At 36.5% G+C, this 139,733-nt stretch overlaps 17 protein-coding genes across 32 annotated transcripts in view; 6 read left to right on the top strand and 11 right to left on the bottom strand.

The window, feature by feature from the left end:
• Window positions 1–31,263: 31,263 nt before the first annotated feature.
• LOC140889048 (sulfoquinovosyl transferase SQD2-like) lies at window positions 31,264–35,669 on the top strand. The gene is made up of 11 exons (XM_073296749.1): window positions 31,264–31,990; window positions 32,779–32,845; window positions 33,182–33,252; window positions 33,379–33,496; window positions 33,591–33,664; window positions 33,832–33,887; window positions 33,976–34,059; window positions 34,171–34,258; window positions 34,332–34,409; window positions 34,499–34,555; window positions 34,859–35,669. The coding sequence occupies exons 1-11, from the start codon at window positions 31,614–31,616 to the stop codon at window positions 35,349–35,351; spliced, it is 1,563 nt and encodes a 520-aa protein (XP_073152850.1). The 5' UTR covers window positions 31,264–31,613; the 3' UTR covers window positions 35,352–35,669.
• Window positions 35,670–37,004: 1,335 nt separating this feature from the next.
• On the bottom strand, window positions 37,005–38,536 carry LOC140887778 (transcription factor DIVARICATA-like). The gene is made up of 2 exons (XM_073295249.1): window positions 37,791–38,536; window positions 37,005–37,682 (listed from the first exon to the last, which is right to left on the bottom strand). Exons 1-2 carry the CDS (start codon window positions 38,189–38,191, stop codon window positions 37,244–37,246), a joined length of 840 nt encoding a protein of 279 aa, XP_073151350.1. The 5' UTR covers window positions 38,192–38,536; the 3' UTR covers window positions 37,005–37,243.
• A 3,700-nt stretch (window positions 38,537–42,236) lies between these two features.
• Window positions 42,237–45,884, bottom strand: LOC140887138 (laccase-4). The gene is made up of 5 exons (XM_073294198.1): window positions 45,718–45,884; window positions 44,759–44,910; window positions 43,943–44,316; window positions 42,937–43,866; window positions 42,237–42,773 (listed from the first exon to the last, which is right to left on the bottom strand). The coding sequence occupies exons 1-5, from the start codon at window positions 45,802–45,804 to the stop codon at window positions 42,643–42,645; spliced, it is 1,674 nt and encodes a 557-aa protein (XP_073150299.1). The 5' UTR covers window positions 45,805–45,884; the 3' UTR covers window positions 42,237–42,642.
• Window positions 45,885–49,041: 3,157 nt separating this feature from the next.
• LOC140891453 (uncharacterized) lies at window positions 49,042–50,395 on the top strand. Its single transcript, XM_073299946.1, has 2 exons — window positions 49,042–49,742; window positions 49,831–50,395. The coding sequence occupies exons 1-2, from the start codon at window positions 49,404–49,406 to the stop codon at window positions 50,257–50,259; spliced, it is 768 nt and encodes a 255-aa protein (XP_073156047.1). The 5' UTR covers window positions 49,042–49,403; the 3' UTR covers window positions 50,260–50,395.
• On the bottom strand, window positions 49,634–54,149 carry LOC140886937 (uncharacterized). 7 transcript variants are annotated; one of them, XM_073293874.1, is made up of 5 exons: window positions 51,886–54,149; window positions 51,732–51,822; window positions 50,901–50,999; window positions 50,086–50,199; window positions 49,634–49,766 (listed from the first exon to the last, which is right to left on the bottom strand). In XM_073293874.1, the coding sequence occupies exon 1, from the start codon at window positions 54,016–54,018 to the stop codon at window positions 51,934–51,936; it is 2,085 nt and encodes a 694-aa protein (XP_073149975.1). In that variant the 5' UTR covers window positions 54,019–54,149; the 3' UTR covers window positions 49,634–49,766; window positions 50,086–50,199; window positions 50,901–50,999; window positions 51,732–51,822; window positions 51,886–51,933. The 7 variants fall into 7 exon arrangements, with proteins under 7 accessions (XP_073149975.1, XP_073149977.1, XP_073149974.1 ...); XM_073293876.1 differs by having other exon boundaries at window positions 51,732–51,807; XM_073293873.1 differs by having other exon boundaries at window positions 51,908–54,149.
• Window positions 54,150–55,866: 1,717 nt separating this feature from the next.
• Window positions 55,867–60,038, top strand: LOC140891630 (probable anion transporter 3, chloroplastic). The gene is made up of 8 exons (XM_073300219.1): window positions 55,867–56,461; window positions 57,798–58,024; window positions 58,269–58,620; window positions 58,698–58,742; window positions 58,981–59,127; window positions 59,217–59,354; window positions 59,475–59,508; window positions 59,612–60,038. The coding sequence occupies exons 1-8, from the start codon at window positions 56,012–56,014 to the stop codon at window positions 59,779–59,781; spliced, it is 1,563 nt and encodes a 520-aa protein (XP_073156320.1). The 5' UTR covers window positions 55,867–56,011; the 3' UTR covers window positions 59,782–60,038.
• Window positions 60,039–60,520: 482 nt separating this feature from the next.
• LOC140892120 (uncharacterized) lies at window positions 60,521–61,927 on the top strand. The gene is made up of 2 exons (XM_073300872.1): window positions 60,521–60,725; window positions 60,882–61,927. The coding sequence occupies exon 2, from the start codon at window positions 61,163–61,165 to the stop codon at window positions 61,499–61,501; it is 339 nt and encodes a 112-aa protein (XP_073156973.1). The 5' UTR covers window positions 60,521–60,725; window positions 60,882–61,162; the 3' UTR covers window positions 61,502–61,927.
• Window positions 61,928–62,307: 380 nt separating this feature from the next.
• LOC140886565 (protein DEFECTIVE IN EXINE FORMATION 1) lies at window positions 62,308–69,123 on the bottom strand. The gene is made up of 13 exons (XM_073293205.1): window positions 68,772–69,123; window positions 68,416–68,526; window positions 67,994–68,076; window positions 67,703–67,820; window positions 67,466–67,623; window positions 66,070–66,647; window positions 65,901–65,971; window positions 64,678–64,934; window positions 63,802–63,983; window positions 63,433–63,716; window positions 63,229–63,344; window positions 62,962–63,146; window positions 62,308–62,854 (listed from the first exon to the last, which is right to left on the bottom strand). Exons 1-13 carry the CDS (start codon window positions 68,921–68,923, stop codon window positions 62,537–62,539), a joined length of 2,613 nt encoding a protein of 870 aa, XP_073149306.1. The 5' UTR covers window positions 68,924–69,123; the 3' UTR covers window positions 62,308–62,536.
• A 2,503-nt stretch (window positions 69,124–71,626) lies between these two features.
• On the bottom strand, window positions 71,627–82,343 carry LOC140886913 (uncharacterized). 5 transcript variants are annotated; one of them, XM_073293829.1, is made up of 18 exons: window positions 81,890–82,343; window positions 80,648–80,792; window positions 79,828–79,960; window positions 79,033–79,184; window positions 77,539–77,622; window positions 77,379–77,441; window positions 75,914–76,045; window positions 75,620–75,829; window positions 75,381–75,491; window positions 75,117–75,166; window positions 74,563–74,725; window positions 74,315–74,455; window positions 74,017–74,151; window positions 73,804–73,902; window positions 73,393–73,482; window positions 73,159–73,240; window positions 72,166–72,296; window positions 71,628–72,085 (listed from the first exon to the last, which is right to left on the bottom strand). In XM_073293829.1, the coding sequence occupies exons 2-18, from the start codon at window positions 80,789–80,791 to the stop codon at window positions 71,924–71,926; spliced, it is 2,082 nt and encodes a 693-aa protein (XP_073149930.1). In that variant the 5' UTR covers window position 80,792; window positions 81,890–82,343; the 3' UTR covers window positions 71,628–71,923. The 5 variants fall into 5 exon arrangements, with proteins under 5 accessions (XP_073149927.1, XP_073149930.1, XP_073149929.1 ...); XM_073293828.1 differs by having other exon boundaries at window positions 74,315–74,458; window positions 81,890–82,342; XM_073293827.1 differs by having other exon boundaries at window positions 74,315–74,458; window positions 75,381–75,500; window positions 81,890–82,341.
• Window positions 82,344–83,754: 1,411 nt separating this feature from the next.
• On the bottom strand, window positions 83,755–89,954 carry LOC140886612 (acetyl-coenzyme A carboxylase carboxyl transferase subunit alpha, chloroplastic). Of its 2 annotated transcripts, XM_073293283.1 has the most exons (12): window positions 89,665–89,954; window positions 88,477–88,859; window positions 88,306–88,380; window positions 88,001–88,108; window positions 87,676–87,836; window positions 87,314–87,428; window positions 87,050–87,204; window positions 86,250–86,301; window positions 86,104–86,172; window positions 85,463–85,540; window positions 84,239–85,376; window positions 83,755–84,147 (listed from the first exon to the last, which is right to left on the bottom strand). In XM_073293283.1, exons 2-11 carry the CDS (start codon window positions 88,816–88,818, stop codon window positions 84,240–84,242), a joined length of 2,292 nt encoding a protein of 763 aa, XP_073149384.1. In that variant the 5' UTR covers window positions 88,819–88,859; window positions 89,665–89,954; the 3' UTR covers window positions 83,755–84,147; window position 84,239. The 2 variants fall into 2 exon arrangements, with proteins under 2 accessions (XP_073149384.1, XP_073149383.1); XM_073293282.1 differs by having other exon boundaries at window positions 83,755–85,376.
• A 1,242-nt stretch (window positions 89,955–91,196) lies between these two features.
• LOC140892286 (OVARIAN TUMOR DOMAIN-containing deubiquitinating enzyme 3) lies at window positions 91,197–93,629 on the top strand. The gene is made up of 8 exons (XM_073301129.1): window positions 91,197–91,318; window positions 91,400–91,556; window positions 91,666–91,753; window positions 92,046–92,109; window positions 92,467–92,572; window positions 92,692–92,746; window positions 92,907–92,960; window positions 93,339–93,629. Exons 1-8 carry the CDS (start codon window positions 91,297–91,299, stop codon window positions 93,465–93,467), a joined length of 675 nt encoding a protein of 224 aa, XP_073157230.1. The 5' UTR covers window positions 91,197–91,296; the 3' UTR covers window positions 93,468–93,629.
• Window positions 93,630–105,651: 12,022 nt separating this feature from the next.
• Window positions 105,652–108,556, top strand: LOC140892149 (reticulon-like protein B12). 2 transcript variants are annotated; one of them, XM_073300914.1, is made up of 5 exons: window positions 105,652–105,773; window positions 106,209–106,262; window positions 106,549–106,729; window positions 107,902–108,113; window positions 108,194–108,556. In XM_073300914.1, the coding sequence occupies exons 1-5, from the start codon at window positions 105,671–105,673 to the stop codon at window positions 108,361–108,363; spliced, it is 720 nt and encodes a 239-aa protein (XP_073157015.1). In that variant the 5' UTR covers window positions 105,652–105,670; the 3' UTR covers window positions 108,364–108,556. The 2 variants fall into 2 exon arrangements, with proteins under 2 accessions (XP_073157015.1, XP_073157016.1); XM_073300915.1 differs by lacking the exon at window positions 105,652–105,773 and having other exon boundaries at window positions 105,923–106,262.
• A 569-nt stretch (window positions 108,557–109,125) lies between these two features.
• LOC140890804 (E3 ubiquitin-protein ligase HAKAI homolog) lies at window positions 109,126–112,098 on the bottom strand. Of its 2 annotated transcripts, none has more exons than XM_073298864.1 (4): window positions 111,847–112,098; window positions 110,577–110,635; window positions 109,841–110,328; window positions 109,126–109,759 (listed from the first exon to the last, which is right to left on the bottom strand). In XM_073298864.1, exons 1-4 carry the CDS (start codon window positions 112,096–112,098, stop codon window positions 109,224–109,226), a joined length of 1,335 nt encoding a protein of 444 aa, XP_073154965.1. In that variant the 3' UTR covers window positions 109,126–109,223. The 2 variants fall into 2 exon arrangements, with proteins under 2 accessions (XP_073154965.1, XP_073154966.1); XM_073298865.1 differs by having other exon boundaries at window positions 109,126–109,756.
• Window positions 112,099–121,849: 9,751 nt separating this feature from the next.
• LOC140887737 (uncharacterized) lies at window positions 121,850–124,056 on the bottom strand. 2 transcript variants are annotated; one of them, XM_073295178.1, is made up of 2 exons: window positions 123,680–124,056; window positions 121,850–123,599 (listed from the first exon to the last, which is right to left on the bottom strand). In XM_073295178.1, the coding sequence occupies exon 2, from the start codon at window positions 123,569–123,571 to the stop codon at window positions 122,027–122,029; it is 1,545 nt and encodes a 514-aa protein (XP_073151279.1). In that variant the 5' UTR covers window positions 123,572–123,599; window positions 123,680–124,056; the 3' UTR covers window positions 121,850–122,026. The 2 variants fall into 2 exon arrangements, with proteins under 2 accessions (XP_073151279.1, XP_073151280.1); XM_073295179.1 differs by having other exon boundaries at window positions 123,723–124,056.
• Window positions 124,057–128,817: 4,761 nt separating this feature from the next.
• On the bottom strand, window positions 128,818–132,397 carry LOC140886690 (solute carrier family 40 member 1-like). 2 transcript variants are annotated; one of them, XM_073293409.1, is made up of 8 exons: window positions 132,094–132,397; window positions 131,179–131,329; window positions 130,755–130,951; window positions 130,231–130,665; window positions 129,975–130,146; window positions 129,748–129,885; window positions 129,159–129,269; window positions 128,818–129,077 (listed from the first exon to the last, which is right to left on the bottom strand). In XM_073293409.1, the coding sequence occupies exons 1-8, from the start codon at window positions 132,204–132,206 to the stop codon at window positions 128,934–128,936; spliced, it is 1,461 nt and encodes a 486-aa protein (XP_073149510.1). In that variant the 5' UTR covers window positions 132,207–132,397; the 3' UTR covers window positions 128,818–128,933. The 2 variants fall into 2 exon arrangements, with proteins under 2 accessions (XP_073149510.1, XP_073149509.1); XM_073293408.1 differs by having other exon boundaries at window positions 129,975–130,665.
• A 601-nt stretch (window positions 132,398–132,998) lies between these two features.
• LOC140886691 (protein HEAT STRESS TOLERANT DWD 1) lies at window positions 132,999–136,971 on the bottom strand. Its single transcript, XM_073293410.1, has 12 exons — window positions 136,814–136,971; window positions 136,524–136,687; window positions 136,290–136,368; window positions 135,749–135,919; window positions 135,552–135,650; window positions 134,941–135,109; window positions 134,717–134,823; window positions 134,502–134,641; window positions 134,354–134,426; window positions 133,616–133,731; window positions 133,394–133,511; window positions 132,999–133,298 (listed from the first exon to the last, which is right to left on the bottom strand). The coding sequence occupies exons 1-12, from the start codon at window positions 136,859–136,861 to the stop codon at window positions 133,167–133,169; spliced, it is 1,416 nt and encodes a 471-aa protein (XP_073149511.1). The 5' UTR covers window positions 136,862–136,971; the 3' UTR covers window positions 132,999–133,166.
• An 814-nt stretch (window positions 136,972–137,785) lies between these two features.
• The window catches only part of LOC140890762 (F-box/LRR-repeat protein 3), a 4,092-nt gene continuing 2,144 nt past the window's right edge, over window positions 137,786–139,733 (bottom strand). The window contains exons 4-8 of the mRNA XM_073298792.1: window positions 139,555–139,733; window positions 139,340–139,469; window positions 138,706–139,000; window positions 138,361–138,612; window positions 137,786–138,276 (exon numbers count right to left, since the gene is read on the bottom strand). The exon at window positions 139,555–139,733 is cut by the window's right edge and continues 215 nt beyond it. Of these exons, the coding sequence (XP_073154893.1) occupies window positions 138,226–138,276; window positions 138,361–138,612; window positions 138,706–139,000; window positions 139,340–139,469; window positions 139,555–139,733 (907 nt within the window). The 3' untranslated portion in view covers window positions 137,786–138,225. The remainder of the gene's footprint in view (window positions 138,277–138,360; window positions 138,613–138,705; window positions 139,001–139,339; window positions 139,470–139,554) is intronic.

The following is a 139,733-nucleotide window of genomic DNA, read 5'->3' as shown; positions in this document are numbered from 1 at the left end:
TTACAGATTTTATTTGTTTGACATGGATTATACGTGAATGGATGCAATAATTTGATGATACACTGTGCATACCCCTCGTTTCTCTCCAAAATTTGATGCATATCCACGGTTTTGCCTCCATGGGATGGTCAAGTACTGTGGCTGATGGTCAGGGGGTGTGTCAGGGTCATGAGGGTCGAGCCATGGCCAGGGTTAAGGCTGGATAGGGCTAGGCCATGATTTTGGGCATGAGGTTGACAGCAGGTGCGCAGGTTAGGGTTCATGGGAAGGGCTCGGTTTGGTTAGGGGCTGGGCTGCATGGCTTGGGTTCAGGGGCTAGGTTAGTACCGCCCAGACGTGGGCTACGTCTGGGCGGCGGCGCTCCGGCCAGAGGTGGCCGGAGCGAGCCGGCAGCAGGCCAAGAAGGCCTGCTGCTCACGGCCGAGCCGAGGGGAAGAAAGGGGCTACGGGTTGGGCTATGGGTTTGGTATGGGTCGGGTCCTGGGTGGTCCGGGTCGGGTTTAGGTCATAGTGGGTCGGGTCAGTAGAGTCCGGGTCCGGGTTAGGTGGGCCGGGCTCGGGTATTTTAATTTTTAAGAATTTAATAGTTTAAGTGTGTTTTGGGCTTTAGAAAAAAAATAAATTAGTTAGAAAATTATTTGGGCCTCTAAATAATTTTATTTGGGCCTTAAATAATTTATTTAAGTTAGCCCAATAATTTTTACGAGCTTAGGAGCCCATAAGAATTTTTAGGCCAGTCAGTGATTTTATTGGGCCAGTCCAGGAATTTTTATGAATTAATTAGTTATTGGGCCCAAATATTTTTATTTAAGCCCAATAACATTTAAGTACTTTATTTTAGTGAAAATTATAATTTTTAAAATTATTTATTTTAATTATGGGCTTTAAGTCAGTTAAGGGGTTTAGTAGAGAGACCAGCAGTCTGGACCAACCCATGAAAAATAAATGAGTCCGAATATATATTTAATTATTTTATGCATAAAGTTTATATTTTAAGTATAAGTATATTTATTATGAAAATAAATTAAATATATATTACGGACACATTTTCAGTGCATGCATTCATGAAATTTCTTATGTATATAATTATGTAAATGATGAGCAATAAAATATTTTGGTGGAAATTGAAGTATGTGTGACATAGGGGTGGTTTCCACCATATGATTCGGTATTTTACTACCATAGGAGGTGATTTATCACCGCCATCGTACGTTAGTTTATGAGACTGATCAGTCGACACATGAGCGTCACACTTATGGATAGGACCATCTTCAAGTTTCAAAAGCATTGCTCAATTATGTTATATATGATAAAGAAATAATATGTTTATGATTATGGTTATGATTCAGTTTATGATTCAGCAGTTTTATTATGCGATGAAAATATTTCCATGCATGCTCATGTACATGTATATGTAGTAGTAATTATGTAATGCATTATTTTTAACCTTGTTACAAAGGATTAGACATGTTGAGCCCCTCGGCTCACTACGCTTATATGGTGCAGGTGAGACAGATGACTTTTATGTAGCTCCTACCGATGGTGAGGACGTATGAGCTCACAGAGCAGTGGACCCCGTGACCGTCGCAGATTCTAGTTGATGTTTAAGAAACATTTATTTTATTATGCTGAGTTTTTAAACAAGTTCTTCTTTTTATTATTTTAATTATGGGAATGTTGAATTATCAAACTTAGTATTTTTATTTCTTGCATAAGGATATTTTCAGCAATTAATTAAGTTATTTTTATGTAGTAAAATTATTTTTTTTATGTTTATACAAATATGTATGGGCGTATATGTATAGTATTATTTATAGATTATTTAAAAAAAAATTCCGCATTTATTAGTAGTAGGTGTTTCAGAATCGATTCGAGGATCGAAGACGGTATAGTATTGGACTTATTGTATGGCTTGTTTTGATTCGATTTGATTTTGATTGAGTTCGTTGTTATTTTCAGATTTGAATCCCCTACGAACTTGAAAAAGTAAGAAGACGACAATTGAATGATTTGGACGATTAACTCGAATTTGATTTAATTCGAGTGCCCAAAAGAAATCACATACTTGTATGCTATTTGAATTATTTGATTTTTTTACTTGGATGAGTTTATTTTCACTTGTATACATCTTGAGCCGAAGATTCGATTCGTTTTGAACTTAGACGATTTAGGGAGCTATATTGAAGTGGCTTTGGATTTCGAGATTTTTCAATTACTAGAATACTTCTTTTAGTTGCTCTGAAATCTATGGGTTTGAGTTGAGCGACATCCACCCCGAATGGGTTGTGTTGGTGAGTTGTTCGTGAAAACTTGACCCTGGGATCCCAACTGTATACCTATTGATATTCGATTATCCGATTAGATAATCCCGAGTTTTAAAGTCATGCATTGCATTTTAATGCATTTCGAGTTGAGTGCTAATATGCCTTTTTGAATTGATTGACTCGTGGTTTTATATAGCATGATTTGTTATATTATTTGAAATTGCTTTATTTGTCTCTTTTACTGGCTGTCGTTTTGTTTGTATGTGTAGTTGACGGCAGGTGGGGCAGGATCGAGTTAGAAGCTGCATGATTAGGTCGAGTTGGAAGTGATAGAAGTGAGACACCATGAGTCGTAGGGTTGTGCCTTTGGACTTATATTGTTTTGTTTATTCGATCGAATTATGTTCTCGAACTTGTATTATTAATTGTTTTAATGGTATTTCGAATCCCTTATTTCATGTATGAGCTATGGATTGAACCTTGGTGGCTTGGATTGTTGATTTTGAGATTGTAAAGATTGCTCTTGCCCTGGTTTTTCTGCAGCTCCAATGAACGGCGCGGGCGCGCCGTGGTTCCGCGAGGCGCGAGCGCGGGTATAGTGACCCTTACCCGGATCACCTACTAAACAGAACTTAGGCATGCAATTAACTTAATTAAACAGATATCAGAATAAAACTGCGGAAACCATAAACATTATACAATCTCAAGTAAAGGAATCTGTAATTTATCCAAATAATATGCAACCAAATCGAATAGCTGTATCAACCTCAAAACAACAGGAATAAAACCTAGACGAAGCTCCAGCTGGTCAACCACTGACTAGCCCCTCCTGGATCCACCCTCCTCGTCCAATCGCAAACCTGCCCCATGGAATAGGGTGTCCAGAAACACAGAGTACGAGACGTGAGCATAAAACGCTCAGTACAAGAGTATGAGTATACATGCATGCAAAGTGAACTCCCTATAAACTCGAGGTCAAGGATCAGATAACAGAGACAGACCGGGCCCTGGTATGTAGCACGTTGTGCCGTCGCTTCAGGAGGTGGCTCCCATACCATAATACCAGTGGATATGCCGGACCCAAATCGATGGAAGTCCAACCACTAACAGGATAGGGAAAAACCCTACTAACAGACATCTCGAAGGAGATAGCTCAGTATGAAAATGAATGCAGCATAAATCAATGACATATAAACGATGCAGTCACATAATACATGCATACTCAGTCAGGATATCTTGAACAGTACTTCCGTACCTCAAATCAGTGCAAGCTTTACCAACTCTAGGTTCACGCCTATAGTCTGCTCTACACTGTCAAATGATACTACTATCATTAAAGCGCTCTAAAAGCCTTAACTAAGCTATTGCATACTCCTAAATATTTATAGGAAGCAAAAGCTATACCTTCGTCCGTCGTTAGCCCTTTGATGTCGATGCCTCCAGAACTTGGGCACAACTCCGCTACGACTACCGAACGCCTCGCCGACCACCGGGTCAAGCCTTGGAAGGCTAGAACAACTTGAATAGACTAGAAAGGAGAGGGAAATACTCGGAATTGGCAATTGGAAATGAAGCCTCGGCCCTCTATTTATAGACAACGATCGGAACTTCCGATCCTTGATCGGAACGTCCGAACCTCGATCGGAACGTCCGATCCTGCCATCGGAGCTTCCGAAGATCCTGATCTGCCACGTGTCAAAGTATCACTTGTTGACTCCGGATAGGGGTGATCGGAGCTTCTGATCCTGATCGGAGCTTCCGATCCAACCACATGTCATGCCTGACGTAATATTATCGGTGCCTCCGATCGCTCATCGGAGCTTCCGATCCTGTTCGGAGCTTCCGATCGTGCCTTCGGAGCTTCCGATCCGTCCGATACCCAATTTATTTAATTAGCATTAATCCTTTAATTACTCAATTAGGGTACGGGCTACTACATTCTCCCCCACTTAAGATATTTTGTCCTCGAAATCAGATCTTAAGTACCGAATGCAATACAGAAATCAGAAACATTCTTTATTCAAATCAAACGTTTACAGAGTTTGCAACTGAATACAACTTAAAGAATGAAATCAAAACAACTCAAGATGGTCTTCACGCATCCTGTCCTCAAGCTCCCAAGTAGCTTCCTCAGTGCCTCGGCGCTGCCACTGAACTAAAACCAAAGGAATGACTTTGTTCCGTAAAACCTTATCCTTATAATCCAGGATACGAATAGGTTTCTCAACATAGGTCAAATCCTTGTTCACCTGAACCTCAGAACGCTGCAGAATATGATATTCATCCGCCACATACCGTCGCAACAGAGATAAGTGGAACACGTCATGAATACTGGATAGATGCGGTGGTAAAGCTAGTCGATAAGCCAAATCGCCAATGCTCTCCAAGATCTCAAACGGACCGATAAACCTGGGAGACAACTTGCCCTTAAGGCCAAATCTAAGAATCTTGCGGAAAGGTGACACTCTCAGATAGGGGTGATCGGAGCTTCCGATCCTGATCGGAGCTTCCGATCCAACCACATGTCATGCCTGACGTAATATTATCGGTGCCTCCTATCTTTCATCGGAGCTTCCGATCCTGTTCGGAGCTTCCGATCGTGCCTTCGGAGCTTCCGATCCGTCCGATACCCAATTTATTTAATTAGCATTAATCCTTTAATTACTCAATTAGGATACGGGTTACTACATTCTCCCCCACTTAAGATATTTCGTTCTCGAAATCAGATCTTAAGTACCGAATGCAATACAGAAATCAGAAACATTATTTATTCAAATCAAACGTTTACAGAGTTTGCAACTGAATACAACTTAAAGAATGAAATCAAAACAACTCAGGATGGTCTTCACGCATCCTGTCCTCAAGCTCCCAAGTAGCTTCCTCAGTGCCTCGGCGCTGCCACTGAACTAAAACCAAAGGAATGACTTTGTTCCATAAAACTTTATCCTTATAATCCAGGATACGAATAGGTTTCTCAACATAGGTCAAATCCTTGTTCACCTGAACCTCAGAACGCTGCAGAATATGATATTCATCCGCCACATACCGTCGCAACAGAGATACGTGGAACACATCATGAATACTGGATAGATGCGGTGGTAAAGCTAGTCGATAAGCCAAATCTCCAATGCTCTCCAAGATCTCAAACGGACCGATAAACCTGGGAGACAACTTGCCCTTAAGGCCAAATCTAAGAATCTTGCGGAAAGGTGACACTCTCAGAAACACTTTCTCCCCGACATCGAACTGCAAAGGCCTACGCTTGATATTAGCATAACTGGCCTGACGATCCTGTGCAGTCTTAATCCGTTTCTTGATCTGATCAACAATGTCTATCGCCTGCTGGATAAACTCCGGTCCCTCAACGTGTCTCTCCCCCACTTCTTCCCAGAAGAGTGGAGTACGACAACGTCGCCCGTACAACGCCTCAAAAGGTGCCATCCCAATACTAGTATGATAGCTGTTGTTGTACGCGAACTCGATCAACGGCAAATGATCCTGCCAGGCTGAACCAAAATCCGTGACGCACGCTCTAAGCATATCCTCCAAAGTATGGATAGTGCGCTCTGACTGACCATCAGTCTCCGGATGATAGGCAGTACTCAAACTGAGAGTAGTACCCATCGCACGCTGAACACTCCCCCAGAATCTAGAAGTGAACCTGGGGTCCCGATCGCTGACAATGCTCACCGGCACTCCATGAAGTCGAACGATCTCCTGAATGTACATCTGTGCCATGCGATCCACAGAGTACTTTCGGCTATAGGCAATGAAATGCGCTGACTTGGTGAGTCGGTCCACTACAACCCAAATAGCATCACAGTTCCTCGGGGATACCGGCAAATGGGTCACAAAGTCCATTGTGATAAACTCCCATTTCCATTCAGGAATAGGCAGACTGTGAAGCAATCCTCCAGGTCGTCGGTGCTCTGCTTTGACCTGTTGACATACCAAACATCTCGAAACAAACTGATAAACACTGTGTTTCATTCCCTTCCACCAAAAACGAGTACGTAGATCCTTGTACATCTTGTTGCTCCCAGGATGAATACTCAACTTAGTGCGATATGCCTGAGACAAAATCTCCTCTCGCAACTCTTCATCCTGCGGAATCACAAGCCTACCAGACAAACACAGAAAGCCATTTGACTGATAATGAAATCCAGACGAGCTACCCTCGTTAGCTAGACGAGCTAAACGTTGGGTCTTCGAATCAGACATCTGAGCATCTCGGATTCGCGAATACAAGGCTGGCTCAGATAATATCGCAAACATCTGGATACTCTGCATACCTTTCTTATGCTTGAACGTATAACCTGAAGTACAACAGTCACTGATCGCACTAGACATCGAACAAGTCTGAAGTGCGGATAGTCGCACCTTGCGACTCAAAGCATCAGCGGAGAGATTAGCAGCTCCCGGATGGTACTTTATTTCGCAATCATAGTCCTTAAGCAAGTCCATCCAACGTCTCTGCCTCATGTTCAACTCCGTCTGAGTGAACAAATACTTGAGACTCTTATGGTCGGTGAAGATCTCAAATTTCTCGCCATACAGATAATGACGCCAGATCTTCAAAGCGAACACAATGGCTTCCAATTCCAAATCATTAACTGGATAGTTGTCCTCGTGAAGCTTCAGCTGTCTAGAAGCGTATGCGATCACATGCCCATTCTGAGTCAGGACACAACCTAACCCCTGAAAAGAAGCATCCGTGTAAACCACATACCCTCCAGATCCTGACGGTAATGCCAACACCGGCGCAGAAGTCAACCGCCGTCGAAGCTCACAGAAATTCTCCTCACATTCGGAGGACCACTCGAAATCCACACCCTTGCGGGTAAGCTGCGTCAAAGGTCGAGCTAGTTGAGAGAAGTTCAGAATGAAGCGACGATAATACCCTGCTAGACCCAGAAAACTACGGATCTCAGCAACTGTCGTCGGACGTGACCAATTAAGTACCGCTTCAATCTTGCTTGGATCAACAAAAATCCCCTCCCTGGATATGATATGGCCAAGAAAGACCACTCTATCCATTCAGAACTCACACTTGCTCACCTTGGCGTACAACTGCTTATCTCGAAGAGTCTGTAGTACCAATCGCAAGTGAGAAACATGCTCTTCCGTATTACGCGAATACACCAAGATGTCGTCAATGAAGACCACGACAAACTTGTCCAAATACTCCCTGAAGACACGGTTCATCAGATCCATGAATATAGCCGGCGCATTAGTCAAACCAAATGGCATTACTAGAAACTCGTAATGCCCATAGCGAGTACGGAATGCAGTTTTGGCTACGTCCTGATCACGGACTCTCAACTGATGATACCCAGATCTCAAGTCAATCTTGGAGTAAACTGACGTGCCCTGCAGCTGATCAAACAAGTCATCAATACGAGGCAACGGATACTTGTTCTTCACAGTGACTCGATTCAGCTGCCGATAGTCAATGCACAGCCGCATCGACCCATCCTTCTTCTTTACAAAAAGAACAGGAGCTACCCAAGGAGATACACTAGGACGAATGTACCCCTTGTCCAAAAGATCTTGTAGCTGATTCTTCAACTCATGCATCTCTGATGGAGCCAGACGATACGGTGCTCTAGAAATAGGCGAAGTACCCGGCATCAACTCTATGCCAAACTCGACTTCCCTAGCAGGAGGAAAACCTGGAATCTCATCAGGAAATACATCTGGAAATTCATCCACAACAGGAATGCTCTCTATCCCAATGCTCTCAGTGGACAAATAAACTGCATAGATAAGGTAGCCTTCCCCGCCAGACTCTAGAGCTCGACAGGCTCTCAAAGCTGATACCAAAGGCATCGGAGGTCACGCTCCCTCACCATAGAAAAACCAGCTCTCACTCCCCTCCGGATGAAAGCGTACTAATCTATGATAGCAGTCCACTGAAGCTCGATAGGTAGTCAACATATCTATTCCCAAAATGCAATCAAAGTCGTCCATCGCCAGGACCATGAGATTCGCTAACAGAATGTTCCCTTCGAACTCTAAAGGGCAACCCATCACTAGACGCTTAGCCAAAGCAGATTGGCCCGTCGGAGTAGAAACAGACATCACTACGTCTAGTGCAATGCATGGTAACTTATGTCTCTTAACAAAACTTGCAGAAATGAAGGAATGAGATGCACCAGTGTCAATAAGTACAAGAGCAGGTATACCATAAAGCAGAAATGTACCTGCGATGACTTTCTCATTTTCCTCCACTGCCTGATCATGCCTCAAGGCAAACACCTGGCCAGAAGCTCGTGGCCTCAAATGAGAACTCCCAGCAGGCTGTCCCTGCGACCTCTGCTGAACGGTGGCCTGAGAACCCGATCCTGAACCAGAACCAGAACCGCCTCCCCCAGACAGTGGACAATCCCTCCGGATATGACCAGTCTCTCCACAACGGAAACAAGCTCCAGAAGCTCTACGGTACTTGTCGGATGGATGGTTCTTCCAACAGTGATCACACTTGTCCTTCTTACCGTAACGGACAATACTAGCAGAGCCAGAGGAAGAAGAAGTAGATCCAGACTTCTTGAAAGTTTGGGCACGGGGACCCAAAGAACTAGCAGGCCTCGACTGAGGGAAAGACCTGTTCCGCCGAATGCTATCCTCCGCTTGGTGACAACGGCTCACCAAATCCTCGTAGGACATGTCGTCGCCAACCGCCACACGGTCATGGATCTCAGGGTTAAGGCCCTGAAGGAACAGATTATACTTCATCTCTGAGCTATCAGCAATCTCGGGGCAATAGGATAGCAGATCAAAGAACCTCTGCTGATACTCATCAATAGACATGGCTCCCTGTCGCAGACTCAGTAGCTCGCCTGCCTTCGACTGACGGAGTGCAGGAGGAAAATACCGCTTTTGGAAAGCTGTGCGGAACTCGGCCCAGGTGGCCACTCCTCTCGCCGCAACAAAAGGCGCAGAAGTAAACCTCCACCACCTGCGCGCACGTCCATCCAGAAGATAGCCAAGGGTCTCCATCTTCTGCTCCTCGGTGCAGTGGAAAGTCTGAAAAGTCATCTCCATGCGGTCTAACCAATTTTCCGCATCCTCCGGAGACTCACCTCCAACTAAGGGCTTAGGACCCATAGCTAAGAATTGACGCACAGTGAAACGCTCTTCGTCATGATGACGATGACGTCGTTCTCGACGAGGCTCCCGGTCGGCATCACCCCAACGCCCACCAATACTGCCATGAGAACTCCGGTCGTCACGATTTGCCATCTCAAAAATACCTCACGGTTACCTTATGCAGAGTCTAAATCCCAAGAATACTATGCATGATCTGATACCATAAATGTAGTGACTCTTACCCGGATCACCTACTAAACAGAACTTAGGCATGCAATTAACTTAATTAAACAGATATCAGAATAAAACTGCGGAAACCATAAACATTATACAATCCCAAGTAAAGGAATCTGTAATTTATCCAAATAATATACAACTAAATCGAATAGTTGTACCAACCTCAAAACAACAGGAATAAAACCTAGACGAAGCTCCAGCTGGTCAACCACTGACTAGCCCCTCCTGGATCCAGCCTCCTCGTCCAATCGCAAACCTGCCCCATGGAATAGGGTGTCCAGAAACACAGAGTACGAGACGTGAGCATAAAACGCTCAGTATGAGAGTATGAGTATACATGCATGCAAAGTGAACTCCCTATAAACTCGAGGTCAAGGATCAGATAACAGAGACAGACCGGGCCCTGGTATGTAGCACGCTGTGCCGTCGCTTCAGGAGGTGGCTCCCATACCATAATACCAGTGGATATGCCAAACCCAAATCGATGGAAGTCCAAACACTAACAGGATAGGGAAAAACCCTACTAACAGACATCTCGAAGGAGATAGCTCAGTATGCAAATTAATGCAGCATAAATCAATGACATATAAACCATGCAGTCACATAATACATGCATACTCAGTCAGGATATCTCGAACAGTACTTTCGTACCTCAAATCAGTGCAAGCTCTACCAACTCTAGGTCCACTACTATAGTCTGCTCTATACTGCCAAATGATACTACTATCATTAAAGCGCTCTAAAAGCCTTAACTAAGCTATTGCATACTCCTAAATATTTATAGGAAGCAAAAGCTATACCTTTGTCCGTCGTTAGCCCTTTGATGTCGATGCCTCCAGAACTTGGGCACAACTCCGCTACGACCACCGAACGCCTCGCCGACCGTCGGGTCAAGCCTAGGAAGGCTAGAACAACTCGAATAGACTAGAAAGGAGAAGGAAATACTCGGAATTGGCAATTGGAAATGAAGCCTCGGCCCTCTATTTATAGACAATGATCGGAATTTTCGATCCTTGATCGGAACGTCCGAACCTCAATCGGAATGTCCGATCCTGCCATCGGAGCTTCCGAAGATCCTGATCTGCCACGTGTCAAAATATCACTTGTTGACTCCAGATAGGGGTGATCGGAGCTTCCGATCCTGATCGGAGCTTCCGATCAAACCACACGTCAGGCCTGACGTAATATTATCGGTGCCTCCGATCGCTCATCGGAGCTTCCGATCCTGTTCGGAGCTTCCGATCGTGCCTTCGGAGCTTCCGATCCGTCCTATACCCAATTTATTTAATTAGCATTAATTCTTTAATTATTCAATTAGGGTACGGGCTACTACAGCGGGCGCGCTGTTCCTGGCGCGGGCGTGCTAGCTTTTGCGAAGCTTGGGCACGGGCGCGCAACTTCCTCGCGCAGGCGCGCTGGTTTTGCGAGGTCTCGGCGCGGGCGCGCGACCCTTTTAAAAAAAAATTTTGATTAGTTTTTCCGCGGATCTTTGTGATTGATTTTGTTTGTTTATTCGAGATTAGACTATTGGAAACGGGATCTCACATTAAGTGGTATCAAAGCGATAAGATTCTTGGAATTGAACTAGAGTGAGCGGGGTAGATCGAGTCCGCATGAATTGAATTCTCGCATGTAATTGATTTATTTAAATGATTATTTAAATACGTGCGAGCATGATTTATTGATTCTTGAATTAATTGAATTACATGAGTTGTGATTTAATTTTCAAATCACGATTACTTGATTTGATTGAGGGCATGCTTTACTATTTATGAGTTACTTGGAATTACATGATTATGTGATTTAAATTTTAAAGCATGAATTACTTGAAATATAAACTGTATTTTTTTAAATTTCGGATCCGAGTTCCACCATCTACTTGAGCTAGCAGATCAAAGATTGTTGCGATGAGAATTAGAATCCGATTGAGATCCAAAAATTTAGTGATTTGTAGTAGAACGAACTTTTAGGAAAGAGATGTGGAACACCGAATTTTGAGATGGAGATTTGGTATCCTTTCATACTGAATATCAGAATTTTCTCCTGAAGAATTTTAGCAGACGACAACCAGTAGTAACTCCTTTGACTGATTTAGATCGTACCACTAATGCCCTGGTAGATGTCACTCTGACATCGATAGGAGTTCTACCGAGGAATTTTTAGTCGTTTAGGTTACTGAATTTGAAGAGTACCGAGAATGCTGTTGGATGCGGGAGTTGAATAGAAGGGATCGATCAGTTGGGTGATTCTCCGAACTACACAGACGACCGGAGAATTCGGTTAGTGTTGTACCAACTTAGAGGATCGATAAAAGTTGGTAGAAATTGGAGAGGAGAGCATTAGGGAATCAAGGTTCGATCACTTTTTGGAATCCACTTTCATCCGAATTTCTTCGACAGATTCCTTTTCTCCGTGTGATTAGAGTTAGAGGGACTTAGAGATCATCTTTTATCGAAGGGAAAGCAGTTTATGAGATCAGTAAGCAGTGCCTGGAGATCAGAAGACGCTGTTAGGTCTGTCATCAGCCCGGACACCATGCCAGAGTTCGTCATCATGATATTATCGAAGGATCTCCGAAGAGAATTTCCTTGTGTCTCTAACTCCGACAAAGATACTAGCCGTTTCATTGCTCTTTTTGGCCACAATAACAGAATTTATGAGAACTTAATCACATGACGAATCAATCTTTGAGGCAACAGATTCTAGTTGTACTCTTTTCGAGGATCAGATTTAGATTTCACCGATGACGACTGCAGGAAACAGTAGAGTATGGTTTCTATTCTTATTCTGATATGATCGGTTACACACCTTATCTTTCTTCTTATTGATATTTATTGATGCATCCCAGTTTGTTGAAATTTGATTATCAGTATTCGCAATTCTTTGAATTGATGGGATGAGTTAGAACCGAACAGTATTGTATTTCAGATTCTGATTTGATTGTAACTGAGCAGTATCATACTTCAGTTATCAGATTGTGATTTGACTGTCTGTTAGTTGCTTTATTCAGTACAGGACTACTGTGGATTGTTTCAAGAAGTTGACAGATTCATATCCGAGTCAATAGACGAACGGAAATCCTCCGCTGATGTCCTAGAATCTATCCTGAATTGGTTGATAAACCAGTGGTTAGAGAGTTGTTGTTATCATCCAGATAAGATTTCTGGATTACCTCTGAGTAATGAGGTTAGATTCAGCAATGACTTGAGATCAGAAACCATCAGCTGAGAGTTGGATAGAAAGAAGTATTGAAGACTGAACTTGGATCGAGGTATGACTGCTTTGGAATTTGGTCGTACCGTTTGTAGTGAAACTCGTCTACAGTATTGTAGATCTTTTGAATTGAATCTATCAGAGGTATTTAGATGGAATTAAAAATTCTTATCGATCTTTTCGTTTTTGTTCGAAGAATAGTACTGATCATACAGAGTATTGGAGGATGGTCTTACAGAATTGCGTGCCGAGACGTTGCATGCTGCGCTATTGAAGTCTGAATTTTGATTGTATCGAGATGTCCTTTCCTCGATCATATTAATTTTAGATCTAGAATTTCTGTGATCATTCCCAGACGGAAGCTGTTTTGATTGAAGCCAAACCAACATCTATACTTGAGAATTGAATATTTTGAGTTCTATAGCAGATTTTTGAGAGATTCTTATCGTCGTGGAGCCAATTTCTCATCTAACTCCAGAGAATGCACTTGTACCTGAACCGAATCTTATGAGATCATTTTGTTTGGCATGAAGAAAAGATCGACCCGAGCTTCAGTATTTTTCTTATTTTCCTCTGTACTGATAATCTTCAGTGCATTGCATCGTCTTATCCAGATTCGGGAGGTATTCTTATTCAGAGGAAGTCTGTGATAGCTCAGTCATAGTAACAGCTGAAGCAGTATGAGACTCAACATCCGATTCATGATATTGAATTGGCATTAATCTTATTGTTTGTTAGATCAGACATCTCTATCTCCAGTGAAATTTTTGAAGTCTTTTCTGAATTGAGAAGTCAGAGTATGAGTGTGACGCCCGGGGCTGAAGAGGCGGGGAGTGATCGCCGGTGCCAAGAGGTTGCACGGACAATGAGCGGCTCCTGAAAGGCTTCTAGGCGGAGGGAGACATGAATGAACCGATTCTGCCGGAATGAGAGGGATTCTGAGACTGTGTAGGTATGGGACTGCATAGTTGAGGAGAGCTTAAAAGATTTCATATGTGCTACTCATATCAAGAAGGTGCATCTTCTTTTCGGGAGCTCATCACATAAAGAACTCCAAATTTAAGCGTGCTTGACTTGGGGAAATTATAGGATGGGTGATCCCCTGGGAAGTTTCTCAGGGTGCGTGTGAGTGAGGACATAAGCACGCTGAAAAGACTAGTCTTGATACAGTGGGGCGTTACAAATGGTATCAAAGCCGACCTCTCTTAGTACGGTATGGTTCGGGGACGAACCAAGCGGAAGCTGGTGGGCATGTGACGCCCGGGGCTGAAGAGGCGGGGAGTGATCGCCGGTGCCAAGACGTTGCACGGACAATGAGCGGCTCCTGAAAGGCTTCTAGGCGGAGGGAGACATGAATGAACCGATTCTGCCGGAATGAGAGGGATTCTGAGACTGTGTAGGTATGGGACTGCATAGTTGAGGAGAGTTTAAAAGATTTCATATGTGCTACTCATATCAAGAAGGTGTATCTTCTTTTCGGGAGCTCATCACATAAAGAACTCCAAAGTTAAGCGTGCTTGACTTGGGGAAATTATAGGATGGGTGACCCCCTGGGAAGTTTCTCAGGGTGCGTGTGAGTGGGGACATAAGCACGCTGAAAAGACTAGTCTTGATACAGTGGGGCGTTACAATGAGTTTCGCAACCGAACTGATTTTGAGATTGAGCAGAAGATTGGATATGATGAAGAATCTGATGGTGAATTCCAGTATGATCCGAAGTAGAACAGTGCAGCAACTGAAGTTGAACAGAATGATCTATTATTATTTTATCTACTACCGTTATTCTCTTGAGCCGGTGAATCTGTTCTTATTTTATCTACTATCCTTGACTTCGCCGACCGATGCATGTTGAATTTCTGATTTAGAGTCTGGAACAGATAGGAAGTATATCAGAATTCTCTTATCCGAACTGAGCCAGAATTTAATTAGAAGATGGAGATAGCGCAGAAACAGATCGAATTGGAGAATTTAATGAAGAAGAGTCAGAACTGGGCACAGTCTGAGTTTCGGGACAGTGACGATACCTCAAGTTTTGAGTAATTGCTTTGTCGTGCCAGAGATTTTGATTGAGACAGAGTACCTTGAGATTGACACTTCGCACTTATTCATTATTCTTTCAGACGACCAAAAGATATTCAGAGGATTGAGGAATCGACCTTTATAGTAACAGATGAAGAACGAGGTTCGAAGTATGATTTCGCAATTGCTAGTCTGTCCAATTTTGATAGCTGATAGAGAGAAGGAACCGAATATCTGTGGTACAGTTAATTGTCAGATTGAAAAAAATATTACTTTTTCGACGAATACCTTTCTGAAGCTATCGACCAGTCTGGAAATTTGAATCTATCTGAGTTTTATTAGACCGATTGCAGAATCTGCTACTATTTTTCCGGACAAAATGAATTCCAGACTCGACTCGATGTTGAGAAGTTGGTCAGAAAGAATATCAGATTGTCTTGCTCTGTCGCAATTTACCCGTGCAGAATAGAATTGGGAGTGTTCGGCATGTGGTCGAAGGTATATAACTGTCTAATTTGGAGATGCTATCTGATTGTAATCGAGATATAGCTGTAATCTGCTTCCATTTTCGTATAGAATGGGTTCCAAACACGACGATATGATTGGGATTGTTGTCAGGAGAATTTTCAGATAGTTGACTGGTCAAAGTCTATCCTTTCAGAATGAGATTTTGAGTTAACTCTCACCTTGAACTCAGCCTTTAAGAAACTTTTATTATTGGATTATAATTGAGTTTAGTTATTATTCTCAGAACGACAGACAGCCAAGAATAAGCGATATAGACCTTAAGAGGATATGTTGAGCTGTAGTGATTGATTTTGGCACTAGCTGGATGGTTTTCTCATCTTTTGCGAAGTTTCTGTACAACATTTATCAGACGAATATCTTGATATCAATTTTTCCAATCAATTGTACGAGAAGGAATGAGAATCCCAGTTGAATTGGGATGATTTTCTAAGTTCTCTGACTTGGGATCGGATTTGATTCGAGTTTCGATAGACGGATGAAGATTTTCTGTCTAAGATGAAGACGATTTGAGAAGAAGGATGAACGAAGTATTTCGAATTTGTCGCAGATCTCTGTACTTATTTTCAAGGAGTTCGAGTAATTCAGAAGATTCCTCCGTTTAGAGGCTGTGGCAATTATGTTAAGAGAGAGAACTGTCTCGATGAACTCTCGAGCTCCTTTGAGATTCTAAAGGATATAGGCGATCTCGCCTACCGACTTTTACTCTTTCAGTTCTCCTTGCCTTCCACTACTTTGATTCTCCATATTCTTCGGGTATTCTCGACGTACTTCACATCTTCTGTTACCGAATTTGCATATTTTCTTTGATCTTGAGACGAAAATTGATGAGTCTCCAGTTTTGTTTGAAACGATCGACTTCAGAGTTGTTTTGAGAGAAGAATTGTTATAGCAGTCTTCGAACTTTATCTTGTTTTTATGAGATTGAACTGCTTTGATTTCGAGGACGAAATCGATTCTTAGAGGGAGAGAATTGTAAAGCCCTGAAATTAATTATTTTGGGATTAGTGGAATTTGTTGGGTTATTAGAATTGAATTGATGAGATTTAATTGAGCCGAGATTGAATTGAATTAAATTGGGAGTTTCAGGGACCGAAATGCAAAGTTGGATTTTATATATATTATCTCATACAACTTGGTTGACCAAGTCTTCCATTACTCCCTCAATCTCTTCCCTTCCATCTCCATTTGTACGTTCTGAACCGAAAGCCATGGAAGGCGATTTCTCAAGCTTTTTCATCCGTTTGATTCGCACAATCGGACCGTCAGATTTTGATTCCGAGTTGAGTTTCACGATCACCGCATCGAGGGCTTCTTTCTGACGTAAGTTTTGCTACGATCCACGAACTTTGAATTTTTTTGGTTTGTTAGAATTTGATAATTTTTGAGTATAACGTTCTTGAGCTAGCATAGATCGTGTATTCGAATTCGGTTCGGAAAAAGATCGAAGTTTGGATTTTATATGAATTTTAAGGCTTAAATTCGAAAATGGGTCTTTGGATTTTGTTGGATTTTGGTTTTTTTTGATGGATTGGAAGATGATATGAGATAGTTTGAGTTTTTTGATGATGTTGTTGATTTTTGGATTGACCGTTTATAGCCGTTATGCCGTCGAAATCGAGTTTTGGATTATCGGTTGTTTATTCGGTTTGATTTCCGGGTTTTGTTTGAGTTAGAAGATTTATACCGAATCCATATTTCACATTTCAGATTTGAGTTGAAAGATTCGGGTTTGGATCGAACTTGGAAGTTGAATCGATTCGAGGATCGAAGACGGTATAGTATTGAACTTCTTGTATGGCTTGTTTTGATTCGATTTGATTTTGATTGAGTTCGTTGTTATTTTCAGATTTGAATCCCCGACGACTTGAAAAAGTAAGAAGACGACAATTGAATGATTGGGACGATTAACTCGAATTTTGATTTAATTCGAGTGCCCAAAAGAATCACATACTTGTATGCTATTTGAATTATTTGATTTTTTTACTTGGATGAGTTTATTTTCACTTGCATACATCTTGAGCCGAAGATTCGATTCGTTTTGAACTTAGACGATTTAGGGAGCTATATTGAAGTGGCTTTGGATTTTGAGATTTTCCAATTGCTAGAATACTTCTTATAGTTGCTCTGAAGTCTAGGGGTTTGAGTTGAGCGACATCCACCCCGAATGGGTTGTGTCGGTGAGTTGTTCGTGAAAACTTGACTCTGGGATCCCAACTGTATACCTATTGATATTCGATTATCCGATTAGATAATCCCGAGTTTTGAAGTTATGCATTGCATTTTAATGCATTTCGAGTTGAGTGCTGATATGTCTTTTTGAATTGATTGACTCGTGGTTTTATACAGCATGATTTGTTATATTATTTGGAATTGCTTTATTTGTCTCTTTTACTGGGAATTATATTCTCACCGAATTATCCGGCTGTCGTTTTGTTTGTATGTGTACTTGACGGCAGGTGGGGCAGGATCGAGTCAGAAGCTGCATGATTAGGTCGAGTTGGAAGTGATAGAAGTGAGACACCATGAGTCGTAGGGTTGTGCCTTTGGACTTGTATTGTTTTGTTTAGTCGATCGAATTATGTTGTCGAACTTGTATTATTAATTGTTTTGATGGTATTTCGAATCCCTTATTTCATGTATGAGCTATGGATTGAACCTTGGTGGCTTGGATTGTTGATTTTGAGTTTGTAAAGATTGCTCTTGCCCTGGTTTTTCTGCAGCTCGAATGGACGGCGCGCGCGTTGTTTTTGGCGCGGGCGCGCCGTGGTTCCGCGAGGCGTGAGCGCGGGTGCGCTAGCTTTTGCGAAGCTTGGGCGCGGGCGCGCAACTTCCTGGCGCAGGCGCGCTGGTTTTGCAAGGTCTCGGTGCGGGCGCGCCTGATTTAGGCTCGGGCGCTCGAGCCTTTTAAAAAAAAAAATTTGATTAGTTTTTTCGCGGATCTTTGTGATTGATTTTGTTTGTTTATTCGAGATTAGACGATTGGAAACGAGGTCTCACATTTTTTGTGGATATTAATATTTCTATTGGGTTATCGCGTATAAATATAGTTTATGTATAAATTTTAGGGATAATACATTAAATCATCCCTATTGTTTCAACTTGTTCCCTTTTTCATCCCTCCAATTTGAGATGGGTCAATTTAGTCCCTCATGTTTTTTAATTTGGCCCAATTAAGTATCAACATTAACCCACCCTTCCAATTTAATGGAAAACATCACAAAATAATTGTTTATTCTTCCCAGATTTTCCCAAAAAAATAAACCTAAAGCCCTAAATCTCATCGTCAAAATTAAAAAGGCTCTCATCATGAAGAAAATTCCTCCCCAAATTGAAACAAGGCAGAAAAAACCTAATTCTAGCTCAGTGGCCGCCATTGAAGTAACATTCTCGATGCATTGTAGGTTCGTCGACGACGCAGCAACAAGTGTAATCGGCCATCTTATTTTCTTTTCTTGCTACCCTCGTTTTTCCTTTCCTAACTCCCGCAATGTTCTTTTTTTTTTTTTGTAAGATGTAGTCTCGTTGCCTAATTTCCGCAATATTTTTGTTTTTCCAGTTGGTAGTTCAATCTTCGAATTTAAGAACCATCATTTCAATTATTTACAAAAACCATGCCTATACCTAGCCAATTACCATGATCCTCTGCCTAGTAATGAAATAAAGCTGGTAAACACCAACAGATTGATTTAAACATAATTAATTATTTTGATTTTTTTGAATATCGAGGCTTGATTGTTTTTTTTCCCGTAGTGTTCTTATTATTATTCTTTGTCATTTTTTGTAGTTTACTCTTTGAATTTAAGAACCATCATTCCCATTAATTATTATAATCCCTTATTCACCGAACCAATCACCATAATTATTTAATTGTTTTGATTTTTTTTTGAATATCGATGCTTGTTTGTGTGGTGAAACACTTATAATTATAGTTGTAAGTTAACACTTTAATGAGTTACTCATTAGTCAAGAATTTCAGAAAATGGCTTGAACCTGTAAATTTATTTCTTTTTGTAATTTCTTGAAGTTATTCAGATTTGACATGAGTCGGTTTGATTCAACTTATTCAAGTGCACCAAACTTTGAAGACATTGGTTTTAGGCCAAGACCTATGTTTTGTACTTGTGGTGTTGAACTCCCTCTAAAGACATCATGGACGCTGAATAACCCAGGGAGGAGGTTTCGTTCGTGTCCTAATTATGGTGTAAGAGTCCATTTTTTGTTTGTAAAATAATTAGAATGTTAGGGATATGCAATATCAAGTTAAAGATTTTAATTTTTTATTTGCAGACACCTGCATATTGTGGTGCATTTCAGTGGTGGGATCCAGAGATGTGCAGTAGATCGAAGCAAATAATACCTGGACTAAAGAAAGAAATCATTGACTTGAAGGACGATAACGTTACAATAATGAAAGGTTTGAGAAATCTGGAAGACGAAGTTCGCAAAAAAGATGAGATAATCAAAAGCTTAACAACTAAGAACGAATCTGCGAAGAAGTTAAAGAAAAGATTGCTTTTGATTATCGTTGGACTTGTTTTGGTGCTACTTTGCAAAAAATAATTTCAAAGACGTTGGCGAAGTTTTATTGTTTATGTTTCAATGAAGTACAGTTGTTGGTTTTGATTCAATGTAGAACTTCAAACTTATTTCCTTATATCCATCTTGTCTTATTGAATGTTCTATTAAATATCATTTTCTATCTATCCTTGTTGTTTATTAGATATAAATTTGGTTGAAAAAGAGCAACCAGTTACATCATCTCAAATTTTTGATCCAGAAAGTTATCTAACAAACAAACAAGTTGAGGAAGTTTAACTCCTAAATGTTGAACCATTCTGAAATCATTCACTGCAGATATCAAAGATAAGCAACCAACAATCACCAACTATTTTCACTCCTAAATTTGGAATCCATTTTGGAAAATCACTTTTAAATATAAATTGAAAATGATCAATTGTGGTTTAAAGAAAAAAAAAAAGTCAGTCATCGATATGGAACTTGATGATAAGACAACTTCAAAAGAGCTCATAGATCTAACATCTACTCATCAACAGTTTAAAGTTACATCAAATATTGAGACAGATGCTGACCAAGAGGAACAAGATAACTACAAAAAGCACCTGAGCCTGAAAAATAAGTGAAGAACAAAATAAACGATAGTGCAATCAATTAAAATTCGAAACTCAACAAGCTGAACTAGACACAACCCCTGATCATGAACAACCTCTTGAGTTTCAAGAGACCATTTAGCCAGAAACTACAACTGAATCAGAAACATTCAAACATTATCTGAAGCTACCAAAATTAAAACTTCAAACTTCGAATATTCCATAAATCTGAGTCGTTGACACCGAGAAATATCTCAAAATCATCAATTCAATTCAGTTACAAAAAAAAGCTACTTTTAGCAAAGATACATCTGGAAAACATCTTTGTTCCATCTCCAAAACATAACGTGAAAACATGAATGTTCCAATCTATGCCACACTTTCAAATCCTACTGGTTGAGGCTTGTGAAGTTGAGGTTCCATATTTATTTGATGAAGTCATTGGTGGTGTGTTGGTTTTTGAAACAGTAGGTGCATCTTTGTGAGTAGTTGTGGTAGAATCTGAACGACCATTGCTTCTCCAATCACCTAAAGAAGCTTTAAGATTGGAAACTGTGACGAAGTTCACTCCTCCTTTCACAAACGTAGGTTTAATGAAATTTGTTGATTGATGAACCTGTTAAACAGAGCTTTAATATACATTCAACACTGACATTATAAGATACACTTATATAAAAATTAATAGTATTTTACTAACATTTATCCTTGAATTTCTTATTGAACCTCCTTCAATATGCACACCAACCTTTGATGTTGGTTTTCTAACCTGCATTAAACAAATGTAATATACGAACATAAGAAAATAAAAATAAAAATTAAGTGAAATAATCAATGAATATGAATTTTTTTTAAAAGAACATGTCTACCGGTAATTTTTTTTCTCTTGTTTGTTTGTTGAGATTGGACAGACGTAGTCCTACTTTGTTGAGTTGTTTGCTCGTGCCGATCCTCTTTATCCACGGTGTTGCATGTCCTCTTATTATGGCCATATTCCCCACAATTTTTGCATTTGTTGTTTCTTCTAGCACCTCTCAACTTTGTCTGCGAAGAAGCAGGTGGTTCATCTCTTTCTCTCCTCCTCAATTTTGCAGGCCTACCCACTTTTCCAAGATACACAGGTGGTAATGGAGGTGACAATTCACATTCTAGCCATAGTTCTGGACCATTAATGGGAAAAATCGATTTTTCATAGCATCTCTTGTATGTCTCGGTCCAATAATACCGATGAACATAATCCTCTGGATCCCCGTTATTACACCAAATGGCGCACACTGCATGTTGGCAAGGGATTCCAGTTAAATCCCATTTTCTGAAGCTGCAGGATCTACTGCCTAGGTCCACAGTGTGTTGTTCATCTTGTCCCATGATCTGGAAATGTGTGTTATCAGCTTGCATTGGAAAATTCCTTGTTGCATCCATGTAAATCTTTGCCAACACTTTTTTAATCTTGGGACATAACTTTTCATCCCACTTCTCAGCCATTTCTCTATTCACTTGGAATCGAACCATGAGCAAATTTCGTATAGATTCAAACATTGGAATTATGGCCTTCTCCCTTGCATCTAAAATGTAGCTATTGAAGCATTCACACATGTTATTTAAAAGAATATCACACTTTGGAAATGTGGTGAAATGAGACCTAGACCAATGTTGCACTGGTTTTTTCGCCAACCACTCATATGCCTTCTCGTCTATCTCCTTCAGCTCCTCCATTTTTCGACGAAAATCAGCAACTGTCGTTGCTTTGGCAGCTGCCCAAAGGGCATTTTTCACAGCAAGGCCTCTGAAACCATCAGTTTTCATATTGCTATGTAAATGTCTTACACAGAAACGATTCTCTGCATCAGGAAACAAACTCTTAAATGCTGGAATTAGACCCTTTTGTTTATCTGACATGAAAGTCCATGCATATTGATCTTCAAAACCTATATCAGATTCCAATAATCGTAAAAACCACATCCAACTATCTTTGGTCTCTCTCTCATCCAAGGCATATGCAATAGGAAAAATATTGTTATTAGGGTCCAATCCAACTGCTGCCAACAATTGGCCTCCATACTTACCTTTCAGAAAGCATCCATCCACTCCAATGAGGGGTCTACATGTTTTCTTAAACCCATCTCTACATGCAGAGAAACAGACATACATACACTGGAACCTCAGACCATCAGAATCCTCACTCAATTTTAGAATCACCGTTGCAGCTTCATCAACCTTTTTCAATTCAGCACAATAGTTTCTTATCTTTCTAAATTGCTCTTTAATATTGCCTTCCACGATGTCAATTCTCTTTGCCATGTATGCTTGTTTCCTTGAAATAAGTACTTTTAAGGTCGAGTTAACCTCTTTTCTGAATTCACTTGTCCCTAGCTTTTGATTCGATTTGAATTTTTTTGCAAAGGTCTTCGCCAACCAACCTGATTTGACATTTTTATTTTTTAGGTTCCAGTAAAAATTTTTGTGCTCAGGTTGAAAAGTTTTGATCTGCCAACAACTATCCTTGCTCATGGTTGACACATGAATCAACCACCCACACCCTTTGTTTTTGCATATACCTCTAAGCCGCAACTTATCATTTTTCATAAAACTAACTGTCATTCCGTTTCTAATGCAGTGACTTTCAATGGCAAATTTTGCCTCTTCTCTAGAGCTAAAGATCATTCCAAGCTTCAACTCAGGATTTTTTCCATCCTTAACGGGATCAAACATGACATATTTATTGAATTCTTCATCATCTGAACCCACTTGACTATTCAGTTCGTCACTATCAACACAATCTTCTTCACCCTCTTCATTTTGTATCTTAGACAATACGATACTACGAATTTCATCAACCTCACTTTGACCCTTTGAAGATTCAATGCCAATTATCATATCTTCTTCAAAATTATAATCACTATCATAAAATTCATCTTCATCTCCACATTTCTCAGCATCACCCTCACCACTAACATTTAGATATAAATTTTCATCATCGGCCTCAACAGTAACATTTATTAAATTTTCATCATTTTCTATAAATATTTCCACTTCATTGTCATTTGAGATGTGATCTTTAATGCACAAAAGATCCATATCAGATGCCAAATATCTTCCCCTGGTTAAATCAGCCCCAAATTTGTGCCAAAACCTAATATTATCTTTCTCTTGAAAACCAAGTTCCATGGCAAAACCCCTCAACCGAACCATACTTAATTCAGTGAAATCAACATAGTCAAAATATTCACTACCTCCACCGATATATTCTTTACACTTGCGTGTAGTTTTCATTGCTCTACCATAATACATCTTAAGGGTAATACAATCTGGTTCTCCAATAAAGCCTACAAATACAAAATTGAAAATGTAAGGCCATGAAAACGAAAAACAAAAAAAATAAATAAAGCCTCATAGACGATTGATTATGAACAATACCATAGAAAGGGGTGGACGTCGAGAAGGATTTATTTCGTTTAGCCATCGACACTAACTGCAATGAAAATAATATGTTGTAATTTACCATAGAAACAGGATGATTGAACTACCAATTGGGAAAAAAATACATTGCGGGAATTAGGAAACGAGACTACTTCTTTCAAAAAAAAAACATTGCGGGAGTTAGGCAACGAGACAACGAGGTTAGAAAGAAAAGAAGAAGATAGCCGATTATACATGTTGTTGCGTCGTCGACGAACCAATGATGCGTCGAATATGTTACTGCGTCATCGACGAACCAAAGAAAAAGGCAGCCACTGAGCTCGAATTAGGTTCTGCGTAGTTTCAATTTGGGGAGGAATTTTTTTCACTGATTGTGCTTTTTAATTTGACGTGGAGATTAGGGGTTTAGATTTATTTTTTTGGGAAAAGTTGGGAAGAATAAACAATTATTTTTTGATGTTTTCCGTTAAATTGAAAAGGTGGGTTAATGGTGATACTTAATTGGGCCAAATTAAAAAACATGAGGGACTAAATTAGCCCATCTCAAATTGGAGGGATGAAAAAGGGAACAAGTTGAAACAATAGGGATGATTTAATGTATTATCCGTAAATTTTATTTTGTTTTTTGTGTTTTTGTAGAGAAAGTTTAGATGGCTGCTAAGCAATCAGTCTCACATTTTTTGTGGATATTAATATTTCTATTGGGTTATCGTGTATGAATATAGTTTATGTATAAATTTTATTTTGTTTTTTGTGTTTTTGTAGAGAAAGTTTAGATGGCTGCTGAGCAATCACGTGATTCTAGAATCATGATCGTTGCCTCAGGTGGCAAATTAGTCATATTCTTTTATTTATATTACCTTATGGGTTGTTTGATTTGTTGTTTGATTATTATATTTTGTATTCAATGTAGGTTTCTACTAGAGATTCATTCAATCTCGGCCTACATAACCAAGACGTTTGTTGAGAAACAGTGCATGCTAGGTGTTACATGGAGGTATGTGCTGAGACTAGAGCGTACTACTGGGAAGAGTTTGTGGTAAGAGTAACTATGCTTTTATTAAAATTAATAATGTTACATTTTATACTATATTAAATACTTTATACAATGCAGAAAAAGTATCGTTGGCATGTTGATCATGATGATCATGTGGGAGAAACTTGGAAAACACACACAACTGATCTATATAAGAAAACGATTTGCAACTGGTGTGCAAAGCCACAAACCCCACTTGGGGTTATTCCTCAGATATGAAACAAATAAAAGGATATCTAGAGCACCTATAAATGGTAAGAGAATTCTGATAAAGCAAAAAAAAATAAAATAGTAATACCGATCCAAAGGGGCCAAGGACAGGGGTGGTCAAACATTTTGGGGGTTCTCGCTGATTTGTAGAGCATTTTATTAAAATGCTAAGTTTATATTTATTTATTATATATCAAATATCAAAGAAAACATTACATAAATTTCTAACCATCATTATTTTTTAAGCGTGAGGAGTTAAACCGTGATATAACACCTTATGAGCTATTCAAGAAACTACATCAGAAAAGGATGACACATGGGTTGATGCTAAGTCTAAGGCTGTTGATGTGAGGTTTAAAATGCTATAAAAATGAATTCCATATTTTATATAATGCTGTTAAAATGAGCTAAATCAATTAATATGTTATTTTAAGATGAGATGAATGTGAGATTAATTGAGTTCTCACAATCTGATGTCGATGGTAGTTCGCCACAAATCAATACTCGATCTAGATTCCATAATAAAAAGTAGATAAATTCCGCCACCACAGAGCACCAAGACGGTTTCTATTCCGCCACCACAGGACCACCAGGACGATGGTAGCGAGAATAAACTTTTCATCCCACCACTAGTAAAAATAGAATCAACAAGACCAGTCCAATGGATACAAAGACCATAACCAGATCCCAATTTTTGGTAGGGGAGTCGTCGGTACTAGAGAGCCAGTCGGAAGGAAGCTCGCACTCCCCGAAGCTGGGGTCGGTGGTGGTGATAAAATCTGCACCTTTAAAGGTGTAGGCTTCAACCGCCGAACCACTGTCACGAACGAGGCTAGAGAGTACAAATGTTGCATGACTGTGGTAAGTGTCGGGGATAAAGCATTTACCACCGGGGCGAATGGAGAAGCAGTCAACAGTAGTGCCGCATGCCTCTTCCAACAGAATCTGCAAGGTAGAATTTGGCAGACCCCACTGGGCTACGAACCAAGCCTTCAAGTGGTTGGAAGAAAATGTAGGTTGGAAAAACAAAAAATGAGCACCAAATAAATTTGAACGGAAGACATGATTTAAACAAAGAGTTTCCAAGATATATGGAAATCCAATTGCCATTTGGAGGTAAGACTATGGTTTTTGGTGGAGATTTCCGACAAGATTTACCGGTTGTCAAATGAGGATAAAAAACAGAACAAATATTGTGAGCATTTTGAGATCAACATTTTGACATTGCGTAAAGATACCACATTGAGGGCATTTCATTAAAGTCTAAAATATTTGACCTTTCCCACTGCATTTTAACAAAATAAGGAGGGTCAAATGATTTTTAAAAAAATTGATTACTCTCATATACTAATTTTTCCATATTGGGTGCATATCATTAAATGGGCAAGAGACCCTAAACCCTAAAAATTTGACCCTCCCAAAATTTTTTCAATACACTTGGGAGGGTCAAACTCTATTCCTAATTATTCCACATTGGAGGCATTTCATTTAATTGACTTGAGTTAATATTTTTTTTAAAATAATTTGACCCTCGATGCATTTCAATACACTCGCAAGGGTCAACCGATTCCCTATCCTTAATTCTTCCACGTTGGGGGATTTCATTTAATGATCTAAAAATTTTGATATTCTCTTATGCATTTCAATACATTGGGGAGGGTCAAATTATTTAAAAAAAAACAATTTGACCGCTGCCCTATCCTTAATCTTTCACATTGGGGATATTTCAAGATCAACATGTTGACATTGCGTAAAGATATTACACCTTTAACAAAGGTACTACACCCTTATTTGTTGGTGATTCTTGATAATTCTTAACTTGAAATACACAAAATATTTTTATATTATGGATGAAACGACCCTAACTCGAAGGAATTTTTTTTTAAATATTACATATATGCCCATACATATATGCATCTATACTTAAAATAGATTTTCATAAAATTTAATACATAATAAAAAGCGATTTCATGTCAAAACTTAAATACTTGAACACATTATAAATCCATGCGTAAATACTCAATAACATAAGATGCGGAAAATAGTTTGATTACAATCTCATAATCATTGAAACATAAAAGCGCGAAGGTCACGGGTGTGCTAGCTTGCCACGGATGCACAGAGGTCTTCACCACCAGTCGGGACCACAACCTCTTAAATAACATAAAACTCACCTGCACACCATTTAGATCTAGTGAGCCTAAAGGCCCAGCATGCTCTACCTTTAATAACGAGTACTACTAAATAAAACCACATGCAATCACATAATGTATATAAAAATAACCTGAGGATTCTAATGCATGCATGATTGTAAAATCGTATGCATAAATTGCGTCGTAATCTAAATCATAACATAATACGTAACATAAGCATTGGCATGTCATAAACATAAAAATAATTTTCTGTAGGTCATATCAGTGAAGTGTAACCTAATTCGATTTATCAATCTAAATTCATCGTACGTGGTGGCGGCCTGTGGGGTGTACCCCTAACGCCCTATGCCACTTCACCCAACCTTTGGGAATCCATAGACTCATAATAGTAATTGGAAAGATCATCGGGCCCGGTATCCCGACCTCCAGTCCCGTGTTTGTCACAAATCACTTCAACTTCCCAAAAATATTTTTTTTACATGCCCGTTATCTCATCATAAAATACATGCATGAATCATGAACTTAGAAATATCATTTTCTTAAAATGTTGCCCGTAAATATATATTTAATTTATTTTTCATAATAAAAATCATATTTATATCAAAATATGCATATACATCTATTAAATATATATTTACGGACTATTTTGTTTGCCACTGGCTAGTTCGAGTTGTTGGCCCTTAACTAAAACTCATAAACTTAGACTGGCTCGTTAACATTTATACTGGCCCAAAAATACTTAGACTAGCTCCATCATACTTAAAATGACCCATATAAAACTTAGGTTGGCACAATAGTACTTAGTCCAACTTAGAACTTAGCCCAACCAAATAATTAAGCAACTTAGGCTCATTAAAAAATTTAGCTCCATTATTAAATTAAACCTCCAATAAATATCTTAAGCCCAATAAGCTTGGCTCTATAACTAAATCAATTCATTCAAGCCCAAATAACACTTTATCCCAAATAAACAACCAAGCCCAATAAATAAATTAAATCCAATAAACATTTTAGACCCAATAACTAAATTAAGCCCGATGAACATCTTTGGCCCAATAACGAAATTGACCCAATGAATAAACTAAACATTTAGACTCTTAAGTAAATTACCCGGCCCAAAATAAAATAATCCGGAACCAAACCATAACATATAACCCTAATACACTTTACCCGACCCGGACAACCCACTCGCTTGAGCTCTGCCTGAGCTGCCCGCTAGATAGACCACCCTTACAATTATTCAACTGTTCACCTAGCTGACACTAGTTCAAGACATCTTAAACCAACATCCAAACGGACCTAATCCAATCATCAACTATTGAACAACAACTAAGACCTAGCCATGGCAGAAAAATCATCCACAATACATAAAAACGTGAATAATGCATGAGTTAAAATTTGAGCTATCATATCCACATACAAATGCAACAACATAATTTAATAACCAAAATAATGAATATACTGATCTAAACGATGTGAGAAATGAAGGGTATAACATGCCTTTGCGTTTAAAACGCGTAGCCCTGTCAAACAAGATGAAGAAACTTTGCGAGAACACTTGGTTCGACATGATGCGAAACGCCGAGCTTTTGCCACATTTTCTCTGATGTACCTTAAGAACCTGAACAGTGAAAATCTTGAGACTTTTGGGAGTCTAAATGCCCATGTTTAGAGGATCAATCTCTTCTTGTTTCCACCAACTTTTTTAGCACATTGTTTGGTGTAAAGGGTTGCAAATTCAGGACTCAAGTTCACTCTTTTACTCATTTTTCCCTACTAATATCTTATCAAATTGTGTTTCTGTTTTCGCGTGGAATAAAGAGGAGATGTATGAAAATAAGAAGCATAAGGTGATATTGCATGTGTAGGGTATTTATAGATGTTAGTGTGGCTGTGTGGGGAAAAAATTAAAGAGAAAACATTTATATAATGACTTATATCTTCGATATATAGAATAAGCTATACTGTAGAAAATTTATAGTCACCATGCTCTATATTGCATGACAGAATGAACAGTTAAATAGAAAATATATAGTCGTGAAAATACAACAAATTTTTATAGCAGCAAAAGCTTCAAATATTATATTTTCAATAGAATTAGTTTCCCTCGAATGAAATTTTGTACTAGTAATGCACATAATTTGGCCATCATTTCTGCTGCTGCTTATGCTTCTGTTGATCTTTGTATTTTGAATCTTTGACTGGGACGTCTGCTGAGCTATTTAATTACTCTTTTACCTTTAAAACAAAAGAAAGTAGTGCATTTAAGATTGATGTTTGTTGTCAAATGGAAAATTTATTTACTCACACACAGAAGTTGGACCATGTCTGCTGAGCTAGCTAGTCTGAATTTTCATTAACCGGCCGTCAATCTCAGAGTGCATTCAATTGAACAAAACGAGCCATTCTTGGAACAAAGTGTTCCAAATAAATCGACTGTTCCATTTACTCGAGTTCACTACCGATGATCAGTAGAATTGGATCAAGCCATAGTTTTTATACAAGCACATGAAACCCGAATGGTGTGTGGCGGCGCGCGCGTGCCGTGTAAGCTACTGATCTTACACGGATGACGTGCTATTGAGTTGGCACGGGCTAGACATGGATTTGTGGTCAAATAATCGGATAATAAAACTTTTGTAACACTGCCCACGACCGTCCTTAGTCATGTGAAAACCTACAAAACACGGAATAATAAATAGAGTGACACTCCATTCAATCTCAAGCTTGATCAATTACTTCAATTCATCCGGCCACAAACTAGTTGTAGGACAGCTTGTGCTCTTTGTGTTGAGAGCTCCTTTGTTTTTTTGAATATTAGTAAGATAACATAGCTTTTAACAAGGTAGACTACACGATTTTTATGCAAAATTACACCGTAACACCTTGTTGTGATTTGTGGGTTGGTTTTGATAGCGTAACACAGACACCAAGTACTAGTGGAATCCTCTAAATCAAATTAGGCTCTAGAGGTCTCGGGTGGGGAGGGGGAGGTTGGCAAACATTGCGGTTCGAGCCTCCTTCGCACCAATGGCGGAGCCAGAACAAAAAAAATCTATCCGGGTTATAAAAAAAATATTCGAAAAAAATTCATCAAAAAAAAACACACACACAGTAAGTACATCACTCTTAAAAAAATCTTGGAACACCATACATCATAAATTTATTTGGGGTTCATATGATTAATTTATGGGTGTATATTTGTGGGCTAATATTTTTTTTCATTTGTGTATTACTTTTGGACCACCTGGACTAATCCCAAAGTGCCCCAAAAATATAAATAAAAAATGGCCAAAAAAATATAAATCATTTTTAAAAAAAAAAAAAAAATTGGTTCTAGCCCACATGGCCCAAAGTATGGCTCGCCCCTTGCTTCGCACGTGGGAAGTGGGAAGTATCAAACTATCAATTGAGTAAATTTTCGATTTAATACAGTGCATATCACGCTAACAAAGTAAATCGTATTTGACAAATTCTATGCGATAAAATCATTTGAAAAGATATTGGTAGAGTCGTAGAGAGAATCAAACTCCACTAACGCATGCATCCCTTGAAACATGTCTCACTAATTGGGATCTTAAGGTGGTTAGTGACTTGTATTAATTTTTTTAGATTTCTCCTTGAACTTTAGCTTAAGTTTTGTTGTCTCTTGTTCAACTCTCAAGTACTCATCTATGAGCTTGATGAACTTTATTGTCGCGTTCAACTTACTTGTGATATGGTCCATTTTGATGTATGATTTCTAGTAACTTGTTTTAAAGCGGTCAGATTTATGAACAAAAATGGACAATAATACTAATGACTCAGGCGGCTGCGATGTTTATTTCTTTCTAATTTTCAAACTATTAGTTCAATAACATATTTAAAAAACAATTCATGAATCATATATTTTTACCTATAACTTTTGAAAAAAGATTAAAAATCTTTTATAAACTTGTATTTACTTGAGCACATTTTTTTAATGCAATCGAGCTTAGATAGTGCCTGGCTGTTCCCCTTGTCCGAGGCACCACAAGAAACCCTATATCCATGAAATTGACCCCACCAGAAAAAAAATCATCTTCCTCCCTGATTGGATACAAAGCATATGCTTTATCATTTCCGATTATTCCCCAATCGTTCGATTCTGGAATATAGAATATCCATTGGAGGAATACCCCTCAATGGCTACTCTGATCTTACTTTTCATATCTCCCTTGTGATTAAGGGGAAAAACGAAAGAGAAATCATGTAATGAATCAAGAATAGAACGCAAGCCCACTAAAAGAAAATTCTTTTCCCATCGTGCGAGAATATTTTTTACACAGTATTAATTGTAGGATTTAACGCCGTCACAGATATGGCCACCTGTTCTGTTTCTACAAACCCGGCTCTTTCCCCTCCTTCGTTCCCTGCCTCAACTTCCTCTTCTGGCAGTTACAGTTCTCAGATTTCCTGCTGTTGTAAATCAAGAATCATAAAACCCATTTGCCTGGTTTGCGTGAGGAATCAATCTTTAAACTGTAGGAGGTTAAAATGGAGTAAAGAGTTTCAAATCGTGAAAGTTAAAACCTGTAGGGAGAGGCTCTTTCTTGCAGCGAGCAGTTGCGGCAGTATGGATAATGCTGAGTACGTTGAAGGCGACGATGAAAAGGAGAATCCTCCTCTCTCCGTCGAGTCTGAGATGTATTCTAAGCCTAGGCGTATTGCTCTTTTTGTTGAGCCATCTCCCTTTTCGTGAGTTTTTAATTTCGACCTTGCATTGAATTTTATTCATAGCGTTACTTGTTTGGAGCAATGTTATATTGTTCTTGAGGGGAATTTATCAAATATCTCTTTTAAGTTCACTTATTAAGGAGAATAATCCGAATTCAAAGACTTATAGTTGAGTATACCATTATTTGACTTGTTAATATTGTTAAAGATGGATGCGATCATTTAAGTATCTGTTTAACAATTGCAAGATTGCACAAATTTTTATTATTTCGCTAAATTTCAGACTTACCTCTGACTGGTGGGAAAAAATTAAGTGGGATGTTTGAATTTTTGTGATGCTGAAGGAAATGTAATGCCATGATTATGGGTAACATTACTCGATCTTAGTAATTTTTAGTTTCTTTTGATCATTCTGTTTGATGGTATGAATTTGTCGGTTTGAGGTGTTTAACTGTGTATATACTAAATATTGATGGACTTTGATTATTGTGCTTTGGTGACTAAGAATTTCTTGCTCCCCATTTGATGCTTTTTTGTAAAATCGGTATTCAGATAATTCATTCTGTGGTTTGTAATAGAGGAGAATTATGCCTGGCTATTCTGAATTTGTCTTGCCATTATAGTCTTTGTAGCTGTAATCTGTCCTTTAATAGTTTGTTTTGCTTTTCTGGTACAATGTTAGCTTTATCTCTACTTAAAATTCCAAATTTCGGATCATAATATGTTTTTATTTTTGTTATCATACTGTGCTTTCTGTTAGTCTAGTTTTGAGTTTTTCTTGACGGTCCATTCTTTTGTACCATCTACAGCTATATCTCTGGATATAAAAACAGATTCCAGAATTTCATTAAATATCTACGAGAGATGGGGGATGAGGTATGTCCTTATTGTTTGCAATCCTTTCTGTTCATGCTGCTGGAAGGTTTGAAATGTTTTTGTAACGAAGGAGAAGGTTGAAAATAATATAAAAATAAATGCAGAAACCTGATTTTCAACAAACTGAAAAGAGAAAAACATCTGCATAGAGGAATCCATTTTATTCTTTTGAAAAATCTGATACAATTATACAATAGGCAATGAAGAATGTGAACTGAAACAAATTCAACTCTGCAGGATGATGACTAGAATCGATTACAATGGCTTAAGTTTGTGTAGTTTCTCTAGATGATTCAATTGATTGATTTGTATTGGTATTTCGGGTCTTTGGTGCAGGTCATGGTTGTGACCACACATGAAGGAGTGCCACAGGAATTTTATGGAGCTAAATTGATTGGCTCACGTAGGTTGTTGCCAACTTCTTGCCTGATAAATGCTGGCTTAAGTTCATTCATGCATTCTCTATTATGTTGAAATATTTGGTTACTCAATTTTTATTTGGGTGCAATAATAATTTTAAACTCTCGTTGCAGCTTCCCTTGTCCCTGGTATCAAAAGGTACCACTTTCACTTGCACTCAGCCCAAGAATAATTTCAGCAGTTGCTAAATTCAAGCCTGATATTATTCACGCGTCATCTCCGGGGATTATGGTATGTGTTGGCCACATGCTTCTACTTCTGCTTAGTATACCACATTTTAGGGATCATAGATACTTATTCGCTGGTTGTTTTGACATGCATTCAGGTGTTCGGTGCTCTTATCATCGCTAAATTACTATCAGTACCTATAGTAATGTCGTATCACACTCATGTTCCTGTGTATGTTCCTATCTCTTCCCATTTTGTTGAGAAAACAGTTAATAAAACTGAAATTTATCCCTCTATCAATTGATTGTCCTAGTGAGCTTCGAGCGGTTATTGATCCAATCCATTTTCCCGTTACTTTACCAAATTGAGAGTGCTGATTATACACTGTTATTTTGCAGATATATTCCAAGATATACCTTCAGTTGGCTAGTCAAACCAATGTGGTTAATATTGAGTATGTGAGATACATTTTTAATTATAATTAGGACTTTAGTTTCCATGTTGTGGACTGGAATGTATGATATTTACACATCTTTCGCCAGAATTTCTGCATAGAGCTGCAGATCTTACCCTGGTGCCTTCTGTTGCCATTGCAAAGGATCTAGAAGCAGCTAGGGTGACAGCAGGTGAAATTTATCATTTCAGCTAGTCCATTTTTCTTGAAACTTCGTGTCTGTCTTTTATGTTCATGGAACAATGTTAATGATGATTTTGTCAAATTTTTTCCAAATCTTCAGCCAACAAGATACGCCTCTGGAATAAGGGTGTCGATTCTGAAAGCTTCCATCCCCAGTTTCGCTCCCATGCAATGAGAGTGCGCTTAAGGTAGGTAACTCCAAATTCCACTGTGTTTTGTGTTACCTTGACATAATTTTAACTAAAGTTTTTCCTGATTCAGCAACGGAGAGCCGGATAAACCGCTAATAGTTCATGTGGGACGGATTGGAGTTGAAAAGAGTTTGGATTTCATCAAAAAGTATTTTCCTTGTTGATCTGCTATCTTGTATTCAGCTTTTGGAAATTGGAAGCATTAACACTTGATGACTGATGTCATATTTCAAACAGGGTGATAGACAGGCTTCCAGAAGCTCGAATAGCTTTCATTGGGGACGGACCATATAGGTGAGAAGGAATGAAATTTACGTGCACAATTTTTAAATAATTGCGTTGGATTCAGCAGTTGTCCTTGTATTAAGTTCTATAGCTGATAGCACGGGTGCAATTCAAATAGTTTAAACCATTTGCATTTCAAGTACCACGTTCGGATCATTATGTCACATAATAGTCACACAGGACGGTGGTGTCAATTATTGTCACCCAACAAATCAGTTGCACATAATATCCTCTGAGAATAGTGTTGTCAATTATTGTGTCCAACACATTCATTTTGAAGCTTATTTCGTCAGTGTGGTTTCCTTCTGTCAGGGAGGAGCTGGAGCAGATATTCTCAGGCTTGCCTGCGGTATTTACTGGTATGTTACAAGGTGAGGAGCTGTCGCAAGCATATGCCAGTGGAGATGTTTTCATCATGCCCTCAGAATCTGAGACGTTAGGACTCGTCGTTCTGGAGGCTATGTCATCTGGACTTCCTGTAATCGCAGCTCGTGCCGGAGGAATCCCAGATATTATTCCTCAAGAACAGGAAGGTAAAACCGGTTATCTATTCAATCCTGGAGATCTTGAGGACTGCTTGAGCAAGTTAAAGCCTCTTCTTGATGATCAAGAGCTAAGGGAAACCGTGGGTAAAGCAGCACGTGCGGAAATGGAGAAGTATGATTGGAGGGCAGCCACTCGTAAGATACGAAATGAACAGTATAACGCTGCCATTTGGTTCTGGAGGAGGAAGAGAACACAGTTCTCAAGACGGTTCGAATGGTTGTTTGGATGCTGGTTTAAGACCCCTGCCATTGGAATGTAGAGCCCGCTGCCTGTTGGCCCCGTTCAGCTGTGTCGATACTCATAATTTTTAGGGAGTCTTGGGATCGTGGTAGCTATTATGTGGTTTCAATGGGGAGAAAATACCTGTTTTTGCGTAAAATAATTGCACTCCACACGCATGTGAGATTTTAATTGGTATTAGTCATTTGACTCATTTCAAATTTAAATGCTTTAAATCTTGTATATTCTTTTGTAATTTGAATAGGTCAATAGGATACCCTTATTGCCTATGTTCTCTTGTTCACATAAGTAATAGTGTAATTAAACCATCTTATAATTGTAATATTTTTTTACTTCATCGAATTTAGTTTTAGTTAAAATATTAATAGTTACAATAATTTGTATCAAAAAATAAAAATATTTCAAAATCCAAGATATCAGATGACGTTGATTAAAGATATGCATAGATAAATGATGAGATTAAAAAATAATAAAAATAAAAAATCTTGAGTGGTGTTTAAAACAAAATGGGGATAGTAATTCACCAAAATTGATTGCAATTTTGTTAGTAAAGGATACTCAATTTTTATTTTTTTTTGTGAGGTAAAAGGATACTCAATTTTAATGAAATAGAATAGAATAGGATCCTTCAAAAAAAAAAAAAAAGGAATAGAATAGGATAGATAGATTTCAATAAATTAAAAACTATAAGATCTCATTATATTATGCAAAAACAAAAACAAGTTAATATAGTTTTTGTTTAAAAAATTATATTTAAAATATTTGGCTGCATCAAAACGTTTCATTTAGAAATAAAAATGTTTCTTGACTTTCTTTCTTTTTAAAAAAAAATCTGTTTCTTGACTTTCTTAATATGTTATGTGGTAATTTAGATTAGTTACTATAGGAGCCTCAATTTTAGTTAAATACTAGCGACATGCGTGTGCTTAGAATATTTTATTTTTTAAAATTAGTTTTTTAATAAAGTTTTTTTATGCACTTTTATATAAAAAAGAAAATATGAATCTAATAAAATTTTGATATTTACATTATTAAGATAATATACTAACATGATTGGATGATTTTTTTTTTCTCAATCTTGATGTGAATAGTGAGAAGTTAAAAAGATATTATTGGAATGTGAAAAAATTTCACCAAACGACGGTTTCTCTTATGTCATTTTCCTTTATATATAGTAATAATAGATATAGTAAGATGATAAATATAAAATAAAGTTGTAATTTAAATAAAGACAATATACATAAAATAGTTATAAAATTAAGTTGTAGTTTAAAATAGGGTCTTGTAGTTTAAAATTAAGCATATTTATTTTAGCTTTTAGTTTTAAGTTATATGTTAGAATTAAGTTTTGTATTTGGTGCAGAAATTGTATTAATTTAAATTAGTTATACTCTAAACTGAAGAATGAAGTAATGAGTGGAAGATATCCGAACAAATAAAAAGTACAAAATGAATGCGGGGAAATAATAAGAGTCAAGTAGGAAACATTCTTTTAGTGGCGCAACTTGCAAAAAAAAGTTAAATCTTTTGGGTAAATAATGAGGCAGAGTGGGGATTCTTTGTTGTTTACTACAAGGAGCCTGTACTAAAATGGTGTTGCTGATCTTTTAGCCTTTATATTATGTGGATAGTGGCAGTTTTATATTTTATTAAAAAAAATTAATTTCAATCTATTTTTTTTTTCCATACCATGGGAATGTACAAGCAATTTGGCTCGTTGGATTACAAAATGTTTGCTGACAAATGGGAGTACAATTATTTCAAATTTATGATGACAAATAGAATCTACAAGCCTTGGCCTGAATCTTCCTGAGTCAAAACAATTTCAATGGATTTAAAAGTAAATTTTTCCCGAAGAACCTTCTTCCCAATCAAGATCACCCATTAACACCACCTCCACATATATCCCATTTAGCAATTCCTGGTGGGTTGCATCAGATGTCCGAACCCGAATCCGAACCCGAGTGGATTAATGCTGTGCAGATAATATTGCTGCAGGTTTAGAGCAAGATTTGGTGTGCTAAATCCAATTATTTCCCCTGGATATGTCAGGCCAGAATCACATATTCCTCGGAAAACACTTTTCACATCTGAATTCTGCTGCGAAGGCTTGATCAAGATGGATTCATCTGGCGAGACAGAGCTGTTCTTGGGCTTAGTTCCTGTGACATTTGCAGTAGTAATATCATGTATGCTTGATCTTCTCTTGTCTTTCCCACCGGAAAGCTGCCTGATAAAATACTTCTGCGCGTGACTCGCCACCTGAGTTGGAGTTCTTGAAGTCACGAAATTTCGAGAAATACTTCTCCAATCTCCTTTGCCATATTTCTTGAGTCCCAAAAGAAACAGCCTGGAATTTCAGAATCGATGCAAATTTAGTAAAAATCCAAACTTATAACTCCTTCCGGAAAACACACAAACAAATGGTGTGCGGGACAAGATTTATTTATTTATTTACCTGTGTTCTTCTTCGGTCCAAGGCACCCCTTTCTTCCTTTCTTGCTCAGAGGTCCGAATCGAAGAGCTCCGCTTACCAATCGAACCATATTTACTATCCCAATCCGACGTGAATGAATCGTTTCTGTACCCGGGAACCGGTACCAGCCCTGCTTCTATATCGGAAACATCTTCAACCAAGTCCCTGTACTGTTTCATCACATCTTCAACTGTTTTCCCCGGAATCATGGCCGCAACATTGCGCCACCGATCTGGGGTATCCGTATCGAACAATGCGAGCGCATTTTCGAACATTTTGTTCTCCTCTAGAGTCCAATTAGCCCCCTTGCTCTCCTCCAACAACCAATTCGAGTTCCATAAATACGATGCTGCAGAATTCAGAGGTCCCATCACTCCATCCATGTGCTTCAATCCGAACACCTTTTTGACAAGAGATCAGGAATCTTTCCAGGAGAGGCTCCCCCAACTTCACTAACCAAAAGGGATTCTTCAGTTCCAAAGAAACCGACGTAAATTTCCCGGGAAACGAAAGATGTCCAGAATTTATAGCAGAATACTGCGAAAACGATGAAGCTGGGATATGCGGGGACTGAATCAAAAGCAAGGAAGATGAAGAAAGAGAGACGAGCAGGGGGGTGAAAACAGAGAGAAGATTAGAGGTGTATGTAATGTAATGTAGATGATTGGGTGGGGATGAATACGATGGAGAAAAGAGAGGATGGCGATCAACTGGAGAAGAAGACAAAATATGTGATTGATGTGGTTTGCCTATGTGTTCTTTGTTTCGTGAAAATTAATGGCTTCTACTTTCAATTATTGTGTGTGATATGTTTTTTTTAATTATTAGTATATCTTTACTAGCATACTAATTAATGTGGTCCGTCAATCTCATATATATCATCGTCAAATTAAAATTTACATATATAATTTATCAAAATGTTAATTCATTTATATTATTGAAGGGCATATAATTCGAAATCAAAATTACTCTATTTATGTACCTCATAATACTTGTAAGCTTCTTTCTACTTTATATATTTATTTATTTTTATGCTCTTTGTATTTTTATTTATTTTATTATGTTATACATTTATTGTGTGTGTCTCGATCATTAGTTATTATAACAACGGTGTTGACTCCAACTCGGGTATCTTTTTATAGGTTTGAAAAAAAAGGAATTTAATTTTATGAAAAGAGGTGCGGAATCCATGAATATTTAAACGTGTAGTCGTAAACTATTGTTCTTCAATAATGTTATATTTTCTAATTTCAATGGAATTTGTTGATCTAAACAATTGATGGTGTGCATATGGAACTATTTTCGTCCCCTTTTTAAGTGCTCTGGATTATGTATTGGCTTCCAAGTGTTCTTGTTGTTCCATAGTGTCTAAAATTCAAGAATATAGCTACTGGTGAGAGGGTATTGGGAATTTTTCCATCAAGATCTTTCCAAGAAAAAGATATCGAAAATAATTGAAGGATATTTTCCCCTCGAATATCACCAAAAAAAATTTAAAAAGAAGAAGAAAAGCAGCTAGCTAGATTATGACATGTTTTAGTTCAACATTTAAGGACATGCTTATGTCTAAGCCCTACATTGCAAGTAATTGTCTTTATGGGATTATATAATTAGTCATTCAGGAAAATTTAAGACATAATTGGTATGTAGGAATGGGTTGAAAATAGGATGTACTTCTCAAACTTATTCCAAATATAGTATTGGTATAACTTAGAATAATAATGCTTATTTTTATGGGAATGTTTCTTTGTTTTGACAAAAGTATTCTTATAATATTAACAATTTTCTACTATTTCTTTTGAATATATCTTTTGTGAAATAGTCTCACGAATTTATATATATAAGATAAATCGATTAAATTTATATATAAAATAAAAAATAATATTTTTGACAAAAAATTAATTCGTTTATATTAGTTGGGTGAATTCGGAAATCTTTATCATATAATTGATATATGAGACTATTTCATATGAATTTTTATTTTTTAGTATATAGTCGCTAGAGAGATGAAAATGCATAATCCGATCTTAATTATTTGATGATGAGTAAGTACGTACTTTATTTATTGTCACCTTTTGTAGTAATTGATTGATCTTATCTATTGCAAGGATAGAGAATGTTATAAGCCGATTAGATATTTTTTTCTATGTATTTCACTTTCAAATCTTCTTCGAGCATGGGTACATAACACAAGTTGCATTAAAATCAGCGTGGCATTAAACTATTGATCGTGATTCCATGCATGATTATGAGATTTTTTAAAATACACGTACGTCTTACATAAAATATAAAGATAAATCTCTCGCCAAAGAGATTGAGTTGTTTGACTAATTTAATTTAAACAGTGTGGTTGAATATTAAATATTTTGTTTTTTAAAAAATATCGTATCCAAATTTTTCTCGAATAGATAATAAATTCATTATGGTAGGACTCGATATGTACTTTTGTACGTTAAAATAAATTTAATTTTCAATCAGCTTCTGTTCTTTTTATTACGTGAAGTTTATATAAAAATACATTTTTCAGCCTAGAGAAGGATTCGATTCAATTATTGGTTGTTTACATTTTTAAAAATAAATAATATATTTTTTTAAAAAAAAATTGGGCCTGTTACGTTTAGGGACAGTTGTCTGGTCCTTCACTAGTATTGATATTTTTAATATTAATGAATAAATTGAATTTCACGGATCCCAATAGACGATGCTGATGGGCAAGAAAACAATAGCAATTCGTCACGTCAATTTTCTTTATTTTAGATATTTATACAAAAATTATATTTTTTCCTAAAAATATCTTGTGCTAGATATTCTGTGGTCTTCAACAAAATGGAATTCAAATTAACACGTGATATTCATTCATCTAGACTATTCGATTTTTTAAGTCAATTAACTTGGTCAATTCAATTTACTCCAGATTTATCCTTGATATAACATGGGCCTTCATTCATAAATACTACCTCTTGGTACGTTGTAACTTGTTAGCTTATATTATTAATTTTTGTATAATTTTTTTCAATTTTACATTTTTTATCATATTATTTATCAATTTATTAATTATTCATTTTATATCAATCAAATCATTAATTATTTATCTTACATCAATCAAATTATTGAATTTAAATTACTGTATTATATTTTATAAATAATATTATTCATATTTTATTTATTATTAAAAAAATAAAATAAAAATTTATCATTTTTATATAAAATTTAAACAATCAAATCAAATAAACTATAATCATCAATCAAATCAAATACTATATTCATTATTATTTTTTATTTATTTTTTATTACATTATATTATTACCTATGTATTATTTATCTCATCATATCTACCAAACGGTATCATATTAAATATTTAAACTTATTATTATTTCAACTTAGATTAGATTGGAAGAAATCTTTTGATTATTGATATAATTAATGTATGTCAGAAAATTTACTGATTATTGTTTTTGTAAATTTTACACATTATAGGAGCGATACTGTGTCGCTAAATAGCCTACATTTTAAATTCTAGAGCTATCATTAATAAATAATAGTCGAGCCTCTTATAGAGATCAGGACACAAATTTTTTTTTTTTTCAAAATTGTCCTTATATTAAATAAATATGTAAATTTGATTATATTTGTATATATTTTTCATATTTTCCCAAATCACAATTATATATAAGATAACTATCTTTTAAATTTATTTATACGTGACTTTTGAAATAAAAAAAATCATAATTAAACTATTTAATAAAAATAAAAATATATTATTTATATATAACATAAAATGATAAATATGTTATATTATTTTATACACACATCACATAATATACGTGATTATGTTAGTTCGATGCGTGAAGATATTCTATCTAAACTAGGATTTCAACCGAAGAGTTTACGATCTTAGTTTTTACCATCATCACTAAAAATTTTAGATAATGTTTGAGATTAATTTTCAGAAGCGCTTTTAAACTAAACTTCACTATATTGATATCACTCGACGAAAGGATAGTTCGCGGTGGACGATCGTTACATATATAAATTTAAAACTAGTAGGTTAAATAAATTATAAGTGGTGGACAGTCAATCTGATAAAAATATAATACATGAAAATGAAATGATTGGATGATGAATCAGCATCAAGCAACCAATCAATGTCATCACATGGTTGAGAAGTTATATAAATTTCTATTCAAAAATAATAATTTTACTTCAATTTTGAAAAAAAAATTGACAAATTATACTAAATATTCAATTTTTAAAACACTTGCAGATTATTATTGCATAATATTCCTTTTTCTTTTTATTTTTTTCCTTTTTTTTTTTTTAAAACAGCTAGCATATTCTAATATGATGACATGATATTTACGATATCAAAGCCCAATCCAAAAAATTGAGCACACGTCACTTTCCGTCGTAATCAATTTTTGGTGGGAGAAGTAATTTTAAAAGAAAATACAAAAAATAGGCCAAGACAAGAATTTAACACTCAAAAAACCCCCTCATTATCAAATCTTCAAGAATTAATAACAAAAAAAAAACAAAAACAAAATCCACACATAAAATGTATAATTATTGTCTCCTACTTTAGCAAAATTTTATTCACTCAAGGAACAACCAAAGGCTGCATATTTTCCCTTTTCTTCTCCTCCTTTTTTTAAACACAAACAAATATAGCTTGGCTCCAATGCTTGCACAAACTTCAATTTCTTGCTATCACCATTCTGCATTTTATTTAATTTTCTTCTTGGATTCTCCTTAATTTTCTTTGCCTGAAAATAAGTCTAAATTATATAATTAAAACAAAGGATTTTATTTCCTTTTTCTGGGCACTGATCTTCATTCAACATTTTGGAAGATCGTTTGGTGGTGGCAGCACTGATTCATTAGGCCCCTTTCCATTGTCCACCAAGAATGCCATTTTCAGTCCCCATGTTGTGTGTACTTCCAAATGACAATGCATAAACCAAACTCCTGCACATTCACATCACATCACAACAAATCCAAAAATATTTGAAATAAATTTTAGAAAAAAACAAAACAATAGTAGAATTTTATTAGCATCAGTGATGTTTGGATGATTTACTAAATACTTATTTATTAAAAAAAGAAAAAAAGTGTAAAAATAAGATTTTACCTGGATTATCTGCTCTGAATCTAATGGCAACCCATCCACCAGAAGGCACTCCAATGGTGTTCCTCTCCACAGGATCAACAAGATTAAAATTCTTAACATCAGTTTTTGGATTAAAATTTCCTAATCCCCTGCCTAGTGCAAAGAAATTGAATCCATGAAGATGAAGAGGGTGATTCTCAGGGGCTATAATCCCAGTATCTTGTAGAACCAGTTGAACTGTGGCATTATAAGGCAATCTATACACCTTTGTCCCATTATTGGTCATTATATTCGCCGGCCCGCTCCCGGAATAATTGAACGAAAACGGCGGGTTCCCCGGGAAATCGGTGGTGAACACTCCCTTGATCTTGAAAACATGGGCCTGTAAAAGAGCAATGCTCGGCATCACGAAGGTGACGTTGTTTATATCGGCCACGACACGTATGCCTTTTCCGGGTATGCAAGTCGGGCATGGGTTGACCCCGAGTCCGACCGTGAAGAGGAGGGAGCGGTCGACTTTAGCCGGCACGTTCGCCGGGTACTTGTTCGAGTTCAAACTGCGTAAAGAGTCGGTGAAATTGTTGGCCACTTGGGTGGCGTTACGGGGTGGTGGGGTGGTGAGAGTCGTGGGAGAGTTGTCGAGCGTGCCGGAATAGTGCAAGGTGGCGGTGGCGGTCGAGTTGTCCACAGCCACCACGAGGGTGTCCAGGAAGGTGGAGGCCGCCATCATGTACTTTCCGACACCCTTGTCGGCCGACACGATCACGTTGGTTGTCTGCCCTGGGGCTATCAAGACCGTCTCTGTTTTGAAGGGCTTCACGTATGTTGCATCGACTTCGACTACTGTCAGCTTGTGGCCTGCAATCTTGAAGAATAGTTCTTCATTGAGTGCGGCATTTATCAGGCGCAACATGTAGCTTTTCCCGGGCTCTACTGGCAATGTGAAGCCACCTGATGAAAAAAATTGCAAGAAAATCAAATTCAAGTTTCAAATTGGGACACCACCTAATTTGGGTACGAATTTTACCCTTGGAAGGACAATTCGGGACGGGTCCGGGGTGGCCGTTGATCGTGTGAGCGTCGGAAACATTTGGAGCCAAACCGGAGCTGAGAGCCTCGTTGATTACGGCCTCGGTGTCGGATTTCCACCATTCGGCTAAGATGACGGTGGCTTCATGGTCGGGTTTAGGGAAAGGATATGGGATGCCGCGCTTAGGCAAGATGACCAGGGCGCCATGGAGAGTGGCCCTCAGCCATAGGATGTGTGCGTGCCATAGAAGTGTGCCTCTTTGGCCTGTGATGGTGTAATTGTACACATAGCTTTGGCCTGGCTGGATGGGGCATTGCGTGATGTATGCCGGCCCATCCGCCCACCCTGTTCGGAGTTGCCTCACTCCATGCCTGAAAATCAGACAACGGCCGATAATAAGTAGTTCTAGTGGTAATATAATGCTGACAGTCGGATATTGTTGTTGGCATATGTGTTCGATTAAAATTGGAGAGCCGAGACTAAATTTGGAAAGTATTTATTAACCAAAACCAAATTTGAACCAATTTGCTTATTCAAGAGCCTATTGTACCAAATTACAAGACCAACTTTTTTGTTTGTTTGAATCTAACTGCCAAATTAATCAACCAGAGACAAGAAAAGGGTGGTACGTGGAAAATAATATAATGTGGTGGACAATACAAGGAAAAATTATGAATTTTAAGTTGTTTGACGTGTGACATGGAATCGACCATATTAAATAAGTGTTTAATAAGAAGCAAGGCTCAGGAAAAAAATTATACGATGATTTAAATCCATCCAAATTTGAAAAATAATTAAGATATTCTTGATTACCAATGAATGGAGACATTGTATTTGACATGGTTGACGACCTTGATGAGCAACGTATCGTCTTCCCTAGCATAAATAGTCGGACCTGGAAATTTTCCGTTCACGGTAACGATCGGTTTCGTCGAACACAGACGAGTATAGTTCTTCATCGCCACCTGCGCGAACATGACCAATATATCACATTGCCAATAATGTATGAAATATTGTCTTGCTGATATTAAATTATTACAAGTTATAAGGGAATTAGTCATATCTTGAAAATAATTAATTGTCGTTGAAATATATTGCTACACCTTCCGTGTCTTCATTATTTTTGACTTGGTAATTTGCTTCATGTTTTTTAGGCCAGCAAACTCACCAAATTGGTTTATTTATACAACACTGCGCGCATTTTAGTTTTGAAATCACCATCCGAATTAGAATTTGCCAACCAATCCACAGGATATCATATTGTATATTGGAGTAGATTTATATTAAATAAAATTAATGGTGGAAAAAATATAATTATAAAATGATTGGTAATTAATATATAATTATATATGTTAAATGAATTATGATCATATTGAATTGATATTTTTTTCTAATTGCTCAAATTAATCGGTCCCAAGAGATTCTTTATTGTAATTTTTTTAAAAAATAAAATATTTTTCTTAATAGTATGATTTTATTTACATTATATACATGTATAAAACAAATTTTATTCATATATTTCATTATGTTCAACTAATAATTGAGATAAGCTAGCTAGGCATAGATTGCTATGAACTTAAAAATAGTAAATTTCAATAATGCAATATACTTCATTAATGCCATTCCGCTAACTTAACAACCGAAATTAAAACTTAAAATGCTCAAACAAAATGCAGAACCAAGCAAAAACTATATATGTGCATGCAAATACAACAATAAAACGACTTAAATTAATTCAAAACTTATAACACAGAAGAAAAATGTACACTTACATTGAATTTGTAATGACGAACCCTACATTCGACGAAAAAACAACACGATACGAGGATCAACGCTCGAATCCAAGAATATTCCATCATTCACAGCCACAGATTTTAGTTTTTTTTTCCTTTCAAAGAAAAGAAAGGAAAAACTTATAAGATTTTGTTTAATATTTCTGTTAATATGTCTTTCAAGCTTATGACTTAATTCTCAACTCAATGAACAATATATATATATATATATAGAAGACGATGATATATAATTGCATGAGCAGTGTATCTGTCATGACGTCGTTTTTCTTATGTTAGGTGAAGCCATGGATGCTTCAGACATAAGACTCCTTTGGCAAAAACTAGGTTTCTTGTCTCTTTTTCTTACCTGTTACATAAAGCATTATTTTCTGCTTTTGCATGAATTTTAGTAGATTCGGATTAAAATATGTACTCTGAATTTGTGTATGATTCATGTACGTACGTAGTTGCGATCTACGAGCCGTCAAAGATACATTAATGACTTGAATTGGATCATTAGTTTATTCAGTTGGCTCCACTCTGATATTATATTTGGGAAGCTAAGGAGTTTCTGTAGCCTTATACGCACATGATACAGCCGACCAATTAGAGTTAATGTGATCACAATTTTAATTAAAAATTAATTAATTGTTCGAGAGCTTTATATTATTGTTTATAACTTTTTTAAGGTTATATTGTTTATAATTAAACACCATATAATATAGTATGTCTTTAGACGTTTTCATGAATCTATATATATATTTGAGATACATCGATTCGATCTATATCTGTATATGCAGTCAAAAGTAATATTTTAACATAAAAAATAATATTTTTTCAGAAATCGAGTCAGGTTGAATATTCGTCTCACAAAGTAAACCGTGAGACCATCTCATACTCATTTATGTATGTGTTTACTTATATGTGCGTGTTTGTGTGTATATATATATATCAATATATATCCATGTAGAGATTACATTTTTGGTATTTTCACTTGCCTATTTTTCCCTTTTTTTTCTTGGTCCATATATTATCGGTCAATTCATGATCTTAGCCACACATTTGTACATTTTCAATTTTAGTCATTTTTTATCGGAGTGCTGATGTGACATCGGACATCGGACATATCAGCAATGTCCAATGCCATGAAAAAAATTAATTTCAGTGCGATACATTATCATTTTCCGATGACATGACAATACGCCCACGAAAAATTATTAATGTAATGTTTGAGATTGCTTCTAAAAAGTACTTTGAGCTTTCTCAAATACTACCCAAGACTAGAAAAAGAAATCGCAAATTATTTGACTAAGACCGTAAATTGTCAACACAACCATAAATAGAAAACGTCCAAGTTACTAGACAAAAATAATTTAATTTTCCAGTATCTCTTGATGCAGTAGTAGCTAGTATGTATGGTAAAATTTGTTGTATTAATTAAATAATTTACGTGAAAAAAATATAGAGATTATTTTAATTCTGAAAATGTATAGATTATTTTTGTTAGGTCTTATTTATGATTATTTAAATTTGGATAAATTAAACTAGATAGTTTTGTGTACCTAGTGAATTCAAGACGTCTTCTAGATAAATTCGAATTCATAGGATATAAGAACATAACAAGGAGCGATGGTTACAAAGTATTTAGGATGGTTGCAAGAGCCCTTTCAGACAAACATACATCAGTAACAACTACAAGACAACACAAAAATTGTTTAAAAGCTAAGATATTATCTACTATTTAGACAAACTTTGGTTATTAACTAACTTCTCAATCTCGTACGAAGTTAGCAAATGGGGAACGAGTCTTTATCATCATCATGAGATCGAAACTTTGTACTTTATAATATTCTTAAATTCTTTTTTTTTTTTTAACAAAAAAAGTTTTACCATTAAGTTTTGACCAAGTGATTTAAAGTAATGTTATTATTATATTGATTTGTTGGGAACTTGCGGTTGGTGGACATGTGTTGGTTGGTTTTTCTCAATGGTTGCAACAAATTATAATATTTTTTCTTGAAATTAAGTTCCTACTTTTAAAATTAAATAAAAAATAAAAAGAAGAAGGGAAATTTACCTAAATATGCTAGGGGACTTCAAGATTTTGAAAAATATGTGTTTTTAAAGAAGGTTTGCAAATTGATCAAGCGTCTATTAACAATTCAATCCGTATTCAATTAATGGTTTGAGGGTCATATTTTGTGCCTTTTATTATTTTGTTGTTGCCGAGTGTACATAAAAAGAGCTCGGCTTTTCATCTCTTAATTTTTTTTAATGTTACCTAATTATTTTAACTCTTTTTTTTTTTTACCTCTTTCGCACGAAATTACACAAAGTTACATTCAATTTTCATGTCGGCATATCCTTTTTTTTAAAAAAAAACAACATATCAGCCAATTGTTTTATAACAAACACGCACGAACGCACGCGCATACAATATGTCACACAAAATATGGTGTAACATCACATGCATTTGTACATTTCACTGTACAAGGGCATGCCGAGTCGGTCTTAAATCTTGATTCAACCTGCGCTCAACAATATAATTAATATCTTCGGGAAAAATATATTTTTGATCTTGCAACTTGTGCATTTTTCATCTTTAATTATATTCTCAGGCAATTCACGGTTGTAGTCTCACTAATTTATGATTTTTTGAATTTAAGTTATGTTTCCCAAAGTGTTGCTAATGTCATCACCACGTTAAAAATTTCCGATGATCCGTCGTCGTTCTCCAATATCACGTCAGGACTTAGTTGAAAAAGAATTCAAACCAAAAAACATTAAAAAAAATGAAAAATAGAAGTCTAAGACGTAATAACATAATAAAAATGAAAAACATGCCAGATAAAAAATTGTAATTTTCTCTATGTTCAGATATTAGTTTGATTCCGAACAGCGCAATCACTTAATTTGGTTAAGTTTCGCGGATGGTTACTTTCAAACTAACAGCTACAGAATTTTGCCAACATTTTTGGGCGTATTCTATGAATCTGAACCCAACAGACGGATGCATCTATTGACACAATATGTTGTCCTGTTTAAAAGAAATAGGTTTACAGATTAAAAAAGACAAAAATTAGTAAACTAATACTAAATTTGATGATATAAATAACCAAAGTTTTAAAACCGAATCAGCAATTATTTCTTTTATCATATTTTTGAAATTGCATAGTTCAAGAACACTTGGCGTAGATCTCAAAATAAAGTTGTTCGTCCTAGAAAATAAAAAAAGAAAAGTAAAACAAAACAAAAATATTTAAACATCAAATTCCAACAACTCAAATTATTCCATCAAAATTACTATTAGAAAATGGAGTTATACATCTGAAAAAAACAAAAACAAAACAAAAACTGAACGTAAATCTTGTTTTCATATGATCCGAAGCCCGAAACCGAAATCGAATAACTTGGAAATGCTATAAGCAATCAAACTGAGTTCAAGAGCTGGATTAGAGTTCTCCCGGTGAAAATTGCTTAGGATAAGATCGAAGTAAAGGCTCAGTGGGTCCAAAAGAATGGATAATATCTGGGCAAAAAAAATTGAGCATGGATATACAATATTGGAACCAGATAATGAGAAAATATAACGAGAGGCCCAAAACAGTCGCGTTGTGCATATTTTCCAGTCAGAGTTTCATCCACTTCCCTCTCACAAAGTTCCCAAAAAAATAAAAAAAGGAAATATGATTTCTCTTAAAGCAATTCAAACCTCCTTCACTCCCAGCCATGGCCATTTTCATGACACAGAGCTTTTCAAGAAAAGGAAGCTTATGCTCTCCTTCTGTAAGTCTAATAACAGTTCAGATAATAATACAGAACAAGATTCTACACCACCTGAAGGGGATAAAAGCAAGCAGGAACTACTAGCCAGAATTGCCATGCTACAAACTCAAAAAGTTCGTCTCACCGATTACTTGGACGAAAGATCTGCATACCTAACGCAGTTTGCTGAGGAAGCCAATGCTGAAATTGACCAAATTGGAGAGAATGCCCTCAAGGAATTGGATGAAGCCGGTGCACGGGTGGGTTTTTATTTTTATCTTCTTCTGTCAAACAAAGACGAAAAGTGGTTAGTTAAGTAACCGGGTTTTTGTTCATTTTATTGAACAGATTATGGGGAATATTGAGAGCAGGATGCAAGCCTTTGAGGAATCTATGGAGTTGAACAAGATAGAGATTGAAGAGAGTGAGAAAAAGGTCACGGATTTTGAAGGGAAAATCGAGGAAGACAGGAATGAAGGGATGTTCTTTAAAAGCTTTAGGGGGAATACACAGGTTGACAAAGCAAAAGCAAAGGAAGAGGCAGAGAAAATCAGGGAGCTGACTAAGAAAGATGCTGGGTTAGTAATCAGGAGAAATATTTACCTTGCACTCATTGCTTTGGTAGTCATTGGAATTGCCGAGGCCTCGATTTCTTCAACGTCTGACTGGAGGAAAGTGGCTGTTCTGGCGGCGATTCTGGTTGGTTTGCTGTCGCAACTTGTATATGAACAGAGTGTTTTATCAGAACAAGAAAAAACGAAAGAAGAGAAGAAATGAAGTGGGCATTTCCATTCTCTAATTTAACCATGGAGTACATAAATATAGCATGAGTTATAACCCCATGAATGATATCACACCCGGGTTTTAAGTTCAGAGTGAAGTACATGCTTTGTGGCGATATTCCATAGGTGTATATTAACTCGTCAAATGTGCGACATTTTTGTTCTTGGTGATGAAAACAATTTTAAAAAAAAAAACAGGGGAAAGGGGCAAAACATCAAAAACTGAGACTTAAGAGGAAGATCTCAGAACATGAACTTCTTATCTCACTTACATATAGCATGAGTTATAACCCCAAATAAAATACTAATATGAGAGGCTAATACATCAGGCTACCCTTGTTTTTGCATCATTCTTGTCTTTAGTGATACAACTTTAATCACTAAAGCCTTGTAGTATCTGATGCTGTTCAATTAACTTACACTTTTAAACTTCAATCTGGAAAATAAGGTGGAGCAAAGAGATAAAAATTTAGTATACTTCAGTTAATCAAGTGCAGCTCCGGTTTTGTCAGCGCAAGGAACAGGGTAAACAAGGCTAAGTGAAGTACAAGTTCCAAACATATTTGAACAAGATCCTGGAAGCATAACAGATATATGACAGTTACAGTTAAACAAGCCCTCAGGCCCAAGGAGTACCTGAAATAAACTCAAGAATCTTATCAGGATTTTGGGCATTCAATTCTGCACATTCTATTCGCTTTGAACCAAATGGAACACTGACAGGTACTCACCATCCTGAAAAACGAGGTTATCGTCAATTACGCATCATAATGAAACACGGTTCACTGGAGTCTGGAGGGAGTCATTCTATTTCTATATTTTATTGTCATATCATCTAGTACAGTCATTTAACTGAAGCATTTAAATGGTTTTTTTTTTTTTTGGACAAACTACAAAAGCTCCTAGTTTACAATTTTGCAGTTCCCCAAGCCCGACACATTTCTATAGCTCATGACCATTTCACCAATCAGTCAGTAAGTTGATGAAATGAATTCAACCAGCCTCCATGAAAACACAGCAATTTTCGGGTAAATCCAGTCAAACTGCAAATATATTTGTCTACATATTTCATTAAGAGTTAAAACAGTTTACAATTTTGCAGTTCCCCAAGCCTAACACATTTCTATAGCTCATGACCATTTCACCAAGCAGTCAGTAAGTTGATGAAATGAATTCAACCAGCCTCCAAGAAAACACAGCAATTTTCGGGTAAATCCAGTCAAACTGCAAATATATTCGTCTACATATTTCATAAAGAGTTAAAAAACACAAAATCAACTGCATTGATAAGAAAACAAAATAATTAGATCCAACAAAAGTCAATAGGCTACCTCTTAAAAAAATAATAATAATAAATTCAATAGGCTACCTCTTAAAAAAATAATAATAATAAATTCAATAGGCTACATTTTCTACAATTAGTTTTTACATCTTCAAAAACTAAAATTGACAGGACAGTGAACTTACAATCACAGGTACAGTTCGATTTAAGTTTGAGCGAGAACGAACCGCCAAGATCAGCTAAGAAAAGATTTCACAAAACCTGCAATGAGAATAACTGAAAGTATCTAATTACACAACAGTTTTATCGATAGAAAAGTCTAGGTTTAGTTTAGAATACCATTAAGATCAGAGGAACGTACTTCCCGTGCAGTATGGAGCCACAGGATCAGGTTGGATATTTACTGAGAATCACAGCTCTGACAAGTATGTTCCATGTAATTATGTTTGGAACAACTCTTTTTGTCAAAGCATCTTGTAAGAACAAAATGGCATCTGATATTCTACCGCAAGAACAAAGACCTTTGAAAACAATGTTGTAGGAAACAACATCCGGCTGCAGCCCACCTCTTAAAATTCGAGCCCAGATTGCTGAAGCAGTTCTTAGGTCGCCAACTTTATAATATCCTTCCATAAGGGTATTGTTGGTCACTATATTAGGTGCACAGTTCCAATGACTCATGTCCAAATACAGCGACAAAGCAAGTTGAGTTTTGGCGACAGAGCAGAGCCCGTGGATCAAAATATTATGCATTCGTACATCTGGCTTGAATCCTTTGCCGACAACTTGGTTCCATAAATTGAAAGCCATTTCTACTTTCTGGTCCAAACAGAGACCTTTTATCAACAAGCTATAAGTGATAACATCTGGCTTCCACCCTTTCCCCAGCATTTCCTTCACAAGATCATAGGCTTCACCAAATCTTCTAGCCTTGCAAAATCCATCAATAAGCGTGTTGTATGTAACAATTGTCGGTGGGCAATTACTGCTTCCCATTTCACTAAATATCCTCATTGCATCATCAATTTTAGAAGCAGCCATAAAGCCATTGATCAAAGCATTATAAACATGAGCATTTGGCTTGTTGCCACCAGTGGTTATACAATTTAGCAACGAAACTGCTTCATCCAACTTTCCCTCTCTGCACATCCCACTGATCATCGCAGAGTATGCAAATGAATCTAGAACACCGCCTTTCCCTTCAGCCTCCTCCAAAAAATGTAAAGCCTTATTATTGTACCCATTCTCACATAATCCATGGACTAGTATTCCATAAGTTGTGGAATCTGCGCCACAGCTACTCTCTTTTAAAAGCTCCCAGATAGAAATAGCTTCCTTCACAGAACCAATGTTGAACAATCCTCTCATCATTATATTAAAACTAGCAACATTTCGATTACCATCCCGTGCCATCAACTCCCACAACTTAAAACAATCCTCAAATCGATCAACCTTTTGATAACCATTAAGCAATGCATTATATACAACAGAATCAGGAGTTACCTTGCTCTCAACCATCTCCATATAAACTCTCTCAGCCCCATCCATATTCCCCAACTCACATAACCCATGAATCAACGAACTATAAGTAAAAAGATCCATTTTTCTCTCATTATTTCTCATCCTATCACACAATTCCAGAGCCTCAACAAACCTCGCACAGTTACACAACCCACTGATCATGACATTGTATGTAACGACATTGGGATAAGCATTTGAGTCCTTATTTAACTTGTTCCAAATCCCATTGGCCACCTTTAAATCTCCCTTCTTGAAAAACCCATCAATCAAAATGTTGTAGCATATAACATCAGGCGTCACGCCTCTGTAAGACATTTCCTCAAACACCTTAACAGCCTCGTTCAAGTCCCCAGCTTTCACCAACCCATTGATCAAAGTGCCATAACTATGACGATCAGGACTCAGATTCGTATCCCACATACAATCTGTCAACTCTCTCGCCTTATCAAACTCCCCCTTTTGACACGCAATTTTGATTAAAATATTGAAAGATTCTAAATTGGGCGACACCCCCATAGTCCGAAAATTCCTAAAGAAAACCTCCGCCTTACTCAACTGATTCGAAACCACGAACGCATTCAGCAGAGAGTTGTAGGACCTCACTCCGGGTTCACAACCAAAGACCTCCCGCATTTTCTGGAAAGTTTCCATAGCTTTCTCAGCCATTAAATTCTTCGAATAAAACTTCAAAACAGCCAACGCCGCGTCCTCGGAGCACTGGCATTGCTGGATACGAATGAGATCAACTATGCGGGTGACATTTGGAAGGAAATTAAGGTCCGGGGAGATGGAGAGGCGGTGGAGAATGTGGTGAAAGGCAGAGGCAGAATGGGCATAACTGGGGTGACCACTGGCTGATTCGAACAAGGTGAGCGCGGACTTGAGATTCTTCTCTGCTTTGAGCAGCAGAAGTAAGCGTTTGCTGGTCAGGTTTTTGGGCACCAGCGCCATGGGACAAGGGAGCCAAGCCTCATTTCAGTGCCGCCTCATCTGAAGATTCATCGTGTTCCATTTTAATGTTACAATGTAAGTATAAATAAAAATCAAATTAAAAGTTAGTGTTTGTATTTTTTAATTAAAAAAAATCTTATCAGACTGAGCGTAAATTTTGTAAATCAGATTTTTTATTTCAACATTTGAATATCCATAATAAAGTTTTGTTTTTAATAAAAAATGTTATTTTTTTAATGATCTACGGCCTCATTTAGCTTTGTAAGACCGTTTCAAAAGATCTATTCTTTTGTTTATTTATTTTTACCCAATTTGTTGATATTTGAATAAGAGTATATTTATGTGATAATGTTGGTGAGATGATATGATTGCGAAATGAGACTATGATTTTGAAAAATTAATTTTTATGTGGAAATATTAATTTTTATTTCATGAAATAAATAGATATTTAAAAACAAAATAACATATAGATAATTGAAAAATATTAAAATTACATGTAATTTAAAATTTAAAAGTTTACTCATATATTAAAAAACATTGATTAAAAGTTTGTGATTGTTCACGGCTACTAATTTTTATTATATTTACTATATTATAATGCATAAAAGACATTAAAAAAACTGAATTTGGCTAAAAAGAGGGGCGGATCTACATAAGGACCCAGGGGGCCAAAATTTTAAAAATCATTAGTATTATATATCAATTTTTATTAAATATGTATATATATTTTAATTAAGTAACTATCAAACATTATGATTACTAAATGGCATGGACCTTTTTCCAAAGCATGGAGAGCAAGGTTCGAACTTCGAATCTCCTTTGTGTACAAGAGTAACACTTTTATGAGATGGTTTCACAAATAAAACGGGTCAATCCTACTCATATTTACAATAATAAGTAATATTTTTGACATAAAATATAATACTTTTTAATTGATAACTCATATAAAAGATCCGTCTCAAGAAAATGACCTTTGAGACCGTCTCATATGAGTTTTTGCCTGTGTACAAACTTCAAATTTTGTATATTATTTTTTTATTTGTTTGGACTCATGAATTAATTTACACATTTTTAATTTTTTTTAAATGGATCAGTTTTAATGATTGAACAATAATGTCTATTATTAAGTCTTTATTAAATTGAATTATTTTTTATTTTTTTCATATATTGACGTTAACTATGGGTATTTCCTATAAAATTAAAATTTTCCTTTTAATTAAATTTTTTATTTTAACTCATTTTTTAGTACTGAAAAAGGTCTAAAAATTAGTTTAAAATATACTTCTGAACTTTAAATTACATTTTAAAAATAAAATATAAATGACACAAAAAAATAGGATTTTATTAAGTAAAAGGTTGATTTCGTTAATAATGACAGATCTTGTGGTCCTCGAACAAACATTTTCTCAAAATATATATATATATATATCTCACAATTAAACAAAAAAAATTAGAAAATAACGCATAGACCACAAGTCAAATGTCCTGCTAAAATATTGTTGGGTATGCTCTGAAGGTTGGTCATGTTGCTCTTTCATTCAAATTCCTGCCGCTCGTGCACATCCCTCGATTTAACCTCCGCATCAGTCAATGGACATTTAACTCATATGAAAAATGAATCCTCTTCGAAATCAACCATTTGAAAAAAAAACAGCGGGTTGAGTCGTGCAACCACGGGTTGGGGCTAATTCTGACGTGGACTTCTAGCATGAACAAGGTTGGCAAGTCGAAGCCGTGAAACATGACCAAAAATGGGAAACTACGAAACCACCCTCGAGGACTCCAGCATTACTTCCAAGCTCCACCAACTCCAACAACATTAGCGTAAGAAGAGAAGGGAGTCGTCTCGTTTCTTGCCTCATTTTTCGTAATTATATATAAGATTTCCCACATATCCTCCACCAGCATTTAGCCATCAAAATAATACGTCCATAGTTGATTAGAATAAATATTTCTTCACTTCACAAAACAAAGCTCCTCTCTTTCTCCGATCATGGCTTGCCTGAACCGCGTCAAACTACCACACTCTGCATGCAATCACGTTTCCAGTCTGGGTCCGATCGATAAAAAGATATTTTTTTCGTCTTTCAAGAAGGGATGTCTTTCAACCAAAAAAAATTGGAGCTTGAGTTTGAATACATTAATGGCGACTGGAGAAAGATTGGGGAGTCGTCTGTATGAAGGGGAGAGGGATCGGTTTGAGAAGGGTATGAGGAGGATTAGGGGTGGTTGTGTGGTGAAGTGCGCGGCGGAGGGGATAGAGAGGGGGCTGTTTGTTGGGCGGAGGGAGGGCGGATTCCTGGCGGAGGAGAGGTTCAAAGTGGCGGCGATGGTGGCGGCCGTGATGTGTCTGTGTAATGCAGATAGAGTTGTGATGTCTGTTGCCATTGTTCCTCTTGCTGCTAAACATGGATGGAGCAATTCTTTCTTGGGCATTGTCCAGGTACACTCGCAAGCTTGTAGATTTCTTACCTTTTTGTGGGATTGTTTCTTTTTCTTGAAAATTATTTGCAAAAAAAAGTTGGTTGTTTATTACTCTTTACTTCTTCTTTTTCCTTTTGTTTTGGTGATGTTGGATTTGTGTGTTCCTTTCGATGATTATGATGGTTGTTGGTGGTAGTTGGTTGTATTGTGTTCTGGTGAAAGTGTGTTTTAGGCATTTTGTGGTTGTTGAGAAGTAGCCGCCACCTGTTAATAGCAGTAAAAATATGGAATTTCCACGCTAAACCTACACCTCGTATGGCAGGCGCCCTTGAATTCTCTGGCCCAAATAAATTATTGTGGGGCCCAAATTATTTTGGGATTTAAGGTTTTACAAAGTTAGTTGCACTTGTGCCAAAATAGCCTGAGGATACTACCCTTCTGGTAGTATTTAACTAGTACGGTTTATGCTCTAACAAGGGGAAGTTCTATGCTACCCCAAGGGCAGTGCCCTTGGGATGGCGTGACAGAATATGATTGGTTAAAATCAGTGGCCCCATCACGGGTTGCCACGCCACCCCAAGGGCAGTGCCCTTGGTGTAGCATAGAACTCACCCTCTAACAAGTATGAAGTATGCTACACCTTTGAGGTAGCGGTAGCGGTAGCGGTAGCATCGAACTGGTCGGGTTTATGCTCTACCAAGGGTGCTGGGTGTAGCGGGCTTGCTAGAGCATAGTCACAGATGCAGAAATACATTGTAACAAACTTGGTGTAGGCCCCTCGCAAGTTTTGATAATGACCACCTCACATGTTTGTCTACCGTGTAGTGAATTAAACTTTTCATGATTCTGCTATTTGTTTTTCAAGACGTACTTCTAATTGTTTGTCCTGTCGAGTATATGGCTGTGAAATTTGGACAAAACATTGGATCAAATCAGTTTTCTATAGTTTTTCCCAGCAGTCAAACGGTGTCATATAAATGTCCGTTGGGACCTTTGTTTTAAAGTTGGCCTTAACACTCACCCAACGTAATGTAGATACCGGGAATACGATGATTCTCAGGTAGTATACAGCTTTTGCTAATGTGAATAAGGATTTGTGTAAACGGATTTCTTTCTTTGAATTTAATTTCCCTTCCTAACATGAGGATGTCTATGCGTAAATTTGGCTTGACACTGGAAATGATGTTTTTGTGATTCATTTGCTCTCTTAATTAGGCTATCTTGATGCATGTTGAAGCCAAAATAAAAATCATTCTCACATCTTATCAGTCAGATTGTTTACCAAATAAGAGTTAATGCATTCAAAGTTTATCGAGCATTTTGCTGATCATATGATGTTGTTGCTTCACGCATAGTCATCCTTTTTATGGGGGTATATGTGTTCCTCGGTAATTGGAGGAGCCTTGGTTGACAAATACGGTGGAAAACGAGTTATGGCGTGGGGTGCGGCTTTGTGGTCATTAGCTACTCTTCTCACTCCATGGGCAGCAAATCATTCCACCGCCAGCCTCTTGGCTGTGCGTGCTTTCTTTGGGCTAGCCGAAGGGGTTGCTCTACCTTCAATGAACAATCTTTTGGCAAGGTAACACATAAATATCTGTTTAGGTGCAACATTTTTTCCTGATGGTCTTTTGCAGCATTACGATTGCAATATGGTGTTTGACTACCATATGATTTAATAGTTTTCAGATGCACTATTTCTGTAGCTAGAAAATATCTTTTGAAACAATCACACTTATATCTGTCAATTTAATTATGCCTTTTTAATAATATTGCGTCGTCATTCTTGACTTTTTGCTTCCTGGATGTTCAAATGCTATAATTAGATGGTTCCCTACACACGAAAGAGCTACTGCTGTTGGTATGTCGATGGGAGGATTTCAGTTCGGAAATGTTGTGGGATTGGTATTGGCCCCCCTTGCAATGTCGCTAATTGGCGGCATTTCAGGCCCTTTCATCCTCTTTTCTTTTCTTGGATTCCTTTGGGTTACAATGTGGGGAAATAAGGTTGCCAGTACTCCTCAAGAATCCAGTTCTATCAGTAAATCCGAGTTGCGGTTGATCCAAGCTGGGAAATCTGATTCTTATGCTAAAAAAGACAAGCTTCCGCCACTAAGCCTCCTATTATCAAAATTGCCCACTTGGGCCATCATCTTTGCTAATATCACTAATAATTGGGTAAAATTTTCTGGATCTTTTGCATTCATTTTCTAAATATTTCGAAATAAAGAATCTGATTAAGCTCTTGAATGCAGGGGTACTTTGTGCTTCTATCATGGATGCCTGTCTATTTTAGAACTGTGAGTACCATTTTCTCTTCAAGATTCCTGGCTCATTTGTTTCGAATACAATTGTGAGGGACAGGCTCGTTGAAAATATACCTACCAAAAAACTACCAGAAAAGAAAATGGACACACCAAAATTTCAACTTCATGCATCTCATTATATGTTTTTAAAAAAAAAACAAAGAAAAAGAGAGAAGCTAACAAAAAGCTATTAATGCGTGTTGGCTTATTTTGGTTTTACTGTTTATGTTAGGTGTTTGAGGTGAACTTGAAGCAAGCAGCATGGTTTAGTGCTGTTCCATGGGGAACAATGGCGATCTCAGGCTATGTTGCTGGGATGGCATCAGACTACTTGATCAAATCTGGCTACTCCACAACGACTACGAGGAAAATCATGCAGGTAAAAATTCTTTTAAAATTTAATTTCCAATCCACTATAATCTACATTAGAGAATAACCTCAGGATTTACAATTCTTTGTTCCTGGCAGTCCATTGGCTTTATCGGTCCTGGGATTGCTTTGTTGTGCTTGAACTTCGCCAAAACGCCATCAGTCGCTGCTGTATTTCTAACAGTAGCTCTAAGTTTCAGTTCCTTCAGCCAAGCTGGCTTTTTACTGAATATGGAAGTAAGTTTTTTCACATCGGATAACCAAAAGTTATCAAGATATCAAAAGGGTTATTTTGCTTTGATTAAATTTGCGGATACATCAGTAACAAACTGCTGTAAATGTTATTTCTTTGAACAGGATATTGCACCACAGTGTTCAGGATTTCTTCACGGTATAAAATCCTCGGATCCCTCTCCGATCATTATACCTTCTTGTTACATGTTTTAGTCAAAATCCGTTGAACTTATTGTGCTATTAACAAAATTTCGAAACAGGGATTTCAAATTCAGCTGGAACACTTGCGGCAATCATCAGTACAGTCGGAACAGGATTCTTTGTACAATGGCTAGGATCCTTCCAAGCATTCTTAACTCTCACGGCGTGTCTCTATTTTATTACAGCCATCTTTTGGAATCTCTACGCTACCGGAGAACGAGTTTTTTAGACACGAGGTTTAGAAAATAACACCACACATATATAGATATGTATATTCTCTTGTTTTTCTTTTCACGTTAATGGTTCTAGAACGAGGATTTGTGTAGGATACACTGTTAGCATCAGAGGTAGATTCTTCTCTGTTTATTTACCTAATATTTTCAACTTTCAAGATTGTAGTTGTCTGCCACATGTTCCCCAATTCCCAAATGAACTCAAGAGCACAAAGCTTTGTGCTATTACACTATAATAACCCAAATTTCATCACATTTTGGTCTTGTATGTTGACTTATTTTGGATTTAGTCATGTAATTTATCTAAATTTGTTTTTTAATCTAGTAAGTCGGATTTCTCTTGGGTTTTGATCTTTTTTTCGTGTAAACTCACATGAGCCACATGTAAGAGCATCGATGTCAAATAACAATATTAGTTGAATTTCTTAATTTTGTGGTTAAAAAGGACCAAAACTCAAAATAAATTAAATTACCGGATCAAAACTTAATTTTAACGAATTACATGATTAAAATCAACAAGAAGACAGTGGCAAGTATATGAGGAGTAATGGCGGTACTAAAGATACAAATTGCGGGATTTTACGGTGGTTCAGATTTTTTCTAAAAAATTTATGAGATAACTTCAGAATCGGATCTTGATAAAATAGCAGATTACGTACGAATGATAAGAAAATCAATTCTTTTTTCCAAAATTTTATATACGACAACAACAATAGGTGTTGCTGATAATCGTTGACCATATAAGCCAAGAAAATGGGATAAAATTTTGAGCAGCGAAATTCATAAGAAATGGACAAAATAATACAGCAATGATTGATTTTCCGATAAGCTCTTCCCATCACAAATACCAAAAATGTTCATTCAAAAGTAAAGTAGTTATCAGTCTGTAAACAATCTTATTATGCTCATCAACACAGCTTGAAGTTTCAGATGGCAACAAGTAGCTTTCATCACTGAAGTTTTTCGTTTATTTTCCTTCATTAATTAATTGTCTATTTGCTGCTTCTTTTTTCTTTTTTTAATTTTTCTTGCGCGTTGTTTTCATTAATTGAAAGATCCCTTGGATCCTCCTCTTTCCTGAGACTTGATTTTGCAGAATTTTCAGCTTCGATGATTCGCGTTGCTTTGCGAGATTCATTTCAGGCTTTCGTTTAAACATAATTCTTGGTTCTGCTCGAAACACCCGGAAAAGTTTGTCGCCAACTGTTTGTTCAAGAAATTTGATCTAATATCGCTACAGTATAAGGTCTTTCCAAGATCAGACTTGACAGGATTCAAAAATCAAGATTTCGTGGATCGGGGTTTTTCTTGAATCCTTCATTTTCCGAATCAAGATCCAATTTTTATCGAAATTCTGATCTGGGATTTCTCAAAGAAATGAATTTCAGGAGCATGGAAGAGTTTTGGCCGTTTTACATGAGCCAGCACTCGAAGCCAGCAACAAGGCGTTGGCATTTTGCTGGTACACTCTGCAGTATTTTGTGCTTGGTATATTCGGTGCTGTTCAATTGGTGGCTTGTAGTATTTGTACCTGTGCTTGGGTATGGAATGGCTTGGTATAGTCATTTTTTTGTTGAGGGAAATGTTCCTGCAACTTTTGGGCATCCATTTTGGTCTCTGCTTTGTGATTATAAGATGTTTGGATTGATGCTAATGGGTAAAATGGACAGAGAAATCAAGAGACTGGGAAAGAGGCCTGTACTTCAAGCTTACTGATCCTCTGTGGTTGTTTACATGTTTTTAATTTTACATCGTCGCGCGCGGATCACACGATACAGCGAAAACGAACAGGCTCAAAGCATTATTTGATTTGCCATTGATCTTCTTTTTGGGGAAGACAGTTGAATACTTCCATGTTACAACGTAGTTGGATCTTGAACCTTTGCATTGCAGTGAAATGTTTCGTTTAATTTGCATTCTGCTAGATAATTACACAAGGATTCGAATGTAGTGATGCTTTCTTGTTAAATTTATCTTTATGCTAGAAAACATCTGTTCGTCGGCGATTTTCACTTCTTAAGAATCGATTATATGTATCAACCTCCACATGTTTTCGTTGTGCTTGAACTTCGTTGTTTCTTTAATTCTCTGTACTTATCCAAAAACTATATTTAAATATAGGAAAAATTGTTTTTTCGCTCACGTATGTTTGTCATTTTACGATTTCGATTATTTGTATTTTCAGATTTTAGCAATAGTCTACTATCTTTTTTTTTTGGCAATTTTAGTCCTTTGTTCGATGCGGCACTGATGTGGCAGCATTGCAGTGCTGATGTGGAGTATATAGTGTCATGTAATCATTTTCGAAATAAAATGATTAAAATTGTCAAAAATCGGAACATGCATGACTAAAACTGAAATATTTTACATAGAGGCCGAAATCGCAAAGTAACAAACATCCAGAATTGAAATAGCAGTTTTCTCTTAAATATGTGACCTCAAATTAATTCTACATACATATGTCAAGCTTGATAAAGGATTTAAAAAAAAAAAAGTTGAATAGCAGGCAATGGGCAAACAAAGTTACAACAGTCATTGACTGTCTTCTATATTGAAATTATAGTTGTCAAAAGAAATTGGGTTTGCTACAAAAATGAGATAATTTAAGCTCTATTTTGAACTCGACGACAATTGACAAGTTTCAGAAGTGAATTCACCTGGAGAAAGTGGTCTCTGCAAAGCATGACTGGAGTTCGTCTTAAACTGTAGCCAAATTTATGTGTAGGATGTACAAGTCAACTCAGACACCAATCACAATTCAGTGTTACGGGAAAATGATGGCAGTGGCATGCCTTCTTGGGGACGCAAGATGACGAGGATCCCGAACATCCCCAGCATAGGAAGAACAAGAAGCCATTTCAAGAGTTTGTAATAGTACATATGGAAGGTGAGGGAGAACTCATCCGAAAAGTAGAGTCCATTTTTGTCGATCATCTCAACCAATACTGTCCCAGTAGTTCTTACACTTACAGTTGGAAGTTTAATTCGCTGTTTTCCGGCCTGATTGAAGATTTGGCTTTGCTTAATTGTTCTTTCTCCTTGGTAATTACCAGGAACCAGTAAACTTACCTGTGGTTACAGACGAGAAAAGCTCAAGCAAGGGCAGCGAGCATGAGACTATTATTAATTAGATGTGAATAAATGAATAGCAAAAAGCCAAAAACAACAATCCATACCGTAACATTATAAGGTGCTTGACTGCCAGATGGGAACCTGTGTTTGTCAACAATCTCCAATTCAACCCAAAAATTCTTGCCTTCTTCATCTCGGAAAGCTCGTGATGATGGAGTGACATGGATGCCCTCACGGTTATAGCGGTACGCGGCATTATTTCTTCCTTGATTAGGTGATCTCCAAGCCTGGTGATATAAAATTTGTAAGACAGAAAAGCGATATCAACCAACTAGACAAAAAAGGTAATAGTTTTTAATCGCATCCTTCCTTGAGGGGATGATAAGGAGAAGGTGTTGAAAAACAGAAGACATTGCCATTCATCGTGGTCACAATCAGATCAAGATCGTCTCCACCATCTACATTGTCAGCCAAAACCATACTGTATCTGTAATTAAACAAGACATACTCATGGGTGAAGTGAGGCAGCAGCTCAAAGAAAAGTCGACTACCACAAAGAATACAAGTTATCTTACGATGTTTCTCCAATATCCACAACATCAGCACAAGAAGTGGGCCCATCAATGAGGTATAAATACCCATCAAAAGATGTGCTGACAATCGTTAGTCCCTTCTTCTTCTCCCCGCGTTTCCTCAAGTCAACCAGAAGAATTTGATTCATTACCCTACCATGTGTTCGATACGGATAGGGTCGTACAAATGATCCATCTATGCCGCTGAGAACATATATATTTCCAGATAATGTTGGAACGACAATGTCAGTGTGACCATCCCCATCCACATCTCCAATGCTAGGACCCTGTGCGAAACAAGATATTTATTATGCAGTATAAACATGTAGCTTGGCTTAAACCAAATTTGGAAGTCAAGAAATTGCAAGTTACCTGTGGAACAAGGCTCTTTACATGTGTTTCCCAGATTTCTTTTCCTTGTAATGTCCAAGCTGCAACATTTCCATGGGAATCAGCAGTCACTAACTCAATCTTTCCATCATCATTGATGTCAGCTGCAACCACTGCTCCTTGAATTTCAGCCATTTCAAGAGGAAACTTCTCCCTATATTTGCCTAAACCAGTGAATTAAAGCAATAAGCAAAACTTCAACGAACATAAGAGGAAACCCCAGCCAGGAATACAAGAAATAAAGATTACTGGACAACTTATAACAGCCTGAACCTACAGTTGTACACGAACAATAAGTTTCGTCTGTGATGTTGTTTTAGTTCAACAAAAAGTTAGATCAGCATTTCCTAAAAAAAAAAAGTCTTAGATCAGCATTTCCAAGATGGAAGCCTCGAAGCAGATCCATGTGGTGGTTTCTACATTATCATTTAGTCAATTCAGCAAACCCCGGAAATGAGTCTTTCTGCATTCTTCACTTCACAAAATTTCTTGACTAATCCACGAGAGGAGTATCTCTACAGAGCCACCGAACTGACAAGAAATTTATGTCATCTATCCCACTCCCTCTTCTCAGCGATTTCCAAAAGATCAATCAAGCACCAATACCAAACCCAGCCCATCGCATACTCACTGAAATTTCCGTCTGAAAATTCGTCAATAAATAATGACCTAACCCGTTATTTAGATCAGGGCTCTAAAAACTGAAAACAAAAGAACTAACTTTGGAATACAATAAATTGGAGATCATGCGAACCTATAAAAAAAAAGCATGTGGTTCCAACTTGTATGTGATGTTCAAAAGAATTAAATAAGCGATGCACAACAAACTTATAAAGTGGAAGAGTAGAAATAACACACCCTTGTGGTCCAAGACATAAAACAAGCCAAAGGAAGTCCCAACCAGAATGTCCAAGTTCCCATCACCATCCAAATCAACAACAGTAGGAGAAGAATATATGTAGGCACGGAAATTTCCAGTATCCGTACTCAAATCAAGTTGAGCACTCCACTTAACTTGCTTTGTGTCGAGATTGAAAACTACAATACCACCAGCAACATATTTCCCAATCTCAATACCACCAAGTTCCTTCAAATGCTCTGGATTATCATAATACCTGCCAAATGACATATTGATTATCTGAAGCATATTTCAATACTTATGCTGCCCCAAGTTCACTGAAAAGACGAAAACATGACATAAGCAGACAGAATGTTTTCTCGTGAATTCTTCAATACCAGTATGAAGCCCTAGCATACTGCAGTCTATTTCAGCAAAGATTATAGTCACCACCTAGTACATGGCAGGAGATTTCGAAATTAAATGCTTATAGAGCCAATTTCTCAGGAAAACTAGATTATAAGAATCTGTAGAATTGCTACATAGGGAACTTTTATCTTTCTGTACAAATGGCATCTCATGATTTAAAGTCACGTTCGTCCCATGAATTAATATGGCAGAAGTCAGTGGATGGAAACATACCATATATAACCCAATTTTCAATTTCAATTCCAGTCACATAGATAAGAGCATTAGAGCAAAAATCCAAGCAACGTGCCTAAATATAGAACTAAAATATCCGAGCATCAATGCGTACATTAGAAGTAATGCATACAAAAGAGATGACTGGCACAAAGTTAATAAGAGAAGCAGCCTAGAATTTCTTCTGATGCTGTAGAGTTGGTGATGCCAGATTGTCGTATAATGCAAGTTGCAAGTGGTTTGGGAACTTTGTAAGATTTTTCAATCTTATGTTGCAGTGTACTGAGTTAAAATGATTGTGATGGTGTCTCTGGAGGAATATGATATGGAGATGTTAAAATTGCTGGGAATGCAGTGGCTGTTGTATGCTAGAAAGGTGGAAAAGGTTAAAAACAGTATTTTAAATGAAATTCAGGATCAAGCATCTAATAGTGTAGCACATCACGAACAAAAGTTGTAAGCCTATATTCAGCTGAAATCAAGCTAAAGTTGCCAGTGTAATTGATATTTCTGCTGCTTAGAATACTACTATCAGAATTGGCCACAAAGAGACCCGAGGATAAATGCATTCTAAAGCTAAGCAATGTAAGAAGAAACTTACTCATGGTCAAAGAAGTAAGAAACAGCAACAATCATCTCAGACACCCCATCATTATCGATATCTGCAATTACCTGAAAAGAATGATAAGAACCGTGTTAATTAGTAATACCTGATAAAATTATGTGAATATAAAAGCTTTGTTTCGACTTTCGAACACCACAATACTTACCGGAGTGCATAAGACATGTGCATCTATGTGAACAAAATCTTCCAGTTTTTCATGCTGAGTTTCAGTCCATTCCTCATCTCCCCACATGGCCTCATCTACATAATCATCATAATCATAGTTATACTCATCAGCCAGCTCATCATTCTCCCTTAACAACTCAAATGATGCATCAGCATCTGCTTCAAGGCCCCCATTATTTTCCACCGTTGCAGCATGAATGCCTTCATTGCCTGTTGAATCTTTCTCTTCAAGAAGCCTTCTTGCAGTGTTTTTTCCAATTTCTTCATCATTAACTTTATCTGCTCCAGAATTAGAAAGTGTATTATTTGGTTCTTGTGGCATCTTTCTGTCTGCTTCAGGTTGACTATCTTTGCTCTTCACTAGATTCTCAACATGAGATGCATTCAGGTCATGGCGCTGAATATCTGTCGTAGAAACATTGCTCTGCAAGGTTTCATGATGAGCTTCTTCTGGTACAGAATTTGATGCCTTAGATAAGTCATGAGAACCTTCTTCAAAAGAATGATTGATGTTTTTCGCAATTGTACCTCCACTGTGCATGGTGCTTCCATTGTGCTCTAAAAAATATTTCAATTGTAAGAAAACCTTTTTAAGGACTAAATTATAATCTAACCAAGTAAATAGTACTCCAAAATTGACCTAGCAGAATGAATGAAACCATTAAGCAGAATCGCAAAGGTACAACAGTCCAACCAATGTAAACCACGGGTTCAAGAGAATTTCCAGTCAACCATCTGACCATCATTTTGAGTTGAAGATCAGAATAATTGGGCCAATGCTACAGGTCAGCAGATTTCATACAGTGATTTTAACATCTGCAGTGGAGCTATTGCTATTATTATTAAATTGACCAATCAAGCCAGAGCTTTCCCAATATTTCCATGATGTATACAATATATCCACCTAATGCACTCTATTTCAACATGAGGATTGATGAGAGTAAGGACAGTGTCCAGATAGCTATAAATGTGAACTTAATCAGGGAATTTCTCATGTGTAACTCACAACAAGAGCATGGCCTGTGGGCGGCAGTAGCAGATTTCTGATTGGACAGAGGGAGACTGGTTACAGCAATTACATGGTAAAGGCAAAAGATAAATATCTATTCGGTGAAGAAGAAGGTTCAACCCATTGCACATGAAAGCTGGTTCAAAAATTTTAAGAGAAAGCAGATTAGGATAATCAGACATCTTGTGGTATGTCAATGTTCACCGTGTTGAATACAAGAAATTATCATTCAGCCGCACTGAAGAAATTATGAAAATGCCATTAAGGCTTAGGAGAACATCGGGCAAGCCGAGGTGCAGGAGATAAATTTTAAGCGCCACAATTTCAGAATCATTAATGCTCAGCAGGTAAAATGAAGGCAACTTACTATATATCGAATCGGTGAGAGAATCCTCAACCAGTTTCTCATCATGAACATCCGGGTGAGACCGGTCAACTGGATCTGGATGCAAACCAACATACCAATCCTTTTTAACTTTCAACCTCGGAATCTCCAATTTATCTGACATCATGTAGCCTGATACCCTAATTTTCAATAAACAGAACACAACAAATCAACTAACTGTTATTCAACTTGCATTTTGGAGGAACAGCACGATGTTACCTGAAAAATAGCACTTCACCATTGTAAGTGGCTAAAACTACTTCTCGGACACCATCTTTGTCAATGTCAAACAAAAGAGGACTAGAATGAACGGTTGACTGATGAAAAGCTGGCCAACCTGATGTATATAATACAATTCATATTTTAGGTTCATTGTGCCTGGATGATAGAGATTAACATAAGTCATGAAGTTTAGCCCTTCTAGTTCCTTGTATAATCATTCTTTCATATACAATAGGTAGCTGCAGGTCCCTTATCTACAAACTACAAATAGCAACCTTCTAGCAATACCTGGCAACTTATCTCCGTCAGAACCTTCTAGGACTTCCAAGTAATGAACAAAGGAGGGAACTACTACTTCAAGCTTTCCATCACTGAGGATACGAGAATTATAATCAAGATTCCAAAAGACATGACAGATTGACAATAACAAGCAAAGACTTTGAATTTTGAATCTATATCTTTTCAACAGATTCTGGGCATCAACTAACTTGGGAAAGTAAATCTTCCGGGAACTTGACAGCTTAAAATTAAATCAACCAACATATAGTCTACTTTTAATCCATTCATAATCTCCAATGCTTTTGAGTTCAGAAAATAAACCCACGCAGTTCAGCAAAACAAAAAAAGAAAAGAACAGAGAAAAATTAAATGCAATAAATATCGCAATTCTCGATACAGAAAACCCAAATTAGACAGTTGCGTTCAATTACCTGTTAATATCCGCAATCAAAGGGGAAGAATATATGCTAGAACTCACTTCAGTCTGCCATCTCAGTTCCAAATGCTGAGGACATTGTGTATTCAGCAGCTCATCCTCGTCACTATTCACGAAGAATATCATACAATTCATCATTTTGACAGTTTAAAAAGTTCATTACATAAAAATCAGAATTCTTGCAAATGCAAAAGCCTCATTCCGTGATTCCATTCACAAAACTGATTAAAACTGCTCTTCGTTAAACTCTGGTATTACCAATTAAACCAATTTAACAAAAACTCAATTTCGTTAATGCGAGTAACGTCATAACTCAGGAAAGAATTTACAAGAACCCAGACAAACACTTACAGATTGGGGTAACCGAGGGCATCATCAGTAGCCTCACGCTCCCGAAATTTGTTCTTGTTCGCTTCCTCCGATTGCGCAACGGCATAATCGAAACATAAACAAGATAACCAGAAAACAAGCAAACCAAGAAATAGAACACCCCCAGATTTCATGAATTTTAGGTAATCGTTTCCTCACTCGTCCCAAGAACTCAAATATAAGGAGAAATTCGAAGGAGTTCCACTTAGTCAAAGCCCAGTAAATGGGTTTTGGGATCTAAGCAAAAAGATATCAGTTTGCAGCGAAGTTGAAGTTGCAGAGGAGGTCTCACGTTTATTTTCTTTTTTATTTTATTTTATTTTTTTCCAGTTTCCTCTTCTTCTTTCTTTTTTTTTTTTTCCCATTCTTTTAATAAAATAAAATAAAATAAAATAGTCATATCGAGGGCGTGTTTGGTAATATTTTTTTGAGTAAAAAAGGAAGTGCTCAATTTATGGCAAATAATAATAAATAAATATGGATGTAATATGTTGTGCGCTATATAATTGTTTTTGAATCGGTTATGCGCTAGTATATAATTTGGGTTTGAACAATGCTATATGTATAACCAAATTTGTATAATAATTTTTACACTATAAAAAATTTAATACAAAATTTTAATTTATCAAATCTCACGATACATTAAATACAAAATATCACGATATCATATCAAAATCTCACGAGATAATAACAAAATATCACGACATAATTGTTGTAAATATCGTTGTACGATATTTTGGTTGTACCTCTAGCATTATTCTTTGGGTTTATGAAACACACAAAAGTGATTTTTTAAGTTAAAATCTAACAATCATTTTTTTAGTGATTGCAAACACTCTCTTCTATTGATTGAAAGGCAAAAACTCCTATGAGACGGTCTCAAGGGTCATTTTTATGAGACGGATCTCTTGTATGGGTTATCCATTAAAAAGTATTATAATTTATGCCAAAAGTATTACTTATTATTATAAATATGGGTAGGGTTAACCCGTCTCACGGATAAGACCGTCTCACAAAAGTGTTACACTTATTGAAATATTTAGATTTGAACCTTAGTCCTTAACCATTATCCAAGTGTGTCCACTATGTATATGCTCGTATATATTGTCGTTAATATTTGAGCAAATTTACTTTAAATCCTTAAATTTAAACTTAAATTTGTTTTCAGTTCTCGTCAGAAAAAATATGAGTTTAAACTCTCTGATCTAAACAAAAATGTTTCTGCATTCTCTAGGCCCACATATCTTTTCACGGGTGAAATTCGTTACAAAACATCGAAAATATGGTACTAATATATTATATTCGAGTACTCTGTGGTATAGATCTGGTACAAAAGAAAAGATTTTGAATATAAAATCTTAACATTTTTATTAATATCAACACTTGCAACATATGTTTAAGTATTCGAAAATCATATATTTGTACCACATCTAACACATTCGATACTCAAATATTATATATTAATATCATATTTTCAATGTTTTATACCTACTTTCATCCAAAAAAGACAAATATGTCATTAATATCAATACTTACTTACGTGTTTGAGTATTCAAAAAGCATACATTAATACCATATTTGAACAGTTGATACTCAAATATCATGTATTTGTATCATACTTTCAATGTTTTGTACCGACTTTCATCCGAGAAAAAACAAGAGGGCCCAGGGAATGCAAAAAATATTTTTGGTGGATCAGGGAGTGTAAACACTTTTTTTTTTTTTTCTAACAGGGACCACAAATTTAAATTTGGTATAGAGATTTAAAGTACATTTACCCATATTTTATAAGTCAGATTTGTTTGGCTCAATTTACAAGTTTTACAACATTATATAAAGTGTACCAGAATTTATATGACTGATAAAAAAATGTATTGTTTGTCAACAAGCTATTAAGCTGAGATTTTGAGGAAAAAGGAATTCATTACTGAAATCGTTTTTGGTTCACGTGTTTCTTTTCCGTAGGCCACCGACTGTCTCTGATTTATATCTATAAGATTGATAGATTTGGAAAGGATAAGTATAAATTTTTAGCAAAAAAAAAAAATACTTCATCCGTTTGACACTATCACTGACGGTCTCAGTAATTTATATCTATAAGATTGGTAGAGTTAAAAAGGAAAAGTATAAACTTCTGGCCAAAAAAAATACTTCCTTATAGATCGGATCAAATATAAAATCCATTTTAAATTGTCATCTGAGACGTGTCAGATTGTGTGTTCTTTGCTCAATATATTTGTTTCTCTTTTCTCTCAATTCTTTTCAAGCTATAATTTACCTCATTCAATCGAATGATACCCATATTTAATTTAAAAACTAAAATAAAAGAGATCTAAAAAATAAAAATCCATAAATTTTGCAGTAACTGAACAATCGTAAAACATCCAAGACAAATGTAGCCAATTAAGCTCTTGATCAAACCAAACTTATGAATGAAATTTTACATCACAAAGAACTTCGAAAGCACCGCACATTACCCTTTTTAGTTCCCGGATGATTAAAAGGGGGCAAAACTATTAACCAATATATTATTTCCAAGGGGAAAAAGGAAAGGAAGAACACTTGCAACTTGATCATTATTTAAATTTTAAATAATGTAAGTATCCCACTTAACAGTAATGATCACCGCACACTAGGATGCAAGTTTTCGTGTGCCACCATTAAAACCCGATACCCGACTTGCACCCTAGGGTGTAGGTGATCAAAATTACCCCACTTAATATTGATTTGCGACACATGTAACATACATCTCGCGAGCTGCTCAAAAAAGCGTGTGTGACAATGCTAACAAATGAAAGAGATTCTTGCTCAAAAAAGCGTGTGACAATGCTAACAAATGAAAGAGATTCTTGCAACATATGAATATTCCTGCCAAAATAAGTTTTGATAAACAGTGATGCTGCAAACAAGAACATAATAGAAAGCTAACCCGTTTAACTTTCAACTATATTCACAACAAAATGTCTCTCTAAACCTCAAATTACTAATTCTAACGGCTGCATTTCCACCAAGTTTACTAGTAAAAAGAGAAATCATGACGAAAGTAAAATATACAAGGTGATCCTAAAGCTAATTCCTATAATCTTGATTACCATGAGAATGGAAGGCGAGGATCACTCGTGTCTACCACAAGTTTAGACACGAGTGGCTTCTTTTGAGGAACTTGTTCTACTTTTGGCGACCTGGGATTTGCTTTCATTCTGTATTCTATCTGCATACATAGGCAGGCAGATAATCTCATTGATCTCGTTTAACAAGTCCTCTTCCGTAATATTGTCTTTTATACTTCTCATGACCTGTTTTTGAGTTTGGGAAAAACATTAAGTACTTGGTACCTTAAAAAAATAATGGGCTTGAAAAGAAACGTGATATGTACCTTCCTGTAAGTGTTGAATTCATTAGGAGTCCCTTTATCAGTCCTGACCCGCATACAGACCCATACTTCTTCCTCTGAATTCCATGAACACTCTATGATCTTACCCGAATACGTAGAAGCATCAGACCCATCTGCATGGCCATTTAAGTTCAAGTTATAACATACATGATATGGGATTTGTAAAATTGGATTTATGACGCAAGGTTTGTTTTACATACGCAACATCAACAACAGAAAATCGAAATCAAGCAACTAATCCAGTAAGGTCCCATAAACACATTGAAGTTCAAGTACAATACACATTTAACTAAATTTCCCCGTATCAAAAGTTGAGTAAAGTGGCACGGAAGTTTCACAATGAAAGAGAAAATTGTCTTCATCTGGTTAGAGGCATGATTAGTAAAAGTAGATGAAAAGGGAATTCGCCAGATCACCACCTTACATGAATCAAATATCACAGATGGTAGACCGTACAAATTTAAAATATCACCGTGGAAACTGTTGCCAATGATAGAAGCGTTTTCAATGACTTCCAACCCTAGTATATATCAGTGAGTTAAAAATTTAGTAATTTATTTCAACTTGCTCTCTGAATATATTATACAAGTGACATTATATTCAGGATACACAAAACTTGCATAACTTATTTCTAATTTTACAAGGGATTAGATACAAGCAATACAATTTGCATTTGAAGTGGGAAGTAACAGAACAAAGAACAGATATTAGGCAGCAGGATATTGACTAAAACTTAGATTGAAACAAAAATTGAATCTGAACCTTGAAGAATTTCAGTAAATCTTTCAAGAGAGCAAAATAGGAATAGGAATACGGACCATGGTTTCAAATCTCACTTGCCATAGTGCACAGATTCAAGATTTTTACACACGGTGAAGTGCGCTGGATAATCAATTGAAAGAACAAAGGTCTTCCGACCTTAGCACCAAAGATGCAACTATAATGGCATTGCAAAACAATTAATGAACTACTAACCAGGGAAAACAACCCTGTACCCTTCCATTAATTTCTTCTTCCCTCGCTCATTTACGAAAAGCGACTGGTGATTCTCAACCACCTGTTGCAATGTAGCAAACCAAAAGAACACACACATATATTCAACCATGAGTAAAGTTAAAACACAAAAGGTTGCCAATATATTCATGTGCATTTTTGGCATTTTGCAAAGCAATGGAGAGACAGGAATGCAATACTTGTATGAAAACAAACCTCAAACAGAAAATCCACAGAATTCATTTCTGGGTATTTCCACTTTAAAAGACCTTCATGTGTTCGAGTAACATAAGGATCATCCCAACCCTGAACAGGAAACAATTTTCATAGAGAATACAAAGCATTGAACAACATATGATTAAATATTTGGTACCACATATAATGGCGGTGTAAAAGCATAATTCAAGCGCAAAGTTTCATCTCCTCACCACTCACAATAAATATCTTTTACCTTCAATTTAATGACTCCTAGGCAAGAAAAATATACTGCCACATAAAAATTTCAATCAGGAGGAATCGAGTTTCTACGGTTTTAAGTGGTCCGATACAGAAAAATAACCCAGTTTTGACAAACCATATGCAACCATATACAAAAGTTGAAAATGCGTATTAATCCAGTGTTCCCACCTGAAAAATAAGACCGTCTGCTGCATGCGAAAGCTTTGGAATAAATCCCTTCAAAAGTTTTGTTACAGTAGACAGCAACCAAAAATCTTTTCTCCTTACCTATTAAGTTTTATGCAGCAATATCAACAAGAAGTCCATCATTGGTGGCAAATCAATGTGATAGAGAGTGGGGAGGGAAGGAAAAAGCAATCAATCAGGTGTGATGATGCAAACCCTGAAAGGCTCCAATTCATATCTGTAGTAAGGATTTGGGCTCTGATTTGGGCTCTTATATATATGTTGTTTTTCAATGTTCCGGGGTTCAATCACTTCCTTTTCAAGCATTTTCCAGCGTTCATAAAAGGGCCGCTGCATGAAAGTGGACTAAGTTTGAAAATGGAACACTTTCTAAGAATCAAAGCCAAACACAAAACTGAAAGGTAATATTAATTCGGAGTACCAACAAGTCAAAAAATTGTTATTTTTGGCCACCGAACTCTGAAGCCCATAAAGATCATGTTTTACATCATACCTCTACAAGAGACACCTGGTTAATCGCCATCATATCATAGATGAGGTATCTTCTTTCTTGCCGCTGTGAATCAGGCATTGTATCAATTACCATCTCTCCATCAAGTAATGTGAAATGGTGATAGAATCTCTCTGTCATCTTCTTCTTGAGAAAAATAAAACCATGAAATAAAAATCATCAGCAGGAAGATTAGAACCGCAGTGTTAGGAAAAACTGAAGCTATTCCCCATTCCCCACAAGATACTTACTTCATTAGTCTGTTTGCAGGGAAATCGCATCTGGAGCCTCCGAAAATTAAAATTTCTATCAATCAAGTAACAACCATCCATAGTGATTAGCATCATATATCGCGTTCCGTCAGCTTTCCAAGTTGCATAATAGTAACGTTGCCTTAGCAATTGCAAATTGTCCCTGGTTGTAACCAAAATGTATCACTACGCCATTGACATAACTTCAACGTAAACTAATAAAAAGTTGACTTCTTTCTTCTTCGGTGACTGAGAGAGTGTCGCATGACCATTAAAACGCAATGGTAACTTTTAACCTTAGCCTCGCACGTCCACAGAATAATGTCTTAAAGTACAAAGCATACATAAAAAGTTCCATGTTCAAAAGCCTGTGCACTAGAAGAAATATATATTAACATGTCGCAGTTATAGGCTTATAGCAATTGCACAGCTGCTTAAAAAAATTACACAGCTAGACTAGTGCAAGACGTAATAAACTGAAAATAAGAAAGGCAAGTTAATACAGGTTATTTATATTTTTTTCCTGCACAAAATAATTGGATAAAACCTGAGACCTGCTAAGAGAAACTGGATGTGATCCAGGGAAATGCTGAGGTCCTCTAACCTGTAGAAAATGAAAATAAACATGACAATCAACCTAATGAAACAGAAGGAAAGGATACAGCATCCCCACACATAGCACAGGTAACAATAAAAAACATTGTTTTTCAAAAAATATAAAAAAAAAACGTTGAAAGATCAAGCACTACTACAATAAACTTCAGAAAATGCTAGGCAGATGTAATAAATTGAAAATGAGATAATACCAACAAACCTACCCCTCCAGACAACTTCAAAGACTGATAGCAGAATTGCCTCAGCATTGTTTCTTGGTCACTAGGGATTTTATCTCCCAAAATATCATCATTCGTCAAAATCAACTGTGCCTCCTGATTCCCCTAAATATTAACATGATGTTAATGGTTAAAGGGACTGGTTTCACTTCAATGCATCGATGTATAAAAGTGCACCAAAGACCATTTTAAACATATAGTTTTTACTTAAAAAAAATACAAACATCTAAAGGAGCTGCAGAATCTCCATCATCGTCGTCATCGTCTGGAATTGCATCACCATTCAGATCAAAATCAGAAGATCTTTTCCACTCTGGAGTTGGAGGACAAACAACCATATCTGGCTTCTTCTCATGATAAAAATTGTACAATGCATCGATATAGTCTTTTTTGTATATACCCGGTGGGCGTGCATCAGAAAATATTCTGATTGCCTGCAACGACAGAAACAAACTTCAAGCATCATTATTTCAATTTTACCAAATGAACATGAGATGATCAGATGGCAATCAGCTTACCTGAGTGACGGATATAGACCGTGACCGCATAAGATAGTGAACAATCATAAATCCAGTGCGATTATGCCCATGTGTGCAATGAACGAGAATATGCTTTTTTGGTTGCTTTTGCCTCGCAATAAATTGTGAAACCTGATGAATCGAATAATAGAACTATGAATTTCAAAGGATGAGTAGAAGCATGGGCATACCCATGAATCAAGTCCATTGGTCAATAACCATACATAATTAACAATACTAAAACTTAACATGCTGATATTATTTTACTATAAAAATTGATAAAACCTAGATGTTGAAAACAAACGCTTTGAAAGTAAAACTTCTTTAGAATCTCCTACCCCATTTTCACCTCTTATCACCTATATCAGTTTTAAACATAACACAAAAATTGACCCCATCACAAGTTCACTTGATAAAGTGATTTGTAAGGGGCAATCAGGCAAGGGATGTCAATTGTGTGTGCCTACACCTGTACGGAAGAGACAACACCACCCTGCAACAAAGAAAGCATGATTGTGCTTCTGACTTAAGATATTTTGCTTCACTGAACTCGCTTTGAATTACTCTAAAGATATCGCCATTTCTTTTATGTTTCACCAACTCAAATCAGTATGACAAAGTTGAGTTAATTTTTTATGCACAAAAATAAAAATATAAAGTACAACCAGGAACAAGGAGTTAAAAAGTGGACATCAGTCTACAATCTGAAGCATTTGAACATGTGCTTGTATGCAAATGAATGACATATCAGACCGGCTGTCGTTAGCACAGAGGTTTTGTGCATACTTTATTCTGGCTTCATAAAACCACAATTTTCCTGCCTAAAAGTATTTTGACAAAGCTTTCATCGTAGGGATGCATGGGAACAGCACATTACTTTATTCTGGCTTCATAAATCCACAGGTCAAGTGGCAAACCCATAAGTTGTTTCACAATGGCTTTTCAGGGCAAGGAAGAATCGGGAACAGCGTATTTGGAGACCACAGAATATTGTAGAGTATATGCAGCATTTGGGAAGGAAGAATCATTCCCAAAAAGGTGTATAATGAATAGCCTATAACCAAGTAGAACATTGGTGCAAGGACTCAGGGGAGAATTAATATTTGAGGCCAAACAGTCCTAGAACTTCATGAGCAGAATATTTATGAAGATAACAGCCGTTAGTTGGCCCGTTACTCCATCAAAGCCCTAAGCAAAGCCTTTTATTTTAAAATTCAGTCTGAATGTACATATTTTCTTTCCTGTAAAACAAACAGATATTTATCAAGCCACACATTCAAAATTTTCCGTTCTAAAATCCCTAACTATTGGCATACACCAATATCTAGCAGGAAAGACACCTGAGCGACCACCCTATCATCCAGAAAGTAGAAATAACCAAGTTCTTTTCGTAAAGAGATGGAAACTAATTTTAACAAAAATATTATGTAAATTATGTACAAAAATGCATCCATATGCATATTACCTCATAAACAAACTTATTTACAGCCTCATTCTCTGGCACAGAATCACGCCCCTTGCAAGCAATCTAAATATAAATATAAAAAAACAAAAAAGTCAATGATTCAGGGTGTGATTAAAACTTCAATCCCTCGTTCAGGTAATAGGAGAGGACCATTACCAACCTTGACATGCTTAATACCTTCTTTCTTCCAATCATTCAAATTATAATACCTACTTGAATTCGTAAGATCAATTACCAAGCCAAGCTGAAAAAAATCAGTAAAAATTTCAAATCATGACTAGGCAGTGGCAAAGCATTTTATTGATAAGAAGTAGTGTGCAGATTGGTCAATAAATAAAACAAAAGCAGGGAGGACAATCAAAGTCGCGTCATTGACCAATGTAATTGTTAAAGAAACAAAATGCCAATGAGCTGTTTCATACTTCTAAACTCAAATCCATCCGATCTTCCCGTGAAGTATTGCAGCTATGTTACACACACATGAAAAAGAGATGTTATGAGCGATAATTCCCATAGGTTGCACTTGGACCGAATGATTTGATTTGGGAGAAGATATGAAGTATGAATTTGAGATGACACCATCTTTGGTGTATTTCAAATCCATCACAATTATCACTACATCCACATAAATTAAAGGTTCTAAAAAGCGCGAAGCGGTCCGAAGCGTGGATGGCAAGCTCCAAGCTTTTCAGGCTTAAGCGGGATTAATACGGGCTTAAGCGTGAAAAAGCGTTTTTTATTTTTAGTGTAATTTTAATTATCTCAAACCAATAAATAGATAAAATAATTCATAAATATGATAAATTTAAGTCTAATGCATTTATTCTCATATTTATAAAATAATAAAAATCTCAAAATTACAATCTTTAGTTGTTTTTGCAATTAGACCATATAAAAAATGTTAAATATTGACCAAATCATTGTCAGATATGCTTAATCATAATTAAAATTTAAAAAATATACATCTAAATTCTAAAACTAATTTATTATTTAAAAAAACATACATACCTTCAAAATTAAAAAAATTAAAAAAAAATAAAAAAGCACACTTAATCACGCTTAAGCTCGCTTAATTACGCTTAATCCAGTCAAACTATGATTTGACCGCTTTTTTCCCGCTTTGCTTCAAAGCGGAGCTTTTTCTCCACGCTCCACGCTTAATCGGCGCTTAAGCGCGCTTTTTAGAACACTGCATAAATTAATAAAGGGTGGATTTGAAATTCATCCAAGCGATTAGAAAGATTTGAAATCCAAAACTTCAAATCCCTCAAGCCAAGCACACCCAAAATGTGAAATGTCTAAGATACTGTGAAGGAAAGATACAATAGAAAACATATATGCATGTGTCTACGTGCGTGTGTAAATGTCAAGAAAGGAAAATCACTAGTATCAGGTAACCATGCATCACAACAATATTACGTGAGTACACAATAAATTCAACAATAACATATTATTAATCAAAAAAATAATCAAAATTCAAGAATCTATGGGTCGCCTATCACTATCCGGCAGGATAACATTTTCAACAGCTTAAAAAAAACCAGTGACCATTCAATAGATGATTCAAATATTCACGTGCACCCAAAATTGCATAAGCTCTAGTCGATTAATCTATTTTAATGAAAAATGATATCAAGTACATATCATTACTGACCTTTCTCCCTAAAACTCTCTGTTGATGAATAACTTGCCGGTAGGAGTATCTTTTACCAGGATAAATGTGGTCATTGAACGATTCACCTAACGGAACTTTTGAAGGGATCAAACCACATATTTCCTGTCCGACCGCGGGGCAGTCCAACCAACCTACCATGTGACGGATTAAAAAATCACACAAATGATAGCATTAAAACATGATAGAAATAATTAAAACATGATAGAAACACCAAAGGACTGAGAACTTAAACACCAGTTGCAGACACATCAAACCTAACAAAAAAGGTCCATAGAAAAATTAAAAAAAATATCAAGCCTCACAAAACTGTCCCCACCCCCAAATCCCAACTGGCATGGAGGGCATACAGCAGCATTCTTAGAAAAATAGCTAGAAAGATCGAAATCAACATACAATAATACCCCAGTGAGCTTCCTTCCTTAACCCCCATTATATAGAAATGAATAAATACTGACCAGAATGAAGAAAAGGAAAGAAAAATGGCAACCAGCCACAAACAGAGACATTGCTCACGGAATCGACTGTATGTAATAAACCCATCCAAACGAACCGTATTTTAGTCTTTGTTCATGCCAAGATCAAACAATTAAGTATTTAAATGAGAAACTTAAGTTTGTCAAACAATTTCATCAAACTTTCAAAATGGAAAAGATCAACAAACAGTCGTTCACCTCCACACGGTACCACTGCACTGACTGCAACAGGGTGCCATGTAACCAAATATGAGAGAAATAATCCTTGTAACATAAGTTACATAACAAGCTAAAATTTTACCTGGAGGGAGTTTATCATTAGGTCTCTGCCTCTTCAATTGATACCCATCATCTCTCTGATATGGGTGAGATCCATAGGAAGGTCTATCATCAGGCCGCTGCCTTCGAAGACGTTGAATCCTCTCCTCACGTTCCTGATGTCCAATGAAAGACAAAAACATAAAAGAAAACAAAAAATCGTGGGATGTCAGCAGCTGTGATTCAGGATTTAACATAAGAAAAAGAGAACTATATATCTATGCTCCTGATTAATTTAGTTACGTTAATGGGAAATCCAAAACAATTTTACCAGAAGAAATTTGCAAAGATACTCAGCAAAAAACTATACACAAATAATATACAGATGATAGTGCCAGCAATAAGGTTTTCAGAACGAGTGAGTTGAGAAAAGGAAAGTTGACAAGAAGATAGGCATAGAAGCTAAAGCGCAATTCACCAAGCCAAGTGCTAACAAAATTAAGAATAACATTTGCCTTCTTCTTAGCCCCACCTATCAACTAGTCATGCCCGTGTTATAAGAAATAAAACAAAATAATTTTAAGTAGAGTACCATGGTGATGAAGTTTCAAAACACCATAAATAATGGAAAAACAGATACTCATTCATAAGTCCACTTCTCCTAAATAATAATATGCTCAACAACTTAAATTTGCACGTTCGAAAAGTATCAACAAGTACAATCTTAATACTGGCACGATACTTAATCAGCTTTATCAAGTTTGTGCATCTGGAGAATAGATATCAAATTTGTATCGAATGAAAAAATTTGCAAGTTATGGATATATTATATATTGAAGGAATAAAGTATAAGCCAGCGATACCCGCCGCAAAAGCTGAACAGCAGACTCCCCATGGTCCTCATGTTCATTGTATCCCACATGTTCTTCTTGTGCATAATCTTCTTTCAACTGTGGTTCAGGAAACACTTCCTCGTCTTCAGGTTCAGGGGATGCATTCAAGTCCATGCTGGAAATCATTTAAATTAAATTAGAAGCATTTTCTGATGCACCAAAGGAACTGCAGAAATTATTTAGCAATTTTTGCCATGAGCAAACAATAATGAATATGTGGTAAGCTGAGTAAGCTCATCTTTCCTCAAAACATTATCATAATTGACCAGTAGCATGATGGTTCGAATACATCCTGGAGAAACCTACAGCCCCTTCTCTCATAATAAATAATCCATGGACCATAATACTACCAAAATCGCATTAAGAAGTAGCCTCTTTTGCAGCAATTCTTTTCATAGCAAAGCAACAAATCATTCAGATACAGACAAGATGAACTCATCAAATAAATTTCCCAAATCCATTATGATCCCGTATGTTTGTCTCTTTCAGTAACTCTTTTCTCCCCTTTCCAGGCTACACTTTAGTAGTGTGGGGGTATTTCTAAGAATTTTTGCATTATTAACGATTTTGCATTATTTACCATCCTATACAGATTCCAAGGAGTAAGTAGATTACAGGTTAAAGAAGAAAAGTAGCCTGAAAAACATTCAATAAACTCCAACCAACATCAAAGTGAAATTTTGGCAAGAACAAGGGCACGGGCACAAGTTAATCGCATTTAAGCCCATCCCAACCATGACTTCAGACAGTATTTCAAGCAAAAGCGAAACGAACGGACAAATGTCAACTAAACGCCCAGAGGAAAAGGCCATCAGAGTAAGTTGATCAACGTGATTTGCATTCTCAAAATTGAGAGAATCATCGTCACCACCAATGCCATGATTCCAGTTAATTCTCATTTTCATAAGCTGCAGTAATGCAAAGCTTTAAAAAAATAAATTACTCCGACCATACACTTTCTTCCTCTGTGACTATAGACAAAAACTGAAAACTGTCTTCTGCAACCAAAAAAACGTACAAGCAACTATTATTTCATTCTCTTGAACAGAAACGCAAGTTCCACAAGCAAAAAAGAAAATCATTAAAACGGCATCCTTCAAAGGGCAAGGACATGCCACACATGTAAAAGTTTAACAACAAAACAACCGTCAATTGCTGAAAGCAGCAATGGACATGAATCCCCAACCCGACAAAGCGAAAAACGATACCAACCTGAAGCAAAACAGAGAGAAAACTCGAAACGACTGCACATCAAATTTCCGCCGCCCAAAGCCTTGGCAACGCCAAACAGAATTCTCGTTCAAGACAAACCAATCGAAAAAAAAGGCTGCTCTTCAATCCCCCGCACGACTTAAAACCCTACAATCGAGTGAAATTCACATCGTACTTCGACTCCCAAAAAAACCCTAGACAGAAAAACCGGCTGCACTGGAGAGACACAACGATCGCGCGATTCAATTCATGAGAATACGATTAAAAACATCGAGGGAAAAGGGGATTCGATTGATTAACACAAAGGAAGCCGTTGTGTGTATATATCGCTCAGTGGGGTTATGTTTTTGGAGGAATTGTTGGAAGTAAATATGTGAGATTTGAGGGGTAAAGCTGAAGGAAACAGTGCAGATGTGGATGGGAGGGACAATATGGTAATTTGAGGTAAACGACGAGAGTTGGTTTGTTTCAAATTGGGACAAGGGGGTACTTTGGGGCGAGGGGTGGCTGGGGTATTTAAGGACGAAAAAAGTCAGCAGATCTGAGATGACGTGGGAAGAAATTTTTCAGCGTTGTGGGTTCGATCCTCGTGTGGAGCATATTTCCTGCTAAAATATTATGGAGGTATGCTCTGGGGATTGGGTCATGTGCTCCTTCCTTCAGGTTCCTACCACTCGTGCACATCCCTCGATTTACCCTCCGCATGAATCAATGAGCCTCTGACTCATGTAGAATGGGATCCCCTTCGGGATCAACCATTTCTAAAAAGGAAAGTCAGTAGGCCGTGTTTGGTAACGGACTCGCTTTTATTACGATAATTATTATTTGTCTATTAATCATAATTTAGGCGTGTTTGGTAAGCGAGTTTTTTTTATTATGTTAACTATAACTATTTGTCAATTAATCGTAATCTTATGTAAATAAAAATCTTAGAGAGACTATCTCATAATTCAATTTCGTGAAAAAAGATTTCGTACTTGAGTTATCGTAAAAAAAATATTAATTTTTATTGTATCAGTAGAGTTTGATTAGGGTTGATTCATCAAACGAATAAAGATTGTGAAAAGACCTACTCCTTTATGTATGACTCAAACTTTGCATGCAAGTAATTTTCATATTGAGTGCGAGATTTATAGAAAAACTATTTTTTGTCTTCAAAATGTACCATATTTTTTAATCATAAAATGATTATCTATATCTATCTATATTATTGTGCATCATATCTAAAATTTATCGATTTGGTTACTTAATGAAAAGTTGAATAACAAAATTGGAATATGAAATTTGATGGAACAACTATTCCCACATAATTACAATTAAAATTTTTTTTTAAAAAAAAAACAGTATACTTAGGTAGTGTTTGCAACCTCTAAAAATAAGTGATTATTGAGATTCTCTTAATAAATTCTTAAAGTAGCTCTATCGCGTGACTCCAAAATATGGAGAAAACTGCATTACATTTACAGTGATTCAGCTTTACATCAAACAGAAAAGGAGAGGATTCTTTCTGATAGTTCCGTGCAAATTTTGGGTCCTTTTTCTTTTCAAAAATGATCATGTTTGCTTTCCCTTTCCTCCACATTTTTTCCCTAATCCACATTATCAAATGTCTTTTGGGAATTTCTCCTCCTTTTCAGATATTTTGTTTCCTATTTTTATGCAGACGTGTTACTTAAAGAGAGCTAAGCCTAGAAATCACGGGGCGGCGTACATCTTCGGTAGCATAAACCATTAGACCATCGATGGGGATACTTCATTGATATGGCTTTGAAAGTTGCACATTTCAAGTTTTGCCAACCACTGAAGGAAAAATTAACGTTTGGGCGATTTGCATTCAATCGAAATTCAAACATGTCAAATATGATCAAGCTCAAATTTAGATTATCGATTGGATTCGGAGTTACAGTCGACAACACTGATTATTAAAGGCTGACATTACAATTTCAAACTTTACGAGCTACCAGAAAGAAAATTCAGGTCATTTTATTTAATGTTCCATGTCTATCTGCTACTCGAAACATAGCCAATAATCTTAATGGAGTAACAAAATTTGAGGAAACATCCAAGACATGCAAAACGCAAGAAATGGGCTTGAATAAGAAGCTGATCTTCTCTATCGACTTTATATGCTTGCCAACACAAATCCAGGGTTGCAGTAGATTAAATGGAAGTTCGAGAAAGTTGTCCACAGCATGCTGGTTCTTTAACTGCCGATGCAATTACGGGCAAGCGCGTCACAATTTCATGAGACATGTCACCTATAGAACAACGGTTCATCACGCACTCGGAAGGAAACTATATATATTGGAATTGAGTAACTGACAGATAATGTGAGTGGCGTGTACGTACATCAGACAAAGCTGCGGTTTGATTCCAAATTGACTTTCGCCTGTAATTTGTCATTCTCAGACTGGTTACCTTCTTCACCCAAACTTCCATTGGATCCTACCGAGGATTCAGCGGTTTCAGCTATCTCAGCCACCATCTTCTCATGTTTTTCTTTCAATTCTGGGGAGCTTATAGCCCCAATGATGGTTTGCCTGAGTTCTGCCTCCAAAGCCTCGATCTTACTTTTTGAGTCTGGATCTTGTGAATTTCCAGCTTTTGCCACTTCTGTCTTTAGCAGTTCAATTTTCTCTTTCAAACCTGATGAACTGACAACGTCTTCTATGATCATATTAACTTCTTCATTGAAAGCTTCTACTTTTGCCTTGGCTTCTGGGACAGCACGTGGATTCACTTGAAATCCCATGGAGCCAAGGACAGCCTTTAATTCAGAGTCTAACTCTTCTTTCAATTGCAAAACCTTTTCTTTCAGCTCCTGGTTTGAACCAACATCTGACAATCCCGACTCTGAAATTTCAGCTTTCAGCCTCTCTATCTTTTGTTTCATATCAGGCCGATCCACGAGTTCCCTGAATTTCTTATTTATTTCCAGTCTCATTTCATCTTTGTTGGTGCTACTTTTTGAGGGATTCAAAGCCTTGGACAATTCTTTCATCATATCAAGCTTATATTTCAAGCTGGAGTAATTAGGAGCTGAAGGAAGCTTTTTGTCAAACTCCTCCTTAAGCAGTTCAATCTTTTCTTTCAACGCAGGATGTTCAAGCTGGTCCTGTACATTCCTAGCTTTCGCAATTTCTTCTCGCACCATCAAAATTTTGTCCTCCATACCTATAGCATTTGCAGCCTCATCATACTCATAATCAATCTCTCTTTTTAATTTCTCTACCATCTCTTTCAATCCTGTCTCGGGAATCTCTGGGGATGATATACTGGCTTCCAAGATCCGCAGTTTCAGATTTTCTACCTCATCCCTCAATTCCGATTCTGAGGTCTTGCTTATTTGCACTATGGGTTCTTCTTTCTTTTTCATATTGACCTTCCTTTTGGGATCCATTGGAATCCCCTCCTGGAATCCACCGAGTTTCCGGAATTTTTGAGCCCTGTGTTTTAGTAGTGTTTCTGTATCCATCTTCACAAGTTCCTGTATACACCAGAAACATCTTAGGCTCCTGATGAATATTCGTTCAACCACTAACTGTAATGTAAAAGGAGGAATATCCCACTTACTTCCATGGATTCAACAATTGCAGTTTTTAACTGTTGTGAGGTCCAGTAAGGATCTGCATGTGCACCACCAAGAGGTTCCTACAACGAACCACAAATATTTATCATTTGATATTAAGGAGGTAGAAATGGAATCATACCAGTGCCAATATTTGAAATCTGGAGCACTGGATTAAAAGGTATATGATGAAGGAACAATCTAAGATGATTAAAAGGTACATGTTGGTGTCTTAGTTTGTATCCCACGCCGGTTGACTAAATAACCTGGGAGCCCTTTATATGGACAAGGGCAAATCTCCCCCTTAGCTAGATTTTGAGGTGAGTTAGGTCCAAGTCAATTTCTAACAGTATATGATATGATGAAGGAACAATCTAAGTTGATTAAAAGGTATATGATGAAGGAACAATCTAAGATGGAATAATAATAATTCATATAATGAAGCTGTCAAATAGATTTTCCACATAATTTTTCCAACTAGAACCTCATGTAAAGAAAAATAAACTGCATTTTTTTAAAGAAGAAAATAAACTGTATCATCAGTATGCAAAAATGAGAAATAATTTTAGGGACATTGAATAGTGGGACAAGAAGACGTGAAAGTACAAAAATATATTGACACAAGTTGTCGGAAAAGAGTTATTACCGGGATGATACCATCAGCAATTTCCAACTTCGTCAGCTCTTTAGCTGTTATCTTCAGCTTTTCAGCAGCCTGAAAAGAGGAACAAAAGGAACAAGTCAAAACTATCACAGGTTATGACTGGCAAACCACATACATCCTTAAATCACCTTTGGTGAAGCTTTGGCAGTCTTCCACAAGATCGCAGCGCATGCTTCAGGGCTGTCACATAAAGGGAGAGGATAATTAAAATAGCAACCAAATTTACATACACTGACAAGAGTTTTATAAGGAAGAAGCAGAAAGCCATCCGAAAGGGCGACTGCATGCTATTTGCATAGTGTTTTACAGTTTTAGCAAAAAAAAAAACACATAAGATTAATTGCATGAACACCTCCTAGTGAAATTATCTCAATCCTCAGAAATGGAAGCTTAATATTGAATTTTCAGGTTACACTTTTTATTCGAAGGAGTATCAAGTCTAGAAGTTGAACATAATTTGTTAATCTCTAGGTTTATGCATAATGCACTCAAATAGCATTGCCTGAAACTGCAAAGTTTCCAAGAACTGTTAAGCTTATTATGTTTCACTATTGTTCCTTAATATCATTCCCGCCTTTTCAAAACATAAGCATAACAATAAAGCACTGACAAAAACTATGACACCAAAGTCGCACTGCTCAAGAGAATCATTTACTCGTAAAATTTCCAAAGTAAACCAGTTGTAGCCATGACAAAAGCCAAATATGGTAAGAGTGACGGAGGATAAAGACGATAAAGTATGCACTGGAATCAATAACTCACCTGTGCAGGTATACAAAACCCCCAAAGCAGCAGCCATGACACAATTCAGTAATTAAATTATACATCAGTCACTACTAGGTATCTAGAGTGAGAGAAAAAAGAAGAAAAATCCAAACAAGCATCTTAAGGCACCTAGAAGTTGCACAAAACATTGATAGAGATGCACCTGGCAACATAAAAGACTGCGTTTTCGAGCATTAACAACTTGTTAGCACAACCAATGGCCAGTGCTCCACCAGAGCCTCCTTCTCCAATAACAATTGAAACAATTGGAACTTTGAGACCAAACATAGTCCTCAAGTTCTGAGCAATGGCTTCACCCTTCATGTGAAAAATATAGGAAAAAAACAAATAGTCAACATAAACGCTTTACACTTGGCACGCACAATTCGGCAATAATGACTTTGCTTGATGGAATGCTATACAGTACTTGGCCCAATTCCTCAGATTTAAGATCAGCATACGCCCCAGGAGTGTCAATGAAAGTGACAATCGGAAATCCATGGTGATCCGCATAGTACATCATGCGCAGAGCCTTCCGGTAACTGTCGAAATAAGACTGTCACAGTCAGCACTAGGTAAAATAGGAATATACCCATTCAAACTATCATGATCTCGTGAAAAAGTGAAATTTTCCATGTCATTGTTCGAGCTGACCAGTGTCAAACAGATACTATGAATCAAGAAAGACAGGAAATTGATTTCTTTTATTTTCTTTTCTCTCTCTTTTTTCAACAATGTATAAGATCATGAAAAAAAATAGACTGTAAGAATCCTTTCTTAAATACATACCCATGAGGAGTAGGCATCCCAAAGTTCCGCTGTATATTCTCTTTTGTATTGCGGCCCTTCTGATGGCCCATGAACATGTAGCTTCTTCCATTTATTGAACCAAGTCCAGTGACAACAGCAGGATCATCATATCCCGCTCGATCTCCATGGAGCTCTACAAACTGCACACATGTTAAAGTACAGGTCCATTCAGATACATGAAAATTTTCTTCCTTCTTGAATCTAGAATTGGTCATTTTTCTTATACTTCAACCGGATGATATCAATTCTGAAGAAATTGCGAGCAATAAAATCTACGCTCAAAATAAGTTGCAGATGAAGAAACCTTTTCAGTAATATTGAACACGTGATCAAGAAACGTTGGCCTGTTGGGATGTCGTGCAATATTCACACGTTGTATGGGAGTCAAATGTGTGTACAGATCTTTTAGAGCCTGCAAATTGACATGGGATTAAGTGAAATACCAAAACAATTTGAAATAACAAGAAAAATCATAACATCCGTCTCTCGAGTCTTAAGTAGAAAATCATTATATGATAACAGTGATAGCAGGAATTGCAGTCGCAATGAAATCGAAAGAGGACGTGTGGTGAAATAGAGTGAAACTATAAGAATATTTATTGGCTAAACCTGTTGATACTTGTTCTCCAGAGAGATAATTTGATCGCTGAAGTCCAGACCCGTTTCATTTGCCATCTTTTGCACCTGCATAAGAAAAGCAACAGGATCGCAGCAAGAGGTGAAACTTTCCATAAAAAGGAGTTCATGTAGTAAATGCATAATGTCTAACAAAATTCATACATCAATTATTTTTTTCTGCAGATCCATGAGAGGCTTCTCGAAGTCCAACGTCACTGGCTTTGGTTTCTCTTTCAAAGGCTTGAAAGGTGAGAGATGGCTTAGGATTCCACCCTTCACATTTGGGTCAGGATCTTCTGGCCATGGATATTCATGCTTTTTCACTTTCCTAAGCTTTGCAGATACAGTGAAACCTCTCCTTTTTGCTCCTGGTTGCGCCTTTCCAAGTGCTTTTAGGGGTATACCAAAAACTCCATTACTTGAGCTCCTAAGAAGATCCAATGCAGTTGGTTTGGAAGCTGAATTCCCAATGAATGGCGCCGGAGATGGGGTCATGGAAGCCATTGTCCCACTTGAAGGACCAGATCGATTGGGACCGTGAATACCTTTAAAGGGTGCGAAAAAGGGGAAAACGCTTATGTGAGGAAAAAAAGGTACCAAAAATGTAAAACAGTAAAACCAAGGAAAAATAAACAAAATACAGAAATATCCTTTTTAGGAAATTGAGAATCCAATTCATAAAACGAATAATTACTTTGTGATTTATGGTGTGTGTAACACAGGGTTTGGCCTAAATTCAGCCCGACACAAGGTACGTAAAACCATCGGAGACAGTAATGGCATTGCACACTGTCATTCATACCTTATTCACAAATGTCATTTGAGAAATGCCCAGATAAAAGAAAGGGTACGACAAAACTATCAGTGAACCTAATATGCATCAAGTGCACTCGAAAATTTTTAATTCAGTGTCTTTTCTGATTTTTCAGATATTACAGCAGAGCAATCCTGGGAAAGAGTATGAAAGTACATGAATTTACGTTTGAAGGCACGATGACATTTATTTGACATGCAATCTCAGGCTTGCAGCTGCTATATGTATAAAGTGAAGGAGCATAGAAAAGGGAAAAATCAACAAAACGGGGGAAAATAAAATAAAAAATAAGACAACAAATTAAAAGTATAGAAGCTCCAAGAAAACGGGAAAGCCCCAAAAACGTATAAAATCTCGTAAATTGCCACAGATTCGCATCCAGAACTAAACAGTACGTGATCGTATCCGGCAGAGTCCAGCACATGTTATCCCGAACTAAAAACAGTAATTCAAAGCAAAAAAAAAAAAAAACACACAAAATAACACAGCATCCAGTAATCGAAGAAAGTTTTGGCCAAAAATTGAAGAAAACACACCTGATAATATATAGCAAATGCAGCAGCGAACGAGATCGCAACCGAAAGCAGATCTGAGAGTGGAATCAGAGTGGAGAAGAAATGGAAAGATCGCGTAGCATAGTAAAGATCGTCAGGGGAGGCGAGGCCGGTAATTGTGAATGCTGAGACAGAGTGGGGGAATTTATATAAATTTCGATGGTTCCAATGCGGAATTAAAAAAAAGGAAAGAAAACAGCTAAATGTGTATCGGCTTTGTTGATATTGATAATGAGGGGCAACGTTTTTCGGTAGGGCCGTTGAAAGGCAAAGACTCTGGGAAACAAACACACCTCCTCAACTAGTGAACTCAGTACCCTTCTTGCTCACCAATAAATTCATATTTATCCAAATTTTTTAATATATATAAATATACTTTATATAATTTTTCAAACTGAAATTGGGAAAAAAAATAAACATTGAATCATTTATGTTTTATGCATTATACTCATCCCGGCAGGTAGCAGATGGGTCTGGCTGAGTAAGTTTTACTCTTATCATTTATACGTTTGATTTAAACTCGACTATTTTGGTTTACATATGCACTTAAAAAAATATAGGATTTTCGTGACATGTTTGTATATGAAGCACTAGAAAATCATGAATTAATATGTGAATATATATTCCGAACATCGTTGATTTTTATTATTATTAATTTTAAACGTATCTGATTCTCATTAATCATTTATTATATGATTAAAATATAAGATAATGATATTAGTTAGTAATGAAATTCATGATATATTCTGTGCTAGTTTTTTTGTTTTATGTAATTATTTTTTGTTATGTTTATGTTTTATGGACGGACAAATGTCATTTTACAAACTATATCATGTTCTTTTTATTATTGAGTGATTTTTGTTACTCATCCATCTACATCTTTTAGATTAGATACGAATGAAAAACATTTTCAAGAGGATGAACAAACTCAGTTACGTGATTGATGAAAAAGATCAAAATAATTGTTAATTGCTTTAGTTTTATTTTATTCATCTGTCATAATATCACGATGATATGCCGTTGTAAAATTAATTTTATGAACTAAATAGAATAACTTTAGAATTTTGTATTGTTGATGTAACGATGGTGTAATTGTTTCCAAACGCACATATTTATTATTATCGACATCTATCAATATTATTGTTCTTAGGTTTCTTCATAATGTATTATATGATTTATCTGTTATGCATATAAATTAATAACAATATTTGTAAAAAGAAAAATTGTCAATCGAAGAGTGATATTATTTTTGTATCTTTAATGGAATTAATTATTGTCATTTTCGTTAAAATCATATAATTAATCGATTGATTTCACTGTTTAATTTTTGTACTCACGCGTGCATGTTAACTAGGGTCTAGGAGGTTGCAGAAACACAATATTAGTTATTTAATTATATTATTATGTAGATACGAAAATATTAAAATAAAAAGAAAATATTAAAATAAAAAGAAAATATTAAAATAAAAAAGTGTATTTAAAAAAATAAATTAAAATCAATAGTTTTTTTTTTAAAAAAAGAGAGCATAAACTCGGAACGGTCGATCAGTAGCTGGAGTCGCTGTGTGGATCATCGTAGACGCATTTCGTCGAACATCTCGTGGTTGTGGTTGAATGGCAGGAAGTTCCTCAAACGGTAAGCTCCAGCTATTCTCTCTCCACACCATCCATTCCCAATCTCAGTCGCGTCTAACAATTGTGGGTTTCTATCGAGCAGATGAAATTCTCCAGCAACTCAGGCTCGGAATTATCGACTTTGAAATCTCGTCTTCTCCTGTTCCTTCTGTTTCCACTCACTTCCCTCGAAGCTCGCGCGCATTCGGGCCCTTCACTGACGCCAATCCTCGGTTCTTTGCCAGGATTGGAAACTCAGCGTAAAGAGTTGTTCTTTCAATAAGGCTATTGGTTTTTTAATTTTTCAACCCCCCAAGAGATCAAGTTTGACGTGGTGCTGGATTATCTGTGGTTCGTTTGTTTTTTCAGTGGTTCGGGCTCGCCGGCGTTGAAAAAAGTGGAGCGTTATACTGTTCGGAGAGTTACTGGGGATGGACGCTGCCTGTTTCGTGCCCTGGTATGAGTGAAGTGTCTGTGCTCTCGGAGTTTGATTGTTTTGAAACTTTCTGTACTACTCGTCACATGCTTTGCTAGCTGCACCGAATCACTGTTAACGTTCATTTGTAGCTACGGAGAATCCTTTTTGGGAGTTTGTGGTATATTCAATCAAATTGTTCAACGCCGGGTCATTGCAGAAAGTTTTTGTTTCGATAAAACATGCTTCAGTTTGTTAACCATGATTCAGGTTTAACATACCTTTAAATTAATGCCTTTTATTTTGTGACGTTACGTTTGTTGAATGAGCTCAGGTAAAAGGAATGGCTCTCAACAAAGGTGCGCCACTTAGCTCCCAAGAAGAGAGGGAAAATGCAGGTCTGTGTATGAATACTGAAGTTCTTTTTGAAAAGAAATGCCATTTTATTATAATATTATTTCTCGAGTTATAGATCGTGATTCATAAGCTTGAAGGTGGCCCATCCGAAATCTAAACGTTTCTGTTGTTTCTGTTGTTTTTATTGTGTCGTGGTCGTCGCTTTTGCAATATTGTACTGTTGGTGGTGTGACTGGTGTCCTCCATTTCACAGCAAAAGCTTATTGTTAATTCAGCTGTCCAATGCAATTCTTCAGGTCGACATAGTTGCTGATGAAACCATTACCATATCTTGTTTCATTTAATTGCATAAGCTTTTGCCTATCATCTAATCAAAACTCTCTATGGGTTGATGGCAGATGATTTACGGATGGCTGTCAGAGAGATCATCTGTGACAATGGCAACGAACGGCATCAGTATGAAGAGGCATTGATTGCAATAACTGTTGAGGAACCTTTGAGACGGTGAGCCCTTCCATTTGTTAGTGACTTAAAAATTTCGCTTTCTGTTGGACTTAACTTTTCCAAGTTATGTCTTCTTGTTCAGTTTAATCCAACTCAAATGATCTTGTCCGCCATTGCAGTTACTGCCAACGTATTAGGAGGCCTGATTTTTGGGGTGGAGAGGCAGAACTTTTGGTGAGTTCATTATTTTATCGTGTTTTCCCTCTCTCGGTAAGTTGGTGATACTTGACTTTTAATCATTGCTTTCATGCTGGTGAGTGAGCGGAGGTTGGTGTGGTCACAATCTAGCACCATAATTGCTGATTTACATTTATGTTTCTTGTTTTTGCATCAGGTACTGTCAAAGTTGTGCTGCCAGCATATAGTTGTGTACATACCGGAACACGAGGTATTTACATGACAACCTTAAAATACTTGATTTTCAAGCATGTGAAGTTGGAATATCGTCATGTTGGCCACCGAGTTCATCTTTCAAGTTGACAGCAAGAGGCAAGGAGGGGCAGGGCCCAGGAACTAAAAAGAACATGTAATTTTTGTGAAAAATCAACGCTTTCAAATCTCCAAAACATGGAGTATCAATATCAGCCCTACCCTAAAATCTGAATCACAGTGTCTGCCCCTTGTTGCGAGGATCAATATACTGATGGGATGGTCGGTGGCCAATCATGCAGCCACGCACTGCAATGGCTAGCATCAAAGTAAAATCTTCCATAGCAAGATCGGATCTTTGTAGTGACAAATTGCTTTTGTATATATGAACTTGCAGCATGGCAGTGGGGGATCGGGCTTCATCCCTATTCAAGAATATGGAGCAGAGTTTCATAAAAATTTAAAAAATAAAAAGGCCGTGAGACTATTATATTCTGGTAAGAACCATTACGATCTACTTGTCTGACAGTCTTAACTCTTCACACATGTAACTCCAGTCTCTATACTGATGTAATGTTTTCATAGTCAGCACAAAATTGTTGTAAAACGTTGTTGCATATTTCCCAGTTGCAATTTTTTAGCAATGTTCTTTAGACATCACAATTGACAAGTGAAAGACTTCAGTTTTCGTTGGTTTTGTTGGAGTAGGAAGTTGAGGAATGATATTAGGTAGTGTTTGAGATAATTTTTAGGAAGCACTTCTCAACTTTTCGTTAACAAAATTTTAAATTTTTGTTAAGAAAAAAGTGAGAAGTGTTTTCCATAATCTCTCCCAAACACTAACTAATTTTAAGATATCCTGTCTTAGGTTGTAATGCTTATTTTCGGGTTCTTTTTTCCTTGTAATTTTAAGAGGTTATTCTTGGTTTATCTATGTTATATATAAAGCAAGAGCAACTCAGTGATCTCTATTCTTTTGGTATATCCATCCTTGATTTTCTTTAAAAAAAAACCATAAAATTATCAAATTGCAAAAAAAAAAAAAAAATTAAAACCAAACACTTTAAAAATAAACATTATACTATATACACACAAAATATAATATTCGTTTATCACGTTATACAAACAATGTATGTGCGCCATTGTTAGTTTAATATTATGTCAGCGACACCAAAGTAGTTATTCCAATGTCCAGGTCTCTCTTGTGTGGCTAAGCATTTGCTATGGAATGGCCCCAAGCTAATTTTTTTTAACGAAAAATTTTAACACTGTGTTTGGAATAGTAAAAAATGAGATTTGGAATTGGAATTGGAATTGGAATTGGAATTGGAATTGGAATTGAAATTCTTGGATTTAGAATTCCATTTTAGTGTTTGGCTAATGTTATTTAGGAATTGGATTTGATACTTAAAATTAATCTAATTTTAAATTTAAAAATTTTTGTTTTACTTATTTTTTTTAAAAAAATATCTTTCTTATTAATAATATTTAATAGTCACATATATTTTTTTATACATGGTATTTAATAAAATAATTTATAAATATTAAAAAAATATTTATTTTTCATAAATAAATTTTTTGATAATGAAAAAAATTTCATCAAAATAAAATTGAGATAAAGTCATCAAATAATGATAAATTAAGTTTTTAGCATTAAAAATAATTGAAGTTCATTGTTAAAAAAAATCTACATAATTTTTAAAATATACAAATATTTTAAAATGGTTTCGAAATAATTTTTTTCAATTGTATGATAAAATATTTATGAATTAAATGTATTGTTTTTTGAGGACATGATATTTTTAGTTGGTTTGAAAAGGAAAAAAAAAATTATTTTGTGTGTATAACCCAAATCCCATGAAATCTTTTCATTATTCCCAATATTTCATTTAGTTATATCAAATCCCATCAAACTCCACCAAACATCAATCTCATTTTAAAATTTCATTACCAAACGCTCAAAATGGGATTTGAAAATCCAAATCACACCAAATTCTATGAAATCCATGGAATCAAACACACTGTAAATAGAGACCTCCAAAGTCCAAACACCTAAATGCAAAATGCAAAAAGAAGATCAAATTTAAGAACCAAAGTCTATTTTTTCTTCCTCACGTTTCTTTCAAAATTAATGAAGATTATGACTCAGACATTATATTCTCAACATGTAAAAGTTTGTACTCGAAAGATATGACTGTAACGAGTGAGTTTTGCATATACTGTATATTTTTTAAATTAGAAGTTTTGTTTTTTAGTAATTTTAGACAAAAGACTTTTAAAAAGTGGCATTTTCTTTTGTCAAAAAAAAAAATGTGGCATTTGCATGAATATTTTGAATTTTTCAAAAACATTTTCGTCTATGGAAAATAAACAATATATGTAACGCCCGAAATTATTTAATTTTAATTCGAGAATATTTAATTTGGAAATATTTGGAGTTTTGATTTAAATTCTAATATTCTTAAATTATTTAGAATTGAAATTGAATGAAATGAGAAGTTGAGGACTGAATTGTAAATAAGCAAGATTTAAGGGGCCAAAGTGCAATTTTCAGATTTTAATTGGACACTTGTCTTGCATATGAGTTTGAACGTGTATGCTACTCATTTCTATCAGAAACATCAGAGAAGAACCGAGAGAGAAAGAGGAAAGGAAACTCAAGTTTCATCTTCATCTTCAAATGTCAATATTTTGAGTTCCGGTTATCCGAATTCGATTCCGAAAGGTGTTCTGGACTCCTTGCAGCGAGACCTTCGATTTGATGTAAGTTTTTATGTCTTTCATCCTGTTTTGGAAACCCATAAATGGTAGAGATCAGTACATCAGTTGTTGTTTGATGTTTATGAAGCATAGTATCGGCTATTGTCAAAATCGAATCGACGAACGGCTATGACTTGTATTTTTATGACTTTCCAGCAATGATTTCGATATCTCTACCTTATGTTTTGCTGGTTTGATTGAAATACAGCTGGTATAATTATAGAAGTGTTATATTTGAGTTTCGGGATTGCCGACTTTAACCGTAACGCCGACGAACTTATGATTTAAGACTGTTTTGCTATCTTGTATTGAGATGTGAGGATAGTGAGTCCTAGCTGATGGTTGTAAGCTTTCTCAACTTTATTTCAGATTGGTTTTGAATACCATCAAGCTCGAAAATGTCAACTTCGAATCGATAGAAGAAAGATCAAGGTTTGAAGCTATTCTACAATGGAGTTTGAATGGGTTTAAGTGCAGGTTTTTATACAAGTCTTGTGATCGTATTGTTCAGATTTGAATAGCTTGAAGTTGCCTTGAAACATCATATTTGAAAGGTAAAAGTGGACTACTACTTGAATGAGATTATAACTCGAGATGGTTTGTATCGAGTTCCCTAAATCACATACTTATTTGCTTATTTGCTTTTATATGCTTTTATGGGAATGGTTGAATGAGTCTTGATGTTAATGAATGCACTTTTGTTGATATATATTGCATTCATCTTGTAAGACTTGTTCTTTGATTTCGAAATGAACGGAAACGTTCGATTAAACGATTTGAGGGATTATATATGTATGGCCTGGGTGGTTGACTTAGCTTAGCGTCTGATTTACATATATATTGGCTTCAAAGTCTAGAAAAGCAAGATAAGTAGCCCCACCTCGATCGGGAGAGTCGGTGGTTAGTTATGATATCTTCTTCTCGGGATCCCAAACGATGAACTAGAGAACCTTGTTTTAAAACATGCATTGTAGTTACTTTTATATCATGAATTTGATATATGCTTTGCTATGCATGTTTAGTTGCTTTTACTGGGAAATATATTTCTCACCGGAGTTATCCGGCTATTGTTGTGTTGTATGTGTCATGGCAATAGGCGGGAGTGGAACAAGGCAAAAGCTATCTTGAAGAACAAGGGATGAAAGAGATGAGAGAATAGCGCGATGATCCGAGTTTAGATGGTTTGAGCTGTCAATGTTTGTGTGGAGTCTCAAAACATGATCATGTTATAGCTACTTGTACCAAGACTTGTTGGTTATTAAGTTGTTGTCTTGTTGATGTATATAGGATTTGAGATGTTGTTGTAAATCCTTAAGACAACATGTTGTAGTTTAATCCTTTTTGGTATAACAATGACTTTTGTTTGGTATGGGAACCTATCTTGAGTTGATTTTAAGGCTTTGTTATGATCTATTTCTATCAGCTTATATCATGTTAGAATCCATGTTAGCTTATGATTTTGTATAGGCTATGTATGAGTTGATGTTATATGAAAATGAATGGAAGAATTTGTGTTGACAGCAAAAGAGGATCTGTTTTTATTTTTCTGGATGTGTGCTCGCTCGATCGGGCGATTCCTGCCGATCGAGCGAGGCCTTCATTTTGAAGGCAGAGAAGTGAGCAACTTTGGCTCGCTCGATCGGTGAAACATGACCGATCGAGCGAGGCCAAAACTTTGCAAACCCGAGAGTTGAGCTGTATGGCTCGCTCGATCGGGTAATCTTTACCGATCGAGCGAGGTGCTCTATTTTTTTTTTAAAAAAAAAATTTACTTTATTTAGACTTTGATTCTTTGTCTATTATTTATGATGATTTGATTAATGAGAGATTAGAACTCGGGTCATCACAACAGGTGATATCAGAGCGAAAAAATTTTGGACTGAGTTAGATAGCGAGTGGGGTAGATCGAGTCATCTTTCTTGCTTATTTATTTTATTATGCTATGATTTAATTACATGATTGAATTACATGTGGTAAATGCTAGCATGATTTACTTTCAAGTATTTTATTACATGATGTTGTATTTATTTTATTTGAAAGTATGATTTATGATGATTAAAGACGCATGCTTACTGGAATATATGGAATGATTAGAGGCATGTGTTCTGATAAATTATGATATGCTACCTGATTATCGGAATTGATTGAAAGCATGTCGTGGTTGAGTACTTCGATTATTTATTTTAAGATTGAATCAGAACCGAGTCTTGATCAGAGGTAAGATGATCGGAGGAGGACTGAGATAGATTTGATGATTGTGGCATCCTAACCGTTTTGATAACCAGATATGTCTCGAAGACCAGGACGACCTCCTCTTAGACCTCAGGTTCCTACTCCTCTGCCGGAACAAATAGTGGTAACACCGATAGTACCTCAAGCTACAGTCCCGAGCAATGAACAGGAAAGTACCTCTCGAGATATGACAGATATGACTGCCACTCCAATGGAAATATTATTGAAAAGATTTCAATTATACCATCCGCCTACTATGAACGGTACTGAAAATGCAGTTGTATGTGAAGGATGGCTCGATGACATGGAGATGTTGTTTGATTCGCTTGATTATGGTGATAAGTGGAGAGTCAGATTAATTGGACATCAGTTGCATGAGGTTGCGAAGAGCTGGTGGTCCACGACCAAGAAAACTTTGGAGCGTAGAGGAACTGTACTGACGTGGAATGTCTTCAAAACTGAGTTTTACCAACGCTTCTTTCCAGTGTCTTACCGCAAAGATAAAGGTGCAGAATTTGCGAACCTGAAGCAGGACAACTTAAATATTGAAGATTATGTTGCAAAATTCACTACATTGCTATGTTTTGCTCCACATGTTGCTGATAGTAATGAGGCAATGACTGATCAGTTCATTAATGGACTGACTCCGGAGATCTTTACTTTGGTGAACACAAGGCGACCGAATAATTTTGCTGATGCTTTGAACAGTGCCAAAGGAGCGGAAGCTGGTTTGATACAACAGCGAGGAGCTTCGTATATTGCTCAGCCTCCGAGACAGTCACAAACCTCAGCTCCAATCTCGCAACAACCTCCTCGATTTGAAAGTGGTGGTAGTAGCAGTGGCAAGAAAGGATATTTGCAAGCTCGAGGAATACAATTTAAAAAGTCAGGGAGCATTTCTTCGAGTTCCAGTGGCACGAAACAGAAGTCAGGAGTGTTTTGTAACATTTGCGGTGGAGGTCATCCAATCGATCAGTGTCGAGGTGTATCTGGGAGGTGCCATATATGCCATCAGACTGTCCATTTTGCGAGGGTGTGTCCTCAGAGAGGTTCTGGACAGTCACGAGGTGCAGAGTCATCACGATCAGTGGCTCAACCTGCGAGGCAAGCCTCTTCTATTCATTCCTTCCAACCATCACATCCACAGCAACAGTCAAGGCCAGGAGGAAGTCAGCCAGACAGTCAGCCACAGAGACAATATGAAACGCCTACTACTAATAAATGCGGAATTTTTTTTTTAAATAATCTATAAATAATACTATACATATACGCCCATACATATATGTATAAACATAAAAGAAATAATTTTACTACATGAAAATAACTTAATTAATTGCTGAAAATATCCTTATGCAAGAAACAAAAATACTAAGTTTGATAATTCAACATTCCCATAATTAAAATAATAAAAAGAAGAACTTGTTTAAAAACTCAGCATAATAAAATAAATGTTTCTTAAACATCAACTAAAATCTGCGACGGTCACGGGGTCCACTGCTCCGTGAACTCATACGTCCTCACCACCGGTAGGAGCTACATAAAAGTCATCTGTCTCACCTGCACCATATAAGCGTAGTGAGCCTAGGGGCTCAACATGCCTAATCCTTTATAACAAGGTTAAAAATAATGCATCACATAATTACTAATATATATACATGTACATGAGCATGCATGGAAATATTTTCATCACATAATAAAACTGCTGAGTCATAACTGAATCATAACCATAATCATAAACATATTATTTCTTTATCATATATAACATAATTGAGCAATGCTTTTTAAACCTGAAGATGGTCCTATCCATAAGTGTGACGCTCATGTGTCGACTGATCAGTCTCATAAACCAACGTACGATGGCGATGATAAATCACCTCCTATGGTAGTAAACTACCGAATCATATGGTGGATAACCACCCCTATGGTAGTAAAACTACCGAATCATATGGTGGAAAACCACCCCTATGTCACACATACTTCAATTTCCACCAAAATATTTTATTGCTCATCATTTACATAATTATATACATAAGAAATTTCATGAATGCATGCACTGAAAATATGTCCGTAATATATATTTAATTTATTTTCATAATAAATATGCTTATACTTAAAATATAAACTTTATGCATAAAATAATTAAATATATATTTCGGACTCATTTATTTTTCATGGGTTGGTCCAGACTGCTGGTCTCTCTACTAAACCCCTTAACTGACTTAATGCCCATAATTAAAATAAATAATTTTACAAATTATAATTTTTACTAAAATAAAGTACTTAAATGTTATTGGGCTTAAATAAAAATATTTGGGCCCAATAACTAATTTATTCATAAAAATTCCTGGACTGGCCCAAAAATCACTGAATGGCCCAAAAATTCCTATGGGCTCCCAAGCCCATAAAAATCATTGGGCTAACTTAAATAAATTATTTAAGGCCCAAATAAAATTATTTGGAGGCCCAAATAATTTTCTAACTAATTATTAAAGCCCAAAACCCACTTAAACTATTAAATTCTTAAAAATTAAAATACCCGAGCCCGGCCCACCTAACCCGGACCCGGACCCTACTGACCCGACCCACTATGACCTAAACCCGACCCGGACCACCCAGGACCCGACCCATACCAAACCCATAGCCCAACCCGTAGCCCCTTTCTTCCCCTCGGCTCGGCCGTGAGCAGCAGGCCTTCTTGGCCTGCTGCCGGCCCGCTCCGGCCACCCCTGGCCGGAGCGCCGCCGCCCAGACGTAGCCCACGTCTGGGCGTTACTAACCTAGCCCCTGAACCCAATCCATGCAGCCCATCCCCTAACCAAACCGAGCCCTTCCCATGAACCCTAACCTGCGCACCTGCTGTCAACCTCATGCCCAAAATCACGGCCTAGCCCTATCCGGCCTTAACCCTGGCCATGGCTCGACCCTCATGACCCTGACACACCCCCTGACCATCAGCCACAGTACTTGACCATCCCATGGAGGCAAAACCGTGGATATGCATCAAATTTTGGAGAGAAACGAGGGGTATGCACAGTGTATCATCAAATTATTGCATCCATTCACGTATAATCCATGTCAAACAAATAAAATCTGTAACGAAACATGTAATAGCTTATATGGTGTTGAGAGAAAATAATTACACATGCCTTTAAATTATTGACAAAGAATATCGCGTCTACGGGTCTTCGGGACGACGAACGGACCAAAATTCTTCAAGGAATGAAGCTTGAATGATCGGCTATGGGGTTTTCTGCCAAGAAGGATGATGGAGGCGTGAAGGAGGGTGGAATAAAAGGGAGTTGTCGGCTGAAGGAGATAGTGGTAGGGTAGGTTTAGGTTTTAAATAAATTAAATAGAATTAAAATAGGATATTAATTAATATAATATAGTTAGGTAGATAATATGACATAAAATATAAAATTTTTAAACTATTAAAATTAATAATAAATCTGATATTAAACCAAAATCCCGAAATAATAATTTTGGGAATTTTTAAATATTAATAAAAGTCAATAAAATGACTTATTTTGGCTAAAAATCAATCCTTAAATAAATATATAATTAAATACTAAAATTTTCTTGACAAAATACCTTAAAATATTATTTTAAGGCTCATAAAACTCATAAAATATTTTTGGCTAAGAATTTTGGTATCTCGTCCGTCCACGGTCCCGTCTACGCGATCAAAACCAATAATTTCCTTAAAAATCTAAAAATTCTAAAATAGCGGGTTAAATGTTAAAATAAATTAAATCATGCATATAATTCACATAATAACACATAAATGTCATTTAACCCAAATATAAATTTTAAATAATTATTTTCCTTAATTATGCATGCAAATTTACGTATTAAAATTTTCGGGTGTTACGCAATAGGCTCATGTCTTTGCACTGACAGAGGAACAGGCACAGGGAGCACCAGATGACATGATTGCAGGTAACTATTCTCTTTATGGTTATCCCGCATATGTATTGATAGATACAGGTGCATCTCATACGTTTATCTCTGCACGATTTGCATCCTTACATGCTTTGCCTGTTGAAACATTACTTGTTGTAGTATCTGTTTCTTCTCCTTTGGGGAGAGGTCTTATATCTATTCAGACAGTTAAGAATTTTTTACTACGGTATGATGGTAATGAGATCGAGATAGATTGTTTTGTGCTTGGTTTGTCTGATTTTGACTGCATTATCGGGATTGATATGCTAAACAAGTACAGAGCTACCGTAGATTGTTTTCAGAAGATAGTGAGATTCAGACCTGAGATGGCTGGAGAATGAAAATTCTATGGTAAGGGTTCTTGTGCTAAGATTCCTCTGATTTCTGTATTATCTATGACCCAACTTTTGCAGAAAGGAGCGGAGGGATTTATTGTATATGCAGTTGATGTTTTGAAAACTAGCCCGAACCTGGCTGATTTGCCAGTGGTTAGTGAATTTGCGGATGTTTTTCCTGATGAGATTCCAGGACTACCTCCGTATCGTGAGATTGATTTCAACATAGAACTGATGCTAGGTACTGCACCGATTTCTAAAGCACCTTAACGAATGGCACCAGTAGAATTGAAAGAGTTGAAAGATCAGTTGGAAGATTTACTAGCTCTGTACGGTAGAAGGTGTCGATCACCTCTTTTCTGGGATGATATTTCAGAGGTACCTGACATTGGACCTGATATGATTCGAGATATGACTGAACAAGTGAAGCTTATTCAGAAGAGAATGAAGACAACACAAGATAGACAAACGAAGTATGCCAATATCCAACGTCGACCTTTGTTTTTTGAACAAGGGGATAGGGTGTTTCTGAAGATTTCTCCATTCAGAGGCACTATACGATTTGGCAAGCGAGGAAAGTTGTCTCCACGTTATATTGGTCCGTATGAGATTCTGGAGAGAATAGGCAATCTTGCTTATCGATTAGCTTTGCCTCCATCCTTATTTGGAATACATGATGTCTTTCATGTATCGATGCTTCGAAAATACCTTGCTGATGAATCTCATGTGCTTCAACCTGATGAGGCTGAACTCGACGAAACTTTGAGTTATTTTGAGAAGCCAATTCAGATACTTGATCGTAAGGACAAGCAACTTCGAACGAAGACTATTCCGCTTGTGAAAGTCCAGTGGAGTCGTCATGGTATTGAAGAAGCAACTTGGGAGACAGAATCAGATATGAGGCAACGATTTTCAGAGATGTTTCAATGATGTGAGTTCTCCTTTAGTTTTCTATTATCTGATATATCTTATGTGCTGATAGTATTTGTGATTTCGAGGACGAAATCGAGTCTTAGTGGGGGAGAATTGTAACGCCCGAAATTATTTAATTTTAATCCAAGAATATTTAATTTGGGAATATTTAGAGTTTTGATTTAAATTCTAATATTCTTAAATTATTTAGGATTGAAATTGAATGAAATGAGAAGTTGATGACTGAATTGTAAATAAGCAAGATTTGAGGGGCCAAAGTGCAATTTTCAGATTTTAATTGGACACTTGTCTTGCACATGAGTTTGAACGTGTATGCTACTCATTTCTATCAGAAACATCAGAGAAGAACCGAGAGAGAAAGAGGAAAGGAAACTCAAGTTTCATCTTCATCTTCAAATGCCAATATTTTGAGTTCCGGTTATCCGAATTCGATTCCGAGAAACCCAAAAATGGTAGAGATCAGTACATCAGTTGTTGTTTGATGTTTATGAAGCATAGTATCGGCTATTGTCAAAATCGAATCGACGAACGACTATGGCTTGTATTTTTATGACTTTCCAGCAATGATTTCGATATCTCTACCTTATGTTTTGCTGGTTTGATTGAAATACAGCTGGTATAATTATAGAAGTTGCCGACTTTAACCGTAACGCCGACGAACTTATGATTTAAGACTATTTTGCTATCTTGTATTGAGATGTGAGGATAGTGAGTCCTAGCTGATGGTTGTAAGCTTTCTCAACTTTATTTCAGATTGGTTTTGAATACCATCAAGCTCGAAAACGTCAACTTCGAATCGATAGAAGAAAGATCAAGGTTTGAAGCTATTCTACAATGGAGTTTGAATGGGTTTAAGTGCAGGTTTTTATACAAGTCTTGTGATTGTATTGTTCAGATTTGAATAGCTTGAAGTTGCCTTGAAACATCACATTTGAAAGGTAAAAGTGGACTACTACTTGAATGGGATTATAACTCGAGATGGTTTGTATCGAGTTCCCTAAATCACATACTTATTTGCTTATTTGCTTTTATATGCTTTTATGTGAATGGTTGAATGAGTCTTGATGTTAATGAATGCTCTTTTGTTGATATATATTGCATTCATCTTGTAAGACTTGTTCTTTGATTTCGAAATGAACGGAAACGTTCGATTAGACGATTTGAGGGATTATATATGTATGGCCTGGGTGGTTGACTTAGCCTAGCGTCTGATTTACATATATATTGGCTTCAAAGTCTAGAGAAGCAAGATAAGTAGCCCCACCTCGATCGGAAGAGTCGGTGGTTAGTTATGGTATCTTCTTCTCGGGATCCCAAACGATGAACTAGAGAACCTTGTTTTAAAACATGCATTGTAGTTACTTTTATATCATGAATTTGATGTATGTTTTGCTATGCATGTTTAGTTGCTTTTACTGGGAAATATATTTCTCATCGGAGTTATCCGGCTATTGTTGTGTTGTATGTGTCATGGCAATAGGCGGGAGTGGAACAGGGCAAAAGCGATCTTGAAGAACAAGGGATGAAAGAGATGAGAGAATAGCGTAATGATCCGAGTTTAGATGGTTTGAGCTGTCAATGTTTGTGTGGAGTCTCAAAACATGATCATGTTATAGCTACTTGTACCAAGACTTGTTGGTTATTAAGTTGTTGTCTTGTTGATGTATATAGGATTTGAGATGTTGTTGTAAATCCTTAAGACAACATGTTGTAGCTTAATCCTTTTTGGTATAACAATGACTTTTGTTTGGTATGGGAGCCTATCTTGAGTTGATTTTAAGGCTTTGTTATGATCTATTTCTATCAGCTTATATCATGTTAGAATGCATGTTAGCTTATGATTTTGTATAGGCTATGTATGAGTTGATGTTACATGAAAATGAATGAAAGAATTTGTGTTGACAGCAAAAGAGGATCTGTTTTTATTTTTCTGGATGTGTGCTCGCTCGATCGGGCGATTCCTGCCGATCGAGCGAGGCCTTCATTTCGAAGGCAGAGAAGTGAGCAACTTTGGCTCGCTCGATCGGTGAAACATGACCGATCGAGCGAGGCCAAAACTTTGCAAACCCGAGAGTTGAGCTGTATGGCTCGCTCGATTGGGTAATCTTTATCGATCGAGCGAGGTGCTCTATTTAAATTTTTTTTTTTTTTTTTTTACTTTATTTAGACTTTGATTTTTTGTTTATTATTTATGATGATTTGATTAATGAGAGATTAGAACTCGGGTCGTCACAATATATTTATTACATTTTTCAATATTTTTTCTAAAAACACTTTTTTAAGATTATTAAAATATAACAACCTTCTTATACGCAGATATATTACTTTTATTTTTAAAAAATGTTTGCTTATAAAAGCATAATTTTTTTAAAAAAATTACTTAAAAGCTGTTTCTTCGAATATAAAATTTGGTTCTCTTTTAGCTTCACAAAATAAATAAATGGTTCTCTTTTTCGCAAAATCTTAATGAAAAAAACTACACATCAGCCAGCCTTGTCCAAGTATTTATCAAGGTTTTTTCCATTTTATGGTTAATAAAAAGAAAAAAAGAAAGAAAGAAAGAAAACCACCCTGGTTAGGAGTTAGGACAGAAAATCAAGAACACAGCCGACCCTTAACTGTGGCCTGTGGTATGAATAAGTCAAGTGGGGCATTTCTTCAATCAACCTCTGTTTTATGGATTAGGAAAGGAAACATTAGAAAAGTATTTTCAAGCTTTTAGGCTGGAACCTGAGAACCACCAAACCCCACACGTCAACATCCTTCCTTTCAAACATTAGTTATATATATTGTGTGTGTGTGTGTGTGTGTGGGTCTACGTATTTTTATATATATACACGCGCACACAAGCGCTTGATGATAATTACATGACCAAGAAGAAAAAAAGTTGTATTCAAAGCTTTATGGGACTTGAACTGATCTTTACTTCTTTATCAAGCATAAAAAGACTAATTATTTTCCCCCAAAATATTGATCATTCTTTTCTTATTGTAATAGAAGTGAATGCATTTGATTTAGTTAATGGGATCTATTTGTTTCTGATTTCTTGAAAATGGGTTCATCAGATCGGTTGTTCAACAGGCAGAGAACCATTTATGAGATTCTTGGAGAAGGTATTGGTAAGTCTGAAATTGTTGGCTGCTCATTAACTTAGTTATCTGATCTGAATATTGCAGTTTATGATACAGAAAGGCATGTTTTGGTTTTCCTTTTCTGTTTGGTGTTAGCAAAATTTGATCTTGATTGTGATAAAGGTTCTGTTGGTAATTGAATTGTGACTCAAAACTATTTCACTTGTAGAAGAAGAGCCATCTTAATGCAAGAATGATTGAAAAATGTTAGCCAAAATGTTTCATTCCGTAGCTGGAGTTGAAAAATTCACCCTTTTTGTCTTGTGTTAAACAGTGGCAGATGTGATGCTATGGAGGAAAAAAAATCTAACGGTGGGGATATTAGTGGTAACTTTGGCAGCTTGGGTGGTGTTTGAGATATCTGGTTATACTCTGCTCTCGTTAACCTCAAGTGTGTTCTTGCTGCTCTTTACCATTCTTTTTCTATGGGCAAAGTCAGCTGCAATTTTAAACAGGTCACTCAATCTGATTTTTGCCTTTGTTTTTACCTACATTAGGCTGCTTGTATGTGGTTAATGTCGTTCGGACATATTGTCGTGGGTAACTTTAAATCATAGCCGATGTCAAAATTGTGGATGCATTTGTTTGGAACAATGAAAATCTTTAGGCTTGTCCACTGCAGACAAATCATTTTCAGGAAGCATATTCAATTATCTGAAATAGTTTATAATGTGTTGCAATAGATTCTTATAGCAACTTGGGTAGCAATTTTTCTAGATGAGCTCAATGTTTAGTCACGCTTGCGTGGGCATTGGACGAATACACACAGTTATTTGCCAATGATCACCACTTATGTCTTGGGCATTTAAGAAGTTACATTTTGTACATTTCTAAGGTTCCTTGGACACTCTTGAGTTCTCTACTATTCTTTCTTTTGATGAAGTTGCAAGTTAACTGAACTTGAAAGCATGTACGAATTGTCAAACCAACTGAATTTGGATTTTCTGAGATGATGAAAACATAGGTGGAATGAGTGCCTGATGGAAAATATGTAACGTGAGCATAATTTTTATCTCCAAGAAACGAAAACAGGATGAAGTATGATGCGTAATTTCTCATTTGTCTGAAGTGCATGCCACTGCAACTCATTTGCTAAATTTTCACTATGTAAAAGTGGATATATGTTATATCATGTATTTTGCTAACAGAAAACTGAAAGAAATAAACTGTACTATTTATATAACAATCATAGACACAATGGAAACTAACAAATAGGGAAGGATGAAGATACATTTAGATACTAAGCCCCAGAACAGCAATCAAATAATTTCATGACTGATGAAACGGGTGGCATGATTCTCAGGCTATTATATGCTCGTCCACGATTCTTGTAATAAATATATTGTATGTCCTGCTAAGTGCTAACCATAAAATCAAGATTTGAAATTGTATAGAGGTTCTAGCGGGTACATAACTTTTAGTTTTGGGGCTTTATAATGTGTCAATTTTGTGTTACCTCTCAATCTTCATTCTCTTTTACAATCCTATTATAGCCATCAGAGTTGTATGATAAAGGTTCACATTCCCTTTTCAAATGGTGATAATCTGTGCATTACGAATAGCCCATCGTTGAAATTTAAACTACTGCACTGTTTCTCTAACAATCCCCTCCAATAATTTGAGACAGACCTGCACCACCTCTACCCCATTTGCATCTCTCTGAAGAAATGGTAAATGAGGCAGCAACGTTCATTCGTGACCATGCAAATGCGGTGCTTTCGGCATCTGAAGATATCGCCCTAGGACGGGACTCAAGAATGTTCATCAAAGTCTGCCTTAGTCTGTTTACAATCTCTGTGATTGGGGGTCTAACCGATTTCCTTACATTGGGTTACACGAGTAAGATAAAAAGAAGTCATTATATGTTTCTTCGGCATTTCTTGATTCATTAGCCTTAATACTTCTGGTATTGTGGACAGGCCTTGTTCTTGTTCTTACAGTTCCAGCACTTTATGAAAGATATGAAAGACATATAGAGTCATGTGCTCTAGTTGGATACAGGAAAGTGCTGGAGTTGTACGTAAGATTTAAGGAAGAGTATATTGCCAAGAGTCATAAATGGATTCTGGAAAAGAAGAAATTGAGTTGATGGCTCATAATTTAAACATTTTGACCTTTTTCTGTTTTGTTTTGTTTTGTTTTGTTTTGCCTTTTCTTTTCCTCATTCTATCTCATTTTACCTTTTGTTTCTATTGATTTTGTTTGGCTTAACATTTCCTATGATTTACTCCATTTTGGATCGCCTAAACTTCCAACACTAAATGATGATCGACTCTTTGTATTCAAACTAAGAACAAAGAATAACTGATTTGAGTACCGTGCCATTCATCTGGAATGGTGCCATCTAAATGAATTTTGAGACAACCAAATTCCATCATGTCTGCGCCATATCATCAACATGGCAAAGGCTATGAGTACACTTGGTGGAGCATTCACGGATGGTTTAACAAAATTAGGCGCGGGCATTGCCTCCGCCTATACACACTTCAGGTCAAATTCACAACTTTTGAACACAATATTTTTAGACATGCTTCTTTCTTTTCAATAAATGCAAAACATTTTAATGAACTCAGTATAACAATATGATTTTAGAGTAATTATCTCCAAACTGGGTCAATTTAGTGCACGATGCATTTTCTTGGGTCAATCGTTTCGTAATAAGTACGGAAATTGGGGGGAAATGATTCTTGTAAGGGATGTGATATTTCCAGTCCATCAATATTTCCAAGTTTAAACAACAGAAATACCACATGGAGCATAATTTTTCTAAAAAATTACTTAAATGGCACCAAAGCGAAACACCACTGATCCCAAACTCAGTGGAAATCTCACTCCTTTCTTTCACACATCATCTCAGAACAAATCTAATTATACGACGATTGTATTTCAAATTACATTATCAATTGAAGGAAATTTAAGCAAGCCACATACGGACAGGAAAAAAAAAGCCTAATCTGGGCCACCTCCGAAGTTGTCGCGTCCCTCAGGCTGCCAACCAAAGCCAGGTGGAACATCACGGTTTCCATCATTAGGGTATGACCACCCTTGTTTTAGTTGTGATAAGTGCGAAGAAAGTAGAGGAGATGGAAGTGGTGGTGGCAGAGGCAAGGACTGGGGCCTCCGTTCCATAGATTTATTGGCCGCAGCCGCATTCTGCCCATAGTCACCCTGATAGAATCCTCGTCCTTGAGGGTCGGACATGTTCACGAAACCATCTGTAGCTCCTTGGGCAACAAGAGGAGAATCCAAAGGGCCAGAAACCATTCCCATATTCCACGGCTGGGGATAGTTTTGTGCAAAATTCATGGGTCCAGCAGGACCAGGTGGGAAACCTAACAGTGTAACTTGTTCTGATCCAGCTTCAGCCATGGCACCTGACCTCACCGCATCATATGGAGCACCAAAGAACTGCTGCGTTCCATCAGATACATAAGGAGAATAGCCAAACTGTGGGGCAGGTAAGACTGGGTTTTGATTGGTTGCTGCTGCAAAAAATTAGTTGGATGAAAATTATAGTTTATAAGTAAGAGACTCAGATAAAACCTTTTCATTTCCTCTATACTGACCTGAATCTTGCCTCAGACCACCCTGCGGATCGAAGGTTTGTTGAGGAAACTGGATCTGGGAGGCAGCTCTGTCAAAAACTTGGTTGCTATCATGCTGTTGCTCTGACGGGTGATTTGGGACTTTTCCAGGAAAATGTGGCAAAGACATTGGATGCATATTAGGTCTTAGAGGTGGCGGATCTCTGGATTGGGATCGTTGGCTTTTGTCCTCATGGTCATGAGCCTGAAGATTCGAACTTGAAGAAAATACTGACTTTAGGGGTGCTTGAACTGTGGAATCTGAGGCCGAAGGTTTTCTGGCACTTGTAGCTTCTGACTCATTTCCTTCCTTTTCCTTGTGCGGATGAAGAAGATCACCGTGGATTTCATTTATGTGCGACTCAAATTCAGCTTTCTTCAAGAAAGACTTGAGACAATGAGGAGCCGCACAAATGAAGATTCCTTCCATCATTTTAATTGTCTGAATCTTTTGAATGCGTTCATCACAGCTGCATACCAAGGAAAATTATCGCAGTAACCCAAAGTGAAATAAAGACAAAAGTATGTTCACGTACAATCAAATTTCAAGTCCATATTACAGCACCCCTCCCCCATATTCATCAAGATTGTAAAACTTTTATTTTTCTTGGATTAGATTAATACAAAATCTGGAAGGTTATGAGCAAATGGAACTTTTGATAACACTGTCACATTGAGCAACCAAAATATAAAAAAGGGTCAAATAAACATTTCTTACAGGTAACAAAGAGAATCACTTCTAGCACAGTCCAGACAAAATGCATGCTCGCAGGGGCTCTGCAATAACATAAGATTGTTTATTTCTAAAACACAAACATGGGGAAGATAGAGTTGCAAGCAAATAGATGAAACATAAAAGGTGTAAATCAAATGGCTTCAAAAAGAAAAAATCAGTTTTCTAAATGGCGGCCGTAGACCGCACAGCCTTTGCCTTAGGCAGTTCTGTAGGCGGTAAAAAAGAGAGGGGGGGGGGGGGGGGTTGGTTGCGGGAGGCAATCCAAGTCAACAAAATTTTTAAAAACCCTAATTATTAATATATTTATACACTTTCTCTTCCAAAACATAATAGCCCCACCAGCTCAGTCACCCACAATCCTCCTTCCACCTCCAACCGCCGCCGCCGCATCATTTTTATTAATCATCTAGTTAGTGGAATTTATATATTTATTTGCACCTTGTATAAATGTATTGTTGCGTTGTATAAAATTTATTTATGCATAAATTAAATACATATATTACATATAATGAGTCAATGACTACTTCTAATTGCATGGTTAATTTTTATTATTAATTATGTACAAAAAGTAGTTAGAAAAGAAATCGACTGCCTAGGCATTGGCTAAGCGGCCGTAGCAGTAGGGGGTCACTCACCGCCCCACCACCGCCATTTACGACACTGGAAAATAAACCCTGGAATGAAAGAACAAGCACAAAAAATCTATACCGGGAACGCAAATGCAACAAGCATGCTTTGTAATGAGTATAATAATAGACAAATGTAATCTTCTCTAGAACGAAGCCGTGGTATAACTGATTGAAAAATGATCCATCAAATTTATAATCACTTATAAAATACTGCAAATATGTTGTAGCATTACTTGTAATTGGCTCATTGCAGAAACTCGAGAAAAATAATAGTAATGAAACAAAAGTTCCATCGCACTTGGGCCAAAGGTGCCAAGCACGAGACACAATGAGTGAGGGTGTGTAATAGTGAGGCAGCAAAACAAAATTCCAGATTTTATTTCTTAGTGTAATTTATTGAGACCACAACATTTGTGGATGGATATACAGAGTGATGCCAGAACATGGATGCACAGGCGTCCCATTTTATAAAGTGGTAACAAATATGAACACGTACAAAATATTATTCCACATCCTTTAGACTCATTCTCGAATTAAAAATAAACTATCAAGCAATATAGTTTATTAAGTGAAAAACAGAGGTGAAATGGCACAGAGAGTATGAACTACTATACACTACTTACCAGACGCCCATATATAGCGATAGGAAAATCACATCTGACACAAAAATGAACCCGCTCACCCAGCTGGCGGCGAGACCTGCGGCCAACAGTCTTGATGACAGCTGAAGCACTTGCCGAACCAAGGCTCTTGGCTACAGGAAGATCTGCTAAAACAAGATGATCAGGGCATGCGACTCTGATATTGTCAGCTGGGGCGGGTTTCGCACTTCCACCACTTTCACTAGCTGGTTTGGTCAGTCGAATCTGCAGCATCTTTCCGAGCTAGTGTAGCTTTTATTAAAAAAAAAGAAGAAAAAAAAAGATCATTATTCCTCTATCGTCCAGCTGAAAAAGCATTTTCCAGTTTCAGAAACAGAGAGAACGATTGCATAACTATGCGTTTTGGCTTCATGTCAGCCTAGAATTGATTCACAATGAATGCACAACATAAGCAAATAAGTTGAATCTGCCAATAAGACTTATGTAGTGTTTGGGAGAGCTTCTAGGAAGCACTTCCCAGCTTTTCGTCAACAAAATTTTACAAAATTTCACATTTTTGTTAACGAAAAAGCTGAGAAGTGCTTCTAAGAAGCTCTCCCAAACACTACCTTAATATCACACAAGGAATTAGCACAGTGAATTAAATAATCAACAAGAAACAATACGACAAGTGGACTATACATAAACCTGTCGGTCATAAACACAACATACATACTAAAATCCTCGGGAGTTTCCTAGATAGAACTGTATTGAGAAGTGAACAAAATAAAAAATTATGCTCTCATGGAAAGCCTGATGGCCGCAAACTACTTCCTGACTGGAAAAAGAAAAAGCAAAAACTGCCCATTCCAATTTCAAAGAAAATTTGTCAGACCATGCCACACTTGTCACGGTTCAGGACCCCGGATAGATAATATACCGTAACTCCCTCCTCCCACTCCCATGGGAAACAAAGATCCCAAAAACGTGACACAAACCACGCATAAAAATTTGATTTTGGATAGGTACACGAGGAACGAATCACAATCCAATCCATCGCAATTGAGTAAACAAAACTTCACGATATTCCATATTTCTCCCAAACAAATACACGTAAAGCTCCAGATTTCCTAATGTAATGGCGAATGCCACAATAGCCAAAACACAAAAGCAGCGAGAATATGGTAAATTGAGAATTGAGATGTACCGGAGTTCAAATTCGAGCATCCACAACAATCAGAAAGAGAACTTTGACATAGATTCCGAATCTAGAATCCAACTGTTAATCGCGCTAAAACCCTTGATAATCGTCAGATGGAAGATTTGGTGGTCGGAGCCGGCTTTCTAACTGGACCACTTATTATGGGCTTGGATTCTATAAATACTTCGGGCTGTATAAACCGAGACCCAAATCCAATACATAACAATTGAAAGCATTAATCTTTCTCAGAAAAAAAAAAATAATAATAAAAAGAGAAAGAGAAAGAGAAAAAAGCATTACTTAAAAATAATCATAATAAATTACTTTCAAAAAAATAATCATAATAAATTAATCAATTTATTTTATTTATCCACATAAAAAATTTAAAATACAATAACTTATCAGTTTCTAAGAAATTAAATCATAATTTTTTTAAAATAAAGTAGCTGAAAATATATAAATAAGAAACTAATAAGAATGAATTTTGTAACTTGTACATTAAATTTTTTTAAAAAAAAAATTGAAATGTTTTGTTTCATTCAGATTTCAGAATATATCTGAAACTCTATAATAAAGGTTAATATAATTAAAATCCTTCTCGAATATGTTAGATTTTGTATTTTATGAAAAGCTCAAGTTTATGATGTAAATTAACAATAATATTTTTTTGTTTAAAAAAATTATGATGGTTTTATTTTAATATAAAGTATTTTTTAAATTTCAAAATTATCCTTCACATGTGGTCGTATATATGAAAAAATTGCAAATTTAATCCTCTAAGTTAACCTATTTTAGATTTCATTCATATAAGTCATCAAATTTTGGTTTTCATACATTAAGTTGGTTCTTTCTTCGGTTTTTAAGTTGGTTCTTTCTTTGGTTTTGTTTCTTTTCCACCGGAAATCATTAAACCCGCTGGACTTTGCTTATTTCGCACCGGAAATCAAAGCAGCAACACAAGCCGGGATAGAACGAGAGCGTTTGTTCGGCGTAGATAAAGCTTCCGTATGCCAGGAAACATATTGTTATTGCGGTGAAGGATTTGAAGAGAATTCAGGTAAATGTAATGTTATGATTTTAGATGGAAAACGCATCCCCGATGGAGTACTGATAAAATAAAATAATACACGAAGCTTGCAAGAAACTTGACATCCACCATCACTTTACGCATTTCTAGCTTCTACAACCCCCAGCCCGGAATATTTCAAACCACGCCGAGCAAATTTTGACTGAGATTTTGCTATGCAAAGGCTGCGCCACTCGAAAAACAAGCATAAAACAGCAATTTGCATTTCTATGGTAATCAATCCTTCAAAAGTGTAATCCTCCCTTGTTTCTTTATATCCTCTTATGTTTTGAACTTATAATGCATCTCTTCTGATGCTGTTGGTGTATTTACTCTCGAGTTTAGATGGTAACTAATCCATATACTTCCATTTTGTTTACAAAGAAGCCATATTCCGTATTCTTTCCGGTTCAGGACCTTTTTTCACTTTTCTACAAAGAATCTCTTTACTGACCCAAACTCCCCAACAACAAATTCCCCCACACTAAGAAATTATTTTTCTAGTTCACATTTTGCATAATATATCCAAACAAATCCTGATGAAGTACTTGCATTATATTTAACCAAAAACCATAATGTGATTAAATGTAGATGGAATATTATTAATGAATAAGTGATTAATTAAAGGAGTAGCCGTCACCTACAAAGGGTACAATGTGACGGCAAGAAATTTATTAATGCCTCAAATATGAGGCAGCCCCTCAACAAAACTTTTTAACAATAATTGAGTAGATGCAATTACACAAGCTAGCACTCTATTGAATTAAACTGAACAAACAGCAAGATTACAACTTACGCAGTCTATATCTAAACATAAATATGAAGTATTGAGTGACATCATTAATATATTTACTTTAGAAGAGCTGATAAAAAAAATTTATTTGATTAAATACACGGTTGTAATTTTGGAATGTTCCAGACTCATGTCTTCGAGTGTTCAGCTCCACGTAAATAAAGAGAAATGAGGATTGAGAGGGAGAGTAGAGTGTTATTACATAACCTCATAAGTGTAGGAAAATTTGTTTGGACAAATGTTGGAAAAATGGATGGTAAATGAAATGGTGAATGAAGCTTTATGCTTATTGTCCCACATTGATAAAATGTGGGAATGAATGACACTATATAATGTCAAAGTTTAAACAATGGGTTGGGGCCCCAAGGGGTACCCATGTTTGTTAAAGGGAGCGGACCTAGTCTAGGCAAGGTTCGAACCATTAGCGACACGCGCGCCGCCGCCGTCCGACCGGCTCGAACCAGACTGTGGGCTGGCTTTAACATGAATATAAACTTTTTGGACAAAATAAATTAATTATTTTATTAATTATTTACAGTCTGAGTGCATTTTCAGATGAAAGTATGCGACTCTTCAGCCCGAATCAGTGCAACTTTTTGGTCCGAACCAGTGCGTCTTTTCGGCTGAAAGAGTGCGTCCTTTCGGTCCTAACCATTGCAACTTTTCGGCCATACATGCATCGAAGTGGTGCGACTGTCCGAGGCATCCTTCCAACATCTATAAATAGACCCCGTCTGTGATCATTCATACTCGCTCATTTCATTCTTCTCTTCTTCTTGCATACTCATATTTCTGAGTTGTGTCTGAGTTTCTTAAGCACTTTGAGTGTTCAAAAGATTCTTCGGTTTTTGTAGTGCTACTAACCGAAGTTGGTGATTAGCATTCTATCTTGGGAGACATTTTGATCAACCCGTAAGCACCTAGGCGGGCAAAATTGTCTTAAAGATAGAGAGTTAAACTCTCGGCTCGCTATATTCTGTTGTTGCTGTGTGCATACTGATCAAAGGGTGTTAACAAGTTTAAGACAATTTTTGTATGACGGCTACTGATCCATCTGCCAATGTCATGCCGCCTTCTGTTACGCCCCCACCACCGCCCCCTGTTACGCCGCCACCACCACATGTTACACCGCCGCCACCTACGGCCCCTGCATCTACTGCACATGCCGAGAAACCTGAGAAGTTCTCCGGTACTGACTTCAAAACATGGCAGCAGAAGATGTTGTTTTACCTCACAACACTTCATCTTGCGAGGTTTTTAAAGGAAGTTGTTGCTGTTTCGGCACCAAATGCTGACACACAAGCAAGGTCTGCTTTTGATGCATGGTCTCACAGTGACTTCTTGTGCCGGAACTACATATTGAATGGGTTGGACAATACGTTGTATAGTGTATATTCTGCAACCAAGACTGCTAAGAAACTGTGGGAATCCTTAGAGAAAAAGTACAAGACAGAGGATGCTGGCACGAAGAAGTTCGTACTCGGGAAGTTTCTCGAATTTAAAATGGTTGATACCAAGACAGTGATTAGCCAAGTGCAAGAGTTCCAAATCATCATCCATGATATAATGGCCGAAGGGATGATGATCAGTGAGTCCTTCCAAGTTGCTGCTATAATCGAGAAGCTTCCTCCTTTATGGAAAGACTTCAAGAATTATTTGAAGCATAAACGCAAAGAAATGGGGCTCGAGGACTTGATAGTAAGGCTGCGAATTGAGGAAGACAATCGCAAGTCGGAGAACAAAGCTGGTAAGATACCGATGGAAGCGAAGACAAATTTGGTGGAGCCAAACGCTATGAAGAAAAGAAAGCATTTTGGAAAAGATGTGAAGCAAGGGAAGAACAAGAAATGGAAAGGAACCTGCTGGAACTGTGGAAAGTCAAACCATAAAGCCAAGGATTGTCGCTTACCTAAGAAGGACAATCAAAATCGAGTAAATGTTGTCCAACACAAATCTGTGCCTATTGACTTGTCCGAGTTAGATCTCTCAGCAATAGTCTTTCAGACTAACATGGTTGATCATCCTAAAGAATGAATGGTTTATCGACACCGGAGCGACGCGGCATGTCTGTGCTGACAAGGAGTTATTCTCGAAGTATACTCCTATAAGTGGAAGAGAGCTCTATATGGGTAACAATGCGACTTCTAAGATCGTTGGCTTAGGCAAAGTGGTGATCAAGATGACTTCGGGAAAAAAGCTTACTCTTATTGATGTCCTTCATGTTCCGAACATAAGGAAGAATCTTGTATCCGGTTCTAGGCTGGTTAAGGCCGGATTTAGAATAGTTTTTGAAGCTGAGAAAGTTGTAATCATGAAAAATGGACAGTTCCTAGGAAAATGATATATAGAAAAGGGACTGTTCAAGATGAATGTAATGACTGTACTTCGTGATTTTGAAAGTAATAAAGTTAAAGCTTTGAATTACTTGGTTGAATGTTCTAATTTATGGCATACTAGATTAGGACATGTTAACTTCAACACTTTGAGAAAACTTGGAAAATTAAATCTTATTCCAAGGACTAAGATTGATTCAAACTACAAATGTGAAGTATGTGTTGAAGCTAAATTAACTAAAGTACCTTTTCACACAGTGGAAAGAAGTACAATACCTCTAGAACTAATTCACACTGATGTTTGTGATTTAAAGTTTGTACAAATTAGAGGTGAAAAAAAGTACTTTATTACATTCATAGATGATTGCACAAGATTCTGTTATGTGCTTCTTTTAAGAAGCAAAGATGAAGCTCTTGAAGCATTTAAGACCTATAAGAATGAAGTTGAAAATCAATTAGGCAAACGAATCAAGAAAATTCGTAGTGATAGAGGAGGTGAATATGTTGCTCCGTTTGAAGAATTTTGCAATGAATCTGGCATTATTCATCAAACAACTGCTCCTTATTCACCACAATCTAATGGTGTTGCGGAAAGAAAAAACCGTACTCTGAAAGAAATGATGAATGTCATGCTAATAAGTTCTGGACTATCCCAAAACTTGTGGGGGGAAGCAATACTTTCGGAAAATCATATTCTTAACAAAATTCCACATAAAAAAAAGAATGAAACTCCTTACGAATTGTGGAAAGGACATAAGCCCTCATACAAATACTTGAAAGTGTGGGGGTGTTTGGCGAAAGTAGAAATACCAAAGCCAAAACAAGTGAAGATTGGACCTAAGACTGTGGATTGCTTTTTTATTGGATATGCAAACAATAGTAGTGCATATAGATTCCTAATGCACAAGTCAGTGATTCCTGATATACATGAAAATACTATTATTGAATCAAGGAATGCTGCATTTTTTGAAACATCTTTCCTTGTAAGGAAGGAAAAGAAAAGAGCTCTATTAAAAGAGGTCATGAATCCACAAATGAGGAAACTCATGAAAACGAAGAACCAAGGCGTAGCAAAAGAGCTAAGATAGCTAAAACATTTGGTCCTGATTTTCTTAGTTATGCTATAGAAAATGATCCAAGGACTTTAAGTGAAGCACTATCCAGTCCTGATGCTCCACTTTGGAAAGATGCCATAAAAAGCGAAATAGATTCCATCATGCAAAATCATACTTGGGAGTTAGTAGATCTCCCACCGGAAAGCAAACCTTTAGGATGCAAATGGATCTTAAAAAATAAATACAAAGCTGATGGAACGGTGGAAAAATACAAAGCAAGGTTAGTGGCCAAAGGATTTAGACAAAAAGAAGAATTGAATTTCTTCGACACATATTCACCTGTTACGAGAATAACGTCTATTCAAGTACTTATAGCAATTGCTGCTTTAAATAATCTTGAAATTCATCAAATGGATGTAAAAACGGCCTTTTTAAATGGTGAGTTAGAGGAAGAAATATATATGGCACAACCTGAAGGATTCATTGCTCCCGGTCAAGAAAGAAAAGTGTGTCGACTCATTAAATCATTGTATGGGCTAAAACAAGCTCCTAAACAATGGCATGAAAAATTTGACAAAACAATGATGTCAAATGGATTCAAGATTAATGAGTGTGATAAATGTGTTTATATAAAAGGCACACATGACTTGTATGTAATTGTCTGTCTATATGTAGTCGCTCATAATGGGTAGTAATCATGATATTATCATGAAAACTAAGAAAATATTGACAAGACATTTTGATATGAAAGATATGGGAAAAACGAACGTTATATTAGGAATTAAGATTGTAAAAACGCCTGAAGGAATTATCCTAACACAATCTCATTATATTGAGAAAGTACTTAGAAAATTCAATGCGTATGATGTTAGGCCGTTAAGATCACCCGTAGATTTAAATTTACATTTATCTAAAAATCGAGGTGAACCCGTATCTCAATAGCAATATGCAAGGATTATTGGAAGTCTAATGTATATTACAAATTGTACTCGTCCTGATATTGCTTACTCAATAAATAAATTGAGTAGATTCACAAGTAATCCTAGTCATGATCATTGGAAAGCATTGGAAAGAGTATTTAAATACTTAAAGTATTCAATGGACTATGGATTACATTATACAACATATCCTTATGTACTTGAAGGATATTGTGACGCAAATTGGATTTCAGACACAAAAGACTCGAAGTCCACAAGTGGATATGTGTTCACCATCGGTGGAGGAGCTGTGTCGTGGAAATCCTCTAAACAAACGTGTATAGCTCGTTCAACAATGGAATCGGAATTCATAGCTTTAGACAAAGCAGGAGAAGAAGCGGAATGACTTCGTAATTTCCTAGAAGATATTCCGTGTTGGACGAAACCAGTGCCAGCAATAATGATACATTGCGATAGTCAGTCGGCTATAGGTAGGGCACAAAGTAGTATGTATAATGGTAAATCAAGACACATACGTCGAAGACATAATACCATTAGGCAGTTGATCTCAAATGGTGTTCGCAGTTGATTATATAAAATCAAAAAATAACTTAGCGGATCCGTTGACAAAATGTTTAGGGAGAGATTAAGTAAACTGCTTATCAAGAGGAATGAGATTAAAATCTACAAAATTAAAGAATATTCATAGCGGAAACCCAACCTTGTAGATTGGAGATCCCAAAATCTTGGTTCAATAGGAAAATCAAGTTATGAATGTTCGCTTACACTTAGAACTTCGTTCTATTCTCATTCCTAGGATAAAAGTGCAACCTGTGCAAGTAGTGAGGTTAAGTTTTAAACTTTTAATGATTCCTATATTTCTTTAAGAAATAGAGTATGACATGATACTCATATAATAGGAGGTCACCTATTTAAGTGTGAAGATGGGCCGCTTCAACGAAACACTTAAAAATCCAAGATGTTGTCCAGGGCCAAAACGGACAAAACCATGAGAACAAATAAAGTGTGAGAAAAATTATTGTGTGAATACTGTTGTCTTGGTTTACATCAACGACTAAATAGTTCAAGATATCACGTTCACTAGGCATCCTAGTAAATCCGATAGTATTTCACTAAGGAAGGTTCAAAGCCGCAAGCTACCTATCCCCATGCAATAATTTTTCGCAAGAAACTCTGTTTTAGCATATGCATACATATTCGCATAAATCACATTCATGTGAGGGATTGTAGGAAAATTTGTTTGGACAAATGTTGGAAAAATGGAAGGTAAATGAAATGGTGAATGAAGCTTTATGCTCATTGTCTCACATTGATAAAATGTGGGAATTAATGACACTATATAATGTCAAAGTTTAAACAATGGGTTGGGGCCCCAAGGGGTACCCATGTTTGTTAAAGGGAGCGGACCTAGTCTAGGCTAGTTTCGAACCATTAGCCACACGCGCGCGCGCCGCCGTCCGTCCGACTAACCGGCCGACACGGACCGGACCGTGGGCGTGGGCGTGGGCGGGCATGAATATAAACTTTTTGAACAAAATAAATTAATTATTTTATTAATTATTTATTATTTACAATCTAAGTGCATTTTCAGATGAAAGTATGCGACTCTTCAGCCCGAATCAGTGCAACTTTTTGGTCCGAACCAGTGCGTCATTTCGACTGAAAGAGTGCGTCCTTTCGGTCCTAACCATTGCAACTTTTCGGCCATACATGCATCGAAGTGGTACGACTGTCCGAGGCATCCTTCCAACATCTATAAATAGACCCCGTCCGTGATCATATTCATACTCGCTCATTTCATTCTTCTCTTCTTCTTGCATACTCATATTTCTGAGTTGTGTCTGAGTTTCTTAAGCACTTTGAGTGTTCAAAAAATTCTTCGGTTTTTGTAGTGCTACTAACCGAAGTTGGTGATTAGCGTTCTATCTTGGGAGACATTTTGATCAACCCGTAAGCACCTAGGCGGGCAAAATTGTCTTAAAGATAGAGAGTTAAACTCTCGGCTCGCTATATTCTGTTGCTGCTGTGTGCATACCGATCAAAGGGTATTAACAATAAGTAGCGGTGGCAGTCTAACCAATCTAACCACCGGCACATCAAAACTGGCAAGTAACAATGCCATACAAAATAGCGCATGCGACTGTTTTACTCAGAAGGAACAAGGAACATGGATCCACGATAGCAAACAGACTCCTTTACTATCACAACAAACTAATAATGAGGACGAACTGTTTACTCAGTAGGAAATTGGATCCGTGATCTCAAACAGACTCCTTTGCTATCGACAAACTAATAATGAGGGCAAACCGCAAGTTTCCCCTTAAATATGAATCACACACCTACAACATAAATCCTAGGTTCACATCGGGCCATGAACGAGTTGGCAATGCAATTATACTAGCTAAAAGGAACAAAATGATCCAGGTTTCAAAAATATCCTCTAGATGAATCGAAAAAGTTTGCTACTCAATGACCATGTATGGAAGATGGTATATGGATATCCACTTCACAAGTCATAAGATTTTGCTACCTAAAAAAAAATGCTTACAGCTTATAGCAGTTCTGAAATGGTAAAATTTTCCCAACAAGAATCTAGAACTACAAATAATTCTTCGATATCTTTATTTTTTGAAGCAATCTATCTGATGACGACAACAAAAGCACATCAATGCTGTCAGAATTTTTTTTCGAACAACATGAAAATACATTGGGAATTGGTAGGTAAAATTGTAAAGAAAAAAGTAAAAAAAAAAAAACACACAAACTACATAATCTTCATTTGTTTGCAGGAATTGAACGTATAAAAACAACAGATGTACAATAGGAGTTTTACCGGTCACCACCATTGATGAACCAGAACTCCACTTTTTCTAAGAGAGGTAAACAGCTCCAAGCACTGACCGTATGTTTTCTGGTACTTGGTTGTCCTCTCTCCCGGACAGCATTTTTGCCACCTATTATAATGACATTCAAGAAACAGCTCATCGATCAAACAAATAGCTCCCGTCTCAAACAACATGGGAATCAAATCAAATTCAGTCCCTTCCACATCCATCTTCATCACCACATAATCTTTCTCCGCCACCGCATTCTTCAACCAATTTGAAAAATCAAACCCCTGTATCTCATCTACATGACCAGAGGAACTAGAACTACCAGAAGACTGAGTGGGTTGAATCCTCCCCATTCCTCTACCTTTTTCTACCTTTTTATGGCCAGGGTCCTCGTTAATTTCAAAGAACAGGCTCTCATTTCGTACCCAAGCTGCATAGGGGAGTAAAGTAACACCTTTCTTGTTCTTGTACTCGTCATGAAATGTCCGATCAGCTTCAATTGCATATATCTCGAATGTCTTATTTTGCTTTGGATATTGCTTCTTAAACCAACTGACAATGCTTGAGCCATAGCTTCTAGCTCCAACATCAACATACACGTACTTTGTCTTAAAACTAATATCAGCCATGGAAGATAAGTACTTTATATTCTGAATGTTCTTCTTCAAAGTAATCCATGGTTTTTTTGGTTCTTCTTCAATCAAAGGCTCAGCTTTCCTAATCAAATCTAGTTTATAAGTGGCGACAGAGCATTTATTGTCCAGATCACCACCAACTTTTTCAACCAGTCGACCCCTATCCGTGTTGATATACACCTTTTGCATCACAATTTCACGAATGAAAGGCATATCGGAATCGAACCCAACAAAATCCTTGCTCTTTACCAGTTTAAAAGAATGGAATAAATCAAGAAATGATTCAAAACTGTATGTATCGTTAGCCGTAGTGTGGGTAACCAGAAACCCTTCGGGCCTCATAGTCCGGGCAATCTCCGCTGCAAAATCACCCGGCCTCAACGATTTCTCCACCACTCCACCTCCACAAAAGACGAAATCAAAACTCTCGTCATCAAACGGCTGCTTAAAACCCTGCCCTGAAACCACCAATGGCTTGAAACCTTTCCTAGCGATACCAACCGAATCCTCCACACCTAGCTCCTTCAGCGCGAAAACGTCAGCTCCTGTTGGTGTTTCCACGCAAAGGGTTTTCGAATTCAGGCTCAAAACGCCATCAGATATGAGATCCTGAAACACCGAGGAGTAAAATCTCACAGCTTTCTGGAACCCCCTCGTGGACCAGAGATCAGGAACTTTCTTGGGACCTGAGGACGAAAAGGTCACCGACGAGGCTTTGTTCAGCTGCCCAGCACCGGCGACGAGGGTGAAATTCTCCGGCAACGAAAAGAAACAGAAATCGCCGATGTCACACGACTCTCCTCGGATAGTCACCACGTAAGCAAATCGGAGAGCGATGATAAACACGCACAAGAGAAACAGCCGCACCAGAACATTCCTCAGAAAGTTGGGTTTCCCCCAACTCGGCTCCATAACAACAAAAAAACAATCAATCCAAATCCTGTCACAAAAAAGAATCTTTTTTTCCTATTCTGTGTGTGTAAAGCTTAAAAAATAACAAACCCAGAAACAGGGAACAACCTTCCGAATTAACGAGAACAGAAGCGAGCAGAAGTATGGTTACCTCCGACGAGTGAGCGGACGGGAGAAGAGAAGAAGAAAGGAAAATTGAAGAAAAAAAGATGGACAAATCGGGAAAACATAACTGGGTCGTTGGTTGGCGAAACTGACTCAATTAAGATGAAGAAATTTAGGTCATGATAATTTTCGGGTATTAATCTAAAATTAGTAATGATTACTTGGCGAATCTTCGTGAATCATAAGAGAGTGTTTTGGATTTTAGTTTTGGTTCTGAGAAGGAAATAAAGAGAATGGAAGCGAGAGGATTGGGAACGAGGAAGACGACGTAGGGTGGGTGGGTGACTGGAGGAGCCGGTCGTCTTTGTGGGAAAAGGAGTTAATTATCACATGCGGCAGTTGCACAAGTCAAATAGATAGCAAATTTTGTCGACCAGATTCCATTTGGTGCAACCCTTTATATAGTTTTTTTTTTTTAATATATATATATAATAATTGTAGTATAAATTTTAATTTTAAATAATTGATTAATACAAGTAGATTATAAAATTAAAATCCATTACACAATTCTTATTTGGATAAATTCGAATCCATAAACACTCTTATAAGAAGATCTCATCAATCGAGACGAATAATTTATTGGATTCGATTCATATAAAATATTATTTTTAAACTTAGAAGATATATGTCGAATCGACAGTAAAAAAGATCCTATTTATACAAACATTACCTTAACATACATCTAACGATTGAAATTTATCAATAAATGTGGGGTCCATTATTTTTTAATGAATCCCACTAGGGATGGCAACGAGGCGGGTTTGGGACGGATTTGGCTAAACCCGAGACCCGCCCCGCCCCGCGAACCCGACGGATCCAATCCGGGTTAGACCCGTTAGACCCGCCATAAATTAAATAATTTTAAATTTATTAAAATAAAAAAATAAAAAGTTTAAAAATTAACAAATATCATTAAATTTAATTTAGAATATAGATTTATAATATTTAAGACAAAAAAAAAATTATTCTCACAAGTTTAAATTTATTAACTTGTAATTAATTAATATTTATTAGCTAAAAAACATTATAATGATTTATTTTTATACTAAACATATCATAATAAAATAAATTAATTTCAATCCAATAATATTACACATTCAAATTATGGATAAAATATTAATTATTTAGTATAATAATATAATTATATATATATTATTAACATTACATATATATTTTATATTTATATATATACATGAATATTTTTAATTTTTATATATATAATACTTTGGCGGGGCGGGTCCGGGGCGGGTTTGGCCTTGTGGATCCGCCCCATTTCCATCCCTAAATCTCACATGTATTGATAAATGATCATTTTTAAATTTATCATGTAAATAGTATATAAAGATAAATTGAAATGATCCCGAATAGACTCATCCCAACACATAATAGACACTCACAAAACGTCCATATATACTATATATACACACAAATGGGATGTTTTGGATGAAAAGAAGTGCATCCGGGTGTAGGGGATGATTTATGGAAAGAAGGGAACAATCCACGCGGAGAGAAGATGAAAAAGGATGGCGACACGGGGTTTCCCACATTTGCCAGCTGGATTCTTTCTTCTCTCTCAGATTCCGTTAGGGCTGAATTTAAGTTACCGTTTGTTTCGTTGCTTTCCCATATTTCAAGAACCCATTAAATTGATTGAAAATACGACTTTTATTCAAGGATAAAATCATTTGGTACTAAATTTTCAAACTAATTAATTTAGGTTAGTCTATACTATCTTGAGAATATACCATTAGATCACGTGAAATTTTTATATTTTTATGAAATTGATTATTCAATGATTGTAATTTGACCATATCATAGAATGAAAAATATTCCAAATATAGCATAGAATAATACAACTAATCCAATCTATGCTTTATCCATGTCCAAAGGAAAAATTCAGCCTTCAATGCCTACATAGGGGATCTACGAAATTATAGATAAATAAATGTGGATGGTTGGAAATTTGGAATATCATCTTAAAGATTAAATCTAACGACTCAATATCCTTATATCTTAAGACAACGATTTATTTATATTAAGTTTTACAAGTGAGAAAAAATTATGGATGCAACATATAAAAACAAATACTCCCTATTATCCACATGAGCTAGGGAAATTTCCAAACTCTAGATCATCTCATAGTATATAGGGGGTAATAAATGACTTGATTATGATGCTCATTAACTTAATCATGGCGAGAATTAAAGTATAGCATGTGTGTCACCTATTCAACTAATGTCATCATTTTATTCTGATGTGTGGCTTAAATTCGTTAATTTAAAGCATTGGTTGAACCCTCTCGTGTCATGCGTACGTATGCCAATAATTTATTTATTTTATTAATTTTAAACTAAACTTCAAATCGAATTTCTATATAAAATTAAATAGTGGGACAAATATTTGGATAAACACAAAGAAAATATATAAATATATTGTCAGGAGTATAGAGTCATGTTAAAAGAATTAGAAGGACGTACATCAAAATCTTATTAAATCAAGATTAATTTCATTAAATTAAGTAACCCACATTGGTGGGTGCGCTACCAAATTGATCAGCTTCTACCCCATGCTAAAGAAAATAAGTCAACGAAGATAGCTCCATGCACACACACATTAAAAAAAAGACAAAGCTCATTCCTAGAGAAAATGGACCATTAATGAACCACGCGTACAAGTTTCGTTGCACAAAATTTTTTATGACACCTGGCTTAAAAATAAAAAAATTATGACATCGTTTAGATTGTGAAATTCGATTCAACCAATAAAATAATATTATATATATGAATTAGATTGACCCGTTTCATGAATCCGTTTCATGCACAAATATAAATACATGTATGACTGTCATACCATAGACATGTTTTGTTGAATTTCATTTTCATCTAATTCCATCAATGCCAAATAGTTTTGCATTTGGCTTTGTTAATATGATTGTAGATTCCTTCATGAAATTGATCAGAGATCTAATGCGAACGAACTTAAGAGTCCAAGTTTCTAAAACAGCAACATAATGATATGTAAATCCGAACTAATACAAAAAGTTATATATTTAAAAGGGGATTAATTAATTAGTCCGAATAAAGTGATGAATAAAATTTACAACTTAACTTACCTACCCACAAAATTTCCAAAAGAAGTGACATATCTCGTAAACACGAGACATGACATATCGGACGTACACCAATTGGTGATCATATACTACGTACTATTCTTTCTTTCAAGGATTATTTTGCGGGATAACAGTTTCGATGTTTGAAGGCATGAGAATGTTGAAATGATCATTCCCGGAATCTGTGAATGCCAGTGGAGTTCTTAATTTCAAGTCCTTTTGGCCCTGCGAGAAGAACGAGTTTGAGGCTCGGGAGTGAAATTGTTAAAAAGGATTTTAGTTCAGGAAAAGGGTGAAATAATGGTCCGTTACCTGATGAACGAAGAGGAGCTGTGGCGGTATGTGTGTGGGAGCATTGATTTGCTCTTTCGTCATAGCTTTGAACTCGGCCGCCTCTTCTTCATCCCTCTTTTATTTGTGGACAAAATTACCCTTCAAGTATCTTAATAAATAACCATCCTTTCTCTGTACTTGATCTTCTTCTTCGGTCTTAACTGGTTTCTTTCTGCAGGAGATTAGCTATCTCGAACTAGCTTTATCCCAACACGGCACGAGAGTGCAAACGAGCATAACATTTGCGGCAAATCATCTTGTCCTGGTTGAACTTTCTACCCAATGCCATGACGATGATTCCACCTTTGAGCCTTAGAACCAAATGAAGAGTCGATTCTTTCTGAATGTTGTAATCAGCTAGGGGTCGGCCATCCTCGAGTTGTCTCCCGGCGATAATTAAACAATGCTCGATTCAAACTTGAGCGATATTGTTTTCCTGCATTTTCGCTAGTCGTATTTGTGTAGCTCGCGCAGCTGCTTTCTTCATCATTTAGATTAGATGAGGAGAAATATGATGGGTTTTTTTGGATTTGAGAAAAGGTAGAATTGGAAATAAAACATGACTAAGAAAATGATTGTGAATACAAGAGTTGGAAGTGAGTTTATTTTTCATGCATTAATATGAGTTTATCATCTCGAGAAATGATTGTGAAAGATAATTAAAAACCCAACCAAACATTTGTTAAACCATTCAAACCAGCCTCAATTAAAGCTAATCTTGTGTACCAAACGAGTCCTTAGTATTCATGCAAATTTAAACGTCAAATTTGAAATTTCTATTAAATAAAATTATTGATGTAAAAAATGGATTTTTCCCCTACCTTAAGTTATCTAAAAATTGTATTTCTATAAAGGAGGAATACACGACAATAATCGACTTGGTTTCTTGATATTATCATTATAAGATTACAAATAAAAATTGGATTGTTTAGAAACTTTATATATAAAAAACTATTTAATAAATCATCTATAGAATGTATAATTTTATAGAGAGAAATACTATGTTGAAGCAAATTGCAAATATGTGAATTATGTTTTCTACCATTGATAACTTGGTCAAATCTAATTGATTGGTCAAAACCTCTTAAATTTTATGGCTGAAGTCTGTTTACATCCTTGAATTTAAGGCTTTTGTTCCCATCCAAATGATCATAATCATTTTTAGTCCGTATTTTTCAAATTAAATGTATCTCATCAATTGAGCCAATAATATACGTCGCCTGAGTCCAGAGAAAATATATTTAAGGGAAATTTTTTTTTTCGATATATTTGTCATTTTGCGATTTCGATCTTTTATATTTTCATACTTCAATTTTAGTCCGCTATCTTAATTTTTTTTTTGGCAATTTTAGTCTTTTTTTTCAATATGACGCTGATGTGGCACAAATGCAGTGATGATGTGAAGCTGACGTGTACAGTGTCACGTAAGCATTATCGCAAAAAAATGACTGAAATAGCAAAAAATCATAACATGCAGGACTAAAACTAATATATGAAAACATAAAAGACCGAAATCGCAAAATGACAAACATAGATGATCAAAATTGCTGTTTCCCCTATATTCAATGATGAACTTCCGACAATATATATATACGATTTTTTTCAGTAGTCATATGAGGATAATATCTTTCTGTTTAAAAATATTTTCATATAACCATCTCGAAATGTTCGAATACAGACCAAATATAAGCTAAAGAAGACTTAGTTGCCCAGCCCCACGAATTATACAATATTTATGTGCAGATTACAAGCATATCATGATTTTATAGACCATTCAACCAATGCAAATAGCTTCTCAAAGTGTATCAAGTGTTTCCTGACTCTATAGATGTGTAAACTGTATAATGCAGCAGCCAATGTCACCAGCACGAAGGATATCATTATCAGTTTCCAGAAATCCTAAACAAGAAATACCCAACTTCAGATTATATATATGAAGAAGCCATGAAATATGTTGAATATATATATATCACAAGTAACCTGTGGGTTGGAGATTATTATTCCCATGACATAAGTCATCAGGTCCAGGATGGATTGAAGCGAGTTCTGGACACCGCCAACAACGCACCGATCCATTTCAACAACATGATCCTATATTAGAGCATAGCACAAAACCGGATATCATGAGCATGTATCAAGAAATGTGGGAAAGGTAGCGATTTTTTTAGTTATTTTCGTGAAGAGGATGGATGTGAAATACAAACTAAAGGAATCCATCTTCTAAACTCTCACTTTCATGGGCTTGTGGATGCCGTGCTTGTCAAAATAGTATCTGTATTACCAATTCTAGCTGCTCAAAAGTCAAAACTACTGGATTGATGTGTTAATTTACAACAAAGGCGTTTTTTGGAAAATGGCTGATTGCAATGCCTCGTTCTACATTGTATAGTGTGACGGATGTGAATAGTTTCATTAAAAAAATACGAGGGACTTTTTCCAACAACTTGGTTCAACTATTTGCACAATATAAGAACAGATGAGATTGTTTCAAGCAGGGTATTCTTTCTAATCAATCATTTTTCTTGAGGGTTCGTGGACGCAAAGTGTGACACTGTTTTACTGCACATACCTGCATTTGCTGAATGACCGATAAATCAAACATCCATAGTCCAAGCCGTGACGCAGCCACTCCACTCATCAGCATGTACGCTGCTAAAATTTTGTTGTTGATAAATACTGAGGCAACACACAACAAGAGACAGGCCCACTGCAAATATTTAAACTCAAATCGGATCAATGTGAGCTTATTATGTTATGAACTAAGATTGATCTTCTGAAGGAAAAATAGCGGCTTACCTGAGACCAAATGGACCAAAGACCAGTTCTAAGCGTTGAAATATGAGACTGCAATTCGGGATACAGAAATGTTGCAGCGATCCCGACCGTCGCGCTTATTCCACGTGCAATTCCAATTATATATGTAGGTATACCTTCCCATTCCAATGTAGCAGTCATTAATGATCCAAAGCTGTTGGCACCATTTGCTTGAAATGTTAAAAAAGAAACGAGCACAAAGAAAAGATAACATTTTATGATCAAGAAAGTGGATAACCTGAGAACTGTGAAATACAATAGAGCAAGTGCTAGTCCTGGTAGGGCTACTTCTTGCTGAATATACACTTTCCATGCACTGATGTAAGGAGTATTAGAAAATTTATCGATTATCGTCCCTCTTCTGCTGCTCTCTGGCTGCTCGAAATCAACTTCATCTACTTCCCTCACCAAAGATCTAGATATCCTTCTTTCACTTATTTCTTTCAAAGCTGGAATCCCCTTGTATACCGATATCAAAAGCCAATATTGCAAGAACACAGAGAATACATTCCAGAGAGCCATCGTCAGGGCCGATGCAGTTAATGACACAAAGCTGATAATGAATCCGGAAACAACAGGAGCAAACAACTTGCAGATTAAGTCGATTCTTCGTATGATTGAGTTCATCTTTGTTAGTACATCAGGAGGTTGGCCTTCTGATATAACCACCACCCTGTAACATTGACGGCAACACTACTTTGTATGAGATAAACTGAAATAAACAAGGTGACATGTATGATGGTTATTGAGTTAATAACACACCATTCTCTTTCGACCAAGATGGTTCCAGCAAGAGTCGAGAGGACACCAACGGCTCCAGAGATGTTAATCAATATGACAAGAGAGACGAATGCCGTAAAATTTGAAGTCATCAAGTCCGTGTAGACCAATATTGCGAGTACTCCGCCTCCGGCAACCATAAATGAGAGATTTTGGCTGAATAACCAGAGTCGGAGAACCTGTTGATACAGAAAACAGGTTCCACAGTCCATTATACAACACTTTTAAGCTTCATCGATGGGTAAAAATAACCTCAATATGGACCAAATACCCTTTTTGCACCCCACTATAATGTAATATACTTGTCTGGAACAAACCGGAAGGCCAAATCTTGGATTGAAGCTTAGAAATTTAGCAATAACCTGTTACCTTTGAGTGATGATTTAAAAAGAACGATCAAGCGAACCTGAATGTACGACAACTTATCCACCCACTGTCCAATAAAAGGACCAAATATTGCAGTGGAAGCAGCTTCCACCACACCATAAACAGCAGCAAGAAGTAGAGAGTCTGGCCACACATTGATCATGTATAAACCAACAGAAAATTCCCACATCCTGCAATTCGGTTGAATCAAAACCATAAGCCAAAACCTTAAGGTCGGTCCCTCATATTCTAACATGAAATGGAAACCAATATGTACTAAAAATCTGTCCAATTGACAATGACATATATTGGAAGAATGAATTTTTTTGCACTCCTTATTGTATCACATCACATACATTCATTATATGAAATAATATATATACGTAGAATCGATTGGTTCATGCATAGGATGATGATGGATAAGATAAAGAAGCAAAGCACGAAACAAAGTAAGGACTTATAATCAATCAACGTGTTATCGCCACACGAAGCGGTGCCTAAGTGGAGTGTGAGCAACTCATTGACGATGTTAGAAATCGGACATGATGGAAGAGATTTATCGAGACGCCAGAAATGGAATCAGTAGCACCCAGTAAAAATAGGAGTTGACCAGTTATATGTATATAAATTTTATACAGAACAAGGTATGTACAAAAAGAAGATGTCTTGCACATAGAAAATTTCTAAACTAGAGATGACAAAAAGATCAGTGGAACATCACATGCAAATCAGTAGTCAAAGTGTAAAAGAACAAGGAAAAAAGAGACGCAAATTGAAGAAGAACAACAGTTCATCAGAATTCAGATTACGTATATGATATTTAACATGTGGGAAATTCCTTGTAAAACCAAAACAAATTCCGATATCCGAATCTTGAGACAACCCTTTATTTATGATACTGGAATCGCACAAATTCAACAAATGATTGCGGACAAGAAGGGAAGGGAAATAAGACCTTGCACCCCATCTGGCTAAAAAGTGGCCAACATATAGATATATTAGCAGGTAAGAAGGGAGTGAAAGTGGCTGTTGCTCTTCCCGTCCACCGAGCAATGGCTCATTCATCATCGTGCTCTGTATGTTCTTTTCTTGGTCTTCTTGCAGAAATTTGTATTCTTTTTTTTATCGCACCTTGTCTGATGGGATCAGGTTTCCATAATATCATACGAGTTTTGCACCAATCTCGAAGGTATTATCTGGACCGATGTGATCTTGAGGCTGATGCTGATTGCAGAGTCTGCCGACTGCATGTTCTTAAATTAAATTTCGAGTAGGTGCAGAAATATCGGTATTTAATTATGATTCGTGATACACATAAACATTCGATTACACACATACAATTATACGGTATATTTTGAAATTTTAAAATTATTCCTCGTACACAAATACAAACATATCTTCGTTAAAATATTTTTGTAACTTCAAAAACAACGTGTAATGAAGTGAGTAAATGAATTCGTACATATGACGAAATGTAATTGAAATTTTGTGTACAGCTAACTAACAAGCGGGCTAGTATAAAATTACACCAAATAAATAATTATGACATGTTTAGATTGTTAGATTAGATTCTAACCAATAAAAAAATATTATTATATATTATTATATATAAATGAGATTGATCCGTGTCATGAACCCCATCCATGCACAAATATGAATATATGTATGACTGTCTTACCATAGACCTGTTTTGTTGAATTACATTTTCATCTAATTCCATCAATGCCAAATAGTTTTGCATTCAGAGTCCAAGTTAATATGATGGTAGATTCCATCGTGAAATTGTTCGGAGAACTAATATGAACGAAATTAAGAGTCCAAGTTTCTAAAACGGTAACATAATGATATGTAAATCCGAACTAATACAGAAAGTTATATATTTAAAAGGGGATTCGTCCGAATAAGAGATGAATCAAATTTACAACTTAACTTACCTACCGACAAAATTTCCAAAATAAGTGACATATCTCGTAAACACGAGACATGACATATCGGACACCAAGTGATCATATACTACCATTCTTTCTTTCAAGGATTATTTTGCGGGATAACAGTTTCGATGTTTGAAGGCATGAGAATGTTGAAACCATCTGCAGCGGTTGAAATGATCATTCCCGGAATCTGTGAATGCCAGTGGAGTTCTTTCAAGTCCTTTTGGCCCTGCGAGAAGAACGAGTTTGAGGCTCGGGAGTGAAATTGTTAAAAAGGATTTCAGTTCAGGAAAAGGGTGAAATGATGTTCCGTTACGCCGTTACCTGATGAACGAAGAGGAGCTGTGGCGGTATGTCTGTGGGAGCATTGATTTGCTCTTTCGTCATGGCTTTGAACTCGGCCTCCTCTTCTTCATCCCTCTCCAGAGAAAGGTCCCATATTCTGAAAATATAGGTAAGTGGGTGGGGTCAATGGAATGCGAGTTAAAGAGGATGAAACTGCTAGAACATATGATGAGTGATGGATGATATTTGGAGATTTCTTACGTTAATAGATTGTCAGATGAAGACACGGCCAAGGTGGAAGCCTCGTGTGGACTCCATTCAATGGAAGTAATGGGATGTTTATGGTACTCAAAATGTGCCACAACCGAGTCTCCTTCCTGAGGGAAAAAACAGAGTTAAAACTGGCAAACTTGAGTTAATCTAAAACAGAACAGGTTTACACACTCGGGCAAATTGCTTTTTTGTTTCATCCCCCTCAAAGAAATTGGGAAGCCCATAAAAATGGTCTGAAAAGAAGCGTCAATGGCCCTGTTAGATGCAAAGTCAGAGAGCTTTTCCTTGACCTTAAAGATACTTCGAGCCCAAGCTCGATTCATCCCCGTTCGGCTTGAATCTCAAAAAGCACACAATTTTGGGCTCGAGCTCAGGTCGACTAGGAGTTCAAATTTGAGCTCAATTCACGTGGATTTGATTATTGAGCTAAATTAAGCAAGGGCTCAAATTCAGAATCAAGCTTTTGAACTAGCATAAATTTAAATAACTTGGTTTCAAAAAAGTTAATAATAATTTTAAATAAACTCTGGCTGGAATTTGACTCAAAAATATAAGCAACCATGTTCGAGATCAGCTCAAATGTGAACCAAATAATATTCAAACCAACTCGAAAAACCTGAGAACTGACTCAATTTATTTCTAATCCCAGTTAAGCTCCCAGCCTCCCACATGACCTAGAAATTAGTGTCAAGTATTTGTCATTGTTGAGAAGATTTGAAAACACACCTTGAGCAATCTAAGATCCCGGATTGAAAATGTTCCATCATCACAGCCAGATGCTAGCATGCAACTTGCCAATCTAGTTAAAGAAACAGAATAAAGATATTTGGCAAGATGATAACAAAACAGTAGAATGACAATGATGGTTAAACACCTGTTCCACGTTAAAACGTTTACATCAGCTTTATGCGCTTTGATGGAAACTGCAGGAGACTTTCCCGCTCGGGTATCCCAAATTGCAACATGCCCATCGACAGAGCATGATGCAAAGACATGAGGTTCTGTAGGACTCCACTGCGAATAGATAACAAACCATAATTGAAGAACAGAGAGCAATATACAAAAACATGTTTAAAAGTGTAATTTTACCTGTAAATCTTCCACGCTAGCTGCGTGTCCAACAAAGGGATTGCTATCAATGTTCCATGTTGAATCAGATGCTGGTTCCCACAAATGAATACAATTCTTGCAATCCCCTGCGTATATGTAACTATGTAAGTATATACTGATTACACCAATTTCTGCGCATATTTAGCTATCAGGAAATACAATTTATGTGGTCAAGCAACAAAAAGGAAACTATAATGGAATACCTGACACAAGCCTTCCAGGGATGAGTGGACTCCAGTCTATGGCATAGCCTTCATCCTTGTGTCCGCCAAATTTGACCAAGGGAGATTGATTTGACACAGTTGATTCTCCATGGTTAGTTTCAGCATCCGATCCAACCAAAGCATTTAAGTGAGAACTGAAGTCCCACAACTGTAAAGCATCGAAAAGGAACTTTAGCAATTAGAGCATTTAAAATATCTTGAAAAGCGATATGGCTAAACCATATCATACAGGTTATAGAGTGAAAGTTTTCCTAAATTAAATATTTTCAGAACCATGATTCATCAAGCTAACTAAAGGTTCACTTGACAAATCCCACGTACAAGAAAGTCAAATGTCATATCCATCCTTTAAGGCCACTGTTTGTGGTCACTGCACTTCGTCACAGGACAAAAACAGATTTGATTATGAGAAATAAAATTTTAAGTCATATCCAGACTTTAAAGGAGGCTATTGTTTTTGGTCCTGGCATTTTCTGAGAATTCAAATTCTAACTTTTCACTGTAAAAAGAACTAAATCACGGCAACAGCAACCGGCAATACAATGTAAAGCTCACCAAACATTTGATGCCAAGAACTGAAAAACTCTTACCTGAACAAGACCGGTATCTGCCCAGGAAGCACAAATATGGGGATTTTGTGGCATAGCACGTATGCGGTTAACACCTCCTTGATGAGACACCTTACGTAGCTGTAGATCCATCAAGAGAAGATGCAGAACACATTATATCCACTGCATGAAATTAAAGGAGCTAAAAAATTCAATATCCGCCACTTATACAAGAATACCTGCAAAACTGGGGTCGTAGTTCCGCCACCCTCCTCTTCATCATCCTCGTCGCTACTATCACTATCCATATCAGAACCATCATTTTTCTTTGTTGGCAATAGTTCCCGTCTCTTTCCAGAAATGTTAGATATCTTAAATATTCCGATAGAATTCCAGGACGCTTTTTCTGCCTGAAAAGATGGGAAATCAACAATTGATGACGAAGAATCACTCCCTTAAAGAAACCTGACGCCCCACTTTAGAATATTACCAAACAGATTTTTTTAACTTAATTTATGGAATAATATTGAAACTAAATAAAAGAAAAAGGTGGTAAATTGTTGCAAACATTGAGCTGTTTTCTCATTGAAAATTCATTTTGAACATATCAACCGTATTTTATTCTTTTGACATTGCAAAAACATTTAGGCTAAGGCATATGTTCTAATACCATAAAATTTTGTGGCTCATAGCACCATAATCAGTTATAACAGTCCCAGCTTCATAACCATATATTCAAATTAGAACTAATATGCATATGGGTAGGGATTAAGAACTAACCTGGGTTCCAGCAACACAATACACTGTATGCGGAAACTCAGTTCGGACCAACCCCAATGTATCATGCAAGATATCAAAACTGCTCCACATCAAACGATAATCTCAGTTCCTCTTTCACATATATTAATAAAGAGCTCACTTAATACACACAAAAAAATATGGTCACACTTTATTAAGGAAATCGGTAAAGAAAAAAACATCATGGCTGTAAATACTATTCGGCAAGAAAATGACCTCAAACATGGCCATCCAACGTGAAAGGCATGAAGATAGTTGTAAGCAGAAGGGTCGCACTGAAGCTCCTCTCCTTCCTCCAGTTTGTCTACACCAGGTTGCCATACCTTTGTCGGAACTGAAGGCTCTGAATTTGATGATGATCCTTCACCTTTCTTCAAACCCTATAGTTAATTGCACATTATACTTAAAAATCCTCTATCCAAGCACTCAGATTGACGAAATAAAGTACCAAAATTAAACCTTGAAACAATAACAAAATAAGTACAACGAAAGATTGAATTTTTTACTTTGTTTTTCCGTTTTGCCTTTTTCGGGTTCTTTAAGCTTCGCGCCATTCCAATATCCGAAGGTTATAATATCAAGGGTTAACGAAAACAATTCAGGTGCCCTCGTGTATATTCAGAAAGGAGGTGCCGGGGGTTTGGGAATTAGGGTTTACTGCGCTTGGAATAAAAATCAAGAAAAAGGAAAAAGTAATATTTGGGCCAAAATCCTCAACGTGGGCTTGGTTTGTTCGACAACAAATTTTTGGGCCTTAAACTTGTCAATACCACAATACCGACGAGGATTGCCTATAAGCTAATTTGACATAAATAAATATATAAGGAATTGACATTCTTTAATGACGAATCATTTCAAAAAAAGTATTTATTTGAAAATGTAAAGAATTATATGATAAGGATGACGTAAGATTTGGGTGAATTAGATCATAAAATAGATTTTGTTTTAATTTTAACACTAAATCTAGTTTACAAAGTTAAGTAGATGATTGCAATAGTGTGTTCTTATAGAACTCAGAAGCAACGGCATAAGTTTGACTGATACAAGTAATCAGGTAAATAATGTTCACCAAAGTTCGAAATTTTTTAGCGAATATTATCATAAAACAACTGATATATTTTGTTTGACTGAAGAATTTTATCAAATGAGTGGAAAAAATGATATTTTGTTCGATGTTTGAATAAGGAAAATTGGTCCTATTGTGGAAGAAATTTATCGTTCACAGTTCACGTCAATTTTTGTTAGTCGCTGCTGGTCATGTTCATATGTTTTTAATGTTCGATGAAGAAACTACGTACGGACCTCAGATATTTTGTTTTTATACATAAACATCTTATATGAAACTACGTCGAAAATAACACTCTCGGTGTGACGGACTAATGTTCGCGGCTTTGATTGGGCTGCTTGAACTTAAGAGCGATATTTCTTCTTCATAAAATCCGAATGAGGAAAAAATATATAGAACTATTTATTCGGAGCTCAAAACAATCTGCAGAAAATCTCTTTTCTTGAATACCAATTTTTCTGCAACAAATTTGGATTGTTTTGGCATTATATCAAGACTTTTAACAGATGATCCATTTAACAACAATACTTCAGAAAATAAAATAACGAAAAAAGTAACAAATTTTGTTACCATCAAAATAAAAATCAGACTACGTTCATCAAACTCAACATAACTGTTGCTTCCCAATAAAAATATGTCCAACTTGAAGGGAAGTCCAACAAGCTACTGAATTTGGATTTCACAAAACCACACTCTCCTCCTGCCTTCATATTGAGCAAGGGACCTCAAATTCCTACCACATTTGAAACTCGAAATCTTCATACGACTGCTTCGCTAGCCGTAGTCATAGAACTCGAACACAATCTTAGAGCCTTCATCTTATATAAGCTTCCACATCGTTATGGATTCACCTCATTCCATTTCATCCAACTGAAGTTTCCAACATTTGGGATCCAATTCAGCCTGCAAATCAACAAAACACACGGGTTCAATCACACTTAACCTATAGTTATTGATCATTGAAGATACTCGATTCTGATGCTTTACCTCGAACACCTTGTTCCTCCACTGAAAGGAGCAGCCCCGAGCTTCCAAATGCTCGAATAGACGCTGTGGCAGCAGTGATTTAAATGACGTGTGAAGCTTTACTTTAGTTAATCCTCCACATGCTAAGAGTGCAGCCGCTATTCCACTCGGAGTCAAGCCATCTAAATGAAGAACAGTCAAGCTCTGTAGACAGCTTATGCTTGCAAGGGATAATAGCCCCACGTCGGTAACTGATGTATGCGACAGATTTATCTGCATGAACCGTGGATACATGAGAAAGAACTATTTTTGGATGTGAATCGAGTGACAGAGTGGGGAAAACACACAAGGATAATTTATAATTACCTGTTTGAGGTTTTGAGAAAAGTGGGCATGAGGAATCATTCCAGAATCATCGATGTTAGGACATTTTTTAATATCTAACTTGGCAAGTTGCCGGCATCCCTCGGCTATAGCTGCTAGACCAGAAGATGTGATAAGGGTGCAACCTCGAATTTCTATTGTGTGTAGCTTCAAACATTTTGATAATGACATCAAGGTGCGATCAGTAATGAGTTCACAATAGGCCATGTTGACTATTTTGAGATCAGGGCAACCGCGAGAAATGGCCAAAACGCCTAAATCGGTAATTCCAGCCGATCTGCAAACAGAAGAGTATGTATTAATCTCAAAAAGGAAATGAAGTATTCAGAATTGATTATCGATGATAATTTCCAAGGTTGACGAAAATTCAAAAAGTCAAAGACAATGAAGTTCCAGCAATATGTTACATATTGCAGGCCCGGGCATCTGTTGCTGTATGGAATTTGCTGTAAAATTTGATTTTTTTAATGAAGCAGTGAACACCATCTTTGATTGTTGCGACACATTAGCATCACACGGGTGCAGGGACATTGTTGCTTTCGAACAGTTATTATAACAAGAATGAATTGGTGTGACGAAGCAAATAATAACATGGAAACGATAAGCATATGCTAACCTGTATAAGTCTAACTCTCTCAAATTTGAACAGCCTTTGCCAACGTGGATAAGCCCTTCATCAGTTATGTTCAGGCAGATTCCCAACTTTAAGCTCGAGAGGTGTGAGCACCTCGAGATCGATTTTAAGCCTGCAGTAGAATAATTTCGACCACCCTCAATACCAAAATTCATCATTAGCAGTCGACATTTTCTTCAGAAAAATAAAGCAGTTACCTTCATCATCTATTTCATTATCTGTAAGGTCAAGCTCCTCAAGATATGGACATTGCTGCCCCATCAAAACGAAAGCATCTGCCGAAACCAAGGTACAAGACTCCATCTTGAGGGAAGTGAGGGAGGTGCAAGAACTCAATATATGTGAAAGAGAAACTCGAGTTATTTTGCGGCAGCAA

Source organism: Henckelia pumila, chromosome 3 (genome assembly GCF_033568475.1).
Source record: "Henckelia pumila isolate YLH828 chromosome 3, ASM3356847v2, whole genome shotgun sequence".
Lineage (NCBI taxonomy): Eukaryota > Viridiplantae > Streptophyta > Magnoliopsida > Lamiales > Gesneriaceae > Henckelia > Henckelia pumila.
This window is presented reverse-complemented; position numbering and strand designations above follow the sequence as displayed.

What these genes read in the sequence shown, in the direction of transcription:
- LOC140889048 (XM_073296749.1), top strand. Translation starts at nt 31,614, where the DNA reads ATGGCCACCTGTTCTGTTTCTACAAACCCGGCTCTTTCCCCTCCTTCG. An exon ending in ACCAATGTGGTTAATATTGA is followed by an intron (nt 33,888 to 33,975) that starts GTATGTGAGATA and finishes ATCTTTCGCCAG; the next exon opens with AATTTCTGCATAGAGCTGCA. An exon ending in AGCAGCTAGGGTGACAGCAG is followed by an intron (nt 34,060 to 34,170) that starts GTGAAATTTATC and finishes CCAAATCTTCAG; the next exon opens with CCAACAAGATACGCCTCTGG.
- LOC140887778 (XM_073295249.1), bottom strand. Translation starts at nt 38,191, where the DNA reads ATGGATGGAGTGATGGGACCTCTGAATTCTGCAGCATCGTATTTATGG. An exon ending in TGGACCGAAGAAGAACACAG is followed by an intron (nt 37,683 to 37,790) that starts GTAAATAAATAA and finishes CTGAAATTCCAG; the next exon opens with GCTGTTTCTTTTGGGACTCA.
- LOC140887138 (XM_073294198.1), bottom strand. Translation starts at nt 45,804, where the DNA reads ATGATGGAATATTCTTGGATTCGAGCGTTGATCCTCGTATCGTGTTGT. An exon ending in CCCGAATTGTCCTTCCAAGG is followed by an intron (nt 43,867 to 43,942) that starts GTAAAATTCGTA and finishes TTTTTTCATCAG; the next exon opens with GTGGCTTCACATTGCCAGTA. An exon ending in ATTCAGAGCAGATAATCCAG is followed by an intron (nt 42,774 to 42,936) that starts GTAAAATCTTAT and finishes GTGAATGTGCAG; the next exon opens with GAGTTTGGTTTATGCATTGT.
- LOC140891453 (XM_073299946.1), top strand. Translation starts at nt 49,404, where the DNA reads ATGATTTCTCTTAAAGCAATTCAAACCTCCTTCACTCCCAGCCATGGC. An exon ending in TGGATGAAGCCGGTGCACGG is followed by an intron (nt 49,743 to 49,830) that starts GTGGGTTTTTAT and finishes TTTATTGAACAG; the next exon opens with ATTATGGGGAATATTGAGAG.
- LOC140886937 (XM_073293874.1), bottom strand. Translation starts at nt 54,018, where the DNA reads ATGGCGCTGGTGCCCAAAAACCTGACCAGCAAACGCTTACTTCTGCTG.
- LOC140891630 (XM_073300219.1), top strand. Translation starts at nt 56,012, where the DNA reads ATGGCTTGCCTGAACCGCGTCAAACTACCACACTCTGCATGCAATCAC. An exon ending in ATGAACAATCTTTTGGCAAG is followed by an intron (nt 58,025 to 58,268) that starts GTAACACATAAA and finishes TGCTATAATTAG; the next exon opens with ATGGTTCCCTACACACGAAA. An exon ending in GTGTTCAGGATTTCTTCACG is followed by an intron (nt 59,509 to 59,611) that starts GTATAAAATCCT and finishes ATTTCGAAACAG; the next exon opens with GGATTTCAAATTCAGCTGGA.
- LOC140892120 (XM_073300872.1), top strand. Translation starts at nt 61,163, where the DNA reads ATGAATTTCAGGAGCATGGAAGAGTTTTGGCCGTTTTACATGAGCCAG.
- LOC140886565 (XM_073293205.1), bottom strand. Translation starts at nt 68,923, where the DNA reads ATGAAATCTGGGGGTGTTCTATTTCTTGGTTTGCTTGTTTTCTGGTTA. An exon ending in GCCCTCGGTTACCCCAATCT is followed by an intron (nt 68,527 to 68,771) that starts GTAAGTGTTTGT and finishes CTTCGTGAATAG; the next exon opens with TGACGAGGATGAGCTGCTGA. An exon ending in TTGATTGCGGATATTAACAG is followed by an intron (nt 68,077 to 68,415) that starts GTAATTGAACGC and finishes TCGTATCCTCAG; the next exon opens with TGATGGAAAGCTTGAAGTAG.
- LOC140886913 (XM_073293825.1), bottom strand. Translation starts at nt 80,803, where the DNA reads ATGATTTCCAGCATGGACTTGAATGCATCCCCTGAACCTGAAGACGAG. An exon ending in ATTCTGCAGCTCCTTTAGAT is followed by an intron (nt 75,501 to 75,619) that starts GTTTGTATTTTT and finishes GTTAATATTTAG; the next exon opens with GGGAATCAGGAGGCACAGTT. An exon ending in GTACAGGGTTGTTTTCCCTG is followed by an intron (nt 72,297 to 73,158) that starts GTTAGTAGTTCA and finishes ATGGCCATGCAG; the next exon opens with ATGGGTCTGATGCTTCTACG.
- LOC140886612 (XM_073293282.1), bottom strand. Translation starts at nt 88,818, where the DNA reads ATGGCTTCCATGACCCCATCTCCGGCGCCATTCATTGGGAATTCAGCT. An exon ending in TGCAGAAAAAAATAATTGAT is followed by an intron (nt 88,381 to 88,476) that starts GTATGAATTTTG and finishes TTTCTTATGCAG; the next exon opens with GTGCAAAAGATGGCAAATGA. An exon ending in TGTTCAATATTACTGAAAAG is followed by an intron (nt 87,837 to 88,000) that starts GTTTCTTCATCT and finishes ACATGTGTGCAG; the next exon opens with TTTGTAGAGCTCCATGGAGA.
- LOC140892286 (XM_073301129.1), top strand. Translation starts at nt 91,297, where the DNA reads ATGGCAGGAAGTTCCTCAAACG. An exon ending in GCTGCCTGTTTCGTGCCCTG is followed by an intron (nt 91,754 to 92,045) that starts GTATGAGTGAAG and finishes GAATGAGCTCAG; the next exon opens with GTAAAAGGAATGGCTCTCAA. An exon ending in TGTACATACCGGAACACGAG is followed by an intron (nt 92,961 to 93,338) that starts GTATTTACATGA and finishes ATGAACTTGCAG; the next exon opens with CATGGCAGTGGGGGATCGGG.
- LOC140892149 (XM_073300914.1), top strand. Translation starts at nt 105,671, where the DNA reads ATGGTTAATAAAAAGAAAAAAAGAAAGAAAGAAAGAAAACCACCCTGG. An exon ending in TCAGCTGCAATTTTAAACAG is followed by an intron (nt 106,730 to 107,901) that starts GTCACTCAATCT and finishes AATTTGAGACAG; the next exon opens with ACCTGCACCACCTCTACCCC. An exon ending in CCTTACATTGGGTTACACGA is followed by an intron (nt 108,114 to 108,193) that starts GTAAGATAAAAA and finishes TATTGTGGACAG; the next exon opens with GCCTTGTTCTTGTTCTTACA.
- LOC140890804 (XM_073298864.1), bottom strand. Translation starts at nt 112,098, where the DNA reads ATGCTGCAGATTCGACTGACCAAACCAGCTAGTGAAAGTGGTGGAAGT. An exon ending in TCGCTATATATGGGCGTCTG is followed by an intron (nt 110,636 to 111,846) that starts GTAAGTAGTGTA and finishes ATGTTATTGCAG; the next exon opens with AGCCCCTGCGAGCATGCATT. An exon ending in TGGTCTGAGGCAAGATTCAG is followed by an intron (nt 109,760 to 109,840) that starts GTCAGTATAGAG and finishes AATTTTTTGCAG; the next exon opens with CAGCAACCAATCAAAACCCA.
- LOC140887737 (XM_073295178.1), bottom strand. Translation starts at nt 123,571, where the DNA reads ATGGAGCCGAGTTGGGGGAAACCCAACTTTCTGAGGAATGTTCTGGTG.
- LOC140886690 (XM_073293408.1), bottom strand. Translation starts at nt 132,206, where the DNA reads ATGATGAATGAGCCATTGCTCGGTGGACGGGAAGAGCAACAGCCACTT. An exon ending in TTAGCCAGATGGGGTGCAAG is followed by an intron (nt 131,330 to 132,093) that starts GTCTTATTTCCC and finishes ACCGAATTGCAG; the next exon opens with GATGTGGGAATTTTCTGTTG. An exon ending in TAATAATCTCCAACCCACAG is followed by an intron (nt 129,078 to 129,158) that starts GTTACTTGTGAT and finishes TTTCTTGTTTAG; the next exon opens with GATTTCTGGAAACTGATAAT.
- LOC140886691 (XM_073293410.1), bottom strand. Translation starts at nt 136,861, where the DNA reads ATGGCGCGAAGCTTAAAGAACCCGAAAAAGGCAAAACGGAAAAACAAA. An exon ending in CTACGACCCCAGTTTTGCAG is followed by an intron (nt 135,651 to 135,748) that starts GTATTCTTGTAT and finishes ATGGATCTACAG; the next exon opens with CTACGTAAGGTGTCTCATCA. An exon ending in TCATCTGACAATCTATTAAC is followed by an intron (nt 133,512 to 133,615) that starts GTAAGAAATCTC and finishes CTATATTTTCAG; the next exon opens with AATATGGGACCTTTCTCTGG.